General features: G+C 43.7%; 6 protein-coding genes across 10 annotated transcripts; 2 read left to right on the forward strand and 4 right to left on the reverse strand.

The window, feature by feature from the left end:
• Window positions 1–13,945: 13,945 nt before the first annotated feature.
• LOC131820370 (zinc finger protein 705A-like) lies at window positions 13,946–50,699 on the reverse strand. 5 transcript variants are annotated; one of them, XM_059155943.1, is made up of 7 exons: window positions 50,468–50,699; window positions 33,664–33,749; window positions 32,293–32,419; window positions 31,476–31,571; window positions 31,131–31,198; window positions 14,723–14,759; window positions 13,946–14,089 (listed from the first exon to the last, which is right to left on the reverse strand). In XM_059155943.1, exons 2-6 carry the CDS (start codon window positions 33,673–33,675, stop codon window positions 14,724–14,726), a joined length of 339 nt encoding a protein of 112 aa, XP_059011926.1. In that variant the 5' UTR covers window positions 33,676–33,749; window positions 50,468–50,699; the 3' UTR covers window positions 13,946–14,089; window position 14,723. The 5 variants fall into 5 exon arrangements, with proteins under 5 accessions (XP_059011926.1, XP_059011924.1, XP_059011923.1 ...); XM_059155941.1 differs by having other exon boundaries at window positions 50,406–50,474; XM_059155940.1 differs by lacking the exon at window positions 50,468–50,699 and adding an exon at window positions 40,625–40,729.
• Window positions 50,700–59,064: 8,365 nt separating this feature from the next.
• LOC131820391 (putative protein FAM90A14) lies at window positions 59,065–66,484 on the forward strand. Its single transcript, XM_059155965.1, has 5 exons — window positions 59,065–59,217; window positions 63,586–63,771; window positions 64,159–64,358; window positions 64,808–64,913; window positions 65,552–66,484. The coding sequence occupies exons 1-5, from the start codon at window positions 59,065–59,067 to the stop codon at window positions 66,482–66,484; spliced, it is 1,578 nt and encodes a 525-aa protein (XP_059011948.1).
• Window positions 66,485–106,214: 39,730 nt separating this feature from the next.
• LOC131820392 (ubiquitin carboxyl-terminal hydrolase 17-like protein 6) lies at window positions 106,215–107,782 on the reverse strand. Its single transcript, XM_059155966.1, is given in 2 exon segments — window positions 106,215–106,570; window positions 106,573–107,782. Coding segments are annotated over 2 exon segments (1,566 nt in total).
• Window positions 107,783–115,203: 7,421 nt separating this feature from the next.
• LOC131820393 (beta-defensin 107A-like) lies at window positions 115,204–118,742 on the reverse strand. The gene is made up of 2 exons (XM_059155968.1): window positions 118,673–118,742; window positions 115,204–115,346 (listed from the first exon to the last, which is right to left on the reverse strand). The coding sequence occupies exons 1-2, from the start codon at window positions 118,740–118,742 to the stop codon at window positions 115,204–115,206; spliced, it is 213 nt and encodes a 70-aa protein (XP_059011951.1).
• A 9,301-nt stretch (window positions 118,743–128,043) lies between these two features.
• LOC131820394 (beta-defensin 105A-like) lies at window positions 128,044–131,398 on the reverse strand. Its single transcript, XM_059155969.1, has 3 exons — window positions 131,332–131,398; window positions 130,947–130,988; window positions 128,044–128,171 (listed from the first exon to the last, which is right to left on the reverse strand). The coding sequence occupies exons 1-3, from the start codon at window positions 131,396–131,398 to the stop codon at window positions 128,044–128,046; spliced, it is 237 nt and encodes a 78-aa protein (XP_059011952.1).
• A 4,541-nt stretch (window positions 131,399–135,939) lies between these two features.
• LOC131820623 (beta-defensin 15-like) lies at window positions 135,940–138,703 on the forward strand. The gene is made up of 2 exons (XM_059156310.1): window positions 135,940–135,988; window positions 138,552–138,703. Exons 1-2 carry the CDS (start codon window positions 135,940–135,942, stop codon window positions 138,701–138,703), a joined length of 201 nt encoding a protein of 66 aa, XP_059012293.1.
• Window positions 138,704–144,179: the final 5,476 nt, after the last annotated feature.

The raw sequence follows: 144,179 nt of genomic DNA on the forward strand, positions 1-144,179 counted from the left end.
GGGGGGGGTGAAGACAGGGTGGGGATGGGGTCTGTGGCTTCTAACGTCCTCCCCGAGGAGCTCCTCACCCGCCCGGAGTGCCTCTGCCGAATGGAGATGGGGTTTGAAGACGGTGGGCGCAGACGACAGAGGCGGGGGGCCAGTGTGCCCGCAGAGGGGACAGGGACTCCAGACAGGGTGCACAGGGCGCTGCTGCCCGCGCCTCTACCTGGAAGGCACCTGAGCCTGCAGGGGCCACCTCCGCAGCCCTGCCCGGCTCCACCTCGCTGGGAGCCCAGGCATGCCCAGGAACAAACCACTGGTGGACCCTGTTTAATGACAGTTAATCCTAGTTTCCAACATCCAAAATCAACTCTTGGCAGGCATTTAGTTTCATATGTAGTTTTGTTTTTTCTTAAGATTTTATTTGATGGAGAGAGAAGAGCACAAGCAAGGGGAGGGGCGAGGGGAGAAGTTGAAGCCCACTCCCCGCTGGACAGGGAAGGGGGGGGGGAGAGACCCCAGGACGCTGGGATCATGACCTGAGCAGAAGGCAGATGCTTAAGGAGGGAGCCACCCAGGTGTAAGGCATAATCAATTTTTAAGTTATTCAATGATGAATATTTAAATCAACACTTAAACTCACAGCCATGAATTTAATTATTATAACATTAACACCTAAAAACCTCAAAATTATTTCATTTGTCATACTATTCTCTTGCAAGATATTTTGTGAAAAGGATAGCATTGAGAGTTTTCCTGCTATTATCTCTGAATTGGTTCATAAATAATAACAACAATAGCAAAGCCAAATCCCCCCCAAATGCATTGGCCCCTGTCTTCATTTTCCAAGGAGCACTTCTAGAGTATGAGGGAATCTTTGCCATTGGAAGACTCCTCCAAAGGTCTCAGCCACATGCGTCCGCACAAGGAGGACCAGACAGTCATTAGAATTAAACACAACCCCCTGACAGCCCTTTTATTGCTCACTAGGTGTTTGTTTTACAAAGATATTTTTCTTTTAACCAAAAAGCACCTAATTGGAAACAAACAAACAAACACAAACAAACAAACAAACAAAACCCCATGGTTAGGTCTTCTTCTTTCTTCTTTTTTTTTTTTTTTTAAGATTTTATTTATTTGACAGAGATCACAAGTAGGCAGAGAGGCAGGCAGAGAGAGAGAGGAGGAGGAGGAAGCAGGCTCCCTACTGAGCAGAGAGCCCGATGTGGGGCTCGATCCCAGGACCCTGGGATCACGACCCGAGCTGAAGGCAGAGACTTTAACCCACTGAGCCACCCAGGCACCCCTATGGTTAGGTCTTCTAAACTTGCATAATGTCTTCCTTCAGAGAAAAGGCCAGCGTTTATCTCGCATGACACTGTCTCTCTCCACCCGTGTACCTCCTCACAGAACTGAGGAAGGCGCAGGACACACTGAGAGGCAACTGAATCTGGAATATACACACTAACTTAAAGAGTCCTGCCAGTAAAGACCAAATATCTCTTGACTTCATATATTGATATTATATGTTTATGTATTACTTTAACATACACACTATATAAGTACATGACACATTCTTTTTCAGTCTCTGCTTTATCACTGACAATGCAATGGTGTAGACTTTAATTGAGTCTGTATAATTTATTATAAATCCTTTCCTCACTCCTACTCCTCTTGGTAAATATTCCTGTTCCCCCAGCCCAAGAGAGCACGGACAGGCCATTCCACTGGAAAGATTCACGCCCCTTCTCTGCCTTTCCTCACTCAATGTCACCTCACCAGAGTGAGAAGCCCAGATCATTGGGTCCCTGAAAGGGACCAGCACCACCCCTGTCCTCTGTGGGGTCCTCATTCATCCCAGACACAGGTGCCATGTCAAGGAGCAGATCAGAGGAGCTGTCAAGACACAGAGCGCAGGGGCGCCTGGGTGGCTCAGTGGGTTAAGCCGCTGCCTTCCGCTCAGGTCATGACCCCAGGGTCCTGGGATCGAGCCCCACATCCGGCTCTTTGCTCAGCGGGGAGCCTGCTTTCTCCTCTCTCTGCTCTCTGCCTGCCTCTCTGCCTACTTGTGATCTCTGTCAAATAAATAAAATAAAAAATATTAAAAAAAAAAAAAAAGACACACAGCGCAGACCGCAAGCCCTACCTTCTGCCCATGGGGATGAACCAGGTGCGAATGCTTCAGCGTCCTCCCATGGTCATGGCGGGGGTCAACTTCCTTAGAGGAAAAAGAGAGAGAGCAGAGTAAAAACTCGCCAGGAGGATAATATCAAAGGTCCAAAGCAGACTTCAGCTAATAGGGACGGTGCAGGGGACCCGGTACATTCATTCTTGTGGCTCAAAAAATCATGAGCCAAACATGCACTTTTCCCCCAGGTTGACGTGAGGAAGCCAGAGGCCAGTTCCTTGTCATTTATAAATAAGCAGATATTATAAACATCACCGAGAGAAATGTGGTGCCTCCTTCACGGAGTCCCGGGGAGGGGCCAGCGGTTCCCTTGGGCTCTGCGGGGTCCTAGTTCCTCCCAGGACACCAGGTTCTAGGCTCTGACAAACCAGCGCTCAGCGCCCGGGGGCGGGAAACACAGGGTTTTGGCGCCGCCTGCTGGCCACGCGGTACGCAACCGGCGGGAAGGCTTCGGAGTGCCTCATAATGATGATAATGAAGGTGGTATTAGTAAAGCCGGTTAAAAGGCACAGCAAATAGAGAACAGGGTTGAAAACCAGGAGCAGCCAAATCCACTTAGTCGAGAATGAATAACTGAATGTAGCTAATGGTTAACGTGATTGTGACATTGTTATATCTTGTTTCTCCCTATGAAATTCATAAGGAAAACAAACTTTTCTCCAAGTTGACATGTGGCAACGAGTAACTAGCTCCTGATATTTATAAAAATATAGTATTATACTCTATCACGAGGAATAAGAAACAGCCAATGTTTTCCCACTATACAATATGCTTTAAAACAATAAACGCCTGTGCCTCATGCTTTGAGGGAGAGCTCTAGGGTAAATTTTAAGTTTGTGCACAATAAACTCTTACTCATTACTCTCAGTGATTCACTGGGTTTCGGTCTATTATTCCTTCATTGTTCACACAGCTATATTTTATTGTATACATTGTTATATTAAAAGCATATAACATAAAACATTTTTATTACTCTCCCCTGTCTCCTGCTAAGATGCATTTATATTAGCAATTATTTTTACAGAGTCTCTGTATTTTAATCCATTTTAATCTCCTCTGTGTTTATATTTATTACTCTAACCTTTAGCCCATGAGCTCATGTGATGCTATTTTACTCCAAAGCATGGTAATTTTGTCACTTACTTCCCTCAACTTCAGCCTCCCTACCCCCCAATGTGATGACTCCTTCAGTATGTCCCTGGGAGAGGCCAGCATGTCCCCTGTGCCCTGGAGAGTCCTGGCTCCTCCTAGACCCTCAGGATCCTGACTCTGATCAGCTCCCTGGAGCCAGAACCGAGGGGGTCTTCCTGCCACCTGCTGGCCATCGGGTGTTCAACAGGTGTGAATGCTTCTGTGTCTCCTAATAATAATCATGGTAGGAGTAGTCTGTTCAAGTCAAAATCAGAGACCGGTGTTGAAAATTCCTGAGCAACAGCACCAGTTTAGTTAAATGAGCAAAGCTTATTTACCACATTTTCTAATGCCAGCTGATCTTTTTCCGGTTCTGAAAATTGTAAGGAAAACTTTAAGTGTTTTTCAAGGTTCATATGAAGGAACCAGTCACCAACTCCATATCACTGAAGAAAGTTCTTATAACCGGTCACAGTGAAGAATAAACCGTCATTCTTCTCCCAGTGCACAAACTGGTTTATAACAATACATCCGTGAACTCATCCCATGGGCAAAGTAAATTTTTATTATTTCTTAGTGATTCATTGGCTGTCCTGCTGTTATAGCTTAATTTTCACATATATTATTTTGACTGTGTACTCTATTAAAGCTACATAACATGGATTCTTTTTTTACTTACTCCTTTGTTACTTGCTCAGCTGCACTGGTATATGACATTATTTTTACAGTCTTTGTAGCTGATGATCAATCTTTCCCCACATTCTCCTTGTCCGGACTTTTAGTCCTTCATGACTAGTCCATGAGCACATGGAAATGCTATTCGATTCCAGAAAATCAGGCTTCTTGTGCGCCGTTTGTATTCATACTCTTCCCCCACTCCCAGAATGCGACTCAGGGAGTCCGTGGGAAGGGCCAGCAACTCCCTGTCCTCTGTAGAGTCCTGGTTCCTCCCAGACCCTCAAGATCCTTACTCTGATCGGCAATCTGGAGCCAAAATCAAGGATTGTTATCGCCGCCTGGTGGCCACGGGCGGTACATCAGGTGTGAAAGCATTAGCGTTTTTCTTCAGTTAATCATAATGACAGCAATATTAAAGTCTGTTAAAATCCAAAAGAATTGCAAGCCAGCTTTGAAACTTCTCTGAGCAGGAAAAACCAATTTCATGAAAGAATGAAATCTTAATTTTGGTTATTTCCGAGACTTACTGGTCCTGTGTCATATTTTGTGTATGCCTCGGTAAGTCGTAAGCAAACCTTGAGCTGTTTCCCAAGGTTGACACAGGCCACACAGAACCGATCCTTTATCATCAGAGACTTCTGATATTATTACCAATCACTGTGAAGAATAAACTCTCATTGCTCTCCCCAATATATAAGCTGCTTTATAACAATACGGTCCTGAATCTCATCCCAGATTTGATTTGAGTCTTCCTGGGTCATGCTCTGTGTTCTTAGGGGGTGCACAATAAAGCTTTGCTGAGTACTATTCGGTTTTGCATCGGCTTTACTTCTGTTTTGCTGAATTTTTGCTATCTTTACATATTATTTTATATTCTATTAAAGGTACATAACATGATTTTTAAAAGTAACTTTCTCTCATTTGTCACCTGCTATGATTCATTTTATACGTTATTTTATAGAACCTTTGCAATTTATGATAGGCCCTCCCCCCACCCCGTCCTGATTTTTATTCCCCCACTAGCCCATAAGCCTGTGAAAATGCTATTCCACTCCAAAGAATCATGCTCCTCCTGTGCTTTTCCTCACTCAGTCTCCCCTCCTCAGAATGTGCTGACTCCTTCGCTAAGTCCTTGTGAGGGGTCAGCAGCCCCTGTTATATTGTGGGGTCCAGTTCCTTCCAGACCTTGGGGTACCCGTGTCTGACCCCTGCTCTGAGCGCTCGGCTCATCGGAGCCCAAACCACGAGGCTATAGCGCCACCTGCTGGCCGCAGGGGCGCATCGGCTGGGAATGCTTCCTTGCCCCCTTGTCCATTTGTTCCTTCTTTTATTATAATAATTATGGTAGTACTAAAGCCTGTTAAAGTCAGAACAAATGGAGACCAGCCTTAAAATTTCCCTGAGCAGATACAGTTCAGCGGAATAAGCAAAACATCATTTAGTTTAGTTTGTAAGACAATTTGAACTGAGTCATTTCTTTTTTGTGTTCCTGAAAATCAAAAACAAACTACGACTGTTTCCCAAAGTTGGTGTGAGATGACCAGTAAGAAATTCCCTACCACGTAAGAAAACTCTCATAGCATAACTAATCACCGCGAAGAATAAGCAGTCACTGTCCTCTCACTATCTAACCTGGTTTACAATAGTATACGCCCAAGCTTCAATCCCTATCTGGTTTCTGGGCTCCTCGGTCGCAGTGTCTTTTTGGTGTGTGTAGAATGAACTGATTTTCATTACTTCTTCGCTGATCCATTTACTTTCCTTTTCCTTCCCTTCTTGCTAACGTCTGATATAGTAATATTTTAAAAGTATTTTATTTAAGGTACCTAAAAATGGCTTCTTCTTATCTTCTATGGTTTTTCACCTTAGAAACATAGTTATAGGCTATTCTTTATTTTTTTTAAGATTTTTATTTGAGAGAGGAAGAGGGAGAGAGCAGAAAGCAGGAGGAGCAGGGGGAAGGCAGAGGAGAGGAAGAAGCAGATTCCCTGCTGAACGTGGAGCCAACATGGGGCTCCATCCCAGGACCCTGGGTCATGACCTGAGCCGAGGGCAGATGCTTAACAAACTGAGCCACCCAGGTGCCCCTGAAATTTCATTTTAATAACCCCTCATCATATTTTTATTTAATAATAAAAAATTAAAATTTTTAAAAAATTCTCGTGATTCCTAGTTTGGTCACAGAAGGGAAGTAGAATAAAACTAAGAACACTTTCCATGAAGTCTTCAGTTGATTACGATAGTTTTCATGTCATTTTTTTCCTCACCCATGACAGCTGAGTATTTCATTATTAGTGTCTGATCATACTATGAGCTTGGCATACACCTCAGCAGAAGTTTTATTTGGAGGGTTTCTGTGGAAGGAGGTGATCAGTCTGGAGGAGGAAGAGATGAGGAACCTCTTGAAATGTTCACAGTGCTGAAGTCTCCTGATGGGGAATGGCATCTGGTCATTAGGAAGCCCTGTCCCAGCCACCCAGGGGAAGAAAATCAAGATCTGATCACTGAGGATTGTAGGGCAATCCCTCGAGTCCCATCTCTGGGCCTCCATGGTCCCCTGGGCACTCCCACCCACTCCCGCCCACAGTCCCTACCTCAGGTTTGTGAGAGTTGCCTTGGCTTGGATGAAGAAGGGGCCGTGAGGTTCCTACTCAACATTTCCTCCCTGCCCAGAAGTGGACCTGTAGGTTGGGGGTGAGAGCAACAACCACAGGTACTAGCACAGTGAGTCGCTGCTGGGACATGAGGCGTTTGGGAAACTGCACCACTCAAGCGTCTGAGGACATGATTCACTGCACCGATTCGTCAAAAGACCATCAGGCTCAACTCAGTAGAGGCACGGCTGAAGGCAGATGGTTCCCCGGCTGAGCAAAGAGGAGCCTTGTCTACATCAGGATCAATTGAGGACTTGTCTCAGTGTTCAGTCCTCCTGGAGACAGGGGGGTCATGTCCCCAAATTTGAAGCTGGGTGGGGACCGGGACTGCTGAGAAGAGGAAGAAAGACTAATATGTTTGTTTCCATCCCAGTACTTAGGACACTGGTGTCTTCCACTTCCTTCTCTTGGAACATTCTTTTTGGGATCCCTGGGCCACCTATAAAAAGTCTGAGCACTCTGAGACTAGCACCAGGGAGAAACTGTGTGCAGGAGTCAGGAGAGTGGCAGGTCACTGAAGTCTAGTCTCTCAGTCATCCCTCCCAAGCACCAGGGACAAATGGGTGATGGCATCCAGGACTCCTGAAAGCAGCCCAGGCGTCACCAGGGCACTACCCGACTCTCCCCAGTTCAGACCACACAGAGCACAGTCAACCAGAACCTTTCTGTTCTTAGAAGTATTTTTGGTAAGATGCCCTACTGAACATGGCCAACGTTCATAAAATACAACACAGAGACAGGTGTGCAAATTACATCAGATAATTTGTGTCAAGCATTTGCTCCACTGACACTTTAACATTAAATATAAATCACATTAAAAGATATGGAAGATGACCTAATACCAAGCTCCTAGCGAAATTTATATTCACGTAGACAGACGTGTGTATGTGTGTCTGTATAGATAATCTAGTTAGGACATTTCCATAAATTGTCAGGACTATTGTTTGTCAATGATCATATCTTAGCAGTTGGAATGACAGGTCAGGTGGCATGAGGATTTTAATTTTGGCATTACAATCGTTTCACTGAATGTTCCTGAAAAGAGAGCATCTTTGTTCTACTCACCGCCTGGAGCAGGAATTAGGGAAGATCCATAGAGGAAATGAGGCCCCTGCAGGTGCATCTTCCTCCGGAAGGTGGTTCCCGGACTGCTGACCATGCTCTGTCAGAGAATCAGATGACCACCAAGGACCCTTGCATGAAGGAAGACCCCAGAACCCCTGACCGCTTCCCGACTTGACAGGACTATCTCACATTAACCAAGGGACTAAATACATGACATAAGGCACAACTTGCACCAATATTTCCTACATTGTGATAAAACCTCAGGACTGGTACCCTCACCTCTTATGTTTCTGATTATAGCTTAACAGCCAGAAATCTGAGCCTCCATGGTCACTCATGGACATGCAGACTCAACTCCACAAAGACAGGTGGCCCTAATCTGACCGAACTCCCATTTCTGCTGTCCCCCGGCTTCCTCTTTGCCTTGTCTCCCCCAAGAGCAATTACTGAGGGTTTCTGTGTTAGAGATGTGACAGTTACTGTCATTTCTCTTTAAAGTACTAGCAGAACTGTATAATCTCAAGGATTTCCCATCCCCACTGCAGTAGTCAGCAAATTACAATCTATTGAATGGATCCATGAAGTAAAATGAAACTGATCAACTAAACTTTGACTATAAAAGTTTAATTGTCCAAACTAGAATTTAAATAAAAGCTTGAAACAAAAAAAATAACATCTGATTATAAATTGACTTAAAATTCATTTGCAATTGCCAAAAAGTATGTTTGATAAGTCAGTGATATTGATGCATGTGGCAGTCTTTTATATTTGGGATACTGAATTGTGGCAAATTTACTGAGGTTTCTTGCTTATAGACAATGTATCGTGTTCAGTAGTTATAATAGTGGTGGTGTTCTAGAATCTGAGTAAATGCAACACACCTAGTTCTGTAGAATCAAGATGTTATGGGGAACTTCATTTATTCTTACTATGAAATTCCAATGTGCAGAGACTAGAAACAATAACACAAAGCTATCAGTGTATGTGATTTCACTGGCCTAAAGGACCCTATTTCCTAACACCTTTGGAAATCAAGGAAGCTTGTTTTATTTGGTTGCATTAAGTTCTACTTCAGCATCATTTAGTGGTACTTTTTTTCTGGTACCAATTTCTCCCAGAAGACTGGTTTCCATCATGTTTCCATCATGTTAGTATCTGTTATCAGTACAGGAAGACTCAGCTCTAGGCTCTGTTTGCACTGTATTTCGTGCTTGGATCTGGGAATACAAACGAATGCGTGAGTCAAGAAATGCATTTTCTTGTGGAGCACTGCACAGACCTGACACAGGGAAAGGATTTCTTGGCTGAAGACATGATGATGGGGGTGAGAGAAAACGGAGAGCAGAGACATAAGTCAAGTGTGGAAACTAGAAGCAGAACAGGGAGACCCCAGATTTCTCTCCCAGCAGCGTGGCAGGCTCTCCAGTTACCGAGAGACTACAGTTTCACTGAGAAATTACTGAAAAAATTCAGACAAGATCCTTACACTTCAGGAAACCTAAATAAAACCAACAAAACAGAAAATATTAACCTTTTAAGCATCAAAACCTTTAGAAATTGCTAAAATAATTTGATAATATTCTCAAATCACTTAAAACTGCCTTTTACCAGGGTGGACTTTTATTCAACAAGAACAATTCCACAGCTCCCGAGTAGAAGAGGAGGCAGTCAGGGAAAGGAGCTTGGCTCACCTCTGGAGGCCCGTGTAGGGGAGAAAAGTCATGGGTGAGTCTGCTTCAGTGCTTGCCTATTTGTTCCAATAGGTATGAATCTGGAGCCACTGCGGCCTGATCTGCGGGTCTTCCTGCTGCTCTGACACTCGTTAGTCACCACAATGATCATCTGGTTAGATCTGGTTTATGCCCAGAGACTCTATAGCCCTGTCTCCACCACGTGCCACAACTGAATTCTGTAGAGCATTCTGAAAACTTGTTTCCACTTTTTCAAAAATTTTTACTGAAATTGAAACATTTGATGTATTTTCACAACCCGAATCCCTTGCAACTGGCAACCAGGACCAACACCTGCCACTCAACCCCTGAGCACCCTGTCGGTCTCTGTCACCCCAAAGGTAGCCCCTTCCCACCACTTCTGACAGCATGGATTCACCTTGTCCTTTAAATTTGGAATTTACAGATCACGTGCCCTTTTGCGTCTGGCTTCACAGTTTGTTCTAAATTGGTTGATTTGAGGATCATGAATCCATACTGTTGTTTAATTCTCCCTTTGGTGACTATTCAACACTTGCATACCCGCATTTTGTTGACGGGCACGATGTGAGTATTGTAGTGAGCGTTCTTGGGCATGTCTTTTGGAGACTATATGGGAGAATTTTTGTAGGAACTGAACCAGAACTGAACTGAACTAGGTTCAGGAACTGAACACACAGTTAAGTGTGTGTTCACAGAACACACTTACGTGTACCTTTAAACTTCCACACCACTTGCCCACACTGTCCCATGGCACACGGTCTCTGATGAGAGTTCCAACACTTATGCCAAACACTGTGTTACTGAATTTAACTATGTTAAACTATGTTACTGGAGTTAACAGGAGACACAACATCTCCCAGTTGTGTGGAGACGGACATAACCCATGACTTCTTTGCTGGGCTGTGAGTCAGGGCTGCAGTAGTAGAGTCTCTGACATTTACCCTGGGAAGCACATCTCACACTTTCTCAGGGGGCCCCACCCCTTTGTCCTTCACAAATAATAGGCATTCTCCAACCATTTATCCTTCAGTTTGTAGATCAGTCTTTTCTCTCTCTTTTTTTAAATAACTGTGGTAAAATATGTATAACAGAACTTACCATTTTAATCATTTTTAATTGTCTAATTCAGTGGCATTAAGTACATTCACACTGTTGGGCAACCATCACCACTGTGCAATTCCAGATCTTTTTCTTCATCCAAGACCCCCCACGGCTCCCTTTCCCCAGCCCCTGGTAACCTCTGTTCTACTTTGTGTCTATGAATTTGACTACTACAGGTCCGTCATGCAATCATACGGTATTTGTCCTGTGGTTGGTTGATTTTACTTAGTAAAATATTTTCAAGGTTTACCCATGTTGTAACATATGTCAGAATTTCATTTCTTTTAGGGCTGCATACTATTCCACTGCATGTATACGCCACGTTTTGTTTCTCCATTCATGTGTTGTTGATGGACATTTGGATAGTTGCTACTTTTTGACTGCAAATAATGTTGCTATGAATGTTGCTGGGTAAGTATCTGACTCCCTGCTTTCAATTATTTGGGGCATATACCTAGAAGTGGAATTGTTGGCTTATATGACAATTCTACATTTAACTTTTCAAGGACCTGCCAAACTGTTTTCCACTGGAGAAATTTTATACCATTCACATCCCTATGGCCAATACACAAGGATTCTGTTTTCCCCATATCCTCACCAACATTTATTATTTTTTAAATAGTACCAAGTGGTGGGTATTATAGAGGGCATGGATTGCATGGAGCACTGGGTGTGGTGCAAAAATAATGAATACTGTTATGCTGAAAATAAAAAATAAATTTTAAAAAACATAAAAAAAAAAAGCCATCCTAACAGGTGTCAAGTGCTCAAGTGTATCTCATGGTCGTTTTAATTTGCATGTCCCTCATGAAGTGACTTTCTACACTTTTTTCATGTTATTGGCTGTTTGTAGATCTTCTTTGGAGAAATGCCTGTTCAAGTCCTTTGTCCAATTTTTAACTGGGTCATTTGTTTCCATCAGTTACTTTTTAATATCTGAGAAATACACCACAGTGACTTTCATGCAGAATTTAAAAAAATACATCTCTAATGGTGTTTTTTCTCTGTGTCTGTACCTCACACTGCCTCTGGGGTAAAGTCCACGCTACCCAAGCAGGGGCTCAGCAGGGGTGGCAGGGGCCCTCTGCAGCCTCCTACCTGGCCACCTGCCTCACACTTGATACCACAGCCCCTCCTCCCAGACACCGTGCCTGTGTCCAAGCTCCAACTTTTGCAGAGATCTCCTTCCCCTCTTCCCTTCCTTCTCACTGCTCACCTTCGACTAAATTCTAATCATGCTTAGAGATTCCGCTCAGGACCATTTTCTCAAGTCATCCTTCCAAACCCTTCAAGCCGAGCTCTGGTCACACTCCTGCCTTTACCACATGCGGCGGGGGTCTCTGCCACCCACCTCCTGATGCTCGTTACCGGTGTCTGTCTCCCACGCAGGGCGTGTTCACTCACTGTAAGCACGGGCCTCTGTCACCTGCATACAGCAGAACCTCGCACAGAGAAGCTCAGTGTTTGCCTAACAGAACTGAACTCTTGATTTACAGGAACTGCTAACAGAAAGGCTTTCTATTTTGTCTATCCGTAATGCATGGCAGTACCTGCTTCAGTGTGCCCTCGACTGCGCTGGCAATGACGGTATTTGTGGCCAGGCCTGGGGGCAGGTGTGAGGGCAGAGGTAGCAGGGTAAAGGGCAGCGATCGTCCTTGGGAATTCAGGTGGGGAACGGAGCAGAGAAGGATGCTTCGCTGTCGGCGGGGCTCAGAGCTGTGGCAGCTCCGCTACTGAGCACCGTGAGTCACATCCCGGTTCTCGGGGAACAACCGGGGCTCCCATGGGCAGGTCTCAAGGCCTTGGAGTCAGCTGTGAAGGAGACCGTGGGAGAGTTCAGTAGCCAAGGCTGCAAGTGGTAGCCCCACTACCCAGGGGTAAGGCTTGTTCTCCTTCCCTTTTCCACGTGGGGTGGAACTCCTCTGGCGGACCTCCTCTTGCTGCCAGAGCTGCTCTGGACTGGGGAAAAGGGCTACACTGCTAGAATGCTTCCTGAACTTCTCATCCTTGGGTTTTGAGCTCTGCAAGGTTTTTGCTGCTTCTTTGTCATAGGCCACAGCTTTCTCAGAGCTACTTTTGCCAGTTTGTAGTTGTCTATTTGTTGTTTTTGTGGGAGAAATGGGCACTGGGACCTCCTAGCCTTCCATCTTGTAGGTGACTGTCACCACTCAGGGGTTTTCTTTCTAGAGTTATTTTTTGTCACATTCAGAGAAGGGCATGGTCACACAAAAAGTTAAATCTAGTCATTCCACCTCCAGAAAAAAATAATAAATAAAAGAATTTCAAAGAAAAACATTTTCCCAATTTGCCACATACCATATTAAAAGTTTTAGAGGCAGTTGCTTATGTAACAGCAATAAAACAGTCTCTCTCTTCCCAGAGACTATCACACAATGAACTTGTATGAGGCGCCTGGTTTCTAGGTTTCTGCTTGTTACGGGGAGCTGTCCACAGGAAATGGAAACCATCCTTAAGAGTTGTTGCTGCTTTAAACATCTCTGTAAAATGTGATAAGTTTACTAAAAAAAGGTCCAAGCAGACTGACTCGCTTCAGGGTTGCGGCCACCTGCGGAACCCTCCTGAGAGGAGCTCGTCCCCTCTTCCCAGCAGCCCGGCCAATTTTCCCTTAGCCTCTCTGCTAAGGCTGTGGGAGGACAGGCAGGGAGGCTCCCTCGAAGGCACTAACTGGTCTGGGAACTCAGCAATGATGGGTTAAGAATACTTACCTCACAGACTGTCTGTATTCTTATTGTAAGTTCATTAGTGTGCATCTGTGACATCTCTGTCACTAGCTCTGTGACGATGACACACAAGAACCAACTTTTTTTTTACTATCCTATTACCTCACACTATATAGTTGCACAGACAAAACCTCCACAGTAAGAATACAGGTCCTCAGATCCTTTGAGAATCTCCTCTGCAAGACATGTGTAAGACCTGGAGATTTTTAAAATTTAAATGTGTAAGAGGCTGACTGACATGCAGGGCTGTCTCCAAAACTGGTTCTGCGGTTACCGACTCAGAAAAAGCCATTCGAGTACATGAGTTTCCCTCACCCACCGCTCAGTGGCCCTCCTCATCACTGTACTCAGCCCGGTCCTAGTTTAGTATTTTAGCTTGAACTACGGCAAGGAGCAAAATCACCTAGTTTCTAGTCTTTTCCATGGAGGAAAGCAATCTCTGGGTGATCTGTATCAGCACTACATTTAAAATGCAAACGCATCCCTTACTCAGTCTGTTAGTTCCTGAAGATCATTTGCACAGCTGTTCCTTCGGGAAAATGACAGCCCAGAGAAAGGCCACCATTTGGTTGTTTGTGACTACATGTGTATGGAAGAGTTCTGAAAATCATCTCTGGATTAAACAAGACCTGTAGTCAATCCATAGCAATTTGCACTGCATTTAGGACAAGAATATTCTTAGGGATTTTCACATTTAAAAAACTTTTAATTAAAATATTAGAAATCAAATATGACTGAGGTAAAACAAAGTTACATTTCTTCCTGCAGCAACCAGGCAGTGGGAAACCTCAGATTTCAGAACAGCAGGATTCAATGACAGGCTGACCACTATCATGTCTGAAATTCAAAAGAAAGACCAATGAGAAGATTCCGATAGAATTAAACTATAACAACATTTAATATTAAAATGGAAGGGTGAATTGGAATAATAAATATAATCACAGCAATATTAATGATCTAGCAATTACTAAAAATATTATAATGAAATTTCTAATGGTAAACATATCTATTTCAGTAACACTATATAATCTGTGCTTATACAATTTCTACTGAATTATTCAGCAATTACTAAAAATAATTGTACTCCATTAATGTAAAATTATTAAGTACTATTAATATATTCTACATTACTAATTTATGTTAGTGTAATATAACACACAATGCCAATAAAACTTTAACAGAATGTTTTCTAAGTTTCTCAGAAATATTTATATAGAAGTTACGTGAGGTATTGTTTGGCCAACAAAGAAAGTCATGTTTTTTAAAGTGTTGGCATTTTCTGGTTCACTTTTTTTTAAGTATTTGTTTAGAGCAGTTTCAGGTTTACAACAGAATTGCTGGGAAACAGAGATCTCCCATCTCCTGCCTGCCTGTGCACATGCGCACCCTCCCCCACTATTAGCATCTCTCACCAGAAGAGCAGGTGCACCTGCACTGACATGTCATTACCTCCCACAGCCCACAGCTTACCTCAAGGTTCACTCTTGCTGTTGTACGTTCTGTGGGTCTGGACAAATATTTAATGACATAAATCCATCATTACAACACATCATTCAGATTATTTTAAGTGCCCTAAAAATCCTCTGTGCTGATTAACTTTTTTAAAAACTCTGTATTTTCAAAAAAAAATGGAATTATCTGGAAGTTATAATGTCCTTTCATTTTCCACATAATAAGATCATTATTATTCACCTTATATTTATGAAGAATTCCTAATACTGGTTAATGTTGTCATTTGAAATGTTAAGTGGTCCCCATTATGGCATACTGTAAGTATATCATTTTCTGGTAAAGAGTACTTTATTTGAATATTCAAGTTACTATCCACTAGACTATTTTAATCAACATCTGGCCTATGCTGTAAAAATATATATGTGTTTATACTACTGATTTCAAGTTTCATAATAATTGCAATTATTCAACTTTAATTGTTTTGGAAAAGTTTCCCTAAACATTCACAGTTCTGTAGTGAAATGCGGCCAGTAACAGACCCTAAGATAGTGTTTAAAATAGGTATTATTCTTTACGCTTGAAACATAAGAGTCCACATCTTATCACATGAATCAACAATAAACAACACACATAAATTGGGAGAGATTTATATTTTTCCACTACCCCAGTTCTCTAAAAAACAAGATTTAACAGATTTCTAAAATCAACCTTAAACATATATCTAAAAATACAATAATTCCTACTTAATAGTGACAATAACAAAATACCATCATGTTCCTGTATTATGCTATAAGAATCATTCAATAGAATTTAATAATTATTTGTATCTTTCTTGTTATTCTTCTGAATCAAAAAGCTAGAGAAGTCTAGGAAACACAAAGAAGGTTTGTCTTAAGAAGAAGATTACCATTGACACCCCTCCGAGCAGGGGAAAAAGTAGCTTCATGAAGACAAATGTAGACCCTTGAGACAACTTTTCTCTAGGAGACTCAGCCCACTTAGCTCAGAGAAGAGCGACCCCTGAGTCAGCTTAGCACACCAAGTATGTTTCGTGAATGTGCTCCCAAACACATTTGCTCATGGGCCCTCCCCAGTTGGGGCCAGGGTGCAGTGTCATTTAATTGTGTAGTTTACACATTGATTTTCAGAATCAAAGCCAAGGTTTTTAGTTTTTATTTCAACTACTTTTCATTGTCATGAATGTTCCATACAAAATTATTTTCATGAAAGAAATCTTTATTTTTTATCAATTCACTTATTATTTGGCATATTCTCAAATGTGACATAGAGGAGCCACTGTGACACTTAAGTGTGGATCACTGCTCAGTCTTTGGACTTCTCACCCTCTCCAAGTTGGCATCTGGCAGTGAGGAGTCTCAACACTTCCCAGCCTTAAATCCTACAGGGCTGGCATTTTAAGCAGTTTCTGGGACGGAGCTGTGTGCAAAGAGAGTAGGTAGAGTAGAGCTAGAGGTTAGGGAACAAGCTGACACCTGTTCTTGATGCAAGAGAGGGTGAGGGACCAACTTTAGGAGACACTAGGGAAGGGTCATCCACTGGCTGCCTGGACACCAGCTTGTCCCTCTGCGTAAGGTGCTGCAACCCCAAGCCTAGCTCCCTTCCTCCTACAATCAGGCGCAGACAGCTCCATTATTTTCTGTCAGGTTTTCTTCCAGTTCTGTTTTTATAGACCTGGAGTCCAGAACAAGTACGCTGAATGCTCCAGCTCACCTCTGCCTCTATATCTCTTCCTTCTATGAGGAAGAAAAAAGCAAACCATGTCATCCATAAAAATCTGGCCTGGTATCGTCTGCTAGGTCTTGGTGTGCTCCTGGTGAACATAAGCAATTGCAAAGAACACTGACATTATTTAAGGCTGTTACAGGACCATCATCATCAGGAGAAACACAAATCCACCCAGTTATGATGTCTGGACACAGACAAAATATGAACATCACCCAAGCCTCAAAATACCAACCACATCCCTCTCCCAGCTCCCAGCCTATGTAAGACTGTTTCTTCACCGATTACAGCTGCGGTCTTATTCTATTCATTCCTCCACAAAGAGATTTCATTAGATACCAATTAAACAATTATCTCTGCTTGCTTTCTTTCTTTTTTTTTTTTAAGTCAACATATCAGGATTTTTTTTTTTAAGGCCACATTTTTTTTTTCAAAGATTTTACTTATTTATTTGACAGAGATCACAAGTAGGCAGAGAGGCAGGCGGGGGCGGGGGGAAGCAGGCTCCCCATGGAGCAGAGAGCCCAATGCGGGACTAGATCCCAGGACTCTGGGACCATGACCTGAGCCGAAGGCAGAGGCTTTAACCCACTGAGCCACGCAGGCACCCCCAATTATCTCTGATTTCTGACAGCAAGTAATCTAGATCAAATCACTGCTTCTTTTAACTCGCTCCCCAAATCAACTAACACAAGTGAAAATAAGGTCCTTTAATGAAATATTCCAAAGTTCCATTTTGAAACTTGTCTCTAGATTAAAGGAATAATGAATCCAATTTCTATTCAATTGCAGGCATGTTCCCGATAGTCTTTAGTGGGAAATCACTCATAGTATGAACATACACATGTATATAGAGGCATGGATATTTTTACAAACCTGAACCTAAGGTTTTTTTTTTTTTTTTTTCATCTAGTCATAGGTTTATTTCAGAGTTTTGCAAACTTACTACCACTTTGGAAGGCAGCATCTTCCTAAACAAACTTGTACCCTGTGGAAACACCCAACCCTGTTTGGGCATCTCTCTGTAGGCCGTTAAATCAGTAACTACTTCTTCTTTTTTTTCCTCTCGTTTAAAATTTTTTAATTTTTTAATTTTTTCTCAGTTAAGTTTAAACGCAATTTCACAGTCCACAATGGGCTGAGCTGGAAGTCTAAGTGAGGACTGGTACATCGGCTGCCAGCTGCTGTGGAGTCCAGCTACACTGCTGGCTGTGGACGTGTGTGTGAGTAGCAGCACAAACACATGGAACAAGGAAGAGAATCTGCCATGACTAGTTGGAGCCCTGGAGTGCCAGGAGCAAAGAAAAGGCATTTGTGGTTGGGTCTGGCCCTCAGATCCCCATCCACGGAGGCATACAAGGGCACCAGTGTCGGCAAAGAGGAAACTGGGCTCTTCTGGGGCTGTGGCTCCTCTCACGGGTCTTCACTCCCCATCCTCAGTCCTCTGTTACATTTCCTGCCTAATCTCAAGTCAGGGGCAATTCCAAATGCACTCATGGAGTCTGGGATGGGGTTCTCAGAGAGCCAAACAAAGGAACCTCAAAGCAGCTGCCCACGGTGGAGGTGACAGATGGACCAGTGAGTCACGTTTCTGTTGCACTGTTAGACTCTGCTTGCATCCATATTATATTTCTGCAGAATTTGACGTGCACCTTCCAAAAGAAAGCAGCCAAAAGGTGTGTCTGTCATGACTGCTTCTATATTTTGTAGCAAATCACATAAAAGATGCCACTGTTTTAAACATTTTCCACCCAAATGCCACACATCATGGTATTACGACCTTCCTGTCTGGTGCTCTGTTCCCCTTCTGGCCAACAATTAAAGGAAACAGGACAAGGAGAGTTGTTCGGGATCGCCACCTATTTTACTCATTTCTCTCATTTGTGAAGAGGAGCATCTAGAGGAAAGTCAGAAATAAAGATTTCAAGAATGAGAGAAGTAACTCTTCAGGGAACCCCTGAAACAAACTCCTAAAATTAGGAGGGCCAGGATGGATGCAGAAGGGCCAACATTGCTGCCTTGATGTTCCTGGGCCCCAAATCCATGGGCAAGCTGAGGGCTCCACTGCTTTTGTCTGCAGCCACGGGAACATTCTGTATCATGCGGAGCTCTCCCAGCTCCAAGTTCATTTCTCCTTTGATCACAGGGCACACGTCACACCAGGAGTCTGGTTTTTTAGCTGGTGTCATCTTTTTCAATTGAGATACAATTCACATTCCATAAAATTCACCCTTTAAACTGTGACTTTTTTTTTTTTTTTAGTATATTCACAAGGCTCTGTTAGCACCATCACTAATTACAGAACATTTTTATCATCTGCCAAGAAATCCTGTGCACATTCACAGTCATTCACTACTCCCCCCCTCCTCCCAGTCCCTGGCAGCCACTCCGTCTCCATGGACCTATGTAGACATTTCGTATGAACTGAACTACATGATACGCATGTTTTGTGTCTGGCCTCTTTCACTTAATACAACGCTTTCAATCTTTATCAGTATAGGAACACATACTCAGCATTTCATATTTTTTAAAATATTACTTGGGAGTGAGAGAGCACAAGCAGAGGTGCAGTAGTCAGAGGGAGAGAGCGAAGCAGGCTCCCACAGAGCAGGGAGCCTGACCCAGGGCTTGATCCCAGGACCCTGAGATCATGACCTGAGCTAAAGGCAGACGCTTAACCAACTAAGCCACCCAGGTGTCCCTCAACATTTCACTCTTGTTTTAATGACTGAGGAACATTCTGTTGTACGAACATGGCACATTTTGCTTATTCATTCATCAATTTATAGACATTTAGGTTGTTTCCACTTTTTGGCTCTATTAACCTACTAAGAACACTTACATATATATTTTTGTGTGAATGTACTCTCAATTATGGATATGTCAGTAGAAAATGAATTGCTGAGTATATGGTAACTTTTATCTTTTTGAGGGACTGCCAGGCTGCTTTCCAAATCAGCTGCACCATTTTACATTCCTACCTGGAGTGCGTTAGAGCTCCAGTTTTTCCACGTCCTCTCATTCGCCTACCATCTGTCTTGTATCAGCCATCCCAGTGGCAGCGTGAAGGTATCTCACTGTAGTTCTGATTTGCATTTCCCTAATGAATATCGATTCTGAGCATCTTTTTTGTATTCTTACTGGTCACTTTTACATTGGAAAATGATCCATGCAAGTTTTTTGCCTGTTTTTAATTTTGGATTATTCCAACAATTTTTGAGTTGTAAGAATTCTTTATGCATTCCAGATACTATGCTCTCTTCAGATCTTTAATTTGCAATTATTTTCTTCCATTATGTAGGAATTCTTTCAACCTTGTTAGTGTCCTTTGAAGCACAAACATTTCACTGTAATGAACCCAATTTATTAATTTTTTTCTTTGGTTGCATGTGCTTATGGCATTGCCAAATCCAAGAACAAACAAATATCTATATCTATCTATCTATCTATCTATCTATCTTTAAATTAATCTCTACATCCAACATGAAACTTGAACTCATGACACCAAGATTAAGTCACACTCCATTCTGACAGAGCCAGCCAGGCACCCTCAAGAATACAAATATTTGTGTCTTTGTTTTCTTCTAAGAGTTTTGTGATGTTAGCTTTTATATTTAGCTATTTTACCCATTTGAGGGTTTTAAAAATATGTTACATAGGGGTACAATTTTTTTTCTTCATATGTGGATGCCCAGTTGCTCCAGGACCATTTGTTAAAATAACTACTGTATCTCCTACTGAACATTCTTGGCACCCTTACCAAAATTAAATGGACTTTGAGGATTTATTTCTGAACTCTCAATTCTAGTTCACTTACCCAGAAATCTATTCTTATTCCAGTACCTCAGTCATGATTGATGTACTTTATGGTAAGATCTGAAAGTGAGACATGTGAGTACTCAATTTAATTTTTCCTTTCAAGGTTGTTTTGTTTATTCTGGGTCCTTGCACTTCCACATACATTTTATGGTCAGCTGGACTTGTGATACAGATTATACCGAATCTGCAGGTCACACTGGGATTACTGCCATCTAATATTAAGTTTTCAAATCCATAATCACTTTCATTCCACAAGTACTTTTTTATGGTATATTTCTTTCAAAATATTTTGTCGTTTTCAGAGTACAGATCTATGTTTAAATGTATTTTCAGTATTTTATTCTTTTTGATGCTATTAATTTTTCACTCTCTAGGATCCTATTCTGGATCATACATTGCTTTTAGCTGTCTTATTTTGATACTTTTTGGGGTTCTAGAACATGTTTCAGTTTTGTCTTCCATGAAATTGCCATTTTTGTAGAGTTTGAGTCAGTTGTTTACCACAATTCCCCAAAATGGTATTTCCTTCTGTGTTCTTATTGTGAGATTTAGTTCATGTATTAACATCATTCTTTTTTTTTTTCCCTCCACTTCCATTTTTTAGGAACACTACATAGTGATGTTTGGTCTTTCTCAGTAATTTACACCACGAGCTGCAGGATGTCAATATTTTTTCTTTATGATGTTAATTTCTTCATGGAGGGCAAAAACTTCAATTAAATGCTTAAAGCATTTACCTAACATAAACCTTTCACTATGGTGGTTTCAAGTGGTGATGTTTATCCTACCATTCCCTCTGCTTTTAGTTGATTTCTACTATAAAGAGTGTTTCATTGCTCTCCACATAAAGAGGTATGTATGTTTATGAATATGCTAATCTTTTTATCCTTTTTTATTTTATGTTAGTTACCATACAGTACATCATCAGTTTTTGTTTTTTTTTAAAGATTTTATTTATTTATTTGACAGACAGAGATCACAAGTAGGCAGAGAGGCAGGCAGAGAGAGAGAGGGGGAAGCAGGCTCCCCGCTGAGCAGAGAACCTGTCTCAGGGCTCCATCCCAAGACCCTGGGATCATGACCTGAGCTGAAGGCAGAGGTTAACCCACTGAGCCACCCAGGTGCCCCACATCATCAGTTTTTGATGTAGCATTCCATGATTCATTTTTTGGGTATAACATCCAACGTTCCATGCAATAGGTGTCCTCCTTAATACCCATCACCAGGCTAACACATCCCCCCACACCACTGAAAAATCCTCAATTTGTTTCTCAGTATTTCAGTATTTCATGGTTAATCTCCCCCTCCAGTTTCCCTCCCTTCATTTTTCACTTCCTTCTCCTAATGTCCTCCATGCTATTCCTTATGTTCCACAAATAAGTGAAACCATATGATAACTGAATCTCTCTGCCTGACTTACTTCACTTAGCATAATCTCCTCCAGTCCCATCCATGTTGATGCAGAAGCTGGGTATTCATCCTTTCTGATAGCTGAGTGATATTCTATTGTATTTATGGACCACCTCTTCTTTATCCAGTTGTCTGCTGAAGGGCATTTCAGCTCTTTCCATAGTTTGGCTGTTGTGGGGACACTGCTGCAATGAACACTGGGGTGCATGTGGCCCTTCTTTTCACTACATCTGTATGTTTTCCAAAGTGACTGTACCAACTTGAGCTCTCACCAACAGTGTAAGAGGGTTGGTTCCCCTTTCTCCACAGCCTAACATTTGTTGTTTCTTATGTTGTCAATTTTGGCCATTCTAGCTGCTGTAGGGTGGTATCTCAATGTGTTGTTTGTTTTCTAATTTTTAATAAACATATAATGTATTATTAGCCCCAGGGGTATAGGTCTGTCAATCGCCAGGTTTACACACTTCACAGCACTCACCATAGCACATTCTCAATGTGGTTCTGCTTTGAATTTCCCTGATGGCTAATGATGATAGACATTTTTTCATGTGTTTGCTAGCCATTTGTATGTCATCTTTGGAGAAGTGTCTGTTCATGTCTTCTGCCCATTTTTTGACTTGTTTTTGGGTGTTGAGTTTGAGAAGTCCTTTATAGATCTTGGATATCAGCCCTTTGTCTGTAGTTTCATTTGCAAATATCTTCTCCCATTCCGTGGGCTGCCACTTAATTTTGTTGATTGTTTCTTTTGCTGTGCAGAAGCTTTTTATTTTGATGATGCCCCAAAAGTTCATTTTTGCTTTTGTTTCCCTTGCTTTTGGAGACATGTCTTGAAAGAAGTTGCTGTGGCCAATGTTGAAGAGGTTACTGCCTACATTCTCCTCTAGGATTTTGATGGGATTCTTGTCCACATTGAAGTCTTTCATCCATTTTGAGTTTATCTTTGTGTATGATGTAATAGAATGGTCAAGCTTCATTCTTCTATACATAGCTGTCCAATTTTCCCAACACCATTTATTGAAGAGACTGTCTTTTTTACATTGGATATTTTTTCCTGCTTTGTTGAAGATTATTTGGCCATAGAGTTGAGGGTCCATATCTAGGCTCTCTAGTTTGTTCTGGTCCATGTGTCTGTTTTTGTGTCAGTACCATTCTGTCTTGTCGATCACAGCTTTGTGAGATAGCTTGACATGAGGCAACATTATGTCCCCAGCTTTGTTTTTTTCAACATTTCCTTGGTGATTCAGGGTCTTTTCTGGTTTCATACAAATTTTAGGATTGTTTTCTCCCAACTTTGAAAAATGTCATAGGTGTTTTGATCAGGATGACACTGAAAGTATAGATTTCTCTGGGCAATACAGACATTTTAACAATGTTTATTCTTTCAATCCATGAGCATGGAATGTTTTTCCATCATTTTGTGTCTTCTTCAATTTCTTTCATGAGTGTTCTGTAGTTCCCAGAGTATAGATCCTTTATCTCTTTGGTTAGGTTTATTCCAAGGTATCTTATGGCTTTTGGTGCTATTGTAAATGAAATTGATTATCTAATTTCTCTTTCTACAGTTTCATTTTTAGCGTTTAAGAAAGCAACTGATTTCTGTGCATTGATTTTGTATCCTGCCACATTATTAAATTGCTTTATGAGTTCTAGTAATTTGAGGGGTGGTATCTTTTGGGTTTTCCACATCAAATGTAATGTCAACTGAGAAGAGAAAGTGTTTGTGACCTCTTTGCCAGTTTGAATACCTTTTCTTTTTGTTGTCTGATTGCTAAGGCTACGACTTCTTGTACTATGTTGAATAATAGTGGCAAGAGTAGCATCCTTGTGTTCCTGATCTTAAAGGAAAGGCTCTCAGATTTTCCCAACTGAGAATGATATGGCTGTGAGTTTTTCAGAGATGGATTGTATGAAATTGAGGAATGTTCCCTCTATCCTTAAACTCTAAAGAGTTTTAATCAGGGAAGGATGCTGTATTGTGTCAAATGCTTTTTCTCCATCAGTTGAGGTTTTTCTCCCTTCTTAATGTGTTTTACCACATTGATTGATTTGTAAGTGCCGAATCACCCTTGCATCCCCAGACGAATCCCACCTGGTCATGGTGGATAACCTTTTTAATGTACTATTGGATCCTATTGGCTAAGATCTTGAGAATTTTGGCATCCATATTCCTCTGGAATATTGGTTTCATATTCTCCTTTTTGTCGGGGTCTTTGCATGGTTCAGGGATCAAGGTAATACTCGTTTCATAGAAAGAGTCTGGAACCTTTCCTTCTGTTTCTATTTTTTGAAACTGCTTCAGCAGAATAGGTATTATTTCTTCTTTGAATGTTTGGTAGAATCCTCCAGGGAATCCACCAGGTCCCGGTCTTCTGTTTTTTGGAAGGTTTTGATCACTGCTTCAATCTCGTTACTGATTATTGGTCTATTCAGGTTGTCAATTTCATCCTATTTCAGTCCTGGAAGTTTATAGGTTTCCAGGAATGCATCCGTTTCTTCTAGGTTTACTCAACTTATTGGCATATAGCTGCTAATAGTAATTTCTGATTATTGTTTCTATTTCCTTGGTTTTAGTCATGATCTCTCCTCTTTCATTCATAATTTTATTAATTTGGGTCCTTTCTCTTTCCTTTTGGATAAGTCCGGCCAGTGGTTTATTGATCTTATTTCTTTCAAAGAACCAGGTGTGTTCTACTGTATTTCTGGTTTCTAATTCATTGATCTCTGCTCTAATCATAATTAATTCCCTTCTTGTGCATGGGTTAGGCTTTATTTGTAGTTGATTCTCCAGTTCTTTAAGGTGTAAAGAGAGTTTGTGTATTCATGATTTTTCTATATATATATATATATATATTTTTTTTTTTTTTTAGTGACGCTTGGATGGCTATGTATTTCCCCCTTAGGACTGCTTTTGCCATGTCCCATGTTTTGGACCAATGTTTTTTCATTCTCACTGGTTTTCATGAATTGTTTAAGTTCTTCTTTGACTTCCTGGCTGACCCAAACATTCTTGAGCAGGATAGTCTTTAGCTTCCAAACGGTAGAGTTTCTTCCAAATCTTTTCTTGTGATTGAGTTCCAGTTTCAAAGCACTGTGATCTGAGAATACGCAGGGAATAATTTCAATCTTTTGATATCAGTTGAGATTTGACTTGTGACCCAGTATGTGGTCTATTCTGGAGAAAGTTTCATGTGTGCTTGAGAAGAATGAGTATTCTGTTGTTTTAGAGTGGAATGTTCTGCACATATCTATGAGGTCCACCTGGTCCAGTGTGTCATTCAAAGCTCTTCTTTGTTGATTTTCTGCTTAGATATCTGTCTACTGCTGAGAGTGGAGTGTTAAGGTTTCCTACAAATAATATGTTATTATCAATACGTCTCTTTATTTTGGTTAACAGTTGGCTTATGGAGTTGGCTATTTCCATGTTGGGATCATAGATATTTACAATTCTTAGATCTTCTTGTTGGATAGACTCTTCAATCTTTAGCTTAAAATCTAATTTCTGATATGAGAATTGATACCCCAGTTTTCTTTTGCAGTCTGTTGGCATGAAAGATGGTTCTCTATCTCTTTACTTTTGGTCTGTATGTATCTTTAGGTTCAAAATGAGCCTCTTATAGACAGCATATGAATGAGTCCTTTTTATCCAATCTGCAAACCTGTGCCATTTTATGGAAGCTTTTAGGCTGTTCATGTTGACAGTGATTAAAGATATGATTTTATTGTCATCATGTTGTCTGTGAGGTCCTTGTGTCTATAGATTATCTCTAAATTTCTGTTCTAAATAATTCTTGGGGTATTTCTCCTTTTATAGAACACCCCTCCCTTAATATTTCCTGCAGAGCTGGCTTAGTGATCACATATTCTTTCATTTTTTTGCTGGTCTTGGAAGCTCTTAATGTATCCATCCATTCTAAATGACAGCCTTGCCAGAAAAAGTATTCTTCGCTGCATGTTCTTCTCATTTAGTACCCTGACTATGTCTTGCTAGCACTCTCTGGCTTGCCATGTCTCTGTGAACAGGTCTGCCATTACTCTGATGTTCCTCCCTCTGTAGGTAAGACCTCTCTTCCCCTAACTGTCCTTAAGATGTTTTCCTTGGCTTTAGGATTTGCAAGTTTTACTATTACATGCCTGGGGATTGGTTTATTCTCCTTGATCTTGGGAGGCATTCTGCCTCTAGGACATGAATGCTTATTTCATCCCCCACATTAAGGAAGTTGTCAGCTAGAATCTGCTCAAATACATCTTCTAGTTTTCTCTCTCTCTCTCTCTCTCCACCCTCTCAGGGATCCCAATAATTCTGACATTGGAAAGTTTCATGGCATCATTTATTTCACGGATTCTAAATTGTTTCTTCCAGGTCCTGCTTTTTCCTTCTTTTCTATCAGTTTGTCTTCTAGATCACTAATTCATTCTTGTGCCTTATTTACCCTAGCTGTTAAGAGTGTCTAGATTAGATTAATCTCATTGATAGCATTTTTAAATTCTGCCAGATTAGCTCTCACCCCTGCCCTTAGAAAATCTATGTTGCCATTAATGGTATTCTCCAACCTAGCTATTGTCTTCATAACTGTTACCCTGAAGTCTATTTCCAACCTTTTGCTTATATCCATACCCATTAGTTCTGTGGCAGAGGTCACAGTGTCTAAATTTTTCCTGTGTTGGGTGTTCCTCCTCTTACTTATTCTGTTGAGGGGTGGTTGAGGGAATGTACAGAGCCCAGACTGTTGACCACAGCCAAAGCAAAATGCACCTATTTTATAGGGACCTAAGGGTTGCTGGCCTCTTGATCTTTCTGCCTGTCTTCTGGGGGAGGGGGTCTGTCATCCTGTTACTCAGGCAACCCTGTTTGGGTAGAGTTGCTCTGCCCCCTGTGGGGGGTTCGGCTTAGTGAAAACCAGTTTTGAGGGGCTTTTGTTCTCTGGGGTCTTTCTTTGGTGGCTTTCTGCATGTCTTCCAAGAGTCAGAGCAGAACTGACATAAACCAAACTTTTGTCTCATAACAGAGATCGCAGTTTGTTCTCCAGGACACACTGCCTCTGTTTTTGTCTGTGCTGTTAAAAACCAGTGTCCTTGGCTGTGTGACTCACAGCAGCATTCCCAGCCTCACTTCCAGGTCGAGGCATTTCTTTGCCCTCTGTGCTACTAAAACCTCCATCTGCCCCCATTTTGTACAGGTGCCCCTGCAGCTCCAGGTTTCAGTCTTGTGGGCTGCCCTGAAGTCCTTTTCCTGCCACTACCAGTCTGCAAGTCTATGCCCAGTCTCAGCGAGGGAGGCTTTTGCACTCTGTTGTTTCAGGATCCTGGAAGCTACCCCCCCTTCTGTTTATCTTCCAATATCTGTCTGCAGAATCACGGCTCCCTGTTTCATACCTTGAAACCAACTGCCAGAGATATTCTGTTGGTATAGATCTGGATATATCTTCTTATATCATAGGCTGATTTCGTGGGTGTTCAGAGTGGCCTGGCAGATATCCAGCTTAATTCAGGGGACAGGTTGAAATACTCCTCTGCCATCTTGCCCCACCATTATTTTTATTCTTTATTTTGATAATATGGTTGTCCCAAATGGGCCATAAGGGTCCATTTTGATCTACCCCATTTTTTTTTTCTTTTTAAAGATTTATTTATTTGACAGACAGAGATCACAAGTAGGCAGAGAGGCAGGCAGAGACAGAGGAAGGGAAGCAGCCTGACACGGGCCTCTATCCCAGGACCCTGGGATCATGACCTGAGCTGAAGGCAGAGGCTTTAACCCACTGAGCCACCCAGGCGCCCTGCCCCATTTTCTTTTCACCTGTCAACCTTTCCTTTTGTGAATACTTCCTTACTTTCTAGCAAAAGATACCTTAGATACTTACCCTAGCCAATACCAATCTTGTATTTTCCTGCCTCAATCAACCTTTCCTCCAAGGAAGCCTAGTTCCTATCATTGAGAATGAAATTTAGAATCCATTTGAGTGATATTTGTCATTGCAGTGAGGTGTCCTTGCTTCTAGGCCCTTTCAGAGGACAGGACCAGGAAGCACAAGAACACACATCATTAATTCATATTAATTAAGTCTATTTCTAATTCAACAAGACTTATCTTCTCCTTCTTCCAGTATTTGTGTCTCCATTTTCCATTACCAGGTAAAATTTTGGCTGAACAACCTAAATATATTTAATCACATACTCAGTCAAACAATACACAAAAAAACTTCAAAAACTGCTACATTCACACCAACGCAAAAAAAAAAAAAATCAAGTAGGCATAAGGATAATTTACAAGTATTTTTATATTTCACTTAAGTGGATATAATAAAAACAGTGTTGAGAATTACTAGAATTTATTTTATGGTTATGGTAGTTATTTGATATAAAGTGAGGCTCATTTGTTTTTCAATTTTTTCTCACTCACCCTTGTTGGCTTTAATTTTATTGTGGAGTGCACCAAGTGTTCCCAAACCAAAACCATACAAAGGGTAGTCTCAGAAAGCCTCCTCCTCCTATCACATCCTCAATAATGTGCTCCACCCTCTGGAGATTACATTTATTGCTTATCCTCCCTTTGCTTTTTCAAGGCCAGCAGCAGACGGACTCTGGCTTCACATATCTCTCACATTCTCTGTTTCTGAACTACAGATCCTCTTAGGATATGCTTATTCTGGAAAAACTTCCTGTGATTATCTTATAATTAACCAATTAGATACCTTAATGACATCTGCAAACCCCATTCCTTATTGACATATAATGAAGTATAACAAAGAGAATGATATTCCATCACATCCAAAGGTCCAAAACAGAAGCAAAGAGAGGAAATTATACAGGTGTAACCCCAAGGGACATAATTGTGGGGGCAAACATAGAATATTGCCTAGCGAAATTACCCAGTCTGAGGTTCCAATTTATATGGAATAACTTTTTGGAGGTTTAAAAAAGTGTTGGAAAGAAGAAAAAGACTTATTCTACCCACACCCTCTACCATTGTCCCAACCCCTTGCCTCAAGCTGGACTCTTATGTCCCCTCAGTGTACCCCATATTCCCCTATCCTGTCCTTTAACTTACATTAAACCTCCCTACCTGGACCCTCTTCTTGAGGCCTGTGCACATCCTGGATCACCAGTACCTGTCCCAAAGCCCTGTTCTTCCTTTGCTCAAGTTGCTTCCAGTAGTGTGGCCTCTCTATGATCTTGAGTTCACCTCCACATACCTCCTTCTACATCCTCATTAAGTAACTTGTTTCCTATTCCTTTCCCTCCTTTCTGCTTTTGTCAGTCCCTAAGGTCATCAAATGCTCCCTTCAGTCTATCCCTGCTCCAACTACCTGGTGCCTCAGATGAGCCACGTACTTGCCTCCTCCCCCACTTGCACTCACTTCACCCTCTGCCCCATATTTTTCATACTCCAATGGGGCCCTGGTCTCCTGGCTTTCCATCCCCCCTCTTTTCCTCTCACCTGTTTAGATAGGAATGACTGTGGCTACGCAAATAAGAAAATGTGGACAGGCTGGACATTTTAAAAAGAGTATTATTTTAACATTGGACTTTATTTATAAACCAAATGTTTATTCTTCCATGTTTGTATTAATTTATAGAACAGATTTATATGTTTTAATACTGATAATAATATTTAAATCACATTATTTTAAATTATGGCCTTCCACTTTATTTAGGTTATTCTGTGACTGAATTCAAGTCTCTGCAATTATGGTTAAAGGTGCATAAAAATATAAACTGAACAACATTATTAGACTTTTGAGGAACAACCTGTACTGATTTCAAGTACTAATCTATTGAAATAATTTAATGTTTTAGCAATTGTCACAAATTCTTCACTAAATATTCTTGGATCACAGTACAAATCTACAAATCTTTATTTTCATCTTACATTATTTATAATAGGTCATTTGGCAAAGTCCTGAAGACTCTGAAGTGTGAATTTCAGGAGTCTCAATAGAGTTTGTAATCTTTGCTGTAGAGTCTGCTCATGGTCCTTAAAGGGTTAATTATAAATGATGGCACTCTATGAAAGCATGGGACTGTACACATACAATTTCTTCCCATGTGAGCCCTTCGGTGTCTATTAGAGCAGATCATGAAGACCACAGGGGTCCCTTTGGCCCCTTTCTTCCTTACATTTATAATACAAGTTCTTTCATGCGAACTAAGGTTAGAGACTGATAAAGGCTTTTCCATTCTATGTGATTATTTTAAAAAGGGTATTCTGGACCCATTCATTTCATATACAGGGCTCCTCTCTGGTGTAAAATTTCCCACACTTTTTAAAGCTGGAGTTTTGACTAAAGAATTCCTATGGTTTCTCTTCAGTGTCACTTCTTTTATGTTGACTACAGGATGATAGAAACCTTTTCCATGTTTATCACAGATGTAGGATTTCTCTACCTTGTGACTTCTTTTGTGTGAATGGCAGCTAGCATTTTGGCTGAAGTACTTCCCACATTCATTGCACTTACAGCGCGTCTCTCGGGTGCGTGTTCTTTGGTGCATATACAAGCTGAGTGCTCTGAGGGAATCCCTCCCCACAATCATTACATCCACAGGGTTTCTCTGCTGTGAAACCAACTTTGCACACCAAAGTTCTTTGGTGTGAATTTAAGCTAGTGCTTTGTCTGAAGTGTTTCCCACATCCATTACATGTATAAGGTTTCTCTCCAGTGTGAGTTCTCTGGTGTATATAAAGCGGAGTGCTCTAAAGGAATCCTTTCCCACAGTCCTTATATTTATAAAGTTTCTCTCCTGTGTGCAATCTTTGGTGTGAATAAAAAATATCCCTCTGGATGAAGCATTTCCCACATTCACATTTGTAGGGTTTTTCTCCAGTGTGTGTCCTTTTGTGTATAGAAAGCTTAGTACTCTGGCAGAACTCCTTCCCACCTTCCTTACTTTTTTACAGGGTTTGCCCCATGTGAGTTAGCACCTGTTGAATCACTGTGGATCTGTAAGTGAAAACCTCCCCATATTCATTATAGTCACAGGCATCTTTTCCCATGTGAGATCTCAGCTGTTTGAAGGAAATGAAGAGGCTGTTAAATAATTTCACATATACATTAATTCATTTCTCTACACGACTCAGACTTTGATAATGCAGTGGACATCTCCGGTTAACATCTTCCCTGTTATTTACATATGCCGTGCATGTGATTTTCTACAACACAAAGAGATTTCCTTTTTCATATCATCTCAACTGCAGAACTACCTAATTTACTTGAAAGATTTCAATAGTTTCAAAGATTAGATGCATGAGCCGTGTTTATGTGGCTGTCCTTTTATAAGAAAGCAGGTGATGGTTTTGAGCAACATCTTGATTTTCTCCCTAAATTCAAACCACCCAAAGCTTTCTGCTGAGACAGCATTTATGCCCAAGTGAAATCACAGTCCTGTGCTGTGTTCTAAAATTTGTTGGCTCACATGATTTTACTGTTGAGGAAGGGTTCACCCCCCTGAAACTTACCGTTGACATGCAGTTAGACGGGTCCTTTTTGCAGATGTCTTCTTGTCTCTTAAGGCCACTTTTCCTGTCTAAAATAATGTAAACAAAATGAACTGCTAGTGTGTATGAGAGGATGAAAACTGTTGAAAACATACAAAGCCTGTGTACGTTCAAATACTGATCTTTACAGAGGAGAAAATGTGAGAAGAAGGAATATATAAGTGAGTTGAAATGTTTTTCAAGAAAGTAAAAATTATGAAGTGTTTTCAGGATTGAAATAGGATGTCTGCTGTTGACATTCCCCTGGTCCTGCTCTCCCCATAACAGGATCTTCCTGGTGCTGTGCACACAAAACCTGGAGCTCACCTGGATTCAGGCCCTGGAGAAATCCTCTGCCCTCCCTCCACAGCTCCACTCCTTGTTCCAACTGGGAAATCACATCTGATTTGCAGAGATGATATCCTGTTTGCAGGAGTAAAAGTTATATCGATTTTGGATTCTGGGCAGAGAAACATGAATAATCTTTAATTCTAAGGCATAATACCAAGAAAGAACAAGGTGAATAGTGGAGGAGAGCTCAGGGAAGAGTACCTTGAACACTGAAAATACCAAAGTCCTTCCCCAGAGCAGAAAGAACATCCTGACACTATGCCAACACAGGTAGATTTTCTTATTGTTGATGCGCAGGACCAAGCACAAAGATAGAGTGAACAATCTTTAATGTTTTCAACAGAGGAGAAGTTATATGTTCCCACAGTAGGGTGATACTAATTTTTTAAAATATTAAGTACACAGAAACTGCACCAGAACACTTAATTTCTCTTTGGAAATGCATAATAGGTAAAATTTTCACAAATGGATATTTAATTACTGGTTGAGTATAGACAGCAGAGTAGTTATTTAGTAATATTTAGTGCTTTCATTCATAAAAATATTCATTGAATTCCCAGCACAGTCCTGGGCACAGGAGGTACAGAAGCAAGAAAGACATGAGAGAGGGGTCAGGAAAACTATATATTCTTTTGGGGTGACAAAATATGTGTAAGTAAGTAAGTAAATACATAAATTGAATTCAAGTAGTTTTAAGAACCTTGAAAGAACTTGAATGAGGGATGAGAGGAGAGGGGGAATATGTGAAAGCTGGATACTTGCTGAATAAATACATTAATTTTGACAGACTCACCAACAGAGACCAGATGACTGATGTTCTCCAGCATCACATCTCTGTACAGCTTTCTCTGGGATGTGTCCAGCAAGGCCCACTCTTCTTGGGTGAAATCTATAGCTATATCCTTGAAGGTCACTAATTCCTAAAACATCACAGACATTTTGATGCAGCCAGGCTCCTCCCTACCAAGAGTCATGGGAGTATACTGGACATGATGGTGCTGAGGATGGGTTGCTGTATACACAGAAAGCTTAAATCCCATCTGGGGTCCCAGTCAAATGTTTCTCTATGCTGCCTTGCCATGTGTCTTTCACACAGACTCACAGAAATAAACAGACTTTGTAAACGTAACTTCATTATAGATGATTATTTCTTGAGCTGTGATAGAAATACCCAAGACACAGCACTGCCCAACTTCCTGCAGGACTGAATGGGGCTCCTACACAGCTTGGATAAGCAAGTGTGGCTTTGCCCATCTCTACACAACACACAAGTTCATGATAAGACTTAAGACATATAGTCCAGAAGCAAAACCCCAGGGGCCCTAAGTACATAAGGAATGTCCTAGCCTGCCCCTCCATTTCAATGTTCTTGAGCACCTCTGAGCATTGCTTATCACTATCCCTCCTATAACATCAGCCTCTCAAATGAACTTGATCTTTTCAGTCCTGCAAAATATGCTACAGACCCCTAGGTTTTATTCCATTATAATCCTCTCAATGCACAGCTCATGTTAGGAAAGTAATACTTACCAGACATTTCTTAGTTTCCAAATTTGAACAAAGTTTAATTATAAAGAGGTAAATTGGGTTGTTGGGAATAGGAGTGGTAAGGAGAATTTTTCTTTAAGTTAAAATTAAAATGCTCAAGCATATTGTATAAAAATTTTAGTAAGTTTAAAACTGGGAAAAATAAATTATTCCTTACTGCTCTCTTGCTCCCTACCTCCAGTCTCAATGCTGCTCTGCAGCATCTGAAACACTGGATGGACTGAACTCACTTGAAGGAAACTCTACCTCACTACAGGACTGTAAGCTTCTGCTTGTTCCCATTTCTATTACCTGTGCTCACCACAGGCCTAAGCCCACTGCAGACACTAACCTGGTTAATGAGTGAGTCACTTAGCTGGGGCCATGGAATGGATTAGAAGAAATAACTATTCTGCAAGGATACCCTTAAGGGGATGGGGGAATGGAACAGAGTAATACTGGATATAAGATTATTTCTCGATCAAACCCTGAACTCCCACAAGCCTCCCTGAGTACTGGTGAAGTGTGACTGACACTCATATTTCATGGGGACACAAAGAAGATCCAGGCCATGAAGATAAATCTGCTCCTGCTCTAGAAAAACAGGTATGCATGAGAAAGAGCAAGTCCTACTCACCTGTGCTTGCATTGTCCAGATCTCAGCTACCCCTTTCTTCCTGTGTATTCTCACCAAGGGACAGTCCAATAACTAAGCAGACAAGGCTGAGGAAAGAGAAAGAACCCACTGAGATGCATCTTTTCCAATATTCCTAGATACGCCTATCTTGAATCTGCAAATCTTTATATGGTACTGACTCCCTGCCGTAGTCCAACTCACATGTACTGGCAGAGTAAACAAGGACAAACAGGTAGGGGGGCTCCCCTCTCCCAGGATCAACAATAAGAAGTCTTTGGCTATTATGCTCATAAAGAAGATATTAATGTCCCTATTAAAGAGATAGCAAAAGCACAGAGGTGTCATTTAATTAGAACTGGTATTCAGAGTTCCTACTTATTTACATCCCTGGCACCAAAATCTTAGGAGAACCTGACTCCTGTCACATGGATATTCTTATACAGTAACTCAGGACACCATTTTGGAATTTCATATTTTATCACTCTTGGGTGAAGTCTGCTAGCATTGTTTCCCAACACCCATCTCAGTTCATCAATGCCCCATGCTCTCCCTCAAGCAACACCTGCCCTCAGTCACACTGGCTCCTCCATATGTGGCATTCAGGCAGTGTTACTGCCTCAACCCAACTGTATACCTCATGGACAAGCAACTATGGAATCTCTTTAAAGTTGGGTTGAACATTTCGAAGACCCAACCCTTGCTCAAATGTTCAGTGGCTTTCATCATGTAAGTCTAGTACATACAATCCCTTGCACAGTACATATGTTATAATGCTATACATTAAGGACTGCTAAACAATCCCCACAGAGTGGTCAGGCTCATGAAATATAGAGCAAAGAGCTTCAGTTTTTAAGATAATTTATTGGTTTCTTGAAGTATGGAGTTCTAGTTATTTTAACCAACAAGATTATATCTGCATTTCATATTTTAAGCATATGAAAGAATTTGTTATCTCTATAGCACTATCTCAAACAGTATTTACAAATAAATATACTGCAACATATACTGATAATGTGTCTAGAACAAGATATGATTAAAACCCATTAATTTTGAGGACCTGGAAAGAGGAAAAAACTACTAGTATTAATTGAGACTCTGTGAGTGGATTTACATACATGTGGACACACACACTGTACTTTATACTGAACAATAATCCTCCCTTTGTGGATTACTTACATATTTGAGTGATGTTAACTAGGTTCAGAAAACTAGAGGACAAAATTACACGGCTAAAAATTGACAGCTAGAATTTGAAATTAGCTCTGCCTGTCTCTAAATGTCAAATAACTAATGAATTTCATCTTGAAGGACATTAGACACCAGAACCACTTTTACCTGCATATCTCCAGTCAGATCCATGACCAGAGACTCCTCCCTCAAAACCTCCTCCTTTCAGACTGTTCACACAATTTCTCCCCATGTTCAGGATCTCCAGCTACATAGGAACCTATAGTTCAGTGACCTCAATTTCCCAATTCAGCTCCCACATCTAATTTCTACTGGTCAGTATAACATACACTTAACTCATTCCAAAACATACACACCAAGACCAACAATTCTGATGTCCCTTAGTCCTAACATCTGCTAATCAAAACTCCAAAACTAGACGATGCCAGTATCTCATTTTCCCATTGGCTGCATCTGTCACAGCTCAGAATGAAGTATTGAGCTGGTCTAATCACAGCACCACAAATCTCCCAAAAGCTTTTGCTAAATATCTGGCATCTCACTATGACTTAACAATCACTCTGCTATGCTTAATTAATATGTTAATATTCCCTGTGCCTTTCTAGTTTTCTAATCTCACAGATTCTCACCTTTCCCCTTAGTTTTCTTTTTTTAAAAGATTTTATTTATTTATTCCCTTAGTTTTCAAAAATAGTTTCACTTTTTACTGCAGAGATGGACCTGATGATTTAAAGAAATATTTCAGGTCACTAGCAAGAAAACTACAATTACTCCTGATTTCCAGTCCATCAGATTATCTGCTCTTGTAAATACTGAAAAGTAATCTCTATTCCTAATTAAATCTTAAATTAAATCTGCTCTTGTAAACACTGAAAAGTAATCCCTATTCTTAATTAAATCCAACTTCTCCAATTGTGTCTGTTTCTTTCCTCCTCCCTCAAATGTTTGTTACTGATTATAAACCAAACTGCTTTTTACTAGTAACTCCTTCATCATTTCCCCCTTCACCTCCTTAAACTCATTTAGTCTCTCCATTCCTCTAAGAAAAACCTCCTCTAAGCCAATTTATATCTAGCTGTTGACACATGACCTTTTCCCTTCAAAATGAACCTGAAAAACAGTACATACCTAGTTTCTTCACATTCCCTCACTTTGACTTAGAAAAATCACTTATGATTTCCACGTTAATAAATCTTGTTAAGATCAGTTATTCCCTCATAATTAAATCCACTGAGAGTTTCTCAGCCTTTTACTTGGAACCAAAGCAGCACTGGCACATCATCTCCATTTGGGAACTCTCTTTCTTCTAGGCTTTTCTGACAGTTCAGGTTCCTAACTGCCTTTCAAACTCTCTAGGCACTCCTGAGTCCTCTGCAAGGTCCTCCTCAACTAAACAGTGTCTCAAGGTTCAATTGTACCCCCTTTCTCTCCTCTTATAATAAACTACCCTGGAAATCTCAGTACACTCCCTTGCTTCCATTTCTTCCACTGGTATCTCTAAATCATAAAAATACACCTGGATTACATTTCTATGTTGTAATCTCCACCTTTGTATATTATAGGCACATAAAAGGAAATAGATTTCAAAACCAAGTCATTAACTCTTCCACAACAAAAAGTTCTTCTCTTCTAGTCTTTGAAGTCAGATAATGGTTCCACCAGATATCCAAGGATTAATCATGGACAGTACTTTTCACAACCACACAAATAAGGACTGCTGTTATCTCTCCACTGAGCATTATTATATTTCACTTCCACCTTAATGTCTACATATATATGGCACTTCATACTCATTAGGTGTCAGTCTGAGATTAAATGCCATTTTTTAGAGATCCCTCCTCTGAACTACTAAGTTTTTCCTTCTCATCTCACTATCTTGAGTAGAACCTTACTTTTTTCTTGAGATTACTCTTCTAATTTCACTAAGCATTTATATCTTTGCTCCTTTCTTTACTGACAAGACTAGTGGAGAAAGACCACCTGCAGGATCTTAAGGCAAGGTTCTCTCTCTGATTTATGAATTATGGATTAACAGAAATTACACATCCCCATCACCTAATCTACCCTAAGATGTGGTATTACAAATGGCCCCCATCATATTAAACAGTCATTTTAATAGTTAAAGTTCACTGGCAAAATAAAGGAGATTGGATCTGACTGGGGAAATTTGTTTTCAGCACTCCCTGGAACCTAAGTAGATGGAAAACCTGTAAAACTTTGTGGTTATTGGGTGTGCCATCACCACAGTTCTGAGATCAGAAGTTCATTTATTTTAAGAATAGACATATATTTGTTTTTGGACTCACTTTGACATAGTTAATAACTTCATTGGATTTACAATGCAATAGACAGACCCTATTTACATTGGATTCAGTCAAGATAAACATATACAAGGAATAACTAGTTAAACAAAAAAATTTTCCCCTTTAATTAATTAAATAATTTTAAAACAACTATGAAAAACAAGAGTAATTCCCAAATCCTGTTGGGTGTTCTAAAAGCATTCAAAGGCTTCAATACTTTGTGGGTTTGGGCCTGTTCTGGAAAGCACTGCAGGGAATTTACAGCAAGTAAATTCAAGTGGGTTTAGTCTACAAGGCTGCAGTTTTTCAATGTGGCAATTCTACTTCTGAATAACTTATGCAAAGAAAACAGAAACACTAACTCAAGAAGATATATACACACTCATGTTCACTACAGTGTTTTTTTAAAAAAAGATTTTATTTATTCATTTGAGAGACACAAAGAGAGCACAAACAGGGGGAAAGGCAGAGGGAGAGGGAGAAAAAGAACCCCGCTGAGCTGGGAGCCCAAAATGGGGCTCAATCCCAGGATCTGGAGATTATGACCTGAGCCAAAGGTAGATGCTTAACCATCTGAGCCATCCCTATGGCATTATTTACATGAGCCAAACCATACAGGCAAACTTAATGTCCATTGACGGATGCATGGGTAAAGAAAATGTGGTATGTATGCACACAATGGAATACTATTCAGCCATAAAAATAAGGAAATCTTGTCTTCTGTGATGATGCAGATGAACCTTATGGACATTATACTAAGGGAAGCTAGTCAGACAAAAATACTCTATGACTTCACTTTTACATAGAAGCTAGAAACAAAACAAAACACATACCCATACATACAGAGAACAGACTGGTGGTTGCTAGGGAGGTGTAGGGGAGAGCAAAATGGGTGAAGGTTACCAAAGGCACAAACTTCCAGTTATAAAATAAATCTGGGGGATGAAATATACAGCATGATGGCTATAGTTAACAATATTGTATCATATACTTGGAAGTTACTAAGAGTACATCTTAGAAGTTCTTACAAGTGCCTGGGTAGCTCGATTGAGTGCCCAAGTCTTAATTTTGGCTCAGGTCATGATCTCAGGTTGTGAGATTGAGCCCAGCCTTGTCCTCTGCACTGGGGAGGTGGAGCCTGTTAAGATATTCTCGCTCCCTCTGTCCCTCTCCACTAAAAAGTTCTCATTATAGAAAAAATTTGTAACTATGTAATCATTTTGCAATACAGACAAATATTAAATTATGTTGTATACCTGGAATTAATATATTGTTACTCTACTAAATAAAAAAGATCTGAGAGGAAGGCAAAAAAATGAGCTCTGGTTTTGGCTCAACTCAAACTACTTCTTTGTCTTTGGTTAAGCTCCTAAACTCAGAGTGAATCCTTCTTTTCCACTTACTAGTCAGAACAGGCTATTTTTGCAAGTCCCCTTTTCATCTCAAAAGCTATTCTGCAGACCTTTCTTGGCTGTCACTGGCACCTGGGGGACAGTTCTTGCTCATTCCCTGGGCTCAGCCTATCCATTCACTGTTGTGAGAAGCCTATCATTCACTAACTCAGGAAGCTGCTTTTGACTAATACCTTCCTAGGACCGCCACCCCACATGAGGTGAAACAAGGTAAGATATACTTTTGAAAGGAAAGCAAAAATTTCTGTCTTTATAGAGCACCTTTGAGCTTTTAGCTGGTCTCTTGTTGCCTGATTTGAAGTTTTTTTTTTTTTTTTAAACTGAGATAGAAATACACTGGTGACATGTCCGATATTAAAATGGAGCTGGGTATGAAAGAAGAAACGTTTCTTTTCATACCTATGTATATCAAAGGTCCACGTGGGAGCAAGATGTGGAGAAGCTGGAGGCTAAGGGTTTACATGGAAGCTGCCTGGCCCGAGGGGCAGAGGGTGTGACAAGGGTCCCCATGGCTGGGGTGGGGTTCTGACTGCATCCCTCCAACTTCTAGGACTGATCCTCTCTGCCCACATCCTCCCTGGCTGCCCTCTGAGACACTCTCAGTGTCCAAATGGCAGGAGAAACCCCCCTCCCCACCATGCTCTCCCAGGTTTGCTCTCACCTGGCCAGCTCAGAGCCCACCTCTGCTACCCACCAGGTGACTCCCCCAGGTCATGAAGCCCCAGTTTCTCAACTGAAAAGTGGGGCCCACGTCAAGAAGCAGAACACACTGAGGGTTCCATGCTGTGTATGTTTTAATACAAAAGAAGAGAAAGCCAAACCATATTGCGTCTGTCCAAGGACATTCAGGTATGTCCTAAGGGCTATAAATCAAGAAATTTAAAAATATTAGGACCTCTTGGGCTCCTGGTGGCTCAGTTGGTTAAGTGTAGGACCCTTGGTTTCTGCCCAACTGCTAATGTTGGGGTCGTGAGATCCGGCTCTCCGCTCAGCATGGGGTCTGCTTGTCCCTCTCCTTCCGCTCCCCTCCCCAAATAAAAATCTTAAAATTAATAAATCTCTTCAAAAAATTATTTAAAAAACTAGGACCTCTCAAGATAATTTAGGCACAATCAAGAAGTGATTTGAGCATAAGAATATGTTTTAACTGATTTTTTAAAAAGTAAAATTTAAAATTTAGACGTCTCAGGTATTTCTGCAGTAAAGTAGAATAAATGATTCTGAAGAAATGGGTTTTCATTTTGAGCACAACCGTTCCTTCTGCAATCTGCAGAAGGTCTTTTCACGAACATTCTAGAAATTCGGAACTGCTCTAGATTGGAGAACCCCTGTCACTGGGCGGTCCTACGCAAGTCCTCCTCTCAGGGACCTGACCTTTACAATCACCCACGGCTGTCACCGCGTCTCGAGACGAACGTTCGTCCTGCGAATACTTTGGTCTGAAGAGCAGACGCGCTGAGGGGCATCATTTTAACAGAGACACGACCACTGCCCTAAAAGCCCGGGAAGTGAAATTTAAGACATTCCGATTCGGATGTAGACGAAACAAGGCCGTGAGCTGTAATGCACCCACCTTCCTACTCCTCGGCGCGTCCCGGGCCGCCTTCCCTTTCTGGGACAAACCACCCACCGCCACGACGACCAGCGGGCGCCGCAGCGGGGCGCGCACGGCTCCTTCCGCCCGGGGCCGGATGTGTCCTCCCGGGCCCTTCCCGCGCCCCGGCTTCGCCTCAGCACCCCGACATTTCAGTCCATGCCTGCCTGCCCGCCCACGTGGTTCTCTTACACCGAGGCTGCAATGGATTCTCCACCCCCCAACAAAAAACACTCCCCAACCCGGGACCGTGACCACCACAGGCCGCACCGTCGCCCCGAAGCGCCTCCGGGCGCGGGCGCGCGGGTAAAACACGTCCCGCTGAAACACCACACGGGAAAGGGTCAGGCACTCGGGGCAGGGCGGACAACGAGCTCCTTCCTCACCGTTCGTGAAAAACCATCCCGCAGCGGCCGGGAGAAGCCCCCTCCCAGCAGTCCGGGCCACGCGGGGCTGTCACTCACCGAAGACGCGGGCCCTCGTCGTCCGCACCGTCGCCGCCTCCGTCTGTCACCAGGGAACGTCGCTCCGGCTCTCGTGCACACGCGGCGTCAAGGGCAAGGGGCGAGACGCGCATGCGTTCCACGAGGGCCTAAGGCGCGGCGTCAGAAAAGATGGGTCGGTGCGCCCCCTGCCGGCGGCTAGGGTGCCTCGCAGGACCCTGACTTGCGCCCTCACAGGTGGAGTGGGAGGCAAGAGCCAAGTGAGGAGATGGCTAAGGTGCCCACGTGTGATGGGTCACAGATGGCAGCACTGGTATGAACTGTTAAGCTATGTTTCCCTTAATATGAGGACCATTCCTTCCTAAAATGCATCTCTGTCTGTGTGTATTGATGAGCAGATGGGTAGACGCTATGCACGTGTATGTACACAGGTTAGGATACACATAGATTTCTTCATGCTGTTAGCAGAAAGGTCAAGAAACAAGCCTCCCCTGCAGCAGTGAGTACATGCACATCTACGGGGGTGTTTTGTCATGTTCATCAATAAAAAAGAAACCATGTTCCCCCTAGACACACACAACATCCTCGACCATCCCTGACCTTTTCTCTCAACCTAGGCTGTTCACCCAGCGCTGGGGGTCAACAGGAGCAGGAATCTGATTCCAGGGGATCGCTGTCAACTTTGTCATACTCCCTGAGGACTATGAACCGCATGGGATCCCCTCTCCCAAAGAAACCCAAACCAAAGTCCTAGATCTGGCATCCCAAACCTCCCTTCTTCTCTCTTTACACCCTTGTGTATTTACAGAAGACATAAGAGAAGTTTTCTTTCCCTCATCCAGTGCATGGCCTTCTAAAAAAAAAAAAAATGTACTCATTAACCAACTCTTTGGATGCAATGGGATTAGGATGGTGGTGACTGCAAGTGCTAGAGATGAGTGAGGGGAATATTATAGTCCAGTAGGGTAGATGTTTCAGCACATGAGTATAATTAATCTAGTGTTACAAGACCTGGTGTGAGCATTGCTCAGTGTTGAGAGGAACAGGAGAAAGGTTTAGAAGGAAAGAAGAATCATTTTGTTTTTCTCAATTTTAAACCACATACAGTTATTAGAATTTTCACTTCTGAAAATTTCTTAAAAATATAACTGAAATTATCACTTGTCTCTATGCTTGTCTCTATGCTTGTCTCTAATCACATATGTTACCTCTTAGTAATAAACCTTTAGTTCATACTCAATAACTGGAAGTAATGCATAGGGAGTAGTATTTGCTTAATTGCACTATACATAAAGGAAAAAGAGTATGGCAGAAAGAATATAAGTAGGTTCCCATGTAAATTTTTAGGAAAACTAGACAGATTCAAACCAGTCTTGAGATCGCCTTTATCCTTTCACATGGAGACAAAGATACAAGAGAAAATGATAACTGGTGTCCGAGGTCCTGGAGAATATTGAATAGGAGTCCTCACAACACAGGAATGGTCAGGCTAGGACTGTCCTTTAGTACAGCCATCTCAGAGGTCCCTGGGTTGTGCTGCTGAGCCATCTGACCTTATAGTTTGTTATGAACACCTGAGTCCTATAGCATTAAGAGAGATGTCTATGAATCTTGTTCAGTTCTGAGCAATGCTGGCAATTCAAGGTTCTCTGACATTTTAATGATAATGTCTTATATTTAAAATGTCTTTGCTAGACAGGAAACACTCCCTACATCAAGGCCTTGGATCTTTTGACCTTCACAACACATTATTAAACTAGTTCATAGATGAGGAACCAGAAGTTCATCTAAGGAATAATTTAAACCAATGATTATGATTTAAAAGCACTACACCATGGTTATTATTTGTCTTATGATGAATCTGTAGAATTTCTTGAAACTAATGGGGAAGAGCGTTTTAGTTATGAATTTTCAAACAAATATTTTATAATCACTTGTCTGGAAATTTCTAATCACCAGGTTACTGAAACACATCTAGGTTGTTTTATGCCATACTTCATGTGAAGTAATGCTTTATAATAACTTTATAATAACGTATTATAACTGCTTTTTAATAACGTATTATGAAGTCAGAGTGTGTAGATCTCTGTAGATGTATCCAAAGGCAGATATCCATTCAGCATTGACAATGTATTGACCGGAATCTCCGAACACATATTGATCTTTCTACAACCCATCTCTCCTCTGCCCCCGTCCTCAGTGCTGTCATCTCGATGCTCCTACCTCTGGATGCTCTGTCTAAACTAGGATATCCATGATGTTTCAGGACATTTAGTCTTTCCTATTTTGAAAAGACTGAGGATTCTGAATTCTTTCTCTGAACTTGTGAAAAGGCATCAGCATCTAGCAGTCTTCTCTGTTTTGGCCTCCCGGCTGCATTTCCTCCTGGTCTACTGAAGGACCATCAATGTGTTCTCTGTTGATGGTGCTCTTACATGGGCTGACCTTCAGATCATCTCTTTATTCATCCTTGGTAAAGCCCACCCTGGACTTGGTGATAGCAAAGGTTAATTTGCAGGGAACTCTAAGTCTGTACACTCTCTTTCCTCCACAAACAGGTAATAAAATTTGCAAAAGATCCTTCCAGTTGGAGCAAGGAAAAGAGCTGTGGAGAGAAGGAACTGGATTTCTCCAAGGCCAGAGTTCAGTTAAGCAGCCAAGTAGTACAAGGAGGTTCCTAGGCTGAGTAAGTATGTCCTTAGAAATAGCAACTGAAGATTTTGTCAGGTTAGTGATATTTTCTAAAACGTAAGTGAGGGGGCGCCTGGGTGGCTCAGTGGGTTAAAGCCTCTGCCTTCGGCTCAGGTCATGATCCCGGGGTCCTGGGATCGAGCCCCGCGTCGGGCTCTCTGCTCTGCAGGGAGCCTGCTTCCTCCTCTCTCTCTGCCTGCTTGTGATCTCTGTCTGTCAAATAAATAAATAAAATCTTTAAAAAAAAAAAAAACGTAAGTGAGGACATTGGGGCAAAATTCCTCGTACTGTTATCATACCTTGCATAAATCAATCACAACTCATGGGTCCTCCTGCTACTTTCTCTCCCTTTGGGAAAAAGGGGATTTGTGTACTTACCACAGTTAAATGTTGACATAGTGATTCTTATCCTGATCCTCCTACTTAAAGATTTTCCAACTATTTTCTGACCCAACATCTTTCCACCATTTTGCATCTTTCATATTTCAACCCTGAATTTTTTTCTAATTGACAAAGAATTTTAAAATGTTTCTACTATCTGGAGTATTTGCTCATTTGACACACTTTCCCAGCTAAGCACCAGTTTCTGACACATACTCACATGGACCTAAGTCCTCTTCTATGCTTTCATTCCCCTAGTGCCATAATTCTTTTTTAAGTTTTCCAAATTTTATTTACTTATAATAAATGTTATATTGTAATATACATTATATCCTAATTCAACTTGTAAGCTGATTTTGAAATTCAGTTTTCAGTTAGCTTGAATTATTAGTTGAAAATGAGCAATTAACAGTTATGTTTTGAAGATTTACTAACCCTCACCAATTTTATTTTTATTTGAATGCTTTAGTTACCTTGGGCATATTTAACAATTCTTATAGAGGCTCTGGAAAATCTAATAAGGCTCTTTCCCTCTGCTGCTGGCCTTGCTCACTTAACCTCACCTCAATCTTCTTGAGCTTGAGAAGTAGGACTTTCCATTTTACATACAAGAAAAGATGATACTTTAAAATAAAAGGCACCATTTAAAAAAATTATTTTTGTACCAAAAGAAATGGAACAGATTATTTTGCCTTTTCATGGAGGTGTGGGTAGCATCATAAGTTACCCATAATTATGATTTAAAACAATGCATTTGCATAAATATTTTATTGGCTGTCTTAATGCCCTTTGAATTTTAACTGACTACTATAATCATACTTTGGAATATGACTTTAGGCAACACAAATGATAATTTTAAAAATATGTCTTAAGAAGGCTGAATGATATCACATTTAGTTTCAAACCATGCTGGCTAGGAAACAATCTTAGTGCTTCCACATATATATCTCTCTTGTTGAATAAGTAACCTGAATTTTCTAAATCTCAGTTTTTCACTGTAAAGTGAGGATGAAATTTATCTTGCAAGGTTTTTTGAAAGAATCAGATAAGATAATGAATGTAAATCATTATAATGCCTGAGCCATTACATATTAAAATTCTATTCACCTTCTCTTCTGGCAGCTAAAATCTAAATAGCTATGTTTGTTATGCATCATATTGAATTAGTAATTAGAAATTAAACAAAACTATATGTATTGATTTCGACAAATCAAGTGTGTGTGTGTGTATATATATATATATAATATTTTTTAATGTCCAGTTAGAAGCATATAGCACCATCATTAGTTTTTGATGTAGTGTTCAATGATTCATTAGTTGTGCATAACACCCAGTACTTATTATCACATGTGTCTTCCTTAATACCCATCCTCCAGTTACTCCATCGCCCCATCCCCCTCCCTTCTGTAACCTTCACTGTGCTCCCCGGAGTGCAGAGTCTCTCATGGTTTGTCTCCCCCTCTGATTTCTTCCTGTTCAGTATTCCTTCCCTTCCCCTGCAGTCCTCCACACTGTTCTTTATTTTCCACATATGAGTGAAACCATATGACAATCGTTCTTCTCTGCTTGACTTATTTCACTCAGTATAATCCATTCCAGTTCCATCCGTAAAGTATATATCATCTTTTGCAAAAGGGAAAAAGCTAGCATCTTGATGTGAATATTCTAAAAGTCAACAGATCTCACTCAGATGATGCCTTGTTGGCTGTGTAATTACACCTAGTCTACTCCTGGGGTTCTCTTTTTTTTTTTAATTTAAATTCAATTAGCCAACATATATACATCATTAGTTTTAGATGTAGTGTTCAATAATTCATCAGTTGCATGTAACACCCAATGTTCAGCACATCACATGTTCTCTTTAATTCCCATCACCCATAATCCTAACCCAAACCCCACCCTCTCTCCTCCAGTATCCCCCAATTTGTTTCCTATAGTTAAGAGTCTCTCATGGTTTTTCCTTCCCTAATGCCATTCTAACAATTTATATTTTTTCAATTATTTTAGCCATGGAAAGTCCCCATAAAATTAAGAAATGACATTAACACAACATATCAGAAAGAAGGGTATAGCCCTAACTGTGCCAGTGGTAATTTTCATGGGTATCAACCCTAGTTATCCAAACTAATGATCTAAATGCAATGAAATATGCTGATAGTTGAGTATAATTGCCTGAATGTAATTAAATTAGGATTAAGTTCTTTGTAGACAAAAAGTTTTGGTTAGTTTTAAATCAGTGAAGAAATTAACATGAGCTCAAATCAATAACCTGAGATCTAAAAAAAGAGAGAGAGAGAGAGCAGAGAGTGGGGGAGAATCAGTTGCATAAACATGGCTTATCACCTAGCCTTTGAAACATACTAAAGTTTTCAAAATTAATCTGATAACTCTGAGGTTGGAATACTACAAAAGAGAAAATATTTATGCCTGCAGGATTAACAACATGTATATGCAACTATAGAATATTACTAACTTCTACTTTAGAATTTATATGTACAGAAGTAAATGTATGGATGTATGTGGGCAAACAATTAGCAACCTTTCATCTTCTTCCCCAAAGCATAAATCTCACGTTCCAGAAGATCCTATTGAAAACACTGACTTGGGTGATGAGTTTACTCATAGATCTGCATGGACTCAACATTCCTTCTCAGGAAGAAACGTTATTTCAGCAAACAGTGTAGAAAATCAACTAGTGAACAATCATCCCTTATTCAGCATAACAAAATCCACAATAGGGGTAAATTACATAAATGTCATCTATGTGGAAAAGGCTTTAGTAATTCCTTTAGACTTGGATGACATAAGATGACTCACATTGGAAAGAAGACATTTAAATGTCATCTGTGTAGGAATGGCTTTCTGCATAGCTCTGCCCTTAGAAACCACAATCAAGCACACAATGGAGAGAAACCATATAAATGCCATCTGTGTGGGAAAGTCTTCAGTCAGAATTCTTACCTTAGACAATATGAGAAAAGTCACATAAGAAAGAAACTATATGAATGCCATCTATATAAGAAGACTTTCATTCACAGTTCCTACCTTAGAAAACATGAGAGAATTCATTCTGGAGAGAAATGCTATAGATGTCATCAATGTAAGAAAACTTTTAGTCAGAGCTCTGACCTTAGCCAACATAAGTTAACCCACACTAGAGAGAAACCACATGTATGTATCTTATGTGAGAAAGCTGTTAGTCGATGTGCTGAACTTAGATGACATAACAAAAACATACAGGAGAGAAACCACATGTATGTCATCAGTGTGGGAAAGTCTTCAGTCAATATTTTGATCTTAGATGACATGAGAGAACACATGCCAGAGAGCAACCATGTGAATGTTGACTATGTGGGAAATTCTTCAGTCAATATTCTTCCCTTAGATGATATGAGGGAACCCAACATTGGAAAGGAAATCAAGAGTGCCTTCATAAGTATTCTGACCTAAGATGACATGGTATTACAGATGCAATGAATGTGGAAGAAATATCAGTAAGAGCTTTAACATTCAAAGTCACCAAAGGATGCACATGTTGAAGAAACAGCCAGTAATCAGCATGGGAGACATTTCTGTCCTCATACTCCTCAGGCAAGATATGCATTTACATATGGAAGCGAATCCAATGTATGTCGTCTATGTGGCAAAGCTTTCGGTCATGGTCTAATCTCAGATGATGTGGCAGAACTCATATAAAAAATATAATAATATAGATGTTTTCAGCAGCAGCTCTCAACTTAAAGACACTATAGCACTTGTGCAGAGGATAACTGTTCTTTATGAAAAATGTGGCATAAAATATAGGAGTATGAAATGATCTGGCAATATTAAATATACATTTTTTAAGAAGTTAAACTTTTACTATATTTCAACACTTGCAAATATTTGAACAATAAAACCTGTTGCTAAAGAAGCTAAATGTTGGTGTTCTAGTTTTCTCCTTGTAGATTCAATTCTGTACTACTCAGCCTTGTACTACTGTACTACTCAGCACTGTACTACTCAGTGGGTTAGAAACTCAGCAAGACTCTGTGAGTCCCCCTTTCTCCAAGTCCCTTCCACACAGCTCAGCTCCACTCATTCCAACTTTCCACCAACACCGTCTGTCTCCCTTCATCCTGTGGTGGTGACACAACTGTGATCTTCAGCCCCATTTTCCAGGTTTCTCAGAGGTCATGACCCTGAGAGGCAACATCACAGAGGCACTATCACAAATATCTATTCTAAAATTTTTGGTCGCCCTTGAGCTTATGTCTCTGCTACTGGAAGCAATGTGGTGCTAGAGAGGGAGGCAGCTCTGCCCTCCCCACCCCCAGGAAGGTCCTTCGCTTTTGTCCCCAAACATCTGAATTGAGCTAAATAGGAGCAAGAGTTAATTCTGTGATCACAATCTTTATTTTATTAAGGCAATTCCTAACTTAGGTATCCTTCAGTCACCTTAGAAACTTGATTGGTAAAAGTGCATCTTTCCTGCTTTCATTTTTTTCTAAGAGGGGGACGGGGAGAGTGAGAGGGAGAGAATCTTAAGCAGGCTCCATGTCCAGCACACAGCCTGATGTGGGGCTCAATCTCACAACCCTGAGATCATGACGTGAGCTGAAATCAAGAGTTGTACACCTAACCAACTGAGTCTTCCAGCCTCCCCTCCTAGTTTCAACTTTCAAGCATCATTGAAAGAGTTCTTTTAAAGCCACTTCCTTAGGACAGTGTCTTCAGTTTCTTACCCACCCCCACCCCACTGAATGAACGGTATTTTATTTCTTTGCATAATTCATGTTTTTGTTGTTGAATACTGGATATTTTGAGCATCACAATGTGTTAATTTTGCAAACGACAGTTTTCTGCCTTACCAGTGTTTTGTTTGCTTGTTTACAGCTTGTATGGATTGTGTTGTTTGTTTAGTGATTTTCTCAAGTTTTTGTTAAGGGCCTTTGTCATGAGTGCCCACAGCTGGATGGGTGCTTAGAAAACACCTGAGAGCATCATGTGAGTTCACCTTCAGCACTGGAGCGACTGCAAGTGAAGGGAAGGTGGGAGCTAATTTCCTGGTAAGCCTCGGAGCAGAGTGCCAGCAGGCTTACCCAGATGCCCGTCCAGCTGTGGGCATCTGTGTGGCCTTGATACTGCCCAGTGCACAGCAGATTTTCAGTGCTCTTCATCCCTCAGGTATGTCCCAGCATCATCCCTCCTAGGTTTTTCAGTCTGCCTGACTCAGGTTGATCTTTGCCCAGAGAAGTGCTGCTAGTGTATTTCATTGAAATGCTCTTGAGAGTGCCTAAAAAGTTCTGAGCTCCTAAAAAAGTTCTGAGGCAGTTGAAACAAAGGAAAGCCCCTGAGCTTGTCCCTCTTGGAGTCCCCAAAGAGGTTAGAACACACAACCACAATTCTTTGAGAACAATCAGTCTTGCTGGCATAAGAACACTCTCTGTCATATTCCTAACCCATTGTATGAGGCCAGCAGTACCCTGATACCAAAGCCTAACAAAGATTCTACAAGAAAATAAAAGAAGGTGTACACCAATATGCTTCATAAATATTGAAAGAAAAATCTTCAACAAAATACTAGCACAATTATTCAACAGCATTATTGACCAAGCAGGATTCTACTACTGGAATGTAAGCATTGTTCAATGTAGACAAAACAATTAATGTAATATAGAACATTAATAAAATAAAAATAAATGAAGGTGGTGCCTGGGTGGCTCAGTGGGTTAAGGCCTCTGCTTTCGGCTCAGGTCATGATCTCAGGGTCCTGGGATCGAGCCCCACATCCGGCTCTCTGCTCAGCGGGGAGCCTGATTCCCTCACTCTCTCTCTGCCTGCCTCTCTGCCTACTTGTGATCTCTCTCTGTCAAATAAACAAATAAAATCTTTAAAAGAAATGAACGAAGACCACAACTGATGCAGAAAAAGCATCTATAAGATTCAATACCCTTCTTAACAAAGCCCTTCAAAAAATCAATAATGAAAGGAAACTTCATCAGCATAATAACCATATGGGTAAATCTACAACTAACTTCAGACTCAATGTTGAGAGACTGAAAGCAAAGGTGTTAATGTTTCACATAGTAGTGGAACATTTAGCCTGAGTAATTAATCAAGAAAAGGCATCCAAATCGAAAAGGTATAAATAAAGTTATCTTTCTGCACAAATTACTCAACCATATATATAGAAAACTCTAAAGGATACACAGGCACTGCTAGAGCTAACAAATACTTTCAAACTGCAAGATACAAAATTGACACCCGAAAACCAGTAGCATTTCTATACAAAAAGAATAAACAACTAGAAACATAAATCAAGTAAACAGTTCAATCCCTAGAGACAATGTTCAGTTGTAAAGGACATAAAAGGAGAACACTGATATACAGTGTCAGGTCAATTCATCTCCAAAATGATTGGCCAAAGGCATTAAAGAGGACTATTTAAGGAAGTGTTGGGCCTCAATAATCTTTTTCTTTTTCTTTTTGATACAAGACTCAGCTGAAAATTCTGTGGGAAATAAAATAATATGTAGTAAGATCATGAACTGCATTTTTATTAATGAACATCAGCCTAAATTTGACCAAATAAAATATAATTATCTGCTGCTAAAATAAAAGCTACAAAATAGAAAAGTATCAAATAAAAACCTCACTGATAATGGGGACTGACATAGGATAAACCATGAGAAATATTTGCTACACTTATGGAAATTAAAGAGAATAGGAAAATAAATGGTTTATTTACCTTCCTTTTGGAAAGTCATGGTGTTTTGGGCTGGGTGTCAGAGGGGCAGGTGTGAGGCATACCTTGGAGACAGGCATGATCACCATCAGGTTCATCAGTCCCCTGCCAGGCTTCTGCCACTCCTGATGCCCTCCAAACCCTGGGCTCCAACAAGGATTTAGGACATCTCTTCCAGCTGGCATGGGTGTGTTGGAACAGTCATTGGAGCCTAAATAAATTCACCAGCCAATTGCGGACATCTGCAGATGGGACAATGGGCTGGAGGAGGGAAGGCTCTGGATGGGTTGGCTCTCAGCCACCTGAAGGCCAGGGCTAAAGGAGAAAGAATGCTCAGTGAAGTCACATGAGTGAGTGTTGTGCAACACGATCGCTCCATTGTGACATAGCAGAGCCTCGGCCTAAGACTGGCTGGTGGGGCAGGCATGAACACCCATTCCAGGGCACGAGGCTGGACTGAGCCTCCCCGGCTCCCACGCTCTGGCTCTTCTGCTGCCTTCCTTCCGGATGCCCTCGTGCCAACCCTACTGATGAGACCACCCCAACCTGGGCTCCTCCTCTTCTGGGTCTCAGGCACAGGCTCATGTCCTGACCTTCCAATCGCATCTTCCTTCTCCACACTAAGGCAGGCAAAGGAGTGAAACACTAAGCTGAACCTTCTGGGTTTGGGAAGGGGATGCCCCAAAACAGGTGCTTAGGAGGAAGTGAGAATAGGATCGCATCAGAAGCAGTATCATGAGGCCAGTGACCATAAAACATATTATGGGGAATTCCAGAGAGCCTTGGGATCTCTGACTGATGAGGGGACTAGAGTGCAGTGTGAAAGCGACATGCCCTAGAGCAGCAGAATTCGAAGACAAAACCTTGAAAAACCATTTCTCAAAAATTTTACAGTGTCGAAAAAGATGCAGAATTTTTGTAATCCTAAATGGGAACAAGGTGCATTGGGCAGAGGCTGGGTGAACAATTGTGGAAGCTGTGGACAACAGTTCACTGTGTCCTTCACAGTATCCTATGTATGTTCCTGCTCTTAGCGGCTGCCCTCTGATCTGTGTAAGGAGTACCTTCCCTGGTCCAGGAAGCTGATAGGGCAGGGACACTAAGGACAAGAGGTTTTCTGGCATTCCCTAAAGGCGCCTGGAACCCTGGAGCATGATTCCTCATTGTTTGGTTCATTTTGTCAACAGCCTTCTCTTCTGAACATTCCAGCTACCCTGAACATGTACTTCCCTTTGAATGGGGACCACAAAAACATTAAAGTGGGAAGGCCCTTATAAAGATTATTCATCCCATATTTAATTAGGAAAATGTTCAAAACCAATGAAAATAGCAATGAATTTTACATTTAACTCTCATATTCTGCTGCTAACATTTGGGTGTACTTGCCTTGTATGTGTCAGTTCATCTCTCCATGACCTCTCCACTAATTCATCTATTATTTTTATCCATTTCAAAAAAGTTATAGCCAACAGTAAATTTTTCTCAAATAATTCAGTTTATTATTGGAGTTCAGTATTATCACAACTAATTCATTTTACTTAAAATTTTAATTTCATATAAATTTTATATATAAAGTGATGAGTTTTAACCAATATTTGTGCTTATATAACCCAAAGGCCTGTCAAGTTGTAAAATATTAACCTTTACAATGTTCCATTATGCCCTTCCCAAGTCAACCCACTGATAAACCCATTGATAAGCACTACCACTGTTCTGATTTTTCCCCCATGGAAAAATTTTGCCTGTCCTTGAACTTCATATTGATTAAATTATATAGTATGTACTCTGTTGGCTATGGTTTCTTTCAATCAGTATGAGATGTTTTATGTACTCCGTTCATTCAATTCATTACTAAGCGGTAGTATTCAGTTGACTAATCACCACTGGGACTATAAACATTCTATTGATAGAAAGCTGGGTTGTTTTCAGTTTTGGGTGGTTATGAATAAAAATGCTATGAACATACTTGTTCATGTATTTCTGTGGAATTTGCTTAGGATTTGGAGATATGTCCCATCACTTACTGGGAACCCAAGAACCAGATGGGAAACTAGCCCATGGTCATACCCACATCTTAGCAGATCCAGAAAATTTTCTGACAGCACGGGTCTGGGAACTGCTGTGGTCCTACCCTAGTCCTTGACCTGGAGGGAGCCAGGTTTGTAGGGCTTTCTAAACTCATTTCCTCTGGTTCACCATATGCTTTTTACAACATAAAAATTTACTTCAAACCCAATATGGGGTGGAAAAAGTGGAAAATCTTCCAAACTGACATCTAAACTGTGATTTGCATATGACCTCTCCTGAGCCAGCCCTGCCAAAAGCCACCCCTAACCAGTGGGACTGGGTCCCCTGTCCAGCTTCCTGCCTGTTCCTCCACCAGAACCCGAAAGGGAGAACTCCCCAAGGGCTCCAGAAAGAGCATCAGAGAGGCCAAGCCAGCTGAAACGTATCAACACTTGTCGGGAAAACTTCCTTTAGAAGATGTCGTCATTGAGGTTGTGGCAAAATGGTGGAAAAGAGGGGACCTTGTTTCATCTGGTGCCTCGAATTTAAGTGATAGCTATCAAACCATTCTGAACAACTATGAATTTAGCCTGAGGTGTAGGAAAATATATATGGAAATCTACAAGCAGAAAAACAACTGCATATTGCAAGGTAGGAGGTGCAGAGTTGTGAATCTGTGGGGAAATATCAGAAGATAAATGGAAGGGGGAGGGAGCCTCTAGAAACTGGCTACTGAAGAGTGATTAACACTGGAGTGCAAAATAGGACTCTATATCTGCTCCTGTGAGAGACATTCCTTCTTGGAAGGGGCTCAGAGGATAGAAATGGCAGAATTCTAGGGGAGTCACTATGGTCTCAGGATCCTAGGAGAGACAGAAAAAACTGGGTGCCTGAGGAGAAGGAGTTCCCAAGGAGTGGAGCAGGGAAACTGGTTATAGTCAGCAAGCCTAGGAGGGACTCTCAGCTCAGGTTGCCATAAACTGGGAGCCGGGCTGGTAGCGACACTGCTCTGTGCCTGAGCACCTGGAAAAAGACTGGAATGTGCTGGCTGGTTACCAGCACCTGGGAGGGTTGAAACAGTGGCACTCATGACCAGGCAACAGCTCTCAGGGTGGAAGTGCCCCAACAAGGACAGGAGGGCAGCACCCAGCCATGACCTGGGAGAAGCTGAGCTGGGTGCAGGCACGGTCCACAAATGCTTGCAGTCCCCAAGATACACAGCACAGAGATGCTCAGGGGTCCTTGGGAGTCCCCCAAGGAGGATTGCAGTGGACACAATCCGTGGACTTCTGTAGTGCTTCATGCACAGAGAAGTGGAGAAGGTTTGACCGGGAGAGTTTATTGAAGAGGGGGGATGATGATCTTGTGGCTCTGGCCTAGAGATCCAGTTAGGGCCATTTTTGCTCTGACCCTTTGAAGAGGTGCAGAAAGTCACCAGGGAACAAAAGCCACACAGAGGACTAGCTCACCTTGAGCCCATCCCATGGATAAGGGGTGGAAACACTCTGCTCAGGCAAAGAAACCTGAGAAGAAGCACAACAGGCATGCCCGCAGAAAACAGACTGGAAGAACAGGTGAAGGACAAGCTTATGAATCCCGGAGACTAAAACGCCAGCACCAGGGGAGACAGTAGGTTGAGCTCCAGGTGTTTCTTCTCAACTCGTTTATCCTTCAGTCTAAAATTTTACACCTTTTTTTAAACCTTTTTCTTATTTTAAGTAGACTCTTATTTGATCAAATTATGTTTTTTTTAAAGATTTTATTTATTCATTTGACAGACAGAGATCACAAGTAGGCAGAGAGGCAGGCAGAGAGAGAGGAGGAAGCAGGCTCCCTGCTGAGCAGAGAGCCCGATGCGGGGTTCGATCCCAGGACCCTGGGATCATGACCTGAGCTGAAGGCAGAGGCTTTAACCCACTGAGCCACCCAGACACCCTGAAATTATGTTTTTAAGTCACTTTTTAAACTTTTTCTCTCACATCTACATTTTATAGATTTGTGCCAGTTTTATGCCTACTCCTCTTTTCAATGGATTCATACACACACACACACACACACACACACACTCTGTATTCTTTGCAATTTTGAGATGCAGTGTCTTCAAACATAGACCAAAATTCAGTCAGGAACAAGGAGATCGCCCCACTTTGTCCACCCTGTGAGAGTATCATCTCTCTTCACTCCCTCTTTTTTATTGCTTTGTTCATTTTGGCTTTGTTCACTTTTCTGTGATGTGTTTACTTCTATTTTTGTTCACTTTTCTTTGTTTCACTTTTCTGGCTTCTGACCACTTTGGGCTTTTTCTAGGGTGCATTTTTCTTGGGTCGTGGTTGACATTTTGGACTCTCTTCATTTGCTCACCCATCCTTTCCCGGGCAGAATGACTAGAAAGAGGAGCTCCCAGCATAGGAAAGAACCAGAGGCAATGCTCTCTGCCACAGAGTTAATTGATATGGATATAAGCAAAATGTCAGAGATGGAATTAAGGATAGCAATTAGAAAGTTAATAGCAAGGCTTGAGAAAAGCATACCTGACAATACAACATCTCTAAGGGCAGAAATGAGATCTAACCAGGCCAAACTTAAGAATGCCATGAATGAGATGCAATCCATGTTGGATGCTCTCACAGCTAGGGTGTATGAAGCGGAAGAGAGAATAAGTGATTTAGAGGACATGCTGATGGAAAGAAATGAAGCTGAGGAAAAGTGAAATAAGTTGAGCAGAGCAAGACAATTATCATACGGTTTCACTCATATGTGGATTATAAAGACTAATGCAGAGGACCATAGGGGAAGGGACGGAAAACCGAATGGGAAGAAACCAGAGGGGAAGACAAACCATGAGAGGCTCTGGACCCCGAGAAACAAAGTGAGGCTTGCAGAAGGGAAGGGGGTGGAGGGGTCGGGTAACCAGGGGGTGGACATTAAGGAGGGCACGTAATGTGAAGCGCACTGGGTGTTATACTCAACGAATGAATCTTTGAGCACTACATCAAAAACTAACGTACTATATGTTGACTAATAGAACTTATAAAATAAAATACATTAAATAAAATTAAAAAGGTTGAACTCCTAAAAATATTTTTAAATAAATTATACAGTTCAATGCACTAGAAGAGTCATACAAAATTTAGAAGCATATTCTGAATGATTCTTTCTCTATGTAATTCCAGAAAGTGCACAATAAGTTTTAAGTACTTTGTTCTGGAACTTATTAAAATATGATGTCCCGGGTGGGCGATGGGGGATGGGGTGGGAGATGTCATTAAATGTGTCACAAGGAAATCTGAGTTTTCCTTTTTTTTTTTTTTTTTTAAGATTATTTATTTATTTTTGAGAGCGAACGAGCATTAAAAGCAGTAGGGGTGGAGGGAAAAGAAGTCCTCCCTCTGAGCAGGGAGCCTAATGTGGATCAGGACCTGAGCCTCAGGCAGATGTTTAAGCCACTCAGGTGTCTGGAAAACCTTCTTTTCTTTTCATTTCTCTTTTCTTTACTTTATTTTTCTTTTATTTTCCTTTCTTTTCTTTCCTTTTCTCTCCTTTTTTTCTTTCTTCTGTTTAAGGTTAATTTTATTATATGCATGTTAATTTCAGAGTTTTGATAAGTATAATCTAGTTACGTAAGATGTTAACACTGGAGTAAACTGAGTGACAGGTTTGCAACTCTAAATCCAAAACGACTATACCGGGCGCCTGGGTGGCTCGGTGGGTTAAATCCAAAACAACTACAAAATAAAAGTTAGAAAATAGTCTTTATACAAAACATACATCTGACAATATGGACAGTTATGAATTGTGGGCTATTCTCTTGCTGAGGGATGTTTTCTTTTCTTTTTTTTTTTTTTTAAATTATGTTCAGTTAGCCAGCACACAGTACATCCGACTTTTCAATATCAGTATAGATGATAATATTGCCAGAATTGTGAAACAGGACCCAGTGAGAACACTTGACTCACATGAAGACCCTTTTGAGAAAAGAGGGAGGAGAGTCTGAAATGCACTTGAAGGAGTGGGGGAAGAACAATGTACAGCCCAACCATCCTTAGGTATTCATGGACCAAATCATTAAATATTCAATTAAAATAAAACAGCAGTGGATTTAAGACTACATCACGAACATCATGTATCTGTAATGCAAGAATGCGTTTCCCCCTTATATCTTTATTTAAGATTTTTGCAAAATTAAAGGAAATAGGTTTCCAGCTTTGCTGAGATTATAACTGATAAATCAAATGTATCCAATGTGATAATTTGATAGATGTATACGTTGGGAAGTGATCACCACACTCAAATGCATGAACACATCCATCACCTTACATCGCCTAACGCACCTCTGTGTGTGTGTGCCCGCACATGCACTGAGAAATCTTCACAAATTATACCTTAAAAGATGAAAAAACAATGGAAATGTTAATAATTTTAAAAGGTCCAAAATTAGTATATGCAAATTTTAATTATAAAGAGAGTGAAAGGTATGTTATCCTCTGCCAAGCCCCATGCCGGTATATAGTTTATTATAATTGGAGTGTGGCCCTGAGGCACTGGTGCCACTGTGGCCAAATAGAACAAAGGGCCAAGGTGTTGTTTGAGGCCAGGTGGGGAATAAGAGAATTGGGATAGCATGGGAATATGGGTGGGGCTGGGATCATGCTGATGGTCATGGGCTGGGGCTATGGCAAGGCCCCCATGAGAATGGGTGAGGCCAGGTGGAGGTTTGAAGGAGACTAATCAAGAAGAAAAGGGAAAAAAACCCAAATAAATAAAATCATGAATGAAAGGGGAGAGATCACAACCAACACCAAAGGAATACAAACAATTCTAAGAACATATTATGAGCAACTCTACGCCAACAAATTTGGCAATCTGGAAGAAATGGATGCATTCCTAGAGACATAGAAACTACCACACATGAACCAGGAAGAAATACAAAATCTGAACAGGCCCATGACCAGTAAGGAGATTAAAATAATCTCCTCAGTAATCTCCAAACAAACAAAAGCCCAGGGCCAAATTTTCCCAGGGAGATTCTACCAAACATTTAAAGAAGAATTAATTCCTATTCTCCTGAAACTGTTCCAAAAAATAGAAATGGAAGGAAGACTTCCAAACTCATTTTATGAGGCCAGCATCACTTTGATCCCCAAACAAGACAAGGATCCCATCAAAAAAGAGAATTACAAACCAATATCCCTGATGAACCCAGATGTGAAATTCTCACCAAAATACTAGCCAATAGGATCCAACAGTCCATTAAAAGGATTATTCACCAGCACCATCTTCCTAGGAACATCGCCAAAGGCAAGGCAAGCAAGGGCAAAAATGAACTATTGGGATTTCATCAAGATCAAAAGCTTTTGCACAGCAAAGGAAACAGTTAACAAAATCAAAAGACAACTGACAGAATGGGAGAAGATATTTGCAAACGACATATCAGATAAAGGACTAGTGTCCAAAATCTATAAAGAACTTAGCAAACTCAACACCCAAAGAACAAATAATCCAATCAAGAAATGGGCAGAGGGGGCACCTGGGTGGCTCAGTGAGTTAAAGCCTCTGCCTTCAGCTCAGGTCACGATCCCAGGGTCCTGGGATCGAGCCCTGCATCGGGATCTCTGCTCAGAGGGGAGCCTGCTTTCTCCTCTCTCTGTCTCTGCCTGCCTCTCTGCCTACTTGTCTGTCAAATAAGTAAATAAAATCTTAAAAAAAAAAAAAAAAGAAATGGGGAGGACATCAATAGACATTTCTGCAAAGAAGCCATCCAGGTGGCCAAGAGACACATGAAAAAGTGCTCCACATCACTCAGCATCAGGGAAGTACAACTTGAAACACAATGAGATACCAAATCACACCCCTCAGAATGGCTAATTTTAACCAGTCAGGAAATGACAGATGCTGGCGAGGGTTCGGAGAAAGGGGAACCCTCCTACACTGTTGGTGGGAATGCGAGCTGGTGCAACCACTCTGGATAACAGCATGGAGATTCCTCAAAAAGTTGAAAATAGAGCTACCCCATGACCCAGCAATTGCACTACTGGGTATTTACCCTAAAGATACAAACACAGTGATCCGAAGGAGCACGTGCACCCAAATGTTTATAGCAGCAATGTCCACAATAGCCAAACTATGGAAAGAACCTAGATGTCCATCAACAGATGAATGGATAAAGAAGAGGTGATATATTTATACAATGGAATACTATGCAGTCATCAATAGAAATAAAATCTTGCCATTTGCGACGATGTGGTTGGAACTAGAGGGTATTGTGCTTAGCGAAATAAGTCAATCGGAGAAAGACAACTATCATATGATCTCCCCGATATGAGGAAGTGGAGATGCTACGTGGGGGGTTTGGAGGGTAGGAAAAGAATAAATGAAACGAGATGGGATTGGGAGGGAAGCAAACCATGAGAGACTTTTAATCTCACAAAACAAACTGAGGGTTCCTGGTGGAGGGGGGTCGGGAGAGGGTGGTGGGGTTATGGACATTGGGGAGGGTATGTGCTATGGTGAGTGCTGTGAAGTGTGTAAACCTGGTGATTCACAGACCTGTACCCCTGGGGCTAATAATACATTATATATTTATAAAAAAATTTAAAAAATTAAAAAAAGAATCAAAAAGGAGGAGATAAAAAGACTTAGAGCTACACGGGTCCACATGGGGACTGGCCAGCACCCACGATTTAGGTCCCAACACAAAAGTCCAAAGAAGCCAGTTCCAAAAAGACATGGAGCAAAGGATGGCATTGCTCTGAATATCCAAGCACAGGCAAAATCCCAAGGACAGAAAGGAGAACTGGGAGGGCAACAGGTACAGTGAAGGGACCCTGGAAATATGTCCTGGATCCAGAGTTTCAGCTGGGAAAGTGAGGCGCTTGGACATGGAGGACACTGGTGGGTCCACAACAGCGTTAATGTACTTGGTGCCAGGAGAAAAGATGCCTCATAGGATCCGAACAGGAAATTCTAGCTGAGGAGAGGAATAGGCATCCATGGTTACTGGACTCTTGATTTCAGCTCAGGACATGATCAGGCCCTGATCTGGAGCTGCACTGGACCTGGAGCCTATCTAAGATTTTCTCTCTGCCTGTGTCCCTCCTCCCCCAACCCGTGCTTTCATTCTTTCTCTCTCTCTCTTTTTCTCTCTCTCTCTGACTCTAAAAAAAAAAGAAAAGAAAAGAAAAAAAAAAAGAAAAGAATAGAAAAAGATGGGGTCCCTGATCAAAGGAATGCGACTGATACAAAGCGAGGGTTAAGCAAAGCTTTATTTTTACACCTGGCATCAGAAGTCAGATTGACTGGTCAGGGCTGCCTCGCAAGAGAGCGACCCCGCCCTGATCTTACAAGCTAGTTTTAGAGGGCATAACCGCAGACCCCAAGGTATGTGGCTTCTATTGTTAGGGGTTTATTCCCAGAATCGATTCCCAGAATCAATACGGAACCCATATCAGGAACTGCTGGGCTGTTTATTCCCGGAATGAAGTCCGTGGATGTAAACAACAATATGGCTACCTAGGCAATATGGAGTCGCTCTGGCTAAGCAGGCCCTAATAGTTAAACAGGTTGTAATATTAAATCGGCCCTAAGCGAGAAAAAAAGAAACAGGCATACATTCAAAGCTTTGTTATTTGTACAAAATGTATGTATTCTGAAAAGCATATCCACACATACATATGGAATATAATGCATGAAAATGCTGGACAAGAAGGGATACTTCATGGGTCCCGCCTACCGACAGGAAAGAGGATTGGATTGGTGGGTGTCAAGTGCCTGAAAGGTCACGTGACGTTGGGCCAGTAGAAAAGTCAGGGAGGGAGGGAAGTGGCCATTTCTGACCATTCCTCGGGCACGCTGGACACAGAGGCTCCTCCAGCAGAGTCCCTCTGCAACCTTTTAAGCCTCTACTGGGAGACAGGAGGAGCACCGCTGCATTTCAGGTGGGTTTTGGGACAGTGGGTCCTCAGTGGGTTTTCAGTGCGTCCTCAGTTCAGCTGTCAGAGAAATGAGACAGGGAGGAAATTATGGAGGGATGTAGCTTACTTCATTGGGTTAAGCATTGGAAAGCATTTTCTGAGAGGAGAGACTGGTCAAAAGCAGTCCTCGTGATTCCCTGAGGTTGTAATTCTAAGGGAAATTTGGCCCACAGTCTGAGGGGTGCGGGATCTTGGAAATGCTGTGACAAAATCCTGTTCCATTTGGCTGTGGGCACTGAAAGCGTAAAGAAGGAACTTGTTCCCTAGATGTGGAAAGATCCTCATTTCCAATGGATTTGAAGTTAGTTAAGAAAGGGACTCTGAGAAGAGAATATTACAAAAGAGATTACAGGGGTGCCTGGGGGCTGAGTTGTTAAGCTTCTGCCCTCGGCTCAGGTCATGATCCCAGGGCTCTGGGATCGAGCCTTGCATCAGGCTGTCTTCTTCTCCCCCTCTCTCTGCTTGTGTTCCCTCTCTCGCTGTGTCTCTCAAGAAGAGATTACAGAAACCCAGATGGGCAGCTTCCAATCTAGTAGAGGAGAAAGTAGGCTTTGTAAAACGACTTTGTAGTTGAAAATGGCTTCCTGGTGCGTCAAATGCGAAATACAGATTTTGAGAGGAAAGCATAGGTTCTTTCCCATTTTCAACTCTGTGTACCCCATGTTGTATTGCCATAACATGGATTCTTGTGTGTTCATTGGGGCACTGGCTGGTGCCACTGGATATGAGTTGAGGCCAGTTGGAGCATGAGAGGAAATGGAAGGCATGGGAGTCTGGGTGGGGCAGGGTAAGGAAGAAGAAGAGCATACAGGTGGGGCAGTGGCAGGGGTCCCATGAGACTGGGTGTGGCCAGGAGGAGGCTGGAGGAAGCTCTGGTAAGACTGAAAGTTGCCAGGCTGGGACTGGACCATGGCCTTAGAAAGGTCCATTCAAAATCCATTCTCTGTGCAAGACACACCAATCTTAGAGATGGGATGCATGATCAAAGGAGCAAGACTGATACAAAGTGAAGGTTAAGCAGAATTTTATTTTGCACCAAGTATCGAGAATTAACCTGACCGGTCAGGGCCGTCTCTTATGGAGACAGCGACCTCTTCCCAGCTTCACAGACTAACTTTTATAGAGCACAGGTGGCCAAGCAGATCGTAACACACACAGAAAGTTGCGTAGTCGGGTTGGGCCACACACAGGTGGCCAATTGAATTACAATTTACCCTATAGCAGCTCTTTGAACTGGTCTAGCATTCTGGTCAGAACTGGCGCTCAAGTTTGGTGACCAAAGGGCAGGGTTTACATTCTTTGTTAGTTAGGGAGGTTGAGTTTCAGTTGAGTGCCCCTTATTGATGTTCCGGGAACTCTGAGTCATTAATTTTTTTTTGGTAAACAACAAAATGGCCGCTCAACCAATATGGAGTCTCTTAGGCCAAGCGGGCCCCAACACTTAGAGTGGGAAACTTCCCAGAGGGCCAAAAGGATTGGAAATGGAGGCCCTCCCCTTGGGCTAGTGGTGGTGGTACTTGTTGGACTGTTTTGGAAGAAAGATGCTCTCTTGCATTCCAGTCAGGAAGGCCCAGGTGATAGGAATCCAGCCTTCTATCCTCCATTCTCTTTAAAGAATCCCTAGGACAGGGGCACCTACGTGGCTCATTTTCTTAAGTGGCTGACACTTCATTTCAGATCACATCTTGATCTCAGGGTTCTGGGGTCAGGCCCCACATTGGGCTCCAAGCTCAGGCGTAGAGATTCTCTCTCTCCCTCTCCTTCTCCCTCTGCTCTCTCTCTCTCTCTCTCTCTCATTCAAAACAAAACAAAACAAAATGAAGCAGTCGTAGCCTCCAGTGTGTAATTTTCTTAGAGAAAAGAAGTATTCTGGAAAGATGATATGTGTATGACATGATATTACCATGCCTGAAAATGCTGCGCAAGAAGGCATTGTTGATTGGGTCTGCCCTATTAACAAGAAAGACGACCTTGGGGCTATAGAAAAGTCAGGGAGGGAAGGAAGTGGCCCTTTCTGACCATTCCTTTGGCATGTTAGACTCGCAGTCTCCTCCAGTGGAGTCTGTCTAGTACCTTCCTGAGCCTCTGATGAGAGACATTGCATTTCTGGTGGGTTTTGGGACAGCTGCATCCTTAGAAGCTAGAGAAATAGGACAGTGAGGAAATTATGGGGTGATGTGCCTTTTCTCAATGCGCTAAAGACTGGTTCCATATTCTGGAATATTCAGAATATGAAACCATATTCTGAGAAGAGAGACTGATCAAAGGCATGACTGCCAATGCTCTTGACTCCCTGAGGTTCCACTTCCAAAGGAACTGACCCCAATAGTCTGATTGCAGTGGGCTCATGGAGGTGTTGTGACAGAATCTTGGTCCGTTTCTCTGTGGGACTGGGAGCCTAAAGAAGTCACAGGTTCAGGGCACCTGGCTGGCTGAGTTGGTTGTCTGACTTTGTCTCAGGTCATGATTCCAGGGTCCTATAATGGAGCCCCTCATTTGGCTCCCTGCTCAGCAGGTAGTCTGCTTGTCCTTCTGCCCTTACCCTACCTCGAGCTTTCTCTCTCTCTCTGTCTTAATAAAAAAAAATATTCAAAATGAAAAAGAAGTCCCAGGTTCACATGAAGTTAAAAGCTATTCATTTCCCAAGGATTAGAAGAGAGTTAAGAATGGGGCACCGAAAAGAAAACATGGTATCAAAGAGTTGAGACCCTTAGATGGGCCACTTCCCTCATTCCATCAAGAGAAGTGATGTTTTTCCAAGGGATCTTATAGTTGAAAATGGCTTCCTCCGGTGTCAGTGGGGAAATGGAGAGTGTGGAGAGGAAAGGATACCTGCTTTTCCATTTTCAACTCTGAGTGTCCCATGGAGTATTGTCATAGCTTTGATTCTTGTGTAAATCAGGGGCAGTCCTGTCCCTGGTTTTGCTTCCAGAGTGCATTGTGAGAGAACTCACGAGCACCTCTCTGGTAAGTCATTCAAGGCAACTTCACCTGCCTTTCCTAAGGGCACCATCCTGGGGGGGGAGGGGGTGGGCAGGAGAGTATGGAGGACAGGAAGGGATGAGAGGTCACAGGGTGACGACTATGTTTGATCTGGTGGTCCTGAGGCCCCCTCATACCTACTTGGAGAAGAAGGGACAGGAAAGAGGCTTGCATCTGTGTGAATACGACTGTCCTTTTTTTTTTTTTTTTTTTTTTTGACTCAGGAAATCCAGACACCCATCCCCGAGGCAGGCCGGCCAACTGCCACGTCCCTTAAGGAATTAGGACAGATGGCGGGCAGACAGACCCAGCTTGAGCCCTACAGACCCCTGAAAGCCCAGAAAGGGAAGAGACCACCGAGGGCATCCTTAGCACCCAGGGCTCCTGGGCCAGAGGAGGAGGATCCCAGGGTAAGCAGAGGCCGGCATGTGCTGTGAGGAGGGGGTCTGCCATGACTGTGGAGACAGGCTTGGCCCATGGAGAGTTCTGTGTCCATGACTCAGTTGTCTTTTCCTGGGCCAGGACCACCTGCCCCGGAGGCTCGTCACCAGACATAGTGGGGCATTCAGACACAGCGAGGGGCTACCTCAGGAGTGTACGGGCTGCGGTCCAGGCTGGTGTTTGTCCACGTCTCTCCAGAGGGTTCCTTCAGTTCAGCCTGACTCTTGCAATCCCTCCTCCATGTCCCTCCTGGAGAAGCTGGGGAAGCATCCCACGGTCTTCGGAAGGCTGGCACCTCACAAGCCGAGGTGATGCCCCCTGTCCAAAACCACTGATCCTTCTTTCTTCCTCCCCAGGTGAAGTGCAGGGACTGTGGAGCTTTTGGGCACAAGGCATCCAGCAGCAGGTGCCCCATGAAGCACTGGGGCAGGGCCTTCGACCTCCAGGCCTTGGGCTCCAGGAAGCTGAAGGAGAACATAGAACCACGCAGTCAGCAGGACCAGCAGAACCCCGGGCCCTTGAAGCAGGCTGAGAGGGAGAAGGGAGAGGGACCAAGGTGAGGAACGTGGCTTGCTCCTGTCCCCAATCCCAGGGCTGACGTCTAAGGACACTGTGTCTCTGCCCCTGGACACTGTGTGCTGTGCTGTCCTCACACACAGACAGGGAGGGCTGGGGAGGCCGACAAAGGAGTTCTCCATCCTCCAGGGTCCACACTTAGGCTACTCAGCTACCCTTGCTGAATCGGCGAGAGTGTGTGAGTGGTGGGGCTGGTGTCCCCTTACCAGGGGACATATGGGAACCTGGCTAATGCCAAGCAGACTTGCCAGAGCCCCCAAATGCTAGTAGCTCCTAGGCAAACCTGGAGGGCTCCCTGGAGGGCTTTCGGGAGTGGGGGGAAGAATGGCAGGGGAGGGAAAGGACGCTGCTGTCTGAGGCCTCAGGCTTGTGTCCCAGTTTGAAGACGTGAAACTGAGTTTCTTCCACTTCCCACACTTTGTTGTGCAGGCAAGCCCGCCAGAGGGAGGCCCTGCTCCAGAGATTCCCCAGGCAACTCCAAGGCGAGCAGAAGCAAACCTGGAAGGATTGCACAGAATCCTGCAGCTACGTGAGGGTGAGTGTCCCCTGCTTCCTGGCTCCTGTTCTGTCTGGTGGACCCTGATGGGCTTCGTTGCCTTCCGGGGTGAGGACTGACCCCACTTCCGTTCTGAGCCGTGGGAGCTCAGGGGGGCCTCCTCCTCCCCCATTTCCCTTGCTGTCCATCACGGTGCCTTATTCCTGGGATGTGTGTGCACAGTGGGTGTGTGGAGGGAAAGCACTGGAGGACACTCTTCTCACACATAGAACCCTCGATGGAAGAGCAGGGAACTTTGCTTTGGGACACATTCTCCCACATCGTCCATCAAATCTCAGTAGCCTCTGCAGTGGCTCCACAGCGGCAGGATTCCTGTGCTCTCCGGAGCCCAGTAGATGGTCCGCTGGAGGAACCGAAGATGTTTTTGCAGAAGCTTTCTCGGTTCCTCCCCGATAGCAAAAGGGTGTCCAGGAGATCCTGTCGAGTATTTATTCCTGACCACCCCTGAGCTGTGGGCCCACCTCCTGTGTACACAGAACCTTTCCTGTCATCCACTGCTGAACTGAACATACTAAGGTCTTGGGGTTTTGTGAGTTTCTTGGTTTTCCTTCGTGGCAATGTTGTCTTGGTGGTGAGGAAAAACTAATGCGCATTTCCGTGTGTTCCTTTTCCCACAGCGTCCACACACACCGATGCCCGTCTATACCACTAAGAGAGCGTCTGTCCTGGAGCCTCCCCTCCCATGGGAGCCACCCTCCCAAACCGCTGACATGAGAGTCGGGTACCACTCAGCTGCTCTCCTCAGAAGCCCTTCAGGGAGCGTCTTCCCCCCTGGTGCACGACATGAGGCACAGAGAGTGGTGACGCCTGACAGACCCCTGGCATGCCAACCCTATGCCAAGGAGGGTGGCCCGGTTGTCCATCTGTCAGGAAAGAGGCCCCGAGGAGACTCCCTCGAAGTTCCCCAGGCTGTGTCCAAGGTAGATGGCGTGCACCATGTCCAGGCACCAGCCAAGGTTCCTGAGGAGAATGCATGTCCTAACGCAAGCCACGGTATGGTTCAGAATTTCCAAAACTACCTCAAGACAGCAGGCAAGAGAGGTGTCCAGATCTCTCTAGAGATGGGCCTGAAGCCCCGAAAGAAAGCACGCTGGAGCCCCTTCCAGCACCACCACAAGAGCATACAGGAAAGCCATCTGGGGGCTTCGGAGAGTCTGTGTCCTCCTGCAAAGAGAAGTGCATGTGGACCCCCAGCGGCACCCCTACTGACCGGGAAGACACCTGCCCCAGTGCACGTCAGCGACCTGCAGCCTGCACACCCGCGACCTCTCCTGGAAACGGTCCAGGCATGCATCGAAACCCCACGTCCACATTCCAAGCCCGCCCCTGGCACGCCTCTGAGAATGGTCTTCACGAGATTGGACAAAGCCTGCTGGAGCTCCAGGTTCCTAACACCTCCCTTGCTCCATCCCGCTGAGAAGTCAGCCCCTCCTGGTCAGGGCCCTCCTGTCATTCAGAAATCCGAGGGATTCTTTGGTCACGTCCCTGTGAGTGTCCTCCATGAGGACCTGCAGGTGTCCTCGTCCTCTGAAGACAGTGAGAGAGAGTGAGACAGCGCACGGCCTCAGAGACTTGTCCTCCAGCCCAGGGGATCCCGAGGAGGTGTCTGTTGAATGGAGGACAAGTCATAGTCCTGGGCTGATGTGTGGAATCAGCACTTCCTCAGCTGCAGTGGATAGAAATGGTGGAGTCTTCATCATGTTGGGTATCCTGCTTTTGGGGAGCGTGCACATGCAAACCGAACACACACTGACACACACACACTCATCATGTAAATAGATGTGACCTTTCAAAAGGTACTTACCCACTGGGATGTCAAGCTTGCTTTACTTAAAGACATTCTCTATGGAATTGAGTGACATGATGCTGATAAATGGTAAATACAAATGTAAATTTAACCTAGGACCTAAACCTGTATTTGGTTAATATCTGAATTGGGAGATTCTGGGTGAAGGCCCCATCTGCAAAGGGTGCTCTGCAAAGAGTGACACAGTGTTTTCTCCGGAGATGAGATTTTCTTGTCTCTGTGATGTGATTTTTGTGGAAATTGTCCTGGGGAATATTTGACCTGGTCTGCTTCTTTTCATGATCAAATGTTATTCCAAAATTGTGTGTAGCTGATGTACCCTTAATAAATTTTCCCCAACTATGACTTAGTGTGCATGTTTTTTTTTTTTTCCCCTTAGCATTTCAGATCCTTTCTGTAACGCTTTTAATTCCTCAAAGCTTGATTACCTAAGAGGAAAGAGGACGTTGGTAGGATCTAGGGCTTCTCAGACACTGAGGATCGCAGGCACACCCTGATCTCCTGCATGAATGGATGCCTAGAGCACATAGCTCCCCTTGCTCCCTGTGCATGTGCCACATGCACTGCATGAGGCCTCAGTCCCACTTTAGTGTCTCATGGGATCAGGCGGTCAGTTTTCCTGCATTCATATTCTGGCATCCCCCTTGCGGTAATGGATACTCTTGCCCCCTTTCTGAAGCCTGGACATTGGGATTTACTGCCCTCCAGATGATTTCCCAAGGCAAGAACATTTGACACTCGGGTAGGTGGTGGTCCAAATATCACCAGTCCCAGGCTCTGTTTCCTCTCTCCCTCAGGAGAATCTCTGATGAGGAACAAGGGAAAAAACCCACAGATATGTAGAGAGATTTCTTTCTTGGGAAGAGCCACTGAGTGCTCCTGCGTCCCTACAGAGCACCTGTTTGGGGAATGCTCCCCCCTCTCTCTGCAGATCTCTGCAGTTGGAATGCAGGGGAACTACTGGTTGAGCACACAAGGTCATTGAACCTCAGAGGGAAGTACAGAAGCCATAGTGTGGGACACCCCAAACCCTCCACACCTGTCATCCATGTGAGGCAGTCTTTGTGTAACCCGGGCCAGAGTCTGGTTGCTTTAGCCTGAGGCTCCTGTCTCATGCGCTGTCTCATGGACTCTGAAGAAAACATAGCATCATGGCTCTTGATTTCTGGCAATTCAAGGAGTATAGAACAAACCAAATCATTTTCTACTTTCTGGAAGTAAAGATCTGTGATCTGTGGGGATCACAGGCGTCAAAGATTAGAAGGGCCTGTGATAGATGGGGCTCTGGGACTGGAACTATGCAGGTAGACTCCATGTTCTTGGCTCTGCCAAGGTAGGGCATAGGGGTGAGGAGGTAGACAGCCTGGACCCAGGGGCATGGATGCCGGGTTCTCTAGCTGGACAATGATGCCATTGGCAGTGATGCAAAAGCTCAGTTGAACAAGTCTGGCTGAGGGCTGTCCTCTTCTCTCTAATAGCCTCTGGTGACTTTCTGCTTCCCTTGTGTCAACCAACCAGACAAAACCCATCTTCTCAAATGTCAATCCCGTCTAGTCCAGATATAGAAACTAAGAAACAAGGGAAAAAACCCACAGATATGTAGAGAGATTTCTTTCTTGGGAAGAGCCACTAAGTGCTCCTGCATCCCTACGGAGCACCTGTTTGGGGAATGCTCCCCCCTCTCTCTGCAGATCTCTGCAGTTGGATTGCAGGGGAACTACTGGTTGAGCACACAATGTTCGACACACTGGTATGGGATTTGGAAATACCAGCACGGTGCCCTCACGCGGAGTCGTCCGGAGTCATTTTGGTGGCAGGGATAGTAGGATTGTCATTAATGCGATTGAAAGGCAGTGTATCCTTTTTTTGACATTTAATAGAATTTTTGCCTATACGACATCAGGTGCATGGGTTTTATTTCTCAGCATTGAAGATGCTTTAAATATTTATTTTATTTCCTTACAGATTAATTATCTCAGAGGAGAATGATAGGATCTAGCAGTTCTTAGACATTCAGAATCTCGGGCATTATTGGCTCTCGTGCCTAAATACATAATAAATTGCATATTAAAATGCATATTAAAAATATTCCCATGAACACCCTGTATGTCTCACTGTGTAAGGCATGCAGCTTGCATTTCACTTTGGCCCATATTGGGATTAGTTATCGAGTTTTAATATATCTGTATGCTGGACTTCTACTTGAAGAAATGGACATTTTGTTGTCTTTCTGAGACATGAGCATTTGGATGTACTGCCCTGCAGGTGACTTTGTAAAGCAAAAATGTTTGACAGTCTGGACAAGTGGTGGTCAAAATACGACCTTAGTCCCAAGTTATGGTTCTTTTCTCACCCAGGTAATACCCAAAGCTCACAGAGGGAATTTCGTAAGAAGAACAAATGAGTGCTCCTTCCTCCCTGCAGAGCATCTGTTTGGGAATGCTTCCTTCTCTCTCTGGAGCTCCCTGTAGTTGGAGTGCCGGGGGTACTGGTTGAGCACACAAAGTCATTAAAAGTAAGAGAGAAGAACAGAAGCCATGCGGTGGGACTCCCCCACACCCTCTGTAACTCCCATCCATGCATTCTTTGTATGGGAGGCTGCTCCCTTCTCCCCTAGGTTCCTGAACGGTGTCTTGCCCACTGCCCCATTAGTGTCTTATGCCTTCTGACAAAAACACAGTAAAAGAGTTCTTTATGTAATATTGATTTTATATGTCATTTTGTCACTGTTTATTTTTTATTTTATTTTTCTTGTTTTATGCCTATGTTTTACAAAGTTAACCTCACTGACATTTTATAATGTACTTATTCTGTATTTATAATGTATTGATTATTAAGCATAATCAATTTTGTAAGTTTCCTCAAAGGGATTGATATATACACAATGCCTAATATCTTCTGTAAGACACTATGAAAGATCAACCATTATGACAAAGATATTTTGAGTTTACGATGCTCATAGAAGCTGTTAGACAATATTAATATCTTATTTAATATCATACACTAGACAAGGAAACATTAAGGGGAGCAAGAAATCTCATTGCACTCCTAATTTCTGCCCAACTCGGGGAGTCATATTTGGAATGATGAAACTGAATGTAGAAAACTTTTCTTGCTTGAATTTTATGAAGACAAAATGATGCATTATATGATAACTGAAACTTTTGTTTTTTGAAACAAGGATGTTCTAGCATAGCCGGTCATTTTGTTATCCTGAGTAATCCACACACGTTAAAGAAACTAATCTCACATCAAAAACCTATGAAGTACTGAGACACCTTGGTGGCTCAGTGGGTTAAAACCTCTGCCTTCAGCTCAGGTCATGATTCCATGGTCCTGGGATCGAGCCCCGCATCGGGCTCTCTGCTCAGCGGAGATTTTGCTTCCCCCCGCCACCCCCTCGCCCCCAGCCTGCCTCTCTGCCTGCTTGTGATCTCTGTCTGTCAAATAAATAAATAAAATCTAAAAAAAGCCAAAAAAACAAGAAACCTTACGAAGTACTATATGCTGACTAACTGAATATATTTTATTTTATTTTTTATAATTTTTAAAAATTTTTTTATTTCTTTTCAGCATAACAGTATTCATTGTTTTTGCACCACACCCAGTGCTCCATGCAATCCGTGCCCTCTCTAATACCCTCCACCTGGTTCCCCCAACCTCCAACCCCCCACCCCTTCAAACCCTCAGATTGTTTTTCAGAGTCCACAGTCTCTCATGGTTCACCTCCCCTCCCAATTTCCCTCAACTCCCTTCTCCTCTCCATCTCCCTACGTCCTCCATGCTATTTGTTATGCTCCACGAATAAGTGAAACCATATGATAACTGACTCTCTCTGCTTGACTTATTTCACTCAGCATCATCTCTTCCAGTCCCATCCATGTTGCTACAAAAGTTGGGTATTCATCCTTTCTGATGGAGGCATCATACTCCATAGTGTATATGGACCACATCTTCCTTATCCATTCGTCCGTTGAAGGGCATCTTAGTTCTTTCCACAGATTGACGACCGTGGCCATTGCTGCTATAAACATTGAGGTACAGATGGCCCTTCTTTTCTCGACATCTGTATCTTTGGGGTAAATACCCAGTAGTGCAATGGCAGGCTCATAGGGATGCTCTATTTTTAATTTCTTGAGGAATCTCCACACTGTTTTCCAAAGTGGCTGCACCAACTTGCATTCCCACCAACAGTGGAAGAGGGTTCCCCTTTCTCCACATCCTCTTCAACACATGTAGTTTCCTGTCTTGCTAATTTTGGCCATTCTAACTGGTGAAAGGTGGAATCTCAATGTGGTTTTAATTTGAATCTCTCTGATGGCTAGTGATGATGAACATTTTTTCATGTGTCTGATAGCCATTTGTATGTCTTCATTGGCGAAGCGTCTGTTCATATCTTCTGCCCATTTTTTAAATATGATTGTCTGTTCTGTGTGTGTTGAGTTTCAGGAGTTCTTTATAGATCCTGGATATCATATTAAAAAAAAAAAGAAATTAGCCTCTTGTCCTTTTCTTTAAATGTAAATGAAATATGTATTATTGGCTACAAAATTGATGGAGTTGGAAAAAATTCTGGAAAACCATTTTTCTTTTTTTTTTTTTAAGATTATAAAGATTTTTTAAAAAGATTTAAAGGCCTGGACAGTCAGCAGATGAATTCTCAGGTGGGGTGGGTGGAGGTCAATGCCCAGTCTCCCACCAGGGATCCTCTGGGCACTTGGTCTGTTTTTCATGAGGACAGACTGAAGACTTTGTGTAACCTCCCAGAACAGAGCCCTGAGGGCTTTCCTGGGAGTCTGACTACGCCAACCCAGGTTGGAGTTCTATGTAGACCTCAGTTCTGGTGACAGGATACAGAATTAGGATTCCGGGCTCTATTATGTATGGCAGCATGTGAGCTTGGCATTGATTTCGCAATAGGGTACTTGGCTTGAACCTCGGGGCTGCCGCCAGCACCAAGGCAAGATCCCATGGTGGCACCTGGAGGTTTATCCTGTGATGCACCTGTGATCAGATCTGTGGTCAGATCCTGCAATCAGATTTGTGGTGAGCTTTACAATGAGCATACATCCTTGCCACAGTCCGTGAACATAGGCTGAGGGATTCCCCGACTTCCCTTCCCTGGCTTGTGTTTTGTCCGACAGGTGAAAACAAGGTCAGTACTCTTCAGAGGGAACAGTCCAGGGCACGTGTATCTCATGACAGTTTGGAACCCAGGCAGAAGAGTTGTGGAAACAGCTTCTAGGACAGCTTTCATCCTGTGAGGTTCATCTTATCCCTATGCTAGGTGCTGTAAGAGAAGATACCACACACGTGGTAAGATACACCTTAGTGCTGCTAAGATATATCCCAGCTTCATGGTAATCAACCACATTAAGAGGCATGGAGCATAGAAACTTTAATTCAACAGTAAAATGATTATAACTGCTTATTTTAATGTGCAAAGAAACCCAACCCAGTGGCAGTAAGGTTAAATAAATCGCATTATCAAGCTATCACCAGATGGGGGGCAATCAGAAGGTTTAAATACAGTCTTTTTTTTTTAAATTTATTTTTTATTTATTTTCAGCACAACAATATTCATTATTTTTGCACCACCCCCTGTGCTCCATGCAATCTGTGCCCTCGATAATACCCACCACCTGGTACCCCAACCTCTTACCCCCTGCCCCTTCAAAACCCTCAGATTATTTTTCAGAGTCCATAGTCTCTCATGGTTCACCTACCCTCCACTACAGTCTTTTAGTTAAGTTAGAAGAAGCAACTTCATTCTCTTTTCATTTCTCTTTTCTTTACTTTATTTTTCTTTTATTTTCCTTTCTTTTCTTTCCTTTCTTTTTTTCTTTCTTCTGTTTAAGGTTAATTTTATTATATGCATGTTAATTTCAGAGTTTTGATAAGTATAATCTAGTTACGTAAGATGTTAACACTGGAGTAATGTGAGTGACAGGTTTGCAACTCTAAATCCAAAACGACTATACCGGGCGCCTGGGTGGCTCGGTGGGTTAAATCCAAAACGACTACAAAATAAAAGTTAGAAAATAGTCTTTATACAAAACATACATCTGATAATATGGACAGTTATGAATTGTGGGCTATTCTCTTGCTGAGGGATGTTTTCTTTTTTTTTTTTTTTTAAATTATGTTCAGTTAGCCAGCACACAGTACATCCGACTTTTCAATATCAGTATAGATGATAATATTGCCAGAATTGTGAAACAGGACCCAGTGAGAACACTTGACTCACATGAAGACCCTTTTGAGAAAAGAGGGAGGAGAGTCTGAAATGCACTTGAAGGAGTGGGGGAAGAACAATGTACAGCCCAACCATCCTTAGGTATTCATGGACCAAATCATTAAATATTCAATTAAAATAAAACAGCAGTGGATTTAAGACTACATCACGAACATCATGTATCTGTAATGCAAGAATGCGTTTCCCCCTTATACCTTTATTTAAGATTTTTGCAAAATTAAAGGAAATAGGTTTCCAGCTTTGCTGAGATTATAACTGATAAATCAAATGTATCCAATGTGATAATTTGATAGATGTATACGTTGGGAAGTGATCACCACACTCAAATGCATGAACACATCCATCACCTTACATCGCCTAACGCACCTCTGTGTGTGTGTGCCCGCACATGCACTGAGAAATCTTCACAAATTATACCTTAAAAGATGAAAAAACAATGGAAATGTTAATAATTTTAAAAGGTCCAAAATTAGTATATGCAAATTTTAATTATAAAGAGAGTGAAAGGTATGTTATCCTCTGCCAAGCCCCATGCCGGTATATAGTTTATTATAATTGGTGTGTGGCCCTGAGGCACTGGTGCCACTGTGGCCAAATAGAACAAAGGGCCAAGGTGTTGTTTGAGGCCAGGTGGGGAATAAGAGAATTGGGATAGCATGGGAATATGGGTGGGGCTGGGATCATGCTGATGGTCATGGGCTGGGGCTATGGCAAGGCCCCCATGAGAATGGGTGAGGCCAGGTGGAGGTTTGAAGGAGACTAATCAAGAAGAAAAGGGAAAAAAACCCAAATAAATAAAATCATGAATGAAAGGGGAGAGATCACAACCAACACCAAAGGAATACAAACAATTCTAAGAACATATTATGAGCAACTCTACGCCAACAAATTTGGCAATCTGGAAGAAATGGATGCATTCCTAGAGACATAGAAACTACCACACATGAACCAGGAAGAAATACAAAATCTGAACAGGCCCATGACCAGTAAGGAGATTAAAATAATCTCCTCAGTAATCTCCAAACAAACAAAAGCCCAGGGCCAAATTTTCCCAGGGAAATTCTACCAAACATTTAAAGAAGAATTAATTCCTATTCTCCTGAAACTGTTCCAAAAAATAGAAATGGAAGGAAGACTTCCAAACTCATTTTATGAGGCCAGCATCACTTTGATCCCCAAACAAGACAAGGATCCCATCAAAAAAGAGAATTACAAACCAATATCCCTGATGAACCCAGATGTGAAATTCTCACCAAAATACTAGCCAATAGGATCCAACAGTCCATTAAAAGGATTATTCACCAGCACCATCTTCCTAGGAACATCGCCAAAGGCAAGGCAAGCAAGGGCAAAAATGAACTATTGGGATTTCATCAAGATCAAAAGCTTTTGCACAGCAAAGGAAACAGTTAACAAAATCAAAAGACAACTGACAGAATGGGAGAAGATATTTGCAAACGACATATCAGATAAAGGACTAGTGTCCAAAATCTATAAAGAACTTAGCAAACTCAACACCCAAAGAACAAATAATCCAATCAAGAAATGGGCAGAGGGGGCACCTGGGTGGCTCAGTGAGTTAAAGCCTCTGCCTTCAGCTCAGGTCACGATCCCAGGGTCCTGGGATCGAGCCCTGCATCGGGATCTCTGCTCAGAGGGGAGCCTGCTTTCTCCTCTCTCTGTCTCTGCCTGCCTCTCTGCCTACTTGTCTGTCAAATAAGTAAATAAAATCTTAAAAAAAAAAAAAAGAAATGGGGAGGACATCAATAGACATTTCTGCAAAGAAGCCATCCAGGTGGCCAAGAGACACATGAAAAAGTGCTCCACATCACTCAGCATCAGGGAAGTACAACTTGAAACACAATGAGATACCAAATCACACCCCTCAGAATGGCTAATTTTAACCAGTCAGGAAATGACAGATGCTGGCGAGGGTTCGGAGAAAGGGGAACCCTCCTACACTGTTGGTGGGAATGCGAGCTGGTGCAACCACTCTGGATAACAGCATGGAGATTCCTCAAAAAGTTGAAAATAGAGCTACCCCATGACCCAGCAATTGCACTACTGGGTATTTACCCTAAAGATACAAACACAGTGATCCGAAGGAGCACGTGCACCCAAATGTTTATAGCAGCAATGTCCACAATAGCCAAACTATGGAAAGAACCTAGATGTCCATCAACAGATGAATGGATAAAGAAGAGGTGATATATTTATACAATGGAATACTATGCAGTCATCAATAGAAATAAAATCTTGCCATTTGCGACGATGTGGTTGGAACTAGAGGGTATTGTGCTTAGCGAAATAAGTCAATCGGAGAAAGACAACTATCATATGATCTCCCCGATATGAGGAAGTGGAGATGCTACGTGGGGGGTTTGGAGGGTAGGAAAAGAATAAATGAAACGAGATGGGATTGGGAGGGAAGCAAACCATGAGAGACTTTTAATCTCACAAAACAAACTGAGGGTTCCTGGTGGAGGGGGGTCGGGAGAGGGTGGTGGGGTTATGGACATTGGGGAGGGTATGTGCTATGGTGAGTGCTGTGAAGTGTGTAAACCTGGTGATTCACAGACCTGTACCCCTGGGGCTAATAATACATTATATATTTATAAAAAAATTTAAAAAATTAAAAAAAGAATCAAAAAGGAGGAGATAAAAAGACTTAGAGCTACACGGGTCCACATGGGGACTGGCCAGCACCCACGATTTAGGTCCCAACACAAAAGTCCAAAGAAGCCAGTTCCAAAAAGACATGGAGCAAAGGATGGCATTGCTCTGAATATCCAAGCACAGGCAAAATCCCAAGGACAGAAAGGAGAACTGGGAGGGCAACAGGTACAGTGAAGGGACCCTGGAAATATGTCCTGGATCCAGAGTTTCAGCTGGGAAAGTGAGGCGCTTGGACATGGAGGACACTGGTGGGTCCACAACAGCGTTAATGTACTTGGTGCCAGGAGAAAAGATGCCTCATAGGATCCGAACAGGAAATTCTAGCTGAGGAGAGGAATAGGCATCCATGGTTACTGGACTCTTGATTTCAGCTCAGGACATGATCAGGCCCTGATCTGGAGCTGCATTGGACCTGGAGCCTATCTAAGATTTTCTCTCTGCCTGTGTCCCTCCTCCCCCAACCCGTGCTTTCATTCTTTCTCTCTCTCTCTTTTTCTCTCTCTCTCTGACTCTAAAAAAAAAAAGAAAAGAAAAGAAAAAAAAAAAGAAAAGAATAGAAAAAGATGGGGTCCCTGATCAAAGGAATGCGACTGATACAAAGCGAGGGTTAAGCAAAGCTTTATTTTTACACCTGGCATCAGAAGTCAGATTGACTGGTCAGGGCTGCCTCGCAAGAGAGCGACCCCGCCCTGATCTTACAAGCTAGTTTTAGAGGGCATAACCGCAGACCCCAAGGTATGTGGCTTCTATTGTTAGGGGTTTATTCCCAGAATCGATTCCCAGAATCAATACGGAACCCATATCAGGAACTGCTGGGCTGTTTATTCCCGGAATGAAGTCCGTGGATGTAAACAACAATATGGCTACCTAGGCAATATGGAGTCGCTCTGGCTAAGCAGGCCCTAATAGTTAAACAGGTTGTAATATTAAATCGGCCCTAAGCGAGAAAAAAAGAAACAGGCATACATTCAAAGCTTTGTTATTTGTACAAAATGTATGTATTCTGAAAAGCATATCCACACATACATATGGAATATAATGCATGAAAATGCTGGACAAGAAGGGATACTTCATGGGTCCCGCCTACCGACAGGAAAGAGGATTGGATTGGTGGGTGTCAAGTGCCTGAAAGGTCACGTGACGTTGGGCCAGTAGAAAAGTCAGGGAGGGAGGGAAGTGGCCATTTCTGACCATTCCTCGGGCACGCTGGACACAGAGGCTCCTCCAGCAGAGTCCCTCTGCAACCTTTTAAGCCTCTACTGGGAGACAGGAGGAGCACCGCTGCATTTCAGGTGGGTTTTGGGACAGTGGGTCCTCAGTGGGTTTTCAGTGCATCCTCAGTTCAGCTGTCAGAGAAATGAGACAGGGAGGAAATTATGGAGGGATGTAGCTTACTTCATTGGGTTAAGCATTGGAAAGCATTTTCTGAGAGGAGAGACTGGTCAAAAGCAGTCCTCGTGATTCCCTGAGGTTGTAATTCTAAGGGAAATTTGGCCCACAGTCTGAGGGGTGCGGGATCTTGGAAATGCTGTGACAAAATCCTGTTCCATTTGGCTGTGGGCACTGAAAGCGTAAAGAAGGAACTTGTTCCCTAGATGTGGAAAGATCCTCATTTCCAATGGATTTGAAGTTAGTTAAGAAAGGGACTCTGAGAAGAGAATATTACAAAAGAGATTACAGGGGTGCCTGGGGGCTGAGTTGTTAAGCTTCTGCCCTCGGCTCAGGTCATGATCCCAGGGCTCTGGGATCGAGCCTTGCATCAGGCTGTCTTCTTCTCCCCCTCTCTCTGCTTGTGTTCCCTCTCTCGCTGTGTCTCTCAAGAAGAGATTACAGAAACCCAGATGGGCAGCTTCCAATCTAGTAGAGGAGAAAGTAGGCTTTGTAAAACGACTTTGTAGTTGAAAATGGCTTCCTGGTGCGTCAAATGCGAAATACAGATTTTGAGAGGAAAGCATAGGTTCTTTCCCATTTTCAACTCTGTGTACCCCATGTTGTATTGCCATAGCATGGATTCTTGTGTGTTCATTGGGGCACTGGCTGGTGCCACTGGATATGAGTTGAGGCCAGTTGGAGCATGAGAGGAAATGGAAGGCATGGGAGTCTGGGTGGGGCAGGGTAAGGAAGAAGAAGAGCATACAGGTGGGGCAGTGGCAGGGGTCCCATGAGACTGGGTGTGGCCAGGAGGAGGCTGGAGGAAGCTCTGGTAAGACTGAAAGTTGCCAGGCTGGGACTGGACCATGGCCTTAGAAAGGTCCATTCAAAATCCATTCTCTGTGCAAGACACACCAATCTTAGAGATGGGATGCATGATCAAAGGAGCAAGACTGATACAAAGTGAAGGTTAAGCAGAATTTTATTTTGCACCAAGTATCGAGAATTAACCTGACCGGTCAGGGCCGTCTCTTATGGAGACAGCGACCTCTTCCCAGCTTCACAGACTAACTTTTATAGAGCACAGGTGGCCAAGCAGATCGTAACACACACAGAAAGTTGCGTAGTCGGGTTGGGCCACACACAGGTGGCCAATTGAATTACAATTTACCCTATAGCAGCTCTTTGAACTGGTCTAGCATTCTGGTCAGAACTTGCGCTCAAGTTTGGTGACCAAAGGGCAGGGTTTACATTCTTTGTTAGTTAGGGAGGTTGAGTTTCAGTTGAGTGCCCCTTATTGATGTTCCGGGAACTCTGAGTCATTAATTTTTTTTTGGTAAACAACAAAATGGCCGCTCAACCAATATGGAGTCTCTTAGGCCAAGCGGGCCCCAACACTTAGAGTGGGAAACTTCCCAGAGGGCCAAAAGGATTGGAAATGGAGGCCCTCCCCTTGGGCTAGTGGTGGTGGTACTTGTTGGACTGTTTTGGAAGAAAGATGCTCTCTTGCATTCCAGTCAGGAAGGCCCAGGTGATAGGAATCCAGCCTTCTATCCTCCATTCTCTTTAAAGAATCCCTAGGACAGGGGCACCTACGTGGCTCATTTTCTTAAGTGGCTGACACTTCATTTCAGATCACATCTTGATCTCAGGGTTCTGGGGTCAGGCCCCACACTGGGCTCCAAGCTCAGGCGTAGAGATTCTCTCTCTCCCTCTCCTTCTCCCTCTGCTCTCTCTCTCTCTCTCTCATTCAAAACAAAACAAAACAAAATGAAGCAGTCGTAGCCTCCAGTGTGTAATTTTCTTAGAGAAAAGAAGTATTCTGGAAAGATGATATGTGTATGACATGATATTACCATGCCTGAAAATGCTGCGCAAGAAGGCATTGTTGATTGGGTCTGCCCTATTAACAAGAAAGACGACCTTGGGGCTATAGAAAAGTCAGGGAGGGAAGGAAGTGGCCCTTTCTGACCATTCCTTTGGCATGTTAGACTCGCAGTCTCCTCCAGTGGAGTCTGTCTAGTACCTTCCTGAGCCTCTGATGAGAGACATTGCATTTCTGGTGGGTTTTGGGACAGCTGCATCCTTAGAAGCTAGAGAAATAGGACAGTGAGGAAATTATGGGGTGATGTGCCTTTTCTCAATGCGCTAAAGACTGGTTCCATATTCTGGAATATTCAGAATATGAAACCATATTCTGAGAAGAGAGACTGATCAAAGGCACGACTGCCAATGCTCTTGACTCCCTGAGGTTCCACTTCCAAAGGAACTGACCCCAATAGTCTGATTGCAGTGGGCTCATGGAGGTGTTGTGACAGAATCTTGGTCCGTTTCTCTGTGGGACTGGGAGCCTAAAGAAGTCACAGGTTCAGGGCACCTGGCTGGCTGAGTTGGTTGTCTGACTTTGTCTCAGGTCATGATTCCAGGGTCCTATAATGGAGCCCCTCATTTGGCTCCCTGCTCAGCAGGTAGTCTGCTTGTCCTTCTGCCCTTACCCTACCTCGAGCTTTCTCTCTCTCTCTGTCTTAATAAAAAAAAAATATTCAAAATGAAAAAGAAGTCCCAGGTTCACATGAAGTTAAAAGCTATTCATTTCCCAAGGATTAGAAGAGAGTTAAGAATGGGGCACCGAAAAGAAAACATGGTATCAAAGAGTTGAGACCCTTAGATGGGCCACTTCCCTCATTCCATCAAGAGAAGTGATGTTTTTCCAAGGGATCTTATAGTTGAAAATGGCTTCCTCCGGTGTCAGTGGGGAAATGGAGAGTGTGGAGAGGAAAGGATACCTGCTTTTCCATTTTCAACTCTGAGTGTCCCATGGAGTATTGTCATAGCTTTGATTCTTGTGTAAATCAGGGGCAGTCCTGTCCCTGGTTTTGCTTCCAGAGTGCATTGTGAGAGAACTCACGAGCACCTCTCTGGTAAGTCATTCAAGGCAACTTCACCTGCCTTTCCTAAGGGCACCATCCTGGGGGGGGAGGGGGTGGGCAGGAGAGTATGGAGGACAGGAAGGGATGAGAGGTCACAGGGTGACGACTATGTTTGATCTGGTGGTCCTGAGGCCCCCTCATACCTACTTGGAGAAGAAGGGACAGGAAAGAGGCTTGCATCTGTGTGAATACGACTGTCCTTTTTTTTTTTTTTTTTTTTGACTCAGGAAATCCAGACACCCATCCCCGAGGCAGGCCGGCCAACTGCCACGTCCCTTAAGGAATTAGGACAGATGGCGGGCAGACAGACCCAGCTTGAGCCCTACAGACCCCTGAAAGCCCAGAAAGGGAAGAGACCACCGAGGGCATCCTTAGCACCCAGGGCTCCTGGGCCAGAGGAGGAGGATCCCAGGGTAAGCAGAGGCCGGCATGTGCTGTGAGGAGGGGGTCTGCCATGACTGTGGAGACAGGCTTGGCCCATGGAGAGTTCTGTGTCCATGACTCAGTTGTCTTTTCCTGGGCCAGGACCACCTGCCCCGGAGGCTCGTCACCAGACATAGTGGGGCATTCAGACACAGCGAGGGGCTACCTCAGGAGTGTACGGGCTGCGGTCCAGGCTGGTGTTTGTCCACGTCTCTCCAGAGGGTTCCTTCAGTTCAGCCTGACTCTTGCAATCCCTCCTCCATGTCCCTCCTGGAGAAGCTGGGGAAGCATCCCACGGTCTTCGGAAGGCTGGCACCTCACAAGCCGAGGTGATGCCCCCTGTCCAAAACCACTGATCCTTCTTTCTTCCTCCCCAGGTGAAGTGCAGGGACTGTGGAGCTTTTGGGCACAAGGCATCCAGCAGCAGGTGCCCCATGAAGCACTGGGGCAGGGCCTTCGACCTCCAGGCCTTGGGCTCCAGGAAGCTGAAGGAGAACATAGAACCACGCAGTCAGCAGGACCAGCAGAACCCCGGGCCCTTGAAGCAGGCTGAGAGGGAGAAGGGAGAGGGACCAAGGTGAGGAACGTGGCTTGCTCCTGTCCCCAATCCCAGGGCTGACGTCTAAGGACACTGTGTCTCTGCCCCTGGACACTGTGTGCTGTGCTGTCCTCACACACAGACAGGGAAGGCTGGGGAGGCCGACAAAGGAGTTCTCCATCCTCCAGGGTCCACACTTAGGCTACTCAGCTACCCTTGCTGAATCGGCGAGAGTGTGTGAGTGGTGGGGCTGGTGTCCCCTTACCAGGGGACATATGGGAACCTGGCTAATGCCAAGCAGACTTGCCAGAGCCCCCAAATGCTAGTAGCTCCTAGGCAAACCTGGAGGGCTCCCTGGAGGGCTTTCGGGAGTGGGGGGAAGAATGGCAGGGGAGGGAAAGGACGCTGCTGTCTGAGGCCTCAGGCTTGTGTCCCAGTTTGAAGACGTGAAACTGAGTTTCTTCCACTTCCCACACTTTGTTGTGCAGGCAAGCCCGCCAGAGGGAGGCCCTGCTCCAGAGATTCCCCAGGCAACTCCAAGGCGAGCAGAAGCAAACCTGGAAGGATTGCACAGAATCCTGCAGCTACGTGAGGGTGAGTGTCCCCTGCTTCCTGGCTCCTGTTCTGTCTGGTGGACCCTGATGGGCTTCGTTGCCTTCCGGGGTGAGGACTGACCCCACTTCCGTTCTGAGCCGTGGGAGCTCAGGGGGGCCTCCTCCTCCCCCATTTCCCTTGCTGTCCATCACGGTGCCTTATTCCTGGGATGTGTGTGCACAGTGGGTGTGTGGAGGGAAAGCACTGGAGGACACTCTTCTCACACATAGAACCCTCGATGGAAGAGCAGGGAACTTTGCTTTGGGACACATTCTCCCACATCGTCCATCAAATCTCAGTAGCCTCTGCAGTGGCTCCACAGCGGCAGGATTCCTGTGCTCTCCGGAGCCCAGTAGATGGTCCGCTGGAGGAACCGAAGATGTTTTTGCAGAAGCTTTCTCGGTTCCTCCCCGATAGCAAAAGGGTGTCCAGGAGATCCTGTCGAGTATTTATTCCTGACCACCCCTGAGCTGTGGGCCCACCTCCTGTGTACACAGAACCTTTCCTGTCATCCACTGCTGAACTGAACATACTAAGGTCTTGGGGTTTTGTGAGTTTCTTGGTTTTCCTTCGTGGCAATGTTGTCTTGGTGGTGAGGAAAAACTAATGCGCATTTCCGTGTGTTCCTTTTCCCACAGCGTCCACACACACCGATGCCCGTCTATACCACTAAGAGAGCGTCTGTCCTGGAGCCTCCCCTCCCATGGGAGCCACCCTCCCAAACCGCTGACATGAGAGTCGGGTACCACTCAGCTGCTCTCCTCAGAAGCCCTTCAGGGAGCGTCTTCCCCCCTGGTGCACGACATGAGGCACAGAGAGTGGTGACGCCTGACAGACCCCTGGCATGCCAACCCTATGCCAAGGAGGGTGGCCCGGTTGTCCATCTGTCAGGAAAGAGGCCCCGAGGAGACTCCCTTGAAGTTCCCCAGGCTGTGTCCAAGGTAGATGGCGTGCACCATGTCCAGGCACCAGCCAAGGTTCCTGAGGAGAATGCATGTCCTAACGCAAGCCACGGTATGGTTCAGAATTTCCAAAACTACCTCAAGACAGCAGGCAAGAGAGGTGTCCAGATCTCTCTAGAGATGGGCCTGAAGCCCCGAAAGAAAGCACGCTGGAGCCCCTTCCAGCACCACCACAAGAGCATACAGGAAAGCCATCTGGGGGCTTCGGAGAGTCTGTGTCCTCCTGCAAAGAGAAGTGCATGTGGACCCCCAGCGGCACCCCTACTGACCGGGAAGACACCTGCCCCAGTGCACGTCAGCGACCTGCAGCCTGCACACCCGCGACCTCTCCTGGAAACGGTCCAGGCATGCATCGAAACCCCACGTCCACATTCCAAGCCCGCCCCTGGCACGCCTCTGAGAATGGTCTTCACGAGATTGGACAAAGCCTGCTGGAGCTCCAGGTTCCTAACACCTCCCTTGCTCCATCCCGCTGAGAAGTCAGCCCCTCCTGGTCAGGGCCCTCCTGTCATTCAGAAATCCGAGGGATTCTTTGGTCACGTCCCTGTGAGTGTCCTCCATGAGGACCTGCAGGTGTCCTCGTCCTCTGAAGACAGTGAGAGAGAGTGAGACAGCGCACGGCCTCAGAGACTTGTCCTCCAGCCCAGGGGATCCCGAGGAGGTGTCTGTTGAATGGAGGACAAGTCATAGTCCTGGGCTGATGTGTGGAATCAGCACTTCCTCAGCTGCAGTGGATAGAAATGGTGGAGTCTTCATCATGTTGGGTATCCTGCTTTTGGGGAGCGTGCACATGCAAACCGAACACACACTGACACACACACACTCATCATGTAAATAGATGTGACCTTTCAAAAGGTACTTACCCACTGGGATGTCAAGCTTGCTTTACTTAAAGACATTCTCTATGGAATTGAGTGACATGATGCTGATAAATGGTAAATACAAATGTAAATTTAACCTAGGACCTAAACCTGTATTTGGTTAATATCTGAATTGGGAGATTCTGGGTGAAGGCCCCATCTGCAAAGGGTGCTCTGCAAAGAGTGACACAGTGTTTTCTCCGGAGATGAGATTTTCTTGTCTCTGTGATGTGATTTTTGTGGAAATTGTCCTGGGGAATATTTGACCTGGTCTGCTTCTTTTCATGATCAAATGTTATTCCAAAATTGTGTGTAGCTGATGTACCCTTAATAAATTTTCCCCAACTATGACTTAGTGTGCATGTTTTTTTTTTTTTTCCCCTTAGCATTTCAGATCCTTTCTGTAACGCTTTTAATTCCTCAAAGCTTGATTACCTAAGAGGAAAGAGGACGTTGGTAGGATCTAGGGCTTCTCAGACACTGAGGATCGCAGGCACACCCTGATCTCCTGCATGAATGGATGCCTAGAGCACATAGCTCCCCTTGCTCCCTGTGCATGTGCCACATGCACTGCATGAGGCCTCAGTCCCACTTTAGTGTCTCATGGGATCAGGCGGTCAGTTTTCCTGCATTCATATTCTGGCATCCCCCTTGCGGTAATGGATACTCTTGCCCCCTTTCTGAAGCCTGGACATTGGGATTTACTGCCCTCCAGATGATTTCCCAAGGCAAGAACATTTGACACTCGGGTAGGTGGTGGTCCAAATATCACCAGTCCCAGGCTCTGTTTCCTCTCTCCCTCAGGAGAATCTCTGATGAGGAACAAGGGAAAAAACCCACAGATATGTAGAGAGATTTCTTTCTTGGGAAGAGCCACTGAGTGCTCCTGTGTCCCTACAGAGCACCTGTTTGGGGAATGCTCCCCCCTCTCTCTGCAGATCTCTGCAGTTGGAATGCAGGGGAACTACTGGTTGAGCACACAAGGTCATTGAACCTCAGAGGGAAGTACAGAAGCCATAGTGTGGGACACCCCAAACCCTCCACACCTGTCATCCATGTGAGGCAGTCTTTGTGTAACCCGGGCCAGAGTCTGGTTGCTTTAGCCTGAGGCTCCTGTCTCATGCGCTGTCTCATGGACTCTGAAGAAAACATAGCATCATGGCTCTTGATTTCTGGCAATTCAAGGAGTATAGAACAAACCAAATCATTTTCTACTTTCTGGAAGTAAAGATCTGTGATCTGTGGGGATCACAGGCGTCAAAGATTAGAAGGGCCTGTGATAGATGGGGCTCTGGGACTGGAACTATGCAGGTAGACTCCATGTTCTTGGCTCTGCCAAGGTAGGGCATAGGGGTGAGGAGGTAGACAGCCTGGACCCAGGGGCATGGATGCCGGGTTCTCTAGCTGGACAATGATGCCATTGGCAGTGATGCAAAAGCTCAGTTGAACAAGTCTGGCTGAGGGCTGTCCTCTTCTCTCTAATAGCCTCTGGTGACTTTCTGCTTCCCTTGTGTCAACCAACCAGACAAAACCCATCTTCTCAAATGTCAATCCCGTCTAGTCCAGATATAGAAACTAAGAAACAAGGGAAAAAACCCACAGATATGTAGAGAGATTTCTTTCTTGGGAAGAGCCACTAAGTGCTCCTGCATCCCTACGGAGCACCTGTTTGGGGAATGCTCCCCCCTCTCTCTGCAGATCTCTGCAGTTGGATTGCAGGGGAACTACTGGTTGAGCACACAATGTTCGACACACTGGTATGGGATTTGGAAATACCAGCACGGTGCCCTCACGCGGAGTCGTCCGGAGTCATTTTGGTGGCAGGGATAGTAGGATTGTCATTAATGCGATTGAAAGGCAGTGTATCCTTTTTTTGACATTTAATAGAATTTTTGCCTATACGACATCAGGTGCATGGGTTTTATTTCTCAGCATTGAAGATGCTTTAAATATTTATTTTATTTCCTTACAGATTAATTATCTCAGAGGAGAATGATAGGATCTAGCAGTTCTTAGACATTCAGAATCTCGGGCATTATTGGCTCTCGTGCCTAAATACATAATAAATTGCATATTAAAATGCATATTAAAAATATTCCCATGAACACCCTGTATGTCTCACTGTGTAAGGCATGCAGCTTGCATTTCACTTTGGCCCATATTGGGATTAGTTATCGAGTTTTAATATATCTGTATGCTGGACTTCTACTTGAAGAAATGGACATTTTGTTGTCTTTCTGAGACATGAGCATTTGGATGTACTGCCCTGCAGGTGACTTTGTAAAGCAAAAATGTTTGACAGTCTGGACAAGTGGTGGTCAAAATACGACCTTAGTCCCAAGTTATGGTTCTTTTCTCACCCAGGTAATACCCAAAGCTCACAGAGGGAATTTCGTAAGAAGAACAAATGAGTGCTCCTTCCTCCCTGCAGAGCATCTGTTTGGGAATGCTTCCTTCTCTCTCTGGAGCTCCCTGTAGTTGGAGTGCCGGGGGTACTGGTTGAGCACACAAAGTCATTAAAAGTAAGAGAGAAGAACAGAAGCCATGCGGTGGGACTCCCCCACACCCTCTGTAACTCCCATCCATGCATTCTTTGTATGGGAGGCTGCTCCCTTCTCCCCTAGGTTCCTGAACGGTGTCTTGCCCACTGCCCCATTAGTGTCTTATGCCTTCTGACAAAAACACAGTAAAAGAGTTCTTTATGTAATATTGATTTTATATGTCATTTTGTCACTGTTTATTTTTTATTTTATTTTTCTTGTTTTATGCCTATGTTTTACAAAGTTAACCTCACTGACATTTTATAATGTACTTATTCTGTATTTATAATGTATTGATTATTAACCATAATCAATTTTGTAAGTTTCCTCAAAGGGATTGATATATACACAATGCCTAATATCTTCTGTAAGACACTATGAAAGATCAACCATTATGACAAAGATATTTTGAGTTTACGATGCTCATAGAAGCTGTTAGACAATATTAATATCTTATTTAATATCATACACTAGACAAGGAAACATTAAGGGGAGCAAGAAATCTCATTGCACTCCTAATTTCTGCCCAACTCGGGGAGTCATATTTGGAATGATGAAACTGAATGTAGAAAACTTTTCTTGCTTGAATTTTATGAAGACAAAATGATGCATTATATGATAACTGAAACTTTTGTTTTTTGAAACAAGGATGTTCTAGCATAGCCGGTCATTTTGTTATCCTGAGTAATCCACACACGTTAAAGAAACTAATCTCACATCAAAAACCTATGAAGTACTGAGACACCTTGGTGGCTCAGTGGGTTAAAACCTCTGCCTTCAGCTCAGGTCATGATTCCATGGTCCTGGGATCGAGCCCCGCATCGGGCTCTCTGCTCAGCGGAGATTTTGCTTCCCCCCGCCACCCCCTCGCCCCCAGCCTGCCTCTCTGCCTGCTTGTGATCTCTGTCTGTCAAATAAATAAATAAAATCTAAAAAAAGCCAAAAAAACAAGAAACCTTACGAAGTACTATATGCTGACTAACTGAATATATTTTATTTTATTTTTTATAATTTTTAAAAATTTTTTTATTTCTTTTCAGCATAACAGTATTCATTGTTTTTGCACCACACCCAGTGCTCCATGCAATCCGTGCCCTCTCTAATACCCTCCACCTGGTTCCCCCAACCTCCAACCCCCCACCCCTTCAAACCCTCAGATTGTTTTTCAGAGTCCACAGTCTCTCATGGTTCACCTCCCCTCCCAATTTCCCTCAACTCCCTTCTCCTCTCCATCTCCCTACGTCCTCCATGCTATTTGTTATGCTCCACGAATAAGTGAAACCATATGATAACTGACTCTCTCTGCTTGACTTATTTCACTCAGCATCATCTCTTCCAGTCCCATCCATGTTGCTACAAAAGTTGGGTATTCATCCTTTCTGATGGAGGCATCATACTCCATAGTGTATATGGACCACATCTTCCTTATCCATTCGTCCGTTGAAGGGCATCTTAGTTCTTTCCACAGATTGACGACCGTGGCCATTGCTGCTATAAACATTGAGGTACAGATGGCCCTTCTTTTCTCGACATCTGTATCTTTGGGGTAAATACCCAGTAGTGCAATGGCAGGCTCATAGGGATGCTCTATTTTTAATTTCTTGAGGAATCTCCACACTGTTTTCCAAAGTGGCTGCACCAACTTGCATTCCCACCAACAGTGGAAGAGGGTTCCCCTTTCTCCACATCCTCTTCAACACATGTAGTTTCCTGTCTTGCTAATTTTGGCCATTCTAACTGGTGAAAGGTGGAATCTCAATGTGGTTTTAATTTGAATCTCTCTGATGGCTAGTGATGATGAACATTTTTTCATGTGTCTGATAGCCATTTGTATGTCTTCATTGGCGAAGCGTCTGTTCATATCTTCTGCCCATTTTTTAAATATGATTGTCTGTTCTGTGTGTGTTGAGTTTCAGGAGTTCTTTATAGATCCTGGATATCATATTAAAAAAAAAAAGAAATTAGCCTCTTGTCCTTTTCTTTAAATGTAAATGAAATATGTATTATTGGCTACAAAATTGATGGAGTTGGAAAAAATTCTGGAAAACCATTTTTCTTTTTTTTTTTTTAAGATTATAAAGATTTTTTAAAAAGATTTAAAGGCCTGGACAGTCAGCAGATGAATTCTCAGGTGGGGTGGGTGGAGGTCAATGCCCAGTCTCCCACCAGGGATCCTCTGGGCACTTGGTCTGTTTTTCATGAGGACAGACTGAAGACTTTGTGTAACCTCCCAGAACAGAGCCCTGAGGGCTTTCCTGGGAGTCTGACTACGCCAACCCAGGTTGGAGTTCTATGTAGACCTCAGTTCTGGTGACAGGATACAGAATTAGGATTCCGGGCTCTATTATGTATGGCAGCATGTGAGCTTGGCATTGATTTCGCAATAGGGTACTTGGCTTGAACCTCGGGGCTGCCGCCAGCACCAAGGCAAGATCCCATGGTGGCACCTGGAGGTTTATCCTGTGATGCACCTGTGATCAGATCTGTGGTCAGATCCTGCAATCAGATTTGTGGTGAGCTTTACAATGAGCATACATCCTTGCCACAGTCCGTGAACATAGGCTGAGGGATTCCCCGACTTCCCTTCCCTGGCTTGTGTTTTGTCCGACAGGTGAAAACAAGGTCAGTACTCTTCAGAGGGAACAGTCCAGGGCACGTGTATCTCATGACAGTTTGGAACCCAGGCAGAAGAGTTGTGGAAACAGCTTCTAGGACAGCTTTCATCCTGTGAGGTTCATCTTATCCCTATGCTAGGTGCTGTAAGAGAAGATACCACACACGTGGTAAGATACACCTTAGTGCTGCTAAGATATATCCCAGCTTCATGGTAATCAACCACATTAAGAGGCATGGAGCATAGAAACTTTAATTCAACAGTAAAATGATTATAACTGCTTATTTTAATGTGCAAAGAAACCCAACCCAGTGGCAGTAAGGTTAAATAAATCGCATTATCAAGCTATCACCAGATGGGGGGCAATCAGAAGGTTTAAATACAGTCTTTTTTTTTTAAATTTATTTTTTATTTATTTTCAGCACAACAATATTCATTATTTTTGCACCACCCCCTGTGCTCCATGCAATCTGTGCCCTCGATAATACCCACCACCTGGTACCCCAACCTCTTACCCCCTGCCCCTTCAAAACCCTCAGATTATTTTTCAGAGTCCATAGTCTCTCATGGTTCACCTACCCTCCACTACAGTCTTTTAGTTAAGTTAGAAGAAGCAACTTCATTCTCTTTTCATTTCTCTTTTCTTTACTTTATTTTTCTTTTATTTTCCTTTCTTTTCTTTCCTTTCTTTTTTTCTTTCTTCTGTTTAAGGTTAATTTTATTATATGCATGTTAATTTCAGAGTTTTGATAAGTATAATCTAGTTACGTAAGATGTTAACACTGGAGTAATGTGAGTGACAGGTTTGCAACTCTAAATCCAAAACGACTATACCGGGCGCCTGGGTGGCTCGGTGGGTTAAATCCAAAACGACTACAAAATAAAAGTTAGAAAATAGTCTTTATACAAAACATACATCTGATAATATGGACAGTTATGAATTGTGGGCTATTCTCTTGCTGAGGGATGTTTTCTTTTTTTTTTTTTTTTAAATTATGTTCAGTTAGCCAGCACACAGTACATCCGACTTTTCAATATCAGTATAGATGATAATATTGCCAGAATTGTGAAACAGGACCCAGTGAGAACACTTGACTCACATGAAGACCCTTTTGAGAAAAGAGGGAGGAGAGTCTGAAATGCACTTGAAGGAGTGGGGGAAGAACAATGTACAGCCCAACCATCCTTAGGTATTCATGGACCAAATCATTAAATATTCAATTAAAATAAAACAGCAGTGGATTTAAGACTACATCACGAACATCATGTATCTGTAATGCAAGAATGCGTTTCCCCCTTATACCTTTATTTAAGATTTTTGCAAAATTAAAGGAAATAGGTTTCCAGCTTTGCTGAGATTATAACTGATAAATCAAATGTATCCAATGTGATAATTTGATAGATGTATACGTTGGGAAGTGATCACCACACTCAAATGCATGAACACATCCATCACCTTACATCGCCTAACGCACCTCTGTGTGTGTGTGCCCGCACATGCACTGAGAAATCTTCACAAATTATACCTTAAAAGATGAAAAAACAATGGAAATGTTAATAATTTTAAAAGGTCCAAAATTAGTATATGCAAATTTTAATTATAAAGAGAGTGAAAGGTATGTTATCCTCTGCCAAGCCCCATGCCGGTATATAGTTTATTATAATTGGTGTGTGGCCCTGAGGCACTGGTGCCACTGTGGCCAAATAGAACAAAGGGCCAAGGTGTTGTTTGAGGCCAGGTGGGGAATAAGAGAATTGGGATAGCATGGGAATATGGGTGGGGCTGGGATCATGCTGATGGTCATGGGCTGGGGCTATGGCAAGGCCCCCATGAGAATGGGTGAGGCCAGGTGGAGGTTTGAAGGAGACTAATCAAGAAGAAAAGGGAAAAAAACCCAAATAAATAAAATCATGAATGAAAGGGGAGAGATCACAACCAACACCAAAGGAATACAAACAATTCTAAGAACATATTATGAGCAACTCTACGCCAACAAATTTGGCAATCTGGAAGAAATGGATGCATTCCTAGAGACATAGAAACTACCACACATGAACCAGGAAGAAATACAAAATCTGAACAGGCCCATGACCAGTAAGGAGATTAAAATAATCTCCTCAGTAATCTCCAAACAAACAAAAGCCCAGGGCCAAATTTTCCCAGGGAAATTCTACCAAACATTTAAAGAAGAATTAATTCCTATTCTCCTGAAACTGTTCCAAAAAATAGAAATGGAAGGAAGACTTCCAAACTCATTTTATGAGGCCAGCATCACTTTGATCCCCAAACAAGACAAGGATCCCATCAAAAAAGAGAATTACAAACCAATATCCCTGATGAACCCAGATGTGAAATTCTCACCAAAATACTAGCCAATAGGATCCAACAGTCCATTAAAAGGATTATTCACCAGCACCATCTTCCTAGGAACATCGCCAAAGGCAAGGCAAGCAAGGGCAAAAATGAACTATTGGGATTTCATCAAGATCAAAAGCTTTTGCACAGCAAAGGAAACAGTTAACAAAATCAAAAGACAACTGACAGAATGGGAGAAGATATTTGCAAACGACATATCAGATAAAGGACTAGTGTCCAAAATCTATAAAGAACTTAGCAAACTCAACACCCAAAGAACAAATAATCCAATCAAGAAATGGGCAGAGGGGGCACCTGGGTGGCTCAGTGAGTTAAAGCCTCTGCCTTCAGCTCAGGTCACGATCCCAGGGTCCTGGGATCGAGCCCTGCATCGGGATCTCTGCTCAGAGGGGAGCCTGCTTTCTCCTCTCTCTGTCTCTGCCTGCCTCTCTGCCTACTTGTCTGTCAAATAAGTAAATAAAATCTTAAAAAAAAAAAAAGAAATGGGGAGGACATCAATAGACATTTCTGCAAAGAAGCCATCCAGGTGGCCAAGAGACACATGAAAAAGTGCTCCACATCACTCAGCATCAGGGAAGTACAACTTGAAACACAATGAGATACCAAATCACACCCCTCAGAATGGCTAATTTTAACCAGTCAGGAAATGACAGATGCTGGCGAGGGTTCGGAGAAAGGGGAACCCTCCTACACTGTTGGTGGGAATGCGAGCTGGTGCAACCACTCTGGATAACAGCATGGAGATTCCTCAAAAAGTTGAAAATAGAGCTACCCCATGACCCAGCAATTGCACTACTGGGTATTTACCCTAAAGATACAAACACAGTGATCCGAAGGAGCACGTGCACCCAAATGTTTATAGCAGCAATGTCCACAATAGCCAAACTATGGAAAGAACCTAGATGTCCATCAACAGATGAATGGATAAAGAAGAGGTGATATATTTATACAATGGAATACTATGCAGTCATCAATAGAAATAAAATCTTGCCATTTGCGACGATGTGGTTGGAACTAGAGGGTATTGTGCTTAGCGAAATAAGTCAATCGGAGAAAGACAACTATCATATGATCTCCCCGATATGAGGAAGTGGAGATGCTACGTGGGGGGTTTGGAGGGTAGGAAAAGAATAAATGAAACGAGATGGGATTGGGAGGGAAGCAAACCATGAGAGACTTTTAATCTCACAAAACAAACTGAGGGTTCCTGGTGGAGGGGGGTCGGGAGAGGGTGGTGGGGTTATGGACATTGGGGAGGGTATGTGCTATGGTGAGTGCTGTGAAGTGTGTAAACCTGGTGATTCACAGACCTGTACCCCTGGGGCTAATAATACATTATATATTTATAAAAAAATTTAAAAAATTAAAAAAAGAATCAAAAAGGAGGAGATAAAAAGACTTAGAGCTACACGGGTCCACATGGGGACTGGCCAGCACCCACGATTTAGGTCCCAACACAAAAGTCCAAAGAAGCCAGTTCCAAAAAGACATGGAGCAAAGGATGGCATTGCTCTGAATATCCAAGCACAGGCAAAATCCCAAGGACAGAAAGGAGAACTGGGAGGGCAACAGGTACAGTGAAGGGACCCTGGAAATATGTCCTGGATCCAGAGTTTCAGCTGGGAAAGTGAGGCGCTTGGACATGGAGGACACTGGTGGGTCCACAACAGCGTTAATGTACTTGGTGCCAGGAGAAAAGATGCCTCATAGGATCCGAACAGGAAATTCTAGCTGAGGAGAGGAATAGGCATCCATGGTTACTGGACTCTTGATTTCAGCTCAGGACATGATCAGGCCCTGATCTGGAGCTGCATTGGACCTGGAGCCTATCTAAGATTTTCTCTCTGCCTGTGTCCCTCCTCCCCCAACCCGTGCTTTCATTCTTTCTCTCTCTCTCTTTTTCTCTCTCTCTCTGACTCTAAAAAAAAAAAGAAAAGAAAAGAAAAAAAAAAAGAAAAGAATAGAAAAAGATGGGGTCCCTGATCAAAGGAATGCGACTGATACAAAGCGAGGGTTAAGCAAAGCTTTATTTTTACACCTGGCATCAGAAGTCAGATTGACTGGTCAGGGCTGCCTCGCAAGAGAGCGACCCCGCCCTGATCTTACAAGCTAGTTTTAGAGGGCATAACCGCAGACCCCAAGGTATGTGGCTTCTATTGTTAGGGGTTTATTCCCAGAATCGATTCCCAGAATCAATACGGAACCCATATCAGGAACTGCTGGGCTGTTTATTCCCGGAATGAAGTCCGTGGATGTAAACAACAATATGGCTACCTAGGCAATATGGAGTCGCTCTGGCTAAGCAGGCCCTAATAGTTAAACAGGTTGTAATATTAAATCGGCCCTAAGCGAGAAAAAAAGAAACAGGCATACATTCAAAGCTTTGTTATTTGTACAAAATGTATGTATTCTGAAAAGCATATCCACACATACATATGGAATATAATGCATGAAAATGCTGGACAAGAAGGGATACTTCATGGGTCCCGCCTACCGACAGGAAAGAGGATTGGATTGGTGGGTGTCAAGTGCCTGAAAGGTCACGTGACGTTGGGCCAGTAGAAAAGTCAGGGAGGGAGGGAAGTGGCCATTTCTGACCATTCCTCGGGCACGCTGGACACAGAGGCTCCTCCAGCAGAGTCCCTCTGCAACCTTTTAAGCCTCTACTGGGAGACAGGAGGAGCACCGCTGCATTTCAGGTGGGTTTTGGGACAGTGGGTCCTCAGTGGGTTTTCAGTGCGTCCTCAGTTCAGCTGTCAGAGAAATGAGACAGGGAGGAAATTATGGAGGGATGTAGCTTACTTCATTGGGTTAAGCATTGGAAAGCATTTTCTGAGAGGAGAGACTGGTCAAAAGCAGTCCTCGTGATTCCCTGAGGTTGTAATTCTAAGGGAAATTTGGCCCACAGTCTGAGGGGTGCGGGATCTTGGAAATGCTGTGACAAAATCCTGTTCCATTTGGCTGTGGGCACTGAAAGCGTAAAGAAGGAACTTGTTCCCTAGATGTGGAAAGATCCTCATTTCCAATGGATTTGAAGTTAGTTAAGAAAGGGACTCTGAGAAGAGAATATTACAAAAGAGATTACAGGGGTGCCTGGGGGCTGAGTTGTTAAGCTTCTGCCCTCGGCTCAGGTCATGATCCCAGGGCTCTGGGATCGAGCCTTGCATCAGGCTGTCTTCTTCTCCCCCTCTCTCTGCTTGTGTTCCCTCTCTCGCTGTGTCTCTCAAGAAGAGATTACAGAAACCCAGATGGGCAGCTTCCAATCTAGTAGAGGAGAAAGTAGGCTTTGTAAAACGACTTTGTAGTTGAAAATGGCTTCCTGGTGCGTCAAATGCGAAATACAGATTTTGAGAGGAAAGCATAGGTTCTTTCCCATTTTCAACTCTGTGTACCCCATGTTGTATTGCCATAGCATGGATTCTTGTGTGTTCATTGGGGCACTGGCTGGTGCCACTGGATATGAGTTGAGGCCAGTTGGAGCATGAGAGGAAATGGAAGGCATGGGAGTCTGGGTGGGGCAGGGTAAGGAAGAAGAAGAGCATACAGGTGGGGCAGTGGCAGGGGTCCCATGAGACTGGGTGTGGCCAGGAGGAGGCTGGAGGAAGCTCTGGTAAGACTGAAAGTTGCCAGGCTGGGACTGGACCATGGCCTTAGAAAGGTCCATTCAAAATCCATTCTCTGTGCAAGACACACCAATCTTAGAGATGGGATGCATGATCAAAGGAGCAAGACTGATACAAAGTGAAGGTTAAGCAGAATTTTTTTTTTTTTTTTTTTTTTTTTTACTTTGAAATTTGTTTATTTGCTTTATATCTGTTAGACATCACAGAGTGACAGTTTTTTTTTTTATTTTTATTTTTTTTATTTTTTATTTTTTATAAACATATATTTTTTATATACATATATTTTTATCCCCAGGTCTGTGAATCACCAGGTTTACACACTTCACAGCACTCACCAAATCACATACCCTCCCCAATGTCCATAATCCCACCCCCTTCTCCCCAACCCCCTCCCCCCGGCAACCCTCAGTTTGTTTTGTGAGATTAAGAGTCACTTATGGTTTGTCTCCCTCCCAATCCCATCTTGTTTCATTTATTCTTCTACCCACTTAAGCCGAATTTTATTTTGCACCAAGTATCGAGAATTAACCTGACCGGTCAGGGCCGTCTCTTATGGAGACAGCGACCTCTTCCCAGCTTCACAGACTAACTTTTATAGAGCACAGGTGGCCAAGCAGATCGTAACACACACAGAAAGTTGCGTAGTCGGGTTGGGCCACACACAGGTGGCCAATTGAATTACAATTTACCCTATAGCAGCTCTTTGAACTGGTCTAGCATTCTGGTCAGAACTGGCGCTCAAGTTTGGTGACCAAAGGGCAGGGTTTACATTCTTTGTTAGTTAGGGAGGTTGAGTTTCAGTTGAGTGCCCCTTATTGATGTTCCGGGAACTCTGAGTCATTAATTTTTTTTTGGTAAACAACAAAATGGCCGCTCAACCAATATGGAGTCTCTTAGGCCAAGCGGGCCCCAACACTTAGAGTGGGAAACTTCCCAGAGGGCCAAAAGGATTGGAAATGGAGGCCCTCCCCTTGGGCTAGTGGTGGTGGTACTTGTTGGACTGTTTTGGAAGAAAGATGCTCTCTTGCATTCCAGTCAGGAAGGCCCAGGTGATAGGAATCCAGCCTTCTATCCTCCATTCTCTTTAAAGAATCCCTAGGACAGGGGCACCTACGTGGCTCATTTTCTTAAGTGGCTGACACTTCATTTCAGATCACATCTTGATCTCAGGGTTCTGGGGTCAGGCCCCACACTGGGCTCCAAGCTCAGGCGTAGAGATTCTCTCTCTCCCTCTCCTTCTCCCTCTGCTCTCTCTCTCTCTCTCTCTCTCTCTCATTCAAAACAAAACAAAACAAAATGAAGCAGTCGTAGCCTCCAGTGTGTAATTTTCTTAGAGAAAAGAAGTATTCTGGAAAGATGATATGTGTATGACATGATATTACCATGCCTGAAAATGCTGCGCAAGAAGGCATTGTTGATTGGGTCTGCCCTATTAACAAGAAAGACGACCTTGGGGCTATAGAAAAGTCAGGGAGGGAAGGAAGTGGCCCTTTCTGACCATTCCTTTGGCATGTTAGACTCGCAGTCTCCTCCAGTGGAGTCTGTCTAGTACCTTCCTGAGCCTCTGATGAGAGACATTGCATTTCTGGTGGGTTTTGGGACAGCTGCATCCTTAGAAGCTAGAGAAATAGGACAGTGAGGAAATTATGGGGTGATGTGCCTTTTCTCAATGCGCTAAAGACTGGTTCCATATTCTGGAATATTCAGAATATGAAACCATATTCTGAGAAGAGAGACTGATCAAAGGCACGACTGCCAATGCTCTTGACTCCCTGAGGTTCCACTTCCAAAGGAACTGACCCCAATAGTCTGATTGCAGTGGGCTCATGGAGGTGTTGTGACAGAATCTTGGTCCGTTTCTCTGTGGGACTGGGAGCCTAAAGAAGTCACAGGTTCAGGGCACCTGGCTGGCTGAGTTGGTTGTCTGACTTTGTCTCAGGTCATGATTCCAGGGTCCTATAATGGAGCCCCTCATTTGGCTCCCTGCTCAGCAGGTAGTCTGCTTGTCCTTCTGCCCTTACCCTACCTCGAGCTTTCTCTCTCTCTCTGTCTTAATAAAAAAAAAATATTCAAAATGAAAAAGAAGTCCCAGGTTCACATGAAGTTAAAAGCTATTCATTTCCCAAGGATTAGAAGAGAGTTAAGAATGGGGCACCGAAAAGAAAACATGGTATCAAAGAGTTGAGACCCTTAGATGGGCCACTTCCCTCATTCCATCAAGAGAAGTGATGTTTTTCCAAGGGATCTTATAGTTGAAAATGGCTTCCTCCGGTGTCAGTGGGGAAATGGAGAGTGTGGAGAGGAAAGGATACCTGCTTTTCCATTTTCAACTCTGAGTGTCCCATGGAGTATTGTCATAGCTTTGATTCTTGTGTAAATCAGGGGCAGTCCTGTCCCTGGTTTTGCTTCCAGAGTGCATTGTGAGAGAACTCACGAGCACCTCTCTGGTAAGTCATTCAAGGCAACTTCACCTGCCTTTCCTAAGGGCACCATCCTGGGGGGGGAGGGGGTGGGCAGGAGAGTATGGAGGACAGGAAGGGATGAGAGGTCACAGGGTGACGACTATGTTTGATCTGGTGGTCCTGAGGCCCCCTCATACCTACTTGGAGAAGAAGGGACAGGAAAGAGGCTTGCATCTGTGTGAATACGACTGTCCTTTTTTTTTTTTTTTTTTTTTTTTGACTCAGGAAATCCAGACACCCATCCCCGAGGCAGGCCGGCCAACTGCCACGTCCCTTAAGGAATTAGGACAGATGGCGGGCAGACAGACCCAGCTTGAGCCCTACAGACCCCTGAAAGCCCAGAAAGGGAAGAGACCACCGAGGGCATCCTTAGCACCCAGGGCTCCTGGGCCAGAGGAGGAGGATCCCAGGGTAAGCAGAGGCCGGCATGTGCTGTGAGGAGGGGGTCTGCCATGACTGTGGAGACAGGCTTGGCCCATGGAGAGTTCTGTGTCCATGACTCAGTTGTCTTTTCCTGGGCCAGGACCACCTGCCCCGGAGGCTCGTCACCAGACATAGTGGGGCATTCAGACACAGCGAGGGGCTACCTCAGGAGTGTACGGGCTGCGGTCCAGGCTGGTGTTTGTCCACGTCTCTCCAGAGGGTTCCTTCAGTTCAGCCTGACTCTTGCAATCCCTCCTCCATGTCCCTCCTGGAGAAGCTGGGGAAGCATCCCACGGTCTTCGGAAGGCTGGCACCTCACAAGCCGAGGTGATGCCCCCTGTCCAAAACCACTGATCCTTCTTTCTTCCTCCCCAGGTGAAGTGCAGGGACTGTGGAGCTTTTGGGCACAAGGCATCCAGCAGCAGGTGCCCCATGAAGCACTGGGGCAGGGCCTTCGACCTCCAGGCCTTGGGCTCCAGGAAGCTGAAGGAGAACATAGAACCACGCAGTCAGCAGGACCAGCAGAACCCCGGGCCCTTGAAGCAGGCTGAGAGGGAGAAGGGAGAGGGACCAAGGTGAGGAACGTGGCTTGCTCCTGTCCCCAATCCCAGGGCTGACGTCTAAGGACACTGTGTCTCTGCCCCTGGACACTGTGTGCTGTGCTGTCCTCACACACAGACAGGGAGGGCTGGGGAGGCCGACAAAGGAGTTCTCCATCCTCCAGGGTCCACACTTAGGCTACTCAGCTACCCTTGCTGAATCGGCGAGAGTGTGTGAGTGGTGGGGCTGGTGTCCCCTTACCAGGGGACATATGGGAACCTGGCTAATGCCAAGCAGACTTGCCAGAGCCCCCAAATGCTAGTAGCTCCTAGGCAAACCTGGAGGGCTCCCTGGAGGGCTTTCGGGAGTGGGGGGAAGAATGGCAGGGGAGGGAAAGGACGCTGCTGTCTGAGGCCTCAGGCTTGTGTCCCAGTTTGAAGACGTGAAACTGAGTTTCTTCCACTTCCCACACTTTGTTGTGCAGGCAAGCCCGCCAGAGGGAGGCCCTGCTCCAGAGATTCCCCAGGCAACTCCAAGGCGAGCAGAAGCAAACCTGGAAGGATTGCACAGAATCCTGCAGCTACGTGAGGGTGAGTGTCCCCTGCTTCCTGGCTCCTGTTCTGTCTGGTGGACCCTGATGGGCTTCGTTGCCTTCCGGGGTGAGGACTGACCCCACTTCCGTTCTGAGCCGTGGGAGCTCAGGGGGGCCTCCTCCTCCCCCATTTCCCTTGCTGTCCATCACGGTGCCTTATTCCTGGGATGTGTGTGCACAGTGGGTGTGTGGAGGGAAAGCACTGGAGGACACTCTTCTCACACATAGAACCCTCGATGGAAGAGCAGGGAACTTTGCTTTGGGACACATTCTCCCACATCGTCCATCAAATCTCAGTAGCCTCTGCAGTGGCTCCACAGCGGCAGGATTCCTGTGCTCTCCGGAGCCCAGTAGATGGTCCGCTGGAGGAACCGAAGATGTTTTTGCAGAAGCTTTCTCGGTTCCTCCCCGATAGCAAAAGGGTGTCCAGGAGATCCTGTCGAGTATTTATTCCTGACCACCCCTGAGCTGTGGGCCCACCTCCTGTGTACACAGAACCTTTCCTGTCATCCACTGCTGAACTGAACATACTAAGGTCTTGGGGTTTTGTGAGTTTCTTGGTTTTCCTTCGTGGCAATGTTGTCTTGGTGGTGAGGAAAAACTAATGCGCATTTCCGTGTGTTCCTTTTCCCACAGCGTCCACACACACCGATGCCCGTCTATACCACTAAGAGAGCGTCTGTCCTGGAGCCTCCCCTCCCATGGGAGCCACCCTCCCAAACCGCTGACATGAGAGTCGGGTACCACTCAGCTGCTCTCCTCAGAAGCCCTTCAGGGAGCGTCTTCCCCCCTGGTGCACGACATGAGGCACAGAGAGTGGTGACGCCTGACAGACCCCTGGCATGCCAACCCTATGCCAAGGAGGGTGGCCCGGTTGTCCATCTGTCAGGAAAGAGGCCCCGAGGAGACTCCCTTGAAGTTCCCCAGGCTGTGTCCAAGGTAGATGGCGTGCACCATGTCCAGGCACCAGCCAAGGTTCCTGAGGAGAATGCATGTCCTAACGCAAGCCACGGTATGGTTCAGAATTTCCAAAACTACCTCAAGACAGCAGGCAAGAGAGGTGTCCAGATCTCTCTAGAGATGGGCCTGAAGCCCCGAAAGAAAGCACGCTGGAGCCCCTTCCAGCACCACCACAAGAGCATACAGGAAAGCCATCTGGGGGCTTCGGAGAGTCTGTGTCCTCCTGCAAAGAGAAGTGCATGTGGACCCCCAGCGGCACCCCTACTGACCGGGAAGACACCTGCCCCAGTGCACGTCAGCGACCTGCAGCCTGCACACCCGCGACCTCTCCTGGAAACGGTCCAGGCATGCATCGAAACCCCACGTCCACATTCCAAGCCCGCCCCTGGCACGCCTCTGAGAATGGTCTTCACGAGATTGGACAAAGCCTGCTGGAGCTCCAGGTTCCTAACACCTCCCTTGCTCCATCCCGCTGAGAAGTCAGCCCCTCCTGGTCAGGGCCCTCCTGTCATTCAGAAATCCGAGGGATTCTTTGGTCACGTCCCTGTGAGTGTCCTCCATGAGGACCTGCAGGTGTCCTCGTCCTCTGAAGACAGTGAGAGAGAGTGAGACAGCGCACGGCCTCAGAGACTTGTCCTCCAGCCCAGGGGATCCCGAGGAGGTGTCTGTTGAATGGAGGACAAGTCATAGTCCTGGGCTGATGTGTGGAATCAGCACTTCCTCAGCTGCAGTGGATAGAAATGGTGGAGTCTTCATCATGTTGGGTATCCTGCTTTTGGGGAGCGTGCACATGCAAACTGAACACACACTGACACACACACACTCATCATGTAAATAGATGTGACCTTTCAAAAGGTACTTACCCACTGGGATGTCAAGCTTGCTTTACTTAAAGACATTCTCTATGGAATTGAGTGACATGATGCTGATAAATGGTAAATACAAATGTAAATTTAACCTAGGACCTAAACCTGTATTTGGTTAATATCTGAATTGGGAGATTCTGGGTGAAGGCCCCACCTGCAAAGGGTGCTCTGCAAAGAGTGACACAGTGTTTTCTCCGGAGATGAGATTTTCTTGACTCTGTGATGTGATTTTTGTGGAAATTGTCCTGGGGAATATTTGACCTGGTCTGCTTCTTTTCATGATCAAATGTTATTCCAAAATTGTGTGTAGCTGATGTACCCTTAATAAATTTTCCCCAACTATGACTTAGTGTGCATGTTTTTTTTTTTTCCCTTAGCATTTCAGATCCTCTCTGTAACGCTTTTAATTCCTCAAAGCTTGATTACCTAAGAGGAAAGAGGACGTTGGTAGGATCTAGGGCTTCTCAGACACTGAGGATCGCAGGCACACCCTGCTCTCCTGCATGAATGGATGCCTAGAGCACATAGCTCCCCTTGCTCCCTGTGCATGTGCCACATGCACTGCATGAGGCCTCAGTCCCACTTTAGTGTCTCATGGGATCAGGCGGTCAGTTTTCCTGTATTCATATTCTGGCATCCCCCTTGCGGTAATGGATACTCTTGCCCCCTTTCTGAAGCCTGGACATTGGGATTTACTGCCCTCCAGATGATTTCCCAAGGCAAGAACATTTGACACTCGGGTAGGTGGTGGTCCAAATATCACCAGTCCCAGGCTCTGTTTCCTCTCTCCCTCAGGAGAATCTCTGATGAGGAACAAGGGAAAAAACCCACAGATATGTAGAGAGATTTCTTTCTTGGGAAGAGCCACTAAGTGCTCCTGCATCCCTACGGAGCACCTGTTTGGGGAATGCTCCCCCCTCTCTCTGCAGATCTCTGCTGTTGGATTGCAGGGGAACTACTGGTTGAGCACACAATGTTCGACACACTGGTATGGGATTTGGAAATACCAGCACGGTGCCCTCACGCGGAGTCGTCCGGAGTCATTTTGGTGGCAGGGATAGTAGGATTGTCATTAATGCGATTGAAAGGCAGTGTATCCTTTTTTTGACATTTAATAGAATTTTTGCCTATACGACATCAGGTGCATGGGTTTTATTTCTCAGCATTGAAGATGCTTTAAATATTTATTTTATTTCCTTACAGATTAATTATCTCAGAGGAGAATGATAGGATCTAGCAGTTCTTAGACATTCAGAATCTCGGGCATTATTGGCTCTCGTGCCTAAATACATAATAAATTGCACATTAAAATGCATATTAAAAATATTCCCATGAACACCCTGTATGTCTCACTGTGTAAGGCATGCAGCTTGCATTTCACTTTGGCCCTTATTGGGATTAGTTATCGAGTTTTAATATATCTGTATGCTGGACTTCTACTTGAAGAAATGGACATTTTGTTGTCTTTCTGAGACATGAGCATTTGGATGTACTGCCCTGCAGGTGACTTTGTAAAGCAAAAATGTTTGACAGTCTGGACAAGTGGTGGTCAAAATACGACCTTAGTCCCAAGTTATGGTTCTTTTCTCACCCAGGTAATACCCAAAGCTCACAGAGGGAATTTCGTAAGAAGAACAAATGAGTGCTCCTTCCTCCCTGCAGAGCATCTGTTTGGGAATGCTTCCTTCTCTCTCTGGAGCTCCCTGTAGTTGGAGTGCCGGGGGTACTGGTTGAGCACACAAAGTCATTAAAAGTAAGAGAGAAGAACAGAAGCCATGCGGTGGGACTCCCCCACACCCTCTGTAACTCCCATCCATGCATTCTTTGTATGGGAGGCTGCTCCCTTCTCCCCTAGGTTCCTGAACGGTGTCTTGCCCACTGCCCCATTAGTGTCTTATGCCTTCTGACAAAAACACAGTAAAAGAGTTCTTTATGTAATATTGATTTTATATGTCATTTTGTCACTGTTTATTTTTTATTTTATTTTTCTTGTTTTATGCCTATGTTTTACAAAGTTAACCTCACTGACATTTTATAATGTACTTATTCTGTATTTATAATGTATTGATTATTAACCATAATCAATTTTGTAAGTTTCCTCAAAGGGATTGATATATACACAATGCCTAATACCTTCTGTAAGACACTATGAAAGATCAACCATTATGACAAAGATATTTTGAGTTTACGATGCTCATAGAAGCTGTTAGACAATATTAATATCTTATTTAATATCATACACTAGACAAGGAAACATTAAGGGGAGCAAGAAATCTCATTGCACTCCTAATTTCTGCCCAACTCGGGGAGTCATATTTGGAATGATGAAACTGAATGTAGAAAACTTTTCTTGCTTGAATTTTATGAAGACAAAATGATGCATTATATGATGACTGAAACTTTTGTTTTTTGAAACAAGGATGTTCTAGCATAGCCGGTCATTTTGTTATCCTGAGTAATCCACACACGTTAAAGAAACTAATCTCACATCAAAAACCTATGAAGTACTGAGACACCTGGGTGGCTCAGTGGGTTAAAACCTCTGCCTTCAGCTCAGGTCATGATTCCAGGGTCCTGGGATCGAGCCCCGCATCGGGCTCTCTGCTCAGTGGAGAGTTTGCTTCCCCCCGCCACCCCCTCGCCCCCAGCCTGCCTCTCTGCCTGCTTGTGATCTCTGTCTGTCAAATAAATAAATAAAATCTAAAAAAAAAAACCAAAAAAACAAAAAACCTTACGAAGTACTATATGCTGACTAACTGAATATATTTTATTTTATTTTTTATAATTTTTAAAAATTTTTTTATTTCTTTTCATCATAACAGTATTCATTGTTTTTGCACCACACCCAGTGCTCCATGCAATCCGTGCCCTCTCTAATACCCTCCACCTGGTTCCCCCAACCTCCAACCCCCCATCCCTTCAAAACCCTCAGATTGTTTTTCAGAGTCCATAGTCTCTCATGGTTCACTTCCCCTCCCAATTTCCCTCAACTCCCTTCTCCTCTCCATCTCCCTACGTCCTCCATGCTATTTGTTATGTTCCACAAATAAGTGAAACCATATGATAACTGACTCTCTCTGCTTGACTTATTTCACTCAGCATCATCTCTTCCAGTCCCGTCCATGTTGCTACAAAAGTTGGGTATTCATCCTTTCTGATGGAGGCATCATACTCCATAGTGTATATGGATCACATCTTCCTTATCCATTCGTCCGTTGAAGGGCATCTTAGTTCTTTCCACAGTTTGACGACCGTGGCCATTGCTGCTATAAACATTGGGGTACAGATGGCCCTTCTTTTCACGACATCTGTAACTTTGGGGTAAATACCCAGGAGTGCAATGGCAGGCTCATAGGGATGCTCTATTTTTAATTTCTTGAGGAATCTCCACACTGTTTTCCAAAGTGGCTGCACTAACTTGCATTCCCACCAACAGTGGAAGAGGGTTCCCCTTTCTCCACATCCTCTCCAACACATGTTGTTTCCTGTCTTGCTAATTTTGGCCATTCTAACTGGTGTAAGTTGGAATCTTAATGTGGTTTTAATTTGAATCTCCCTGATGGCTAGTGATGATGAATATTTTTTCTTGTGTCTGATAGCCATTTGTATGTCTTCATTGGCGAAGTGTCTGTTCATATCTTCTGCCCATTTTTTTATATGATTGTCTGTTCTGTGTGTGTTGAGTTTCAGGAGTTCTTTATAGATCCTGGATATCATATTTTAAAAAAAAGAAATTAACCTCTTGTCCTTTTCTTTAAATGTAAATATAATATATATTATTGGCTACAAAAATGATGGAGTAGGAAAAAATTCTGGAAAACCATTTGTCTTTTTTTTTTTTTAAGATTTTAAAGATTTTTTAAAAAAGATTTAAAGGCCTGGACAGTCAGAAGATGAATTCTCTGGTGAGGTGGGTGGAGGTCAATGCCCAGTCTCTGACCAGGGATCCTCTGGGCACTTGGTCTGTTTTTCATGAGGACAGACTGAAGACTTTGTGTAACCTTCCAGAACAGAGCCCTGAGGGTTTTCCTGGGAGTCTGACTACGCCAACCCAGGATGGAGTTCTATGCAGACCTCATTTCTGGTGACAGGATACAGAATTAGGATTCCGGGCTCTATTATATATGGCAGGATGTGAGCTTGGCATTGATTTCGCAATAGGGTACTTGGCTTGAACCTCGGGGCTGCCGCCAGCACCAAGGCAAGATCCCATGGTGGCGCCTGGAGGTTTATCCTGTGATGCACCTGTGATCAGATCTGTGGTCAGATCTTGCGATCAGATTTGTGGTGAGCTACAATGAGCATACATCCTTGCCACAGTCCGTGAACATAGGCTGAGGGATTCCCTGACTTCCCTTCCCTGGCTTGTGTTTTGTCCGACAGGTGAAAACAAGGTCAGTACTCTTCAGAGGGAACAGTCCAGGGCACGTGTATCTCATGGCAGTTTGGAACCCAGGCAGAAGAGTTGTGGACTCTGAAAAACAATCTGAGGGTTTTGAAGGGGTGGGGGGTTGGAGGTTGGGGGAACCAGGTGGAGGGTATTAGAGATGGCACGGATTACATGGAGCACTGGGTGTGGTGCAAAAACAATGAATACTGTTATGCTGAAAAGAAATAAAAAAAATTTAAAAAATTAAAAAAATAAAATAAAATATATTCAGTTAGTCAGCATATAGTACTTCGTAAGGTTTTAGCCAGCCTGCCGTACTGGCTACCCGCAGACCACGTCCATGTCGTAGGGCTCCACTGCTGGGAAGTGTATGCAAGTTCCTTAGTTCACGCATGTCCTGACCTTATTGGCTGGGTTTTCTAGATCATAGGCTGCCTGTTTTGGCCTATGGGGTAGTTTTCTCAGTAAAAACCTAGGGCTCAGAGTCTGAGATACTGAGGAAGATGGTCCTGGTACCTTGTCATTTGACAAGGAATTTGAGGACTCTGTACCTGAATCTTATCATAATCTTGTCATATAAGGTGATCGTAGCAAAGTATTCTGGACCAGGATGCTAAGCAATTCCCCATGGGAGAAGGGTCCTTGCCAGCCATCTTTCCTGTCTCAATCTGATGGGAACCTAATTTAATCAACATGATCTAATCAAGCTGGATGCAGTTATCTCCTGAAAAATAAGCGTTTAATTGCCTTTTACCATTTCCAACCAACCACCAAATGTTCATGTACATATGTGTTGACTTTTCACAGTATATATTTTGCGCATCTAAAGTCTCTGCACGTTAATCAATTATTGTTTTCATTCTGCTCATTACCTTGCAACAACAATAACTTCCTGAAGTCTGTCTGCTGCCATGTGTAGCTGTAGTCATCCATTTCACGGTCATTTGTCATTTCTTTGTGTAGATGTACTAGGGTTGCGTGTTGCATTTCATATATTTCCACACACATATGTACCTAGCCTCCACCCATGCAAATGTGTGGGCATACATTCTCTCAATATAAAAAGAAAATAAGCAATGGGATGATGGGGCCATGACAGACAAGCATGGTCACACCAACTCCAGGCTCTCGACACTTTTTCCACCATCATCCCTGACTGCTCACACTTCAGTCTTCGAGGTGCTCCCATGTCTCCCCAAGGCTGATGGAGCAGAGGGTTCAACCAGACACAGTAATAAACCCAAACCTCTCCAATGATATCCTCATAACAAGCTAGGTTTAAGGCTCAGTATCCTCCCGTTCAAGCTGAATGCCATATCCCATGAATACACCCAGATATGGTCTCTCCACATGTGCAGAACACACACACCTACACCACACAGCATACTTTCTGTACAGGAATAGTTCAAGGTAGGTGACTGAGTAAATGAGTGTGTGTAAGTGTGTGTGTGGGGGAAGGGGCCATGTGTTTCCAAGTTAGTATTGAGACTCCTGGACTTCTTCCCTACACCTCCGCCCCTTCCTGCTCTTCTTCTTAGAAGCCCTAGCTCTCCCTGCCAGACAAGGGACTTTGCCCATGTCCCCTGCCCCCTGATGAGCGATGTTCTTAGCTAAAGTATTGAGTGGGTTGATGTTTTGTTCAGGATCATTCTTTATCATCTCGTATTTGGACTGGTGAATTATGACTGCATGCTCGGGAAGAGCAAATTCTACTTTCCTGACATTGAATTCAGCCTTAGGTCGGCTGCGCTCTTGGAGGACTCTCCACTGGTCTAATGTGATTTGTGGCACTGGTGTCTCTTCCACATGATCCTCTAATTCAGGATGCTGGAGTCTGCTTCTGGCTCCCTTTGGAACCCAACCAAGCCCGTGGGGTCAGCCTCAGGGGACGTGGCTCCCTCCCCTAGTGACTCCCTCACAAGTTCTCTTTCCAGGTCAGTCTTCCGGATGTAAAAGAGGACATAGGCATGTTGGCTCAGTGCACAAGTCACATCACAGGCGGTGACCTTAGCATCATCCATTTTATACCACTGGCCATTTCCAGTTTTTATGAAACAGAAGTAGTGTCCACTGTGACAACTCCACCCAGCATGAACCAGCACAGCATAGAGGACGTAAACCAGCGGTCCTGCCCTCTGCTCACACAGGTAGGGTTGCAAGTCAAGGCACTCAGGATACTGTACTTCCTTAGCCATTTTGGTGCCTGTGAAATGTGAGAATCGTTTCAACACCAGGATAAGGACCTTCGAGGGAGTGTGCAAAGTCAATGTCTTGGAAGCAGGCACCTTCCCTAGACAAGTACTGCAATGATAGGCATTTTCACCCTCCAACTTTTCGGGTTTCACCAACTGCTCCAAAGCTTGGCTCACAGTCTGAGCGGCCACAATGTCCAGGCTAATGTCCAGGTAAGGGTCCAAAGTGCTTGAGATGCCTTGGCAGTGAAGACACTGGATTTGAGACCTCCAGTACCCCCCAAAGATTTGACGGATGAGGGTGGTGTCCTCAGAGTGACGGTCTGAAGACTTGTCCTCAGGCAAGCATGCTTGCTGCATTACACCCAGAGTGAACATCAGAAATTCATGGGCGTCTTCCTGCTTGTGTGTGTGGAAGGCAGCGAACAGTGCTGGCAGGGGACAGATCACATCTCCAGGATGGCCAAGGGCCCGCGTCACATGAGTCTGCAGAGCACACAGCATGCAGAATGTCCGCTTCCCACAGGTTTTCTTGTGCTGCTGGGACAACACAGAGCTGGCAAGGGGCGGTGTGTATGTGAGACACTGCAGGACCGCGTTCACATAGCAGGTGTTCCCCAGGTTCTGAAGCCCAGCCCCGACCACAGAAGGTCCCTTCCAACTGACGAGTTTCTTTGTGGGAGCCAAACCATTAGTCAGGTAGCAGAGTCTGTGAGATGATGGTGATGGCTTCTCAGGCAGAAGGGGTCCCTCCTGGACTTCAGCACCACCTACATTTGACCGGCACGATTTGAGTTTTGGAAAGAACTTGAACTGAGAGTCTTCTTGGCGGTGGAGAGCAGCAGCTTCCATGTCCCCAGAAACAGTGTTCACGAGATCCCCCGTGTGGAGCCTCTGGTGCAGAAGGATGCTTCTCTCACTGAGCCACTCTCCGAATGACAAGTATGGCCCTCTTCTCAGCTTTTTAAGTCTCTCTCCACCCACATGATTAGATTAGGTACAAGATTATCCAATCACTTGGCTGGAATAAGGGATTTAGGGTGTGGTCACTCTCCTTAGGCAGAGAAATGCATCAGGCCAGCCCACCTCCTTCCCCTCCCTCCCGCAAAGGACAGACACACCTTTCAGCCCTTTCTCTACCTCCCTACCTTCCATCACAGCCTTCTGGGCAGATTTTCTTGAGAGTTTCCAAGTTCAGAGGAAACCCTTTATGAATACATACTTCGCTTTCCCAGTAATATCAAGTGGGCTGAGAAGTGTGAGACATTAGTTTTCTAAGATAGGGAGCATCATTTTCCCAAAGGAGCTCAGGGATTGCACAGGAAGACAGTCCTCCCCACCAGCCAGAATATATGTAGAATCATCCTGTTTTTAGAATGTTTACTGGCAGATGCTTTGCCTCTAAATTCCATCACACTTTTTCTAATATGATTCACGCATTCAGGGATCATGGAGACTTTTATAAATGTGTTAGTCTGTCTAGATGTGGCCCAGAAAGTGTAATGATAGATCCTGTGGCGGGCTTCATGCTTCTTTGGAAAACGCGTGCTTTTTTTCCCCCTTAAGCTCCATCCCTATATGAGTACCTATCAAATATCCAGTGCTCATTTTACGAACTATTATGCTTTACCTCTGGGAATTACATAAGGGCTTTATCCACAGGAAAATCAATAAATATAGCTCAACCTGAAGGAATCTTGGTATCCAACCTTCTCTCTCTGGATTTACATAAGCATTCACACAGATACACACACACTAACAGACATAGATACATTTGCACACACACATACACAGTTTGAAATGGATATTGTGAAAGCACCCAGAAGCATCCTTTCAGTTCCCTACAAGACAGCGGCAAACACCTCCTGGATGACTTTCTGCTGTGTGGTCCACACCCACCTGAGGAAGTCCACACACCTGGCTTTGCAATCCACAGGGGAGGTCAGAAGAGGGAGTCCTGCATGGCATTCTCCAATCAACAGGGGGCCACGCTGGTCAATAGAAACTTTTCCTAGGCTCCCAAGGAGACTTGACATTGTGCAGGTGCTCAGGCTGGCTGGTCTGCATCGCCATGGCTTGCAGCTGCAGCCCAGGCATTTCCTAGGGCCCTAAGGGGGACAATGAATAATCACAGAAGGTCCTGGGACCTAGGATACCCTCCCTGTGACTCTAATGTTAGTACTCCTGGACCCTGAGCTCTGAGCTAAGAGAGAATTTTGAGGTTGCTCAGGCAATCGGTAATATGTTTTCCAGGATTTTAGGATGGCAAGAGCCGTTCCAGGGCACCCAAGTGGCATTAGAAAGATTGTCCTAGCTCTAGTGAGCCAAGGAGGCCTGCCTGGTTCTTCCAGCTGTACAGGATATGGGTCTGATATCTGCAGGGAACATGTATATGTTTCCAGGCTCGGCCAACCTGGGGACATTATCCACATGGCTTCCCTGCCAGCATGGGTGTGTATGTGCCCCAGGAAGTGGACATGAACATGTCAAGAGGAACATGAGAGGAGATCAAGCAGTGGAGCAGGAGAACTGTAGCCTCAGTGTGTGAGGGTCTTTCCTAACCATCAGAAATGGTCTCCAAAATCCAGACACCCCTCATGAATGGGACCTGTACTCAATGGTTTGTAACAACTACCTGTGAACAATCCATATAAGAAACATAACAATCAAAGTAATAATCAACAGCAATGTAATGACCAGAGGATGATCACAACAACTTGAATGCTATTAAAACTCTTAGGACTGTCACTATGACTACTACAAACCTAAGGAGGTGGGAGATTCAGGTACAGAGTCCTCAAATTCCTTGTCAAATGACAAGGTACCAGGACCATCTTCCTCAGTATCTCAGACTCTGAGCCCTAGGTTTTTACCGAGAAAACTACCCCATAGGCCAAAACAGGCAGCCTATGATCTAGAAAGCCGAGCCAATAAGGTCAGGACATGCGTGAACTAAGGAACTTGCATACATTTCCCAGCAGTGGAGCCCTACGGCACGGACGTGGTTTGCGGGTAGCCAGCCATGCCGTACTCATCAGGTTTCAGGTGTTGGCCAGCCCAGGTGCCATGCAAAGAAGGCAGGAGCCAGACCCACAACTGGCATCTACAAACCATGCCTGGGACTCCCACTAAACCCCAAGTATTTTCTTAGCCTTAGCGTCCCCATTACCCTTCTGCCACCTTTTCCCTCAGACCCCGGGGGGCAAGGTAGCCAAATGTGCATGTGGAGGCTCTGGGCTGTTGGAGTGTGAGGTTGTCAACGAGACCAGCAGGGGGTGACAAAGGCCAGCATGGGAGCCTTACACTGCTTTTGGGAGGACCAGGAGAGTGCTCAAGTTGTTGGAGTAGGTGGGCCATCACCATCCTGTGCCTTCCAGAGCAATACCAGCCTTGTTTGGGAACAAGGAGGGAACTTTATCTTCTTTTATGATGTTCAGTTAGCCAGCATATAGTACATCGTAAGTTTTTGTCATAGTGTTCAACAATTCATTATTTGTGTGTAACACCCAGTGCTCATCCTAACACGTGCCCTCCTTAATGCCCATCATCCATTACTCCATGCCTCCACCGCCCTCCCCTCTGAAAACCTCACTTTGTTTTCTGGAGTCCAGAATCTCTCATGGTTTGTCTCCGTTCCTGATTTCTTCCCAGCTTTTCTTCCCTTCCCGTGTGGTCCTCCGCGCTATTCCTAATGTTCCACATAGGCATGGAACCATATAATTGACTCTCTCTGCTTGACTTATTTCACTCAGCCTAATCCACTCCAATTCCATCCACATTGAAGCAAATGGTGGATAATCATCCTTTCTGATGGCTGAGTAAGGAGGGGTCTTTAAACATTTCTAGGGACTGTCCATCTGTCCATCTGTCTGCAATGTGTGGTACTCAGAAACACCAGCACCACCTTCAGCATTCTTCTCCCTCCCATTTTGACTTACTGCCACTGATAATATGACACTATTGTTATAGTGCATTTCAGGTCTACTTACTGCATTTCAGCAAACCCTAAGGCTTTTGTTCCTCAAGACAAATGAATAAATATCCTGCTTCAAGTGTAATAATATTGCTTATGCCTCCTTGAATATACTTGGCCAGGAGTTTTAGAGACTGCTGTTCTCTTTAATACTTTCAGTCATTTCCTTGGTCAAATGTGGGGAGTCTGGTGCAGGCTGTGGTTGGGCATGTCTGGGCAGGATGGTTAAGACCATTAGTCCCTGTTTCTATCCTGAGTGGAGAAGGGCGTGTTTGATTCTGGAGTCAGCTGGGATCTCAGGAGGAATCCATCTGAGGAGACGAGGGTTGAAAGGGAACCGAGAGGGAGAGCCAAGGGTGGAATAAAGCTATACAGACAGAGTCAAGCCCCAAAGATCAGCTGTATGGAGCCAGTTCACTTGGACTCAGTTCCCCTTACCAGTAGGACCTTATCATCTCCCTCTTCCTGGGTCTGAGAGCCTTATTATGGCTCTATTGTGCCATTATCTGAGAGTCACTGACTCTTGGAAAACATAAGCAGAGGGGGTTTGGAGACAAAAAAATTTTGAGAAAAATGCCCCCCCCATTTCTGCTACTCAGATCCTGTTCAGCTCCAGTGACCTGGAAAGACTCTGACTGCACTCTATCTAAATCTGTCCTTACCAGTCGTAGGATGTGGGGCACACACTGGGGAGTGATCATTCAGGAGTCAGGACATTACGGTTCTCTCAAACTTTGACTTTCCCACGCAGCCCCTTCTCACTGTGTCGGCAGTGGGGATTTTGTCTTGTGTGTATGATTCTCTCAAGAGCTCAGATTCTCAAACTGACCAAGTCTTAAATAAATTTGTTTTGTTACCCGGGGAGACTTGGTTTGAAAAGAATAGAATGACAAAGGAAGATGACAGTGGTTCTCATGGGTGAAGTGTCCATACAGACAGGTGGAAAATGGCTTCATTTCAGTCCGCAGCTCACCAGGACCAGTGGGATGGCTCTGTTTGTATAAAGAGGATATTTCAATACCTCCTGAGGGTGTCTAGGGACAGAGGTATCCCATGAGACCAGAATGGTCTTCAAGGGAGGACAGAGAGTCCTTGTTATTTTGGAGGCTCCTAGAAGTGGGCAGTTTTGAGTGGAAAGAATCGTCAAATGGGAACATAAGCTACCTACATATTGATAATAGAATGGAACAATAATCTTTCTGTTCAGTTAAAGTGATTTAGACTAGGGACAAAGTATTTCGTCTATGAACTTGTTCCAGACTCCACTAACTGCAGTTATACTCAGTCATCTTGTTTTGAGCTCCCACAGGCCTCCCATCAGGCTGTGGAACCTGCCACATTGTATGTTAGCTGGCTGGACATATATCTGTCTTCCTCCTAGAGTCTGAGCTTCTAGAGCACCTGGATGACTCAGTGGGTTTAGCATCTGCCTTCAGCTCAGGTCATGATCCCGGGGTCCTGGGATGGAGCCCCCTGTGAGGCTCACTGCTCACTGCTTTTCCTTTCCTCTCTCTCCCTCCTCCCAACTCATACATGCTCTCTCTCCTGCTCTCTCTCTTAAATCAATCAATCAGTCTTTAAAATCTGAGCTTCTGCTCCCTGAGTTGAGCAAGAAGATGAGCCATTTGTTCAGTTCCTCTCAGTATCTTCTTTTCAAAAAGTGCAGGGCAGTGAAATACCACAGAGCCTAAAGGTAGGACTTCGGGACTTGAGTTCTGAAGCTCCAACCTGTCTTCTAGCTGGAACTTTGGGACATAGGACCTGGTCACATTTGAATCTCAGATGCTCTGGTCAATGATCTGTAGCTGCCAAACAGCACTATGGAGGAGATTTGGTTGGAAAAGTGGTTTTAAAAACTCAGATTCTTAATGAAGTGTTCCCAATATGAAAGTGTTAGAGTAGGAGACAGACTGCTGACTTTCAAAAATATTCTTGGTGACTAGAATCAATTTGGTTCTGGAAACATTGACTTTTATTATTTTTTAAAGATTTTATTTATTTGAGAGAGAGAGCATATGAGTGGAGTAAGGGGCAGAGGGAGAAGCAGACTCCCCGCTGAGCAGGAGTCCGATGCAGAGTTTCCTCCCAGGACCCTGGGATCATGACCTGAGCTGAAGGCAGATGCTTAACCAACTGAGTCACCCAGGTGACCTGACTTAAATTATTTTTAAGCCCATTTCTAATTTTAATGTTCTAAAAACATCTGTAAATCTGAGTGTGACACTTCTGCTTCGTTTTTAGGGTTGAACAACACACATGGTGTGTGTATGCGTGTGGATGTGAAATGTGGAACAAAGCCCAACCCCCAATTCCAGGCAAATGAGAACAATGTTAGTGAGGAGAAAGAAGGGAAGAACAGGTATAGCACAATTTTCACGTACTAGTGAGTAGTCTATGTGGATTTATGCAATGAGGGAATTGTGTGATTTGTGAGGGAGAGTAAGGCTGAGCAAGCCATTATTAACTTGAGTGTCTAAGTAAATGGGAGAAATATCTACTAAGATCTGGAATAGTAAATGAAGGTCAGTTTTGAAAAGAAAGGAATAAATTACAGTAAACACAAGTCACTTTTAGGTGTCTATCAGAAGTCCAGTTAGGAAGACCAACGCCTTATAAAACTTTAGCAAGAAGTTAAAGTTGGAAATACAGTGTAGGATTTTTATCAGACAGGGCCCACGTAGGTCAACAGAAATTATCCTGGGTATTTAGAAAGAAGGCATGGTGACCAAGACATGCCTAAGAGGTCACTGGTCTCCTTGTAAAGAGAAGTTCCAGCAGCAAAAAAGTAGCAAAGGATGATGTTTCTGTAAGTTGAGAAGAAAAGAGACGCATTATACATACTCCAGTTCATTTGGCCAAAAAAAGCAGGAAAGAATAAAGGGAGGAAAAACGGGAAGAGACCTAATTACATTTAGATTCTCAAAGGCAGTTATTTTATCTGAGACTGTGGGTAAGAAACTTCTTGGGAAAGCCTAGGACCTGAGACCCTTGCAACAGCGAGCATCATTGCTTGCTTCACTCTTATATGGTTTTCAGAATAAAAAATTTGGCCCATTAACCATAAAGATAAATAATAGCACCAGAACATTTTTTTGAAACACATTTTTATTTCTTATTGTACAGGCTTTTACAAATTGTCTTATCCTAGGAAATTGTGTTTTATTTTGTTCTCTCTTATTTACACCTCTACAGGAAGTGGGCTTAATTGAATAGGTAATGAAATTCTCCAGAGCAGACCAAAGGGACTGTGTTTCTTCTGTTCTGGAAGGGTGTGCTGTAAATCGAAGATGAAAATGGCCTGTGAAATATATCTTGCTCTACCTCAAAACTGGGCCTCTGAATTTTGGCAAGTCAGGGCAGAGGCAAACCTATGTGTCCTTACCTGAAAAGCAAGGATTGCAAGGTCACAGGAGGGATTTTGGAACGTATGTAATTTTCCTGCAGCTGGTTTCCACTTCTTTCTCCACCCAACTGTTTACTGGAGCTGCTAAGAAGTGTTCCATCTTCAGACTTCAGCCCTTGGCCAGCACACCATTCTGTGGACATGCTAACAACATAAGACCCCAAAACCAGAAGTCTGAACATGGTTGCGACTAAGCCAGCAACAGTGAGATCTTCTTGGGCCTATATCTCCTTCTCTGTAATGAAGGTGTGGAGTTAAACTTATCTCTAGGGACCTTGTGCTCGGAAAGTCCATGAATGACACATTCTCATTGCAAGTGGCCAGAATGAAGATGCTCTCAATCTTGGGCCACCTTAAACTTTGACGCGGGCCAGCTTCATTGTGACACTTGATGTCCGGGATTGGACAAGGATTGGGGGTCATTCTAATTGTCTGTGAAGGAGCTGGAGAAGTCCATGCTGACAGTATGGCTAAGGCAGTGATGATTCGTGTCCAGCATATGGGCCATTTACTATGTGGTTGACTATCCTCTTACTTCAGACACCAGAGTCTGAACAGCAAAAAGGCCCAGGGTCACACTTCTGTCTGAAGCCAGGACTTTAGAACTTCTTTCAAGCACAGTCCCACCTTTCCATTGTACCTGTTTAATCTGTTCACTTGCTCACTCACTATGCCAGCAAGTGGAGATAGCCAAGGTAAACCCCACGCAGTTTGTTTCCTTGGGGATCTCCTGGATTAGAGAAGACATCTCTCTGCAGCGTCAGAAGCTGGACTGACAGCTTCATTCAAATAATGTCAAGTTTGAAGGTCAAGAGAGAAAATCCAGACAGGTTTGCTGCATGGAGCTCACAGCCAGAGGATCTTTACCTCTTACTTTTTGTAGCTGCTGCTTGGCTTTTACTTGTTTCCCTTTTTTTTGCAGCAAAATGGTGTCAGTTCAGCTCGACAGCCCCCAATCTTAACTTCGAAGGAGAGGCACTCGACTTCACAGCGCCCATTCATTTTCTTACACTGTACCTGTCTGTATATTCCTCCGTGGGCTAAGTGAAGAAAGCAGGGCTTCAGTTACCCAGTCACTGGTGACCAGAAAGCAACACAACATCACCCAGGCCAAACCCACAGCTCCTCATTACCAAATCTCCTGCAGACACAGAGTACACACCTAGAGATCAGAAAAAGCACATGCCACCTGAATAGTGGTGTGGGAGCTCAGATTCTTTGCTCCCACCAGATTCTCTGATGCAGTGTTCTTACTTGGTATTCAATTTCTTCTACCACAGTCATTTCTAGAATATATAGAAGTAGAGAACTTTTTCTTGGGATGGAGGAAGTGTACTTTTTAATTCCAATAAACAGTCCTTTCCAATTTGTGATTTTTTTCACACCTCCAAATTAATAGTCTCAGATATATAACAAAAGGTAAAGACAATACTGTTGACACGGTAGGCAGGTCAATGATAGCCTACATGGACTGCTGTGTGGTTGTTGAGTTTCACAAATTTAAGTGCGAAGATAAAAGAAATGTGGTACTGGTCCACTTTGTAAACATATCAATGGGATAGGCAACAGGTTTTCCTTCAGAACAAGGACTAAGCTGAAAAGATCAAAAATTTTTTTAGAAGAATGATTGAAAAAAGTTTTTGGCAATATGTGTTCTCGGGACAAATAATAGAAAAAACAGGAATCAGTTCTCAAAAGGAAATGATTACTCTCAAAAGGAAATTATTCTCGGAAAGTACAGCTTTGGGGTGGGGGAGAAGAATACATATGGTTGTCATATATCTGAGAAGCTGCTGTGCTGAAGAGGCACTGTTCATGCCCCAGTTAGGACTCAGACCAATGGAAAGGAATCACATAACTTTAGATTTCTGCTCAAATTAAGGGGAATTTTTTAATAGCCCAAAGTTGAACTTGGGTCACTGAATAGGTCACTGAGCTTCATCAGGCAACTGGGCAATCAATTGATGTGTAATACCTATAAAGTGTTTAAATATTGGGGCAGATACCAAGAATCAGAGTGATGATAAAAAACAATGACAAGCAAACAAAAGAAACAGCAAACTTTCTCAGGGCACAGAGGATGTGCCTGGCTTTGTTTAAGCAGTACATAAGCAGAGGGATTGTTAAAATTTCCCCAATCAGTAATTTTCTTTTCAGATAATGGATAACACATGGAGACTCAGCAAAATGTATCACTCCCTGGTCCTGTGTCTCTGCATGGCCCCATGGATAAGTTTGGATGAATGGAACAGGAATGGAATGATATAGCTACTTCTATGCAATCTTTTTAATCATGCCCTTTAATTACTTTTCAGCCCTTTCTTTTAGAGCATCTTTAGAATCAGATAAAACAGTCACATGTTTAGGATGCAAAGTTAACCTTCCTCCCTAGTCTCAACATGACTTGATGGAGAAGGACATTCTTTCTACCCACAATAGTCAACTTACTTGTCTTTGGACTTTTCCTTAAGAGAAAAATAAATTGTGTTTTTTTTTTTTTTTCATTGACTCTCTTTTTAAGTGTCTTTGTTAAAATAAGTTTGACTTTACTCTAATTAATGCAACAAGTGTCTTCATCTTTCAAACGATTTTATTATTATTACCATTTATAGAAAGGAAATTGAAGCACAAGAGTTGACAGAACTTAAAAGGATGGCAACTGAGATCCAACCTCACATGTTTTGGCATAATAGTCAGTGTTCATTACCTCTTGTATTGATCATTAAACTCACTTCCAGCTCTGAGATTTTCTGTGGTTATTGTGATCATGGTGGTCCTAATCTGAGCCCACACTGTGCTTATTATTAGGACTCAAATGTGCCTGAGTGAGTTTGGGAACAGGAGTCCTTAGCAAATCAGAGACCTGATGAATGGGGATGGGGAAGACGGCTTAAAATGTGTTTCTCCACTGGAATCCATTGTCTGACCTCTGAGAAAAGAGACTGGGGCAGAAGCTAAGAAACTGATTTGATAAATGAGCCTTTGAAACACAGGGACTTTTGTTTGTGTCTGCTTTCAAAAGTGCAATATGAATGCCACCTCTCAGAAAGCCCCGCCTGATCCCACAGTTGGAACCAAGCTTCGATCTCCATGGCTTCTCTTTATACTCTGCATCTTTTATGGTGTTTATGGGAACTGTTCTGTGCATATTCCCATCTCTTCCATTCACTTATATACACATTTGAAATGTATCAAATGCATATTTACTATTCTGGGCAACCTATTTTTTTTAACCAATACAGAAATAATAAAATCATAAACTTCAAGGAAATTAAGGGTAAAGACCATGCTCTGATTATATTTTTGACCTTCCACTTTACCTACTTTTGCTATCATGCCCAAACAATTTCTCATTAAGTGGTAGGAACACACTTCATATCTATTGGCTTGGTAGGCCTACTGAAGCCTGATTGTATAGAAATAAGTGTAGAAATTCAGGAACCATGAAGAAGTAAAGTGCTTCATGATACATGGGGAACCCCCATTAGAAACAGCTTCATAACAGAAAGAATGAAGCATAGTTGAGAAGGGATGAATATAAAAGTTTCTTAGGGGGACACCTGGATGTTTCCATTGGTTGGATATCTGACTCTAGATTTTGGTTCGGGTCATGATCTCAGGTTCACAGGATGAAGCCCCACATTGGGCTCTGTGCTCTTTGGGGAGTCTGCTTAGGATTCTCTTTCTCTCTCCTTCTGCCCCTTCCCCAGCTCTTTCTCTCTAAAATAAATAAATAAATCTTTTAAAAAATTTTCTTAGGGATAAAGTGTTTGCTGTACTGAGCAAAAAGAGAACATTTCAAAGCCCTCAGAGATCGAAAAGCAAACTAACCAAGTCCCTAGTTGTTTAAATGATAAAATTTTCCGTAAGTATGGGAGAACTAGAAAGAAATTCTGAATAATCAAAGATTAGGAGATTTGGACCAACTAGTAAGACATACCAAAATAGACCAAGAACCTCTTATCATGAGTTTAGTCTCATTCAGGCTACAAAAGCTATAATTCTCTAAATTAACAAGTGTGTTTGGAATTTGCCTCTGAAACGTTCTCTCATTTTGAGCAATCACTTTGGCATATGCTGAAGCTGTGTTGAAGAATACAGAAGGAAAGAGATCTGAATGCAAAAAGAAGTCTAAACCCTAGGTAGAACATTTAGGGAAATTAACCAGATACTCTTCTGGGTGGAGCTACTCTGGCTCCGTGTGGACCCATTGTTTTGGTCTCAGCTCCAGAAAAGATTTCCAGTAACTGCCCCGTCCTGGGACCATTTTAGAACACAGGGATGAGTCATGCACTTTTCTAAAACCTGAGATTTCTTCTCAAAAGACAAATTGTCATCCTTACATCTATTAGGATTTCCCTCTTACCTGAGAAAATGTGAACAAGGAGAATGAGAGCAGCAGAAATTAAGGAAAAGATTCTCATGGCTCCAGACATCAGTGGAGAAAGGGTACAGTTGCTGGAATCCAGCACTCTTATAAAGGGAAGTTGATTAAAACAAGTTCTATGGCTCTGAAAGGGCTGGAAGTCAACTTGGGGTTTAGTGTTCATTAAGAAGAAACTATTATTCATCCTCCACTGAGTAATGTGTGGGTTGCTGGATCAGATATTATCCCAATGATGTTTACGGGGGAGTAGGGCAGACAGCTTGTTCTCCTGATTGTATTCCTCGACTCTATGTCTCTGCCTCCATGTCTGTTTTTCTCTGAAGCCCCATTTTGGGTACCTCCACTTCCAGAAGGTCTATAACTCCCATTCCTCTTCTTCTCTAAGATGATATGTGCAAGCTCGTCTCTTCTAAGACTCATTTGGCAGTTGTTAATTGGTGCCTGGTATAATGGCTTTTCAAAAATTAGAGTATATGAACATTTTTTACCTGTCCAATGTGACTACAAACAAGCTCCACAGAAGAAAATGACTCTCCTTCTTCCTTTTCCTTCCATTGATTACTTGTGATACTGCTTTGCAGTAGTAGATATTCAAAATACACGGGTTCTTTGACTTATTAATTGATAATTGCCTAGTTAGAGGAACTTAGGAAACAATTGATATGGAAATTGTTATTAAATGCTCAAAGTTTTTATATTTGAAGGATATTAATATTAAGGATAATGGCATTATGACTAAAAGTGACCATATCTCATATGTTACGGGAATAGCTTTCATTCAAATATGGGTTGGGGAATTGTTTATGTTTATTTATGTTACTAAGAAATTTGAATTTTATTCTAAAATCAAAGTGAAGTTATTGAAGGATTTTAAGTAGGGGGTTATTTGAAAGATTAAAACTCAAACAAGGAGTTCCATTTCAAATAAAGCAAAGCAAAGTGAGCTCCTAACAGTTGGACCCTCCCACTGGTAATGAGTAAAACTTTGGGGGAAGTAATTACCTGAAGAATATGAAAGCTGAAACAAATAAGAGAATATTTTATTTTTCAAAGATTTTATTTATTTATTTAACATAGATCACAAGTAGGCAGAGAGGCGGGCAGAGAAAGAGGGGGAAGCAGGCTCCCAGGTGAGCAGAGAGCCCGATGTGGGGCTTGGTTCCAGGACCCTGAGATCATGACCTGAGCTGAAAGCAGAGGCTTAACCCACTGAGCCACCCAGGTGCCCCACAAGAATATTTTAGAAAAAAGTCAAAATGGAAAAATAAAACAGCACAGAGTATGTTCTCTCTGGTTGCAATGTGGCATGGAAACCTTAACTCAAAACAAACAAACAAAAATAGCTATCCTCTTTCTAAACTAAGAACACAAGGTCAGAGCCAAGGGAGACTGTACCTGTTGAAAATGAAGACCCAGTGGGGCGCCTGGGTGGCTCAGTGGGTTAAGCCGCTGCCTTCGGCTCAGGTCATGATCTCAGAGTCCTGGGATCGAGTCCCGCATTGGGCTCTCTGCTCAGCAGGGTGCCTGCTTCCTCCTCTCTCTGCCTGCCTCTCTGCCTACTTGTGATCTCTCTCTGTCAAATAAATAAATAAAATCTTTAAAAAAAAAAAAAGAAAAGAAAAAAGAAAAAGAAAATGAAGACCCAGAGAAGGGAGCTTAGGTTCTATGTGTAAACTCTGCCCATGACTTTAGCTAACCCTTGAGCCATGCTTGCACCTAGTTAAGGTAAAACAAAATGACAAACACACAAACACCACTGAGATTTGAACTGCTACACTACAGACAAGGTAATATTTGCAAATTGAGTTTAATAAAGTCGCTTTCCTGTTAGAACAAAAACATCAGGGCACCTGGGTGGCTCAGTCAGTTAAACATCTGCCTTCAGCTCAGGTCATGATCCTGAGGCCTTCGGATCAAGTCTCACATGGGGCTCCCTGCTCAGCAGGGAGTCTGCTTCTCTGACTCCCTCTGCTCCTTCCCTCCGCTTGTTCCCTCTCTCCCTCTCTCTCTCTTTCAAACAAATAAATAAATCTCTCTTTTTTAAAATTTTATTTATTTATTTGTCAGAGAGAGAGAGAGAGAGCAAAGGCAGACAGAGTGGCAGAGGGATAAGCAGGCCCCCTGTGGAGCAAGGAGCCTGATGCGGGACTTGATCCCAGGATACTGGGATCATGACCGGAGCTGAAGGCAGCTGCTTAACTAACTGAGCCACCCAGGCGTCCCTAAATAAAATCTCTTTTTAAAAAATCTTTAAAAATTTTTTTTTAAAAAAGAGAGATTTTATTTATTTATTTGACAGAGAGAAACACAGAGAGAAAGGGAACACAGCAGAGAGAGTGGGAGAGGGAGAAGCAGGCTTCCCGCTGAGCAGGGAGCCCAATGCAGGGCTCCATCCCAGGACCCTGGGATCATGACCTGAGCCAAAGGCAGATGCTTAATGACTGAGCCACCCAGACGCCCCTAAAATCTTTTTTAAAAAAACAACTTTTACAACATCAACATTCTTCTGAGGATGCAGCAACATCACATTTCCTCTTCAACATTCAGAGTGGCCAGGACATCAATGATGTTGAAGTAATCAGACAAGGACTTTAATATACCTATTTCAATCAATTTTAAACATGAAAGATCTCATTAAAGAACAGAAAATATAAAGATACTTTGATACTAGAAAATACATTATCTGAAAAAAATTAACTGAATAGATTTGATAACATAGAAAATGTGACAGGATCATGAGTCACTGAATCACTAAAAATTATGAGATCTGTAGATCAGAGAGAAAAAAGATTGAGAAATACAGGCCTTTGAGGGCCCGATGGATAATATCAAATACAGGTAATTGAAGTCTCAGAATAAGGAGAGAAACATAATGGGGTAAAAGTGGTTCAAGGAAATAAAGGCTGAAAACTCCTAAATTTGGTGAAAGACAAATTGACCAAACCAGGAAGTCTGCAAATTGCAAAGGATAGAAATACCATGCTTAGGCACATTATGGTCAAACTTCTGAAACCCAGAAAAGGGGAAAAAATCGTGAAAGCATCCAGAGAAGAATAACAGGGAAACAATGATTGAGTTATCATTGGCTTCTGCTCAGAAACAAAAGAGGTCAGGAGACCGTTGATGCATCTTGCAGCGCAGAAGGAAAACAGGCACAACACTGTGGGCTCCAAACTCCATCTGCAGGAAAAAGTCCTTTATAAAAGGGTAACAGGTGATTGGCATTAAGGAGGGCAGGTGTGGTGACGCGTACTGGGTGTTAATATGCAACTAATGAATCGGTGAACACTCCATCAAAAACCAATGATGCACTAGTACATATAGGCTGGTTGGACATAATAAAAGAAGAAAAAGGGAAGATACACTAAACATTTTTTCAGGGCAAAGAAAATGAAGAGAATTTTTTCTCTAGCAGAGATTCCCTATAGGAATACTGTAAAAGGAAATTCTGTAAAAAACAAAAACAAAGGGAAATGCTGAAAGAAAATTTGATTTTCAAGAAGAATGAAACACATCAGAAATGATAAATACCAGAGTGAGTATTTAAAAAGGACCTTGTCTTTTAATATATTTGAAATGTATGTGATGTCTTTTTTTTTTTTTTAAAGATTTTATTATTTGTTTGACACAAAGAGATCACAAGTAAGCAGAGGGGTGGGGGGGGGGGGCAGGCTCCCTCCTGAGCAGAGAGCCTGATGCAGGACTCAATCCCAGGACCCTGAGATCATGACCTGAGCTGAAGGCAGCGGCTTAACCCACTGAGCCATCCAGGCGCCCCGTATGTGATGTCTTAATGCAAAAGCTGTAACATTGCCTTGTGGGTTATAATGTATGTGGTTGTGATACATACAGAAAATACAGTAAAAAGGACTATTATGAGAATGGGGAGAAATACATCTACTATACAATTATAAGGCTTCCAAACTTTAAATAAGGTAGATTAATATCAACTCTAATTAGGTAAAAAATAGTTAAGGATGTCTATTGATATCCCCATTGAAGGCACTAATCATAATAAACACATTACAATGGTAGTTTTGACACAAATATCCCAATAATCTGAAGAAGACAAGAGATAGAGAACAAAGGAAAAACTCAGGGAGAACAAACACACCAGAAATAGTGAATTGATAGACCAACATCTAACTAATCTATCATTATTTATGTAAAAATATCAAGGGACTGAACATTCTCCTTAAAAGGTAGAGATAATCAGATAAATTAAGCAGGAAGACAAAAACATGTGTTATCTATAAAGGAACTAACTCTGCAAGCATTTCTTTTTTCTTTTGAAGTAATTATAGACTCATAATAAGTTGCAACAATGGAACAGAGAGGTCTTGTGAACCCATTACCTAGCCTACTCCAAGGGGAACATTGCCCATAATTGTGAATTGTCAAAGCTAGGAAATAAATTGGCCGAGTAAAATCAGACCACAGTTTATAAGGAAAGCACTGTAAATATAAAGAAGCACAGAAAGATTGAAAGTAAATGAATGGAAAAACATAAACTATGAAAATATCAAAAGTAAGGAGGCTGGAGTAGCAATATTCATTGCAGATAAAAAAAGTATATTATCAAATAGAAAGTGGGATGTTGGGTAACATGTTTACACATTAACTGATTGAATTAAAGGACGAAACAGGTCTATACTCAAAGTAGAAGATTTTTTTTTTAAAGTTTTATTTTATTTATTTGACAGAGAGAGAGATCACAAGTAGGCAGTAGGCAGAGAGGCAGGCAGAGAGAGAGGAGGAAGCAGGCTTCCCGCTGAGCAGAGAGCCCAATGCGGGGCTCGATCCCAGAACCCTGGGATCATGACCTGAGCCGAAGGCAGAGGCTTAACCCACTGAGCCACCCAGGCGCCCCCTCAAAGTAGAAGATTTTGATTTCACTCTTCTCAGCAAAGGGTAGAACCAAAAGTAGTAAACACGTTTGACTTACTTAAACACGTTGACTGACTTGATATTCACAGTCAACATAGCATAAAGCAACAGCAAAATACACATACACATTTTTCCAAGTACATACAATACATTCATCCAAATGGATCACACGCTAGGCCATAAAACATTTATATTTTTGTGGAATTTTTGATTTCTCCCTTCAGTGTGTCAGGTCTCTCTTTTCATGTATTTTGTGGTTCTGGTGAGGTTTATACACACTTAACATGGTCACGTCTCCTTGAGGGGTTGATGCGCCCATCACTGTACAATGTTCTCTTGTCTCTAGCTCTGTGTTCTCTCATTCTGCTTTTGACCTCTTCATTTCCTGGAATCTAAAGTGTGTCTCTGGCACACAGCATATAGTTGGAGCTTTTTTTAAAAAAACTCCAGTCTGCGAGGCTCTCATGGGAGTGTTAAATCCATTTGTGCTTAATGCCATAATTGATGAGGTAGGATTTACATCTGCCATTTGCTATTTGTTTTCTTATTTATTTATCTAGAAAGACAGAGTTTGGGGTGGGGAGAGAGGCAGAGAGGGAGAGAGAGAATCCCAAGCAAGCTCCACATCAAGCGTGGAGCCCGATGTGGGGCTCGATCTCATGACCCTGAGATCATGACCGGAGCTGAAATCAAGAGTCAGATGCTGAACCGTCTAAGCCACCTAGCTGCACCCCTGCTGTTTGTTTTCTAAATGTTATTTCTTTCCCTCCCACTCCTGCCTTACTGTCTTCTTTTGTGTTAAATAGATGTTTTTTTGAGGAACCATTTGAATTCCTTTGTCATTTATGGTGCTATGTATGTTTGAGTTCTATTATAAATGACTTGGGGGGTTGCAGTCCGTTTTAAACAATCTAGTTTGGATTAATACTAACTCCATTCCAATGGTGAACAAAACGTCACACCGTATAGCTTCGTTTTTCTCCTCTTTCTTTTCTGCTGTTAGAAAGAAGTTAGAGTTTTGAAGTACAAGAGACATTCTGGCTGGCCTTGAAGGAGAAAGCTGCCGGTTTATGGAAAGAGCCACAGGGCAGGGAATGCAGGGCAGCCCTGGACAGCCCCCAGCTCCCAGCCTGCAGGGACACAGCTGCCCACCACAGGCCTACAATGGCAAGTGACAGAACTTTTCTGACAGCCTTGGGGGGTGGTGTGGGGGGGTTGGAACAAGGGGATCTCTTGCCTCAGATTAGATCAAAGTCCCCGATGACCCCATGCCGCTAGTCCCAGGGTAGGGGAAACCTTGAGTTGGGGTCCAGCTCCACCATGCCTAGACTTGGGACCGACAGAAGTGTGAGAGAATGTATGGCGTTTTAAGCAGTTAATTTTGTGGTACTTTGTGACACAGTGACAGAAACAAGTGCAAGAGTATTCCAAGGTAGAGCTCCCTTTGGGGAACACAGTGGTATGTTCTTTTGAGACTCCTGTGTGGCCCACAGCATTGCACAATTTCCTAAATGGTTGATGTTCTTTCCGGACCGTCTTAGAACTCTCCCTCTGCCTCTCACCTCCCAGGGCTGTATCCTAAAACCACTTACGGCTGAGTCCCTTTGTTTCAGCAGGCCACAGTATTTGGAAATTTTCCCTGTAGGATGGTTTCAGCCCAGTGACCTTGTGTAGCATTCTCTTGGTCTGTGGGAGTCATGCCTCTTTTGCTCTGCCTAATACGGTAAGCAGAGCCACTCCGAGGCTGGCCTTTCCGTCCTGCCACTGTGAAAGGCTGCAACCACAAGCTCTTCGCCGCCATATATTTTCAGGTGTGAGCACCACAGGGCAGTGTGTTTGGTTTCCCAAGTACCTCTTGAAATGAAGCCCATTTCATAAGGATTGATGTGAAAGGGTTATTTTCCTCACCTGTCCCCCTTGAGAGCCAGGGTCAGGTCCCAATCACAGCACACCAAGCCGTTATCCAAAGAAATCTGTCCCCTGCCTTCTCTTGCTTTCTCTTATTTTCTCAAGGCAGAGGAACAAGACTAAGTGTTTCAGAGCACATCCTGTGGTCAAACGTCTTTGCTGTTCCTGCCTCTGGGGTCCAGTACTTCAGTGGGGAATGTGGGAGAAAATGATACTCAAGGTTTTGTCCTCTGCCATTTGGTACTTCAGCCCAAATGGATCAGTCTTGCTCTACAGGTTCTGCCGTTCCCTTTCAGTTATGGGGAGGGAGTTCTGAAACAGAACCGCAGATGAAGAAGGGATAATACACAGTTAACATAGTCAGACCAGAGCCACAGTTTCAAAATGATGGAGGACAAGTCATGCTACACAGCGGAGATACTTCAGGGAAAAACCAGCCGTATCAGTGTCCTTTCCTTCTGACCATTTCCCTCTGACCCTTCCACCATGTAGAAGAGTTTCCCTTCAGAACACCCAGTGGACTGATATCAGAGATCTCCATGAGTTACTGTGGAAATAAACAAACCATTCATCTGAAGAGGCCATGGGCAGCCACTTGCACCCTGAAAGTGCTGAATTAATAAGAAATTTGTATGAGTTTAGACTTTATTATTTTATAGGGAGGATTGAGGGTCTCGGGAAGAAGGGGTGTGGATGAAAATTTCCTAAAAAGAAGCCAACTGAAGAAGAGAGGAGAGAGCAAGAGAAAGAGAGGAAGGGTAATTCGTGAGTCGGCGATCATCTATGGGATTCTGTACAAGGTTACGAGGAAGGGAATATCAGGGTGTAGCCACTGGTCCACCTCTCTGCATGACTCTGAGACATGCACTTGAATCCTTCCATAAAGGAGACATCAGTTGGGTTCCAGGGTGTTTTCAATTTTGGAAATCACAGAATGGGGTGTTTGGAATGAGCAGTAAGTATTTGGTCTCATGGTCCTCTGTAAACCCTCAACAACTCTCACTGTGGAGAACTGAGCAGGAGTAACCCCCCCCCCCCACCCCGCAGGTGATAACTGCAGATTCTTTTGTTGTTCCACTGCCCACTTCTCTGAGTTAATCCCTGTGAAAATGAGGGAAACACTCTCCGGTTGGCAAAGGGGATGACTCAGATCCCTTTTGGAAGATAACTGATCCCATCTAAATCAGTCTGACAGTAGAGCCGATGGAGAAGCCCAATCAGTCAGGCTCCAGGCATGAAAACAGCTCCCACACAGGGTGGTTTGATAGAGATGATTTAACATGGAGAGGACGTGATAAAGTGTTGGAAGAGCTGGGCATACAAAGGGGAGCAATGGGGCAGCTCCAGGGTTAGCCCTAGCTGGAAGCCCCCACTGCCCAGTGGCTGGGGGGAAAGCAGGAGACCATGGTGTGACCCAGAAGCTAGGACTGGCTACAGGGGCTTGTCTGCAGCAGCAGGACAGAGGGAGAAGCCAGGACCCAGAAGCAGGGACTTTGTTATTGGAGATGGAGCTACTGCCGGAGCAGAGGGTAGGGGAGAGAAGCTGGGGCTCTACCTTCTTCCCATCCATCCTCCCACCACACGCTGACATTGATAGAAGCCAGCTGGACGCCACCAGGTGTGGAGAATGTAGTTTGCAGAGAGTAGTGCCAGTTACACAGAGCAGAGCAGGGAAGGACAGGGAGTGTGTCTGAGCGTGAAACAAGAAATGGTACAACGCTAACTCAGATGTGAAGCTAAATAACGCCAACCTGCCATGTGAAAACTGAGTGATCAGATTTGAGGAGCTGCTCATAGGATGAATACTTTTGACCTTTATTGTGTGAAGCTACAAATTTTATTTCATAAGGTAGAAGTTATACAGTCAACCATGTTGAGCATTTTAAATTAATCTCTGACATTTTCACTTACTGGCAAGAAGAGAAGTACAAAGTTGGTGCCATGGACATTAACTGAGTAGGTACAAGTTGCTTAAAAAATACACCATAAGTACTAGAATCAATGACTGACAGTGTGTTGGATAGTATATGGATAATTTCTTGTATGCTATAGAACTGTAATTCTATTAACACAAATGCAGATCCCATTTCTGTTTATCTTTTTGGTTAAAATTATTACATATAGATGGGAACAAAAGAACACGATAGGGGTGATCATACCTTTTCTTGGCTCGCAGGCTATGACCTTGAAGAAATGAAAGTTTCTCTGACTCTCAAATACAAATGGAAATAATATTCTTCAAATACAAATGGAGAGAGTAAAATCATAAGGTGACCTTGAGCCATATGAAGGAAGTGTAGGGGAAAGATTTGAAAGCTATAAGGGAGTCTACCATTACCTAGTTGTCGTATCTGATTAGGCTACTAGCTACACACTCAGATCTTGATTTTTTAAGGATTATCTTAAAATACAAGCAAAGAAACAAAACAAAGGGAGAGAGACATGAGAATGATTCTGAGGCTCACTCACAGTGTGATGTGGGTAAGGCTCACAACTTCTCTTGTCTTCCCTTGAATACCAAGTCCCCCTTGGAAGGCCAGGAGTGCTGACCTGCTTCAGTTGATCTTCGGTCGGCAACAGAAGAAGTTCATCCTGCATTGTCCAATAACCTTCTCGTCCTCGGTACACATCCTCCTGCATGTTCCCCGGCCCAGCCAGCACCGCTCACAAGGAGCAAACTCACCTAGGCTGACAAAGAACAGCTGAGACATCTTTCCAGGGACTCCCCAGAGGTGGGGAGGAAGTCAAAAGCCATCAAAAAAAGGTGAGGGTTTGTATGACTTTAAAGAGTATTTCTAAAGAACCAGCCCTGATTTTTCAAAGAGCTCTGCTTTATTTGGGTTGGAGGGGGCAAGAGTTAACGTTGAAGCAAGAGATAGGCACCATCTCTGTTCTCCATGCCTTGCATGGGTCAAAAATACTGTAGAACCATAAAAATACATTCCTGATACTTCTGCGAAGATTACAGGTTGAAGGTGGGAAGGCCACCTTGTGGTTTAGAAAGGTCCTCAAAGGTAGAGGTAAAGTTAGATAAAGGTAGAGGTAAAATCAGTGCTGGTTTGAGTCTGGTAATGGTGGTGTGTCCTCAGTAAACTGCCTGGTCTTAACTTTCTCATTTGTCATATCAACATTCTAGAAATACTTGTCTACACTGTAAATTTCTCTAGTGGTCAAATGGAGTAGTTTATGTGAGAACATTATGCCAAACACTATGTCTTCCATTAGCTACTTTTGTTGTTGTTACTTTAAACAGAAGGTTTTTTATAGGACTGACCACAAAAAATTTTCCAGGGTAAATTTCATGGACCAGGTAGGTAGGGCCTTTGCCAGCCAAGAATCTGTTTGCTGATCTGGTTCTCCAGGGGCAACAATTGTGTTGTGACCCCTTATTCTCTTTCTGATTAACCACCCTCTTCTCAAGAGCCTCAGAACTACGTGGAAGCTTACAGGTTGGTCTCCTCCTGCAACCATTCACTGAGCTCCTTGACAGCCCATTTGCCCATCCCCAGGGACTATTTCAGCCCTTATGCTCCCTGTCTCACTATCTGCTCCTCCCTCTCACATCATTGCTCAGTAATGAGCCCAGAGTTGGTCCCTTCCTTGGATGCAGTCCATACCCCTGATGCTGGATCTCCTGAAGTTGCCCACCTAACTTCTGAACACTAACCCGGACATCTTTGTGTTCATGCTGATTGCTGTTTGCATTGTGCGGAAGCTTGCTGGGGCAGTGGGGGCAGCCGTGGCTGCCAGTTGCTTCTGTGAAGTCACCATTAGAGGTAGTCTTTGCTCTGGTAAGCCCAGGTCCTCATCACCTGCCTCTTGTGCTTGATGTCATGCACTCATCACATGTTGTGTTAAGAGTCATGATCCTGAAACAAAGTCCCTGATGACTTGTATTCCAACCTGCTTTGATGAGAGGTGAGGACAGATGCAAGATAACATTCTACTGAAGATGCCTTTCTGCTAGCAGCATTTTATACCAAACTGCCTGATAACATTTATAAAAAAGAACCAATGCTTACTACCCACCCATGCCCCATGACAGCCTAGCCCTACAGTACAATTCAGTGGCTCTGAGGCATCTCTGCTCAATCAGCATATGCAGCCTTGGTACCAGATAGGATATGGATTATGTTGTAATTCTAATCTGACCTACTCTTGGGCATGCCAGGGATTATCTCTAGATGCCCATTTGCTGCTGAATTAGAACATGCATTCTCACACCCATCACCCTGAGGACCCTCTCTGGATGCGTTTATATTCAGGGTTTCTATGCAATGGACAGGGTGATTCTTTGTGATGGAATCTGCTTTTTGCAGGCCGTGGACGGTCTGATAGTTCAGTGCTACAGTTTCGTTGAGAATTTTGTATGCCACCTCTGCTTAAAGGTATTGGTGGGGGACGCCTGGGTGGCTCAGTCATTGGGTGTCTGCCTTCGGCTTGGATCATGATCTCAGCGTGCTGGGATCGGGTCCCGCATTGGGCTCCCTGCTCAGTAGGGAGCCTGCCTCTCCCTCTGCCCTCCCCCCTGCTTGTGTGCATTCTCTCTCTCTCTCTCTCAAATAAATAAACAAATAAAATCTTTATTAAAAAAAAAGTATTGGTGGGCACTGTTCTACCTGAGTGAGACTCAGAGAATTAAAACTTTGTGACCCTGGCATCCTGAGTTGGAAGCCTAGCTTACCACTTACCATCATGTCACCTAGGCAAAATGATTGAACATCGCCTCTATGTCTCAGCTTCCCCATCTTCTATAAGGTGGCGGTTACAATAGTACCCACGTCATAGGGATGTTTGGAGATTAAATGACATAATTTACATAAGGTTAACAGACTGGCACATAGTCAGTGCTCAGTGACTAGTAATCACCTGAAGTTTTTTTTTTTTTTTTTCCTCGCTCGACAATTCTGTCTAAACACTTTTAAATTCTGTTTGCAATTACCCAGGGGTATTTCTTTCAGTTCTGTTTATAATATGCTTTCTTCCTGCAGGAGATGAGTGCACAAACAGAGATTGGGGGTTCTCCACTCTTCACAGCTCTTCTGTGATGGTGACGAGATTTCACTTTATTTGATCCTTCCTAGATTAGTACCATAGTTTGGAACACATTTTGCTGGGTTTGGGAGCAGAGCCTATAGGAGACAGATGAGGATGTTCTCTAAGTAGTCAGTGTTCATTGGCTGGTACAAGCGTATCCTCTAATCTTGCTTTTATGAACACCATGAGCTAATGACACTAGCCACCAGGTCCAAATCCCTATGGCCAAAATTCCATTGCAGTAACAGAGATTTCTCTGTGAGATGAAAATCCAAGTAAGAGAAGACAGAAACAGACATCTGGGATTTCAGGCAACTCTATTCTCACTATCATTTCCATCACTCCTTGTCACCGGAAGTCAGAGGGAGCTGACAGCCAGAGGACCTAAAAGTAGAAATTATGCACAAGGGATTCAACTTACCTCCTGGAAGTGGCTCAGAATACTCCAGTCCTGCCTGGCACTCTAAATTCAAAACAACACATTTTGGATATTAAAATCAGTGCAGGAAATATGTTGTATAAAACAGTATTTCCAGCTCCACACATCTGCTGTCAAAGGACAGCATTTTACAGAGACCGTATCTTTGCGCTACTTCTGAAGATCAGCCCTCCCAGTAACTAGTAAGAAGTTTTAAAAAGGCAGGGGAGGGTAGTGGTTTGCTTAGAAAATGCCACTGCAGAGTCAAGAAGATCCCATGAGATGCTCAGAGGGGAGCCGACCATTCCTCTCAATTTTATGATGGTCTATGGAAGAGCCTTAGGCTTTATGATCTGCGCCCTTCACCATCCCAGCCTTTTGCCATTACCTGATAGAAACTGAACCAAAATGAAAAAGGCAAAGACAAAAGAAGACATCTTTCTCCTTAGGGTCATCTCTGAGGGATGGCTCTTCAGAGCAGAGGTTTGGGGCCTCTCTGAGAAGACAGGAGGCTCACTTATATTTGCAAGTAATGGGGAATGCTCTTGGTCAGTGAAGTGAATCAATAAAGAAAGCACATTTATATGCTCCATTTCCCAGGATCAAGGACGGATATGATGGACAATAACCCTTGGTCTTCATAAAGACTTGTATTCTGGGAGCTCCAGACAGGGTAGTGCAAGGAACTCGAGGTCAGGGGCTGGAAAACCAGGGGCCACCTCAATCCTCCTGACCCAGCAAGTAGGAGCCTGCTACTCCCTTTCTCTCTCAGAATTTACTCTTCTCTTCCATTGAATAAGGAACCACTACAGTTGCTGAGACACAACGAGTTCTTCAGCCAGCCTCTCGGGATTGGCGTCAAGCTCTGGTGATTATGGGGATGTGTTTGGAACACAGGGAAGGCTTGGAAGGAGGCCTGGTGCCCTCTAAGAGCCCAAGAAGCAGGCTCTGTTCCTTCCCAGGATCTCATTTGTACTACCTGTCAATGTCCCCAGTAGCAAGGGGATGGGTGTCATTTCGCCAAGTGAGCTTTGAATCCCTGATCCTGTTACAATGTCGCCTAGCAGCCGAAGGCATAATTACTATATCCTTTTCACTCATCAAGAACATGGGCATCAAAATCAACACTTATATCACCAAATAAGTTCTGTCCTATTGCTTGTGCTTACGGAAGGCTCTGTTCTTCACTTTGGGAAGGCAATAGGAACACTGAACCAGGCAGACTATAGTCAGGTCGGTTTAGCATGTACGTGACCCGGGCAGGTTGCTTACTTCGTTAAACCTGTTTCTAAGTCTTAATATGGGTATGTAATAAAGATACATCATAGGATATTTAAATGGACTCACTGAACTGAGCATCAAGGGGCTATCAGATCCCAGGCTTGGACTGAGTCCAGATGTACCTAGCAATGGGATGGAGGTGTCTCAGGGCTAACAGTGCCATGGTGTAGGCAGGGAATCTTGGCAGGAGGAGGCCTCTCCCCAGCCCCGAATTCAATACCAATTGCCTCCGGGCACAGACACTGAGATATCCTTGGAGAGCTGGTCACCATGGGTGACCATGGGTAGGAGTGGAAAACTCATGGAGGAAACACACCTGGCTTGACTCTCTCTTCAGTAAGGCATGGAGGTCCTGCAGCAGGTGCCTTGGGAGGGCAACCCAGCAGACGCTGGACCATACAGAGATATGCAGTGTCAATGAGCAGATCCCCGGGCACCAGTGAGGGTCTGTAAGTGTCCTGCAAGTACCCTTGTGCCTGAGGAACTGTGATATTAAATAGCAAAGAAAAATATCTATGACAATAAAGAATATGTGGGATATATATATATATATATATATATATATATATATATAGGAATACTATGCAGCCATCAAAAGAAATGATGTCTTGCCATTTGTGATGACATGGATAGAACTAGAGCGTATTATGCTTAGCAAAATAAGTCAATCAGAGAAAGATAACTATCATATGATCTCCCTGATATGAGGAAGTGGAGATGCAACATGGGTGGTTTGGTGGGTAGGAAAAGAATAAATGAAATAAGATGGTATTGGGAGGGAGACAAACCATAAGACACTTAATCTTACAAAACAAACTGAGGATTGCTGTGGGGAGGAGGGTCGGAAGAGGGTGGTGGGGTTATGGACATTGGGGAGGGTATGTGCTGTGAGAAAGGTGGTGCTATGGTGAGTGCTGTGAAGTGAAGTGTGTAAACCTAGCGATTCACAGACCTGTACCCCTGAGGCTAATAATATATTATATGTTGACAAAAAATATATATAAAAGGAAAAAGAAAATCATAAGAGAAAAAAAATCTATGACAGAGAAACTAAGTGCTCTAATGGCACCTTTTTCCTGTTTCCTGAACATGGCGTCTTGTATTTTTATGATGTGCTTGGGCCAGCATGTTATATAGCTGGTCCTGACCTGAAGTGAATGTCTAAATAAGAAGACTCTTGCAGTTCTCAAATTAAAGGGTTGGTCCTTGTCATAGGGATCTCAAGACCTCTTTGCTACATCAGTGGGCCAGTGAGGTGGTCCCTCTGTATAGTGGTCCCTATGGTGATCACTTCTATAGCTCAAAGCGCCCTGCTCCAAGCTCAAATTCTTCCATACCTGAGTGCTTCAAGTATGGTGCAACTAAACATTTGTTTAGCCATTTAAAGCCCGCCTGCTTTGTGTGCCCTCCCTCCAAAGTGCCCAACACCTGCTAACATAGACAAGACAAAGGCCATAACATTAAGACTCCAAATTGACAGTGCCCCCCTGAGAGCTGTGATCCCAAGACTCCCCACCTTGCTGCTGAGATGTATCATCTAGACATGTGAGCCTTTCTCTGGTGCCTCTCTCCTCTGGGAGTTCCCTTCCCCTTTCAGGGGATGCATCGTGCTGCCATCCCTGGCAGGGCGTTCCCCCATGCAACCCTGTCCAGGTGCCACCTGATGCCACCTCTCTTCCTTGAGCAGCCCCCACACCCTGGAACTCATCATACTCCAGACCTTAGAATTCACCCACTCCGAGATGTCTGTCCTCTCCACAGTGAGGTGTGAACAGGCTGGCTCTTAGCCCTTAGGAGAGGGCGTTGGCTCTTCGGAGTGCTCAGACAAGATTGCATATGCCATGGCTGAAAGCTGTGTCCTCCTGACATTCATGTGGAAACCTTATCCCAGCAGGGATGGGATTTGGAGGTGAGCCTTTGGAATATTTAGGTTAAGAGCCCTCATGAATGGGATTATTGCCTAATAAAAGGAATGCCAGAGAGCTCCCTGTCCCCATCCTCCAAGGGAGGACACAGTGAGAAGTCATCTGTAGCTCAGAAGAGGGTCCTCACCAGCACCTGGTCATGCTGGCGCTCAGTCTTATATCTCCAGCCTCCAGAACTATGAGAAATGAATATTTGTTGTTTATAAACCACTGCATCTGTGGTATTTTGTGATGGCAGCTCAAAGGGACTGAGACATCATCTGAGTTTAGAGGAGAAGCCATGTGAAATCCTACCACCACATGGAGTTCTCATCACCTTAGTAATGTTCGATTGTGTCAAAGGGTCCAACTAGGATTCCCTTAAGTTTGCAACCTTCACTTCCTGATGAAACAGACCAGCCTTAAGAAGCAGAGATAAATGACCTAATGGGGTAATAAAGAAGACCGATGAGGCTGTGGGTGTCACTTTAAGATGTTTGGAAGTTTGTCTTTTCTTATGGATTTAAATTATTTTAATTGAAAAAATAAAATAATTTTAATTGTGGATTGGAAGGGAATAGAGAAAAGCTAAAAATGTGTCCCTTTCCTCAGAGTTATTTATGTATTCGATCATTTGCTGAGATCAGTGCGGCACAAGGCAGGACATGGATGGTTTGTCCAGATCTCACACAAAAACCGTGTTTTCAATAACACAACAAGCATCTGTTGCTTTTCTAGAGTTTACGATTATTTTAACAAATGCTTCTAAGGTATTTCAACTTTGAGTAGCAATAATAATGCGGAGTGATCATGAGGGAGGCTCGTCTCCCCAGTGTTGCATTAAAGAGAGGTATTCCACCAGAGGGAAGAATTAAAGTGGATAATTCAGGATGTTCTCTCCACCTACTTAGTTGATTTACTGCAGATTAGGAAAAAAAAGAGGTAATAAAATTAGTGGGAGTCTGTGACATTCAGAGTATATAGCTATTTGATATATATATATACACACACATATATAGTCATAATCAAATATCACATAAGCTCAGAACTGTCTGGGGAGCTGTTTGAGGATAAAATAAGATAATGTGTGAAACACTAAGTGTGTAGCACTTATTTTTAAGATTTTTTTATTTATCTGAGAGAGAATGAGGGAGAGAGAGATGAGGAGTAGAGGGAGAGGAAAGAGAAAGAATCATACGCAGGCTCCCCACTGAGCGCAGGGCCTGACATGGGGCTGGAGCCCGGGACCCGGATCATGGCCTGAGCCAAAATTAAGAACCACTCAACCAACTCAACTAAAAAATAATAATAATAATAATAAAAACACAACCTTCAGTAGAACAACTTGCCAAATGTACACAGCTCCTGCATATCAGAGCTGGAATTCAGACCCCACTGACTGCGTTATGATGTTATAGACTTCCTCTCCTTTTACATATGAGTGAACCGAAGCTATGAAGGAGCATAGGCAGGACTAGAAACCCAAACTGCCAGGTAGCAGACCTTTGGTTCCCACTTGGTGCCTCTATCTATCTGTCCTTGGTCACCAATGCACCCTCTGCTCTGTTTTTGCTTCTTCCCCATTGTCCTTCTTGGGAACTTTCCAGAATCAGAAAAACAATGAGCCGCAGACTGCCACCCACTGAGATGTGTGGGCTCTCCTCAGGGGAGCATGGACAGGCCCTCGTTTCTGACATGCCTCGTCGATCAAGATGTTTTTTGGTTTAGAGAAACATATAAATGTGGGTGTTTTGCTGTTTTTAAAATTTTTATCATGGACACTGTGCTGATCTTTCAAGCTCCTGCGAGTCATGAGGACGTTCCTCTTTGTCTTTGCTCTTCTCTTCCTTCTGGTCCCAGGTAAAATCAATGTCTTTGCAGGAAAGGTTATAGAGGTGGTGGCCGAGAGACAGGGTCTGCTCAGTGAGCACCTGGTGTGCTCAGCCCGGTGAACCTGCCGGGGGAACGTTTGCTACAGGAGGTGCTCTCCCCTAACGCCTTTTCTGTAAATCCCTTTCGTTTTTCATCATTGTCTAGGATGGGCTATCACAGGGTTGAAGAAAGAAAGATATGCCAGGAAAGATGCCCTTTGGTCCCCAGGGCCAAGCTCATTAACAAAAACAAAAACTGGGGGAAAAATATAAAAACAAGTATAGGCGTCAGTGGATCTTAAAAAAAAACAACAAAAAAATTGTGGGGCACGTGGGTGGCTCAGTGGGTTAAAGCCTCTGCTTTCAGCTCAGGTCAGCGGGGAGCCTGCTTCCCCTCCTCTCTCTCTGCCTGCCTCTCTGCCTACTTGTGATCTCTGTCTGTCCAATAAGTAAATAAAACCTTAAAAAAAATCATTGTGATAGAGATGGGACAGGTAAGGAAAAGAGCCAGAAAAAGGAGTACTGGACAAAGAAAGGGATGGAGGTCCGACACTGCGGTCGTGCCAGGCATGGCCCAGGTCAGACAGCACCCTGAAACTGTCACCCCTTCGCCACACTCCATGAGACTGGGTCCTGTGAAAACTGCCTCAGACCAAAGTGCAAGGACTTTTCCAATGCCAAGTCCGTTAAGGAAACTCTGTCCTATTTTTTTTTTTTTTTTTTAAGTAGGCCAATGCTGGGCTTGAACTCAGGACCCTGAGATCCAGACCTGAGGTGAGATCAAGAGTCAATTGCTTGACTGACTGAACCACTAGGCACCCCAGCTCTGTCCTCCTTCTAATGTAGTGATGTTCAGAGCAACTCCTGCAGCCTGGAAGGCCCGCTTTACATATATTTTTCAGATACGGAAACTGGGACTCAGCTGGGCGAGGCCGCCTCATAGAGTCCTACAGATAAGCGGGAATGAAGTCAGGACCTGAGAGTCCGCATCAGGTCTCTCATCACACTCTTCTGCTCCTAGGAGCCATCAATGGCTCCCGTCAGATTAAAGTCCAAGACCAGACTCATCCCAGTTTCCAGAGAGCCGAAGAAAGGGCTTTTTTAGAACCTACAATGAGTCCAAGTTGGTGCCACGTGCCACTGATGTCCCGTTAGGAGGCTCGGAATCCTCACACCTGCTGCCTATGTGGCTGGTCTTTTTTGCAATAAGACTGTGTGAGTAGATTCTGTGCCAGATATACAGGGATCCAAGACCTACAGTGATCTGTTCACTCCACTGGCCTCGAGGAACACATTGGACAGTGACCAAGACCCCCTTTTCAGACCAGTCAGACTTCTTATATACGCAGTCAACATAATATGGGAATATATAATATGAAATTATCTAATAAAATCAAATGGAGCTGACCTCTTACTGTGTCAAATGCACACACACAGAGTTCCCCTGACCTCTAGATGGGTGCCTGTGATGATCCATTGGAAGGCTTGTACACACAGGTGCTCCCTCCCTTCCTGGAGGCTTTCTGGTTTTGGACCAATGCTGTCAACTGGATGTAGTACAAGAGTGAGGTTCAGCAGCTCCAGCCTGGGATGACCTTACAACACTAGGAGGGCAGCTAGGGGCCCCTGCAGTGGGAGACACAGTTCCCTGAGCTTTGAAACATTGGAGTACGTGTACTTACGAATTCAGTGCTGATGCTGGAAATGATTAAGCACATGCTGGTACCGCTCCACCCGGTTTTAGTTTTACACATACAGGGATCAGCCACCTCTGTATGTTGGCCTCAGTTTCCATTTGTGGACATCTGACGCTGTCCTTACATATCATTATGCATGTATGTACGTACATACCTTAGGTTAAACTCTAAAGTATTATTTCTGATAAGATGCGCGTCTCTCTTTCACCTGAAGTGGGCTTGTCTTATGATTGCTGCTGCTAGAGTGCTACGGCCAGCGCTGGTATTCTGTGCAGGATAGACACGAGGAGTCTTGGAGAGCCGCTCCCAGCATCCGCCCTTGCCTGCTCTTGAATACATTTTGCAAAATGTGGAAAAGAAATTGGATGGAGCCATTCTAAGCAATCTTTCTCCTGCCACCCACAACAGTGAATGTTTCCATTTCTTTACATTTATCCTTGTTGACTCTGGTCTTGCACCATCTCCGCAGCCTCAGACCTGCCCTGCTCTCACCAGGGAGCACTTTGACAGTGAGCTGGGGAGTTACTCACCCTGGAGGGGTTTACAGGAACAAGGTGATCATGACCCCAATAGTTTCTGGTAAAAGAACAAAAGCTTCTGCTTCTCAAAGCCCCCATACAGCCTAACCCCAAATGCCAGAACACGAATCTGTTCTTCCTGGTCTTTAATCCACCTATGACAAAAAAAACCAGAAAAATCAAAGAGAAAATAGTTCCCTACTATCTCATCTACTGGCAATGGGAGACACTATGTCAGCTTGTAAAGAAGTCTTTACTAACTGGTTACTTGACCATACCTGGTAACTGGACATATCTGAGAAGAGAATTAATCCAGGTGGCCCTTTCCTTTATATAGCCAGGAATTCATTTTTTGATGAGAAATGCTTCAAGTTTCGTGGGAGATGTGTGAATTCTTGTCTGAAAAATGAAGAACTTGTCGCTCTCTGCCAGAAGTCTCTGAAATGCTGCCTGACACGCCAGCCATGCTTGAAGAGTAAAGATGATTGAACCTGAAGACTCTGGCTTTCCAGAGCCACAAAAATGACCTAGTTTTGTCTTCTCTTCAGTGAGGGGACATCTCAATAAAAATAAATGATCATCTTCTATCAACCTGTCAATTGTTTCACTTAGAACAGGGAACTGTGACTAGCTAACTTTGGTGGTGCCTGCCTACCGGCTTCTTTTCCTATAATTTTTTGGTAAAGGGATTTTCCCCAAACCATCTGATATTTCTTTTTAAAGGGGTCTGGTAAAAACTCTAAGTCAACAAACTTCTAGCTTTCCCTACGGTGTCAGCGCCAACCACTTGTTGAGATAAGTGGATGGTAGAGAAAGGGACATATATTTGTATGGGTATTTATATTAATGACAGGTAGATAGCAGATAGATTTACTTATTGAGGACTCTCATGTGTCATACACACACCTAAATTAATTAATTAATTAATTAAATTTAATTAATTAAATTAATGGTCTTGACCCCATGGCTTTAATTGGAGACAGTTAAATACTCCCTATAGATTCATCCCCTATCCGTAAATCTGGAATCAAATTTACTGATGGGCAGAGGGACTGTAGGTAGCTATAGTAGTTCTGATGACCCGGGTCCTGGTCCCAGATTGACTGTCTATGATTTATCAAATTACTCCCTGACTCTAAGCATTCATAATACCTGCTTCAATTAAGAATTCCTGGTCATGTTCCCAAGGCCTAAGATCCAGCCCTGGTTCCCTGCTGGATCAGAAATCTTGCCTTATTTCCCTTTTGATTCTTCAAGGTCAATGTATTTAATCCTGTTGGAATCAACAATCTTTTTAAAAATTGTTTATTGTGTTATGTTAATCACCATAGAGTATGTTATTAGGTTTCAATGTAGTGTTCCAAGATTCATTGTTAACAATCCTTTTAAATGACCCTTTTCTGTTTTGAAGTATTTATAGAGTCATGTACAGGTGTAAAACTTCATATAGATACATCTCTACCTTTTAATGCAGTTTTCCCAATAGCACAACCAGAGAATAATATGACCACCACATACTCACATGAAACAAAGCAAATGCATCACCACAAAGACCCCCGCCATGTTGTCCATTCAGAGCCACACCCTCTTCCCTCCGGCCTCCACCTCCACCTTAAGTCCTGGTAGGGCTGATCTGTCCCCCTCTTTACAACTTGTCCCTTCAGGAATGGAATCCCTTCAAATAAATGGAATCATGCAGAGGTAGCTTCTGGGGACTGGCTTTTTTTACTCGCTGTAGTTCTCTGGAGATTCTGCAAGGTTGTGTATCTCAGGGCGTCTTCCTCTTTGTGGTTGTGGGGTGGCCACAGTATGGGGGTAGCACAGTTTAACCATTCGCCTGTCGGAGGACAGCTGGCTCTTTCCCAGGTTGGTGCTATTACACGTAAAGTTGCTGTCAAAATTTATGTCTTTTAGTTTTTATTTTTTTATTTTTATTTTTATTTTATTTTTTTTTTTAAAGATTTATTTATTTATTTGACAGAGAGAGATCACAAGTAGGCAGAGAGGCAGGCAGAGAGAGAGGAGGAAGCAGGCTCCCTGCTGAGCAGAGAGCCCGATGTGGGACTCGATCCCAGGACCCTGAGATCATGACCTGAGCTGAAGGCAGCGGCTTAACCCACTGAGCCAGCCAGGCGCCCAGTCTTTTAGTTTTTAAAAAACTTTATTTATTTATTAGAGAGAGAGCGAGAGAGCAAATAAGGAACGAGCACAGGGAGAGGCAGAGGCAGAGGCAGAGGCAGACTCTCTGCTCAGTCAGAGCCTAAGGCACATGTTTAACTCACTGAGCCACCCAGGTGCCCCAACATTAACGTCTGTAGGTTCTTCTTCCTTTCTCTGAGATACGTGTCCTGACATGCACTGCCCGGTCCTATGGTTGCGAGTTTCGTTTTTAGGAGAGAACTCCAACGGGCTTCTTGAGCAGCCGCACTCTTTCAAGCTCCCACCAGGAATGTAAGCGCGGCCTGGCTTGTTCTCACTGTGGCCGACATCCGCTGCACAGAATTGTCACTTATTATTATTTTTTTTTTAAATTTTTGCCATTCAGGTAAGTGTGTATCAACAGCTTGTGTGTGATTTTAATGTGAATTTCTCTAAAATCTAATGATGTCTCCCACCGTATACTGTGCTAGGTTTTGTACCTGTAGCAGCTGAAACCAAATTCCCAAACCTCTGCAAAGCCCCCAACCCGGTGCAGCCTGGACCCCCGTCCCCAGAGTTCTCTTGAGACCCCGCCCTGAACCTGAACCTGGCACCTGCTGAGTGCAGGAGGCACCCGTCTGTAGAACCATCTCAAACACAGCTCTTGGCAGGGGGGCTCTTTGGATCCCCGTCTGGGCTCCCTCCACCAGGACCATGTGTCCATCATCTCCTGGTCTTGCTGTGAAATGCTGCCTGCTGGACTGGTGAGGAGGCTGTAGCTCTGACGGCTACTGTGAGCTGCAGAGATCACTCCCCTGGACTGTGAGTCGCTAAACTCCTATCTCCCACTTACTGCTCTAGGCCAGGGGCCAAGAGGGCAGGGGTGTATCTCTTCTCCTCCATTCCATTCTGCTCTCCCTGCTCACCTAGCGTCTGCTTCATTCTCATTCACTCTGTCTAACCATGCACTCAACAGGCATTGGTTATTCAGCACAGGTCGGGCCCTGGGTCCTGGGTGAGCCTGTACTGGTGAGTAGAACCGAACACTATCTGCGACCTGAGGAGCTTAGAATTCAGTCGGGAAGACCAAGTTATTAAAAACGTATGAAACTCCAACTTGGGAAAAATGTGAGGAAAGAACAACAACAACAAAATTGTGTAGTGCGGACAACAGTTCCGATGCTTCCAGGGAGGGATTCCCCGGCCTCGTGACCCTGAGGTCCTCTGACAGGTCATTCCTGGACAGAGGAGAGGAGTGTTTTAGGGCAAGTGAAGGCATCCAGAGCCAAGCACTGGGCCCTGCAGGGAGGCCCTGCCTCCTGGGTGGGCTGAGGCCCGGGGTCCTGCCCCAGGTAGAAGGGGCCCCGGGGTCAGGGCACGGCAGCTTTGTAGCCCATGGTAAGGGGTTGACCAAAAAGTATTAACAAACTGTTGAAGGGATTTTGAGAGGTGGTGTGATGAACGCCAACTAACTTTTTTTGGGTTTTTGCTTTGTTATGTTTTGTTTTCTCTTGTTTTGTTTTAGTTGTGCTGGAAGAGAATCAGATGGTGGAGTCCACCAGTGAAGAGCACAGAGGGAGGGGGTGGTTGGGAAAACCACCCGCGGGGGCCTGTTTCCCCACGTCCCCTCTCCCCTAGGCATTCTCTATCGCTGTTTCAGCCACTCTCCCTCAAAACCACTGCTAAAGTCCTGCCTCCCCGTCCTCGGGGCACAATTAATCACACTGACTTGTTCTGTTATTTAGTGAGAAGTGAGTTTGACATATACAAGATCTGCGGTTACGGGACGGCCCGCTGCCGGAGCAGGTGTAAAGCCGAGGAATTCCAAATCGGAGCGTGCCCCAGTGCCCATCCATGCTGTTTGAAAAAGCGAACCCTCTGAGTCCGTGGCGCCCTGAAGCCCAGTGCTGCCTGGTCCCCAGAGCCGCTGATGGAAGGACCTGGAAGCCTTCCCATCCCGAGGCCTCACAGCTAGAATCCGCCCAGCGGCAGCCACTAGCCCGATTACCGAGACTTCGCTGAGCGCCGTGGCTCAGTGCAGAGCCCATGTTGGAGCCCCGAGAGGACGTTCTGTGGTGGGGAGAAGAGAAGACAGCAATGTGGGTTACGTGAGAGTCTCGACACCTTCACAGCCGGACCAAAAAATACGTCTCACCAGCCACAAGCCTAAGGGAACATCTTTTTATGTTTTTGGCCTGAATGGTATCAATTAATCTTGATAGCATTAGTTTTCTGATCAGAAATTTTGCTCTGCAGTCATATATATCTTTTGTTCATCAAAATAGGGCAATAAATCAATATTGAGTGCATTTCCTTTGGCATACGCTGTAATTCAAAGCACAGATTTCTTCGGAGCAAAACAAAAGAGATGCCATGCGACGACCCACGTGGCTGTCCGTAGAGGGTCACCTCCCGCAGACGGAGAGCAGATCAGCTCGGTGCAGACTCAGGTCCTGAGATCTGGTGAAGAAAGCGGAGTCATAAAGCCTTGGACCTGCTGTTCCTGCCCAAACTTTCTTTCGGGGTGACCCAATGATTTATGGGGAAAAGCTTCTCTCTCTATAAAAGTAGCCCAGCTAATAAATGACAAAAAATGATAACGTAAGGAGAATATCACTATTTTCTAAACCCTCAGACATAATGATCGAGCCCATGAGCGTCAACAGCCCCACTCAAACAGACAAGGACAACCCCCTGAGGTCACGGCCTGCCTCCAGGTGGACGGACACAAAGTCACCCGGGAGCTGTTACGCTGTGGCCTTTTTACCCAAACGGTAAACTGGACCTTCACATAACTGTCACCCAGCCTCAACGTATGGCTAATCTCGTTTCACTTCTTGATGAACTCCCCTTCCTGTATTATTTCCGAGAAGATTCAACATGCCTTGTCGCCTCTCTGAAAATACTTTGGAATATATAATTCAGAGCAAATAACTCTTAAAAAGTATGCACACACACACACACACACACACACACATATCTGTGTATATATAAAACCACAGTGCTAGGACCATACTTAGAAAAAAAATCAAAACAAATCCCTTACTATAATCAAATAGTCGATCAGTGTTCAAATGATCCTGGTTGTTTCATAAATGTTTTTTTCAAAACTGGTTTCTCAGACTCAGGATCCCAGAAGTCCACCCATGCGCCGTGTTTGATGGCCGGCCTCCGAGGCCTCTTCTGTGGGTGGCATCCTATACCTGCCGTCTCCCCTGTAAACTATTGCATTGAAAATCCAGTGCAGATGTGAGCCTTTGATTTCAGCTATGACCAGGGGAGGGGGGAGCCTGGGAAACAGCCCCCCGAGGAGGCAGCAGCCCAGATACCAGGATACTGAACATGTTTTAGGACAACCTAACTTCGATTTCAAGTTGTCCTATGTTGGTGTCGCCCTTTGGGATTCTCACATTGTGTATTTTACAAGGTGCTTCCATGTGCCTAATCTGTTTTGATCCCCACAACATGCTTGTGAGACAAGAGGCGTCACCCTGACCTTTTTTAGGTGTGGAAACAAAGGTGCAGAGAGGCGAGTGCCTTTCCCAGTAGGTCAGGATACTAGGCAGGACCAGGCATCTTCCCCACACCTCCGGTTCAAATCTGAGACAGCCAGCCATGGTGAGCTCGAATCCCAGCCCCTCGAATCCCAGCCCTTTCTAAGTATTGGGATCAAGGTAGAAACCATCTACCTTGATCCCAATACTTAGAAATAAATACAAGCACAATCATGAGCACAGCTTTGGGGCTGGAATATGAAAGTAACATGGCTTACAGGTGAAGGTATAAGAACATCTTTCTTTGAAGTTAGGCTCTCAGCAACTTCCCA

Source organism: Mustela lutreola, chromosome 18, assembly GCF_030435805.1.
Source record: "Mustela lutreola isolate mMusLut2 chromosome 18, mMusLut2.pri, whole genome shotgun sequence".
Taxonomy (NCBI): Eukaryota; Metazoa; Chordata; class Mammalia; order Carnivora; family Mustelidae; genus Mustela; species Mustela lutreola.

Bases quoted from the DNA above. Each gene is read 5' to 3' on its own strand.
- LOC131820370 (XM_059155943.1), bottom strand. The intron at 31,572-32,292 runs GTGAGTCTGTCA...TCCTGCAAACAG, and splicing joins CAGTCATCTGGTCTCTGTTG to GATATCATCTCTGCAAATCA. The intron at 14,760-31,130 runs GTAAGTTTCAGG...ATATTTGTCCAG, and splicing joins CGTCTAACTGCATGTCAACG to ACCCACAGAACGTACAACAG.
- LOC131820393 (XM_059155968.1), bottom strand. From the start codon at position 118,742: ATGTCTGGAGCCATGAGAATCTTTTCCTTAATTTCTGCTGCTCTCATT. The intron at 115,347-118,672 runs GTAAGAGGGAAA...TTCTTCACTTAG, and splicing joins CCTTGTTCACATTTTCTCAG to CCCACGGAGGAATATACAGA.
- LOC131820391 (XM_059155965.1), top strand. From the start codon at position 59,065: ATGGGGACTGGCCAGCACCCACGATTTAGGTCCCAACACAAAAGTCCA. The intron at 59,218-63,585 runs GTACAGTGAAGG...TTTTTGACTCAG, and splicing joins GAGAACTGGGAGGGCAACAG to GAAATCCAGACACCCATCCC. The intron at 63,772-64,158 runs GTAAGCAGAGGC...CTTCCTCCCCAG, and splicing joins CAGAGGAGGAGGATCCCAGG to GTGAAGTGCAGGGACTGTGG.
- LOC131820623 (XM_059156310.1), top strand. From the start codon at position 135,940: ATGAGGACGTTCCTCTTTGTCTTTGCTCTTCTCTTCCTTCTGGTCCCA. The intron at 135,989-138,551 runs GTAAAATCAATG...TCCTTTATATAG, and splicing joins TCTCTTCCTTCTGGTCCCAG to CCAGGAATTCATTTTTTGAT.
- LOC131820394 (XM_059155969.1), bottom strand. From the start codon at position 131,398: ATGACCCTAAGGAGAAAGATGTCTTCTTTTGTCTTTGCCTTTTTCATT. The intron at 130,989-131,331 runs GTAATGGCAAAA...TTTTGAATTTAG, and splicing joins TTTGGTTCAGTTTCTATCAG to AGTGCCAGGCAGGACTGGAG. The intron at 128,172-130,946 runs GTAAGTTGAATC...TTGTCAGCCTAG, and splicing joins TTCTGAGCCACTTCCAGGAG to GTGAGTTTGCTCCTTGTGAG.